The following is a 142,774-nucleotide window of genomic DNA, read 5'->3' as shown; positions in this document are numbered from 1 at the left end:
TAAGAGTTGTCAAAATCCAGCAGCACAAGATTATTCTAATAATTAAGAGATGTTTAATTAATTAGGCATCCTCGTTGAGAATATTTTTGTCAAACAGAAGTAACAAAGTCTTACTTACATTATAAATCCGAGAGGCCAGTGCCAAACGAGCAAAACTGAGCCAAAGCAGCATTCCATTAGTCTAACCATGTCAATTGATCGATTTACACATACGTTAGAAGGAACTAACTATACAGAAATTAAAAATCCATAGCAAGAATTGGAAGTACATCTAGCTTCCATTCTGATAAGACCAAAATATTATGCGTTGTGTGACAGAATCTCACCTAATGCAGTAACCAAAAGTACCAAATTGATAGTGACAACAACAATATTTGCAACATACCTGCAACAAAACAGAACATAGATTTAAGGAAGATATAAATTTGATATTGAGCATAAGAGCTTACAATGACACAGGCCAGTGACTTACAGAGTTCTAATTGCTTCATTGCTTGTGTGTCGGGTTTTGTCAACAAACTGTTGAATCGTAATAGAACCTCTTCGAAGCCTATGGGTTGTCACATTCAACATCTGGTCTGCCTGTGAATTATAAGGGCCTAAAAGAGTTTGCATATTTAGCAAAACCTTTATTACCCTTCTAATGGTATGACGAGTATCCCCACCAGCTTCAAAAATTGTTTGGCGAAGCCTCTCGACTCTATGTTCAAAACCATTGTTTGCAGCCAAAATAACACTGCTTGCAACTCTTCCAAACAAAACAAAAAGAAGTAGACACATCAGTCAGTCTTCTTCTTTTCCTCTTTTTCTTGTAAAACAAAGCATGAACGAAATATCACTACAGTCCTTTTAGGTAATCATCATCATTGATCGATATAAAATAGGGGACATAAATGTGTTTGATAAAGAGTTTCACTTCTACACACTGACCGTTGTTATAAAGATAATGTACAAACTACTTGTTTTGTTGCTTTGTACTCGACGTGTTTTTTATTTATTGATGAATATGACATGATGTTGAATGTATTCCCTGAAACACCTTACTTGTCATCTTAAAATAAGCGTGTATCTTTTTTCCAGCATAGGAACAAAGCACAGAATAAGTTCAAAAGTAGAGTAACACACATTTGAAAGATGAAATCCAGCAAATTAATTAAGGAGCAGCAAAACTCACATGGCAAGGATGGTAAACAGAACAACCAGCGAGAACATCAAAATATAGGACGAAGGCGGATACTCAACAATTGGAGTTGAATTGCCATGAAAATACTTAAAAAGGATGTAACTTCCAAAACCCAAACCAAATAATAACCATATCCCAGCAATTGCATAGCCATGGATGCCGGTGTAAGCCGCAGACTGTAAATTTTAGAAGCAATATATATCAGCAGCTTCCCTTGCTAGTTGCTAACAATAAAAACAGACTTTTTTGTCTCATTATAAACCAAAAAACTTACAGCCCAATAGTGCTTGTCGCCAAGATTGTAAGTTCCATTATATGACTTTAACTGGTGCAGAGGGTCAGGTCTTCTTGAGATATCATCACGATCAATGAGCCCAAATACAAGAGATTTCTGGGCAACCATATTAGTCCAAATTAATAAGAGAACGAAAGGAACAAGAACCCCTCCATGTGATTTCGGCATGATATACTATGATCTTGATTTTTGAGACAAAACATAAAAAATAAAAGTGGTATATTGGGGGGGCCAGAATAGAGAAAACATGAAGATAGTGGAGACAAAAGAAGAGAAAATTCATTCCTTGACTTGGTCATTAAGGTTAGGATAGCTTGTGGCTAGTAAGAAACTTTTGGTTATTCTTCTGTGTACAGAGTTGTGGGATTATTCTTATAATAAATATTGACTCCATCTCTATTCTTTCTTTGCACAATAAGTAATACTGCTACAAAGGAGTGAATTGAACAAGTGAGAAATGAAAGGAGATCAATCAAGTGCCTATAAAGTGTGCGGTATTTACGGGCGTCCGCTCACAAATTGCGATAACTGTGAGTGACTGTGAGTCTGTGACCACCTTTTTGGCTTTTGATCCACTTCTTTTTTTCGACGTAAGCTTTCTTTTTCCTTTCATCACCCGATATTTTATGGATGTATTTTCCATCACAAAAGACATTAACCATCACTTTCTACTTTTTTTTTTTTTTAAAACATTTTTTCCCCACATTTGTCCTCTTTTTATCATTTCTTGAGTTTCACGTTGAACTTTATTGCAACAATAATTTGTATACATTTGGTTATTAAAAAATAAGCTGCCTTAGTTGTATACTAGTTAAATTATCCGCTCTTCGCGTGGTAATAAAAGACAAAAATGATATTCAAAATATTTTTTATAAATTAGTTGAGATAGAAGAGATAATATTTTCTATTTATATGCATTAAAAATCAATTCTGATATTGCCGATAAATGAAATAACTGATTTCATTACTTAAGACTTTTTTAATTAAAAAAAGCAACTCGTCGAAAAAAGAAAAAAAAAAGTGGAAGAGAGATCCATGTACCAAAGCCTAGAAGACAAAATCAGTCATGTATACCTATAATAAGGGAAGATTGTTTCTTCTTGCTGCTCTTGTTTCTTTTCATTATTTTCCAAAAGATAACTTCTTCCCTTCACATAAATATTTAATATGGAGTAAAAAATTGTCTAACCTAACACTTTCAAATTCTTTTTCTTTTTCTAACTACAATAACATTTCAACAAATTTTCTTCTTTCACATAATTAGTATGGAACAAAGATGTTTTATCCAGGAAGTTTGAACTTATGATATTACTATTAGACCGTAAATCATGATAACTCCTAATTCATCATCATATTTATTTGCTTGATTATAGAGAAGTAAATAAAACTAAATTACTACTTCATAGATCTATACATCAAAGCATAATAAGGACATAAAGATGATCAAGAGGAAAAGAGGAAGAGTGAAAGAAAAATTCTCTAATTTTAACATTTTTTTTTGCAAACAGCTAAGAGAGAAAATGTATTTTAAGAAAAGAAATCACATCAAAAGGAGAAAGATATGATTGAATTATAATAACATACAAAGAGAATGTATCTATGAGGAGAAAACATAAACACATTAATATGCACAATTATCAATTCTTTTCATCACGAAGTACTCTATTTGGCAAATGAAAGAAAATTAGAGCTAAATGGTCAAAAGAGAGAAAATGTATTTTTCAAAGTTGTAAAGAGAAGAAATCCAAATTGTGCACTTACTTTTGATATTATAAGAGGAAGCGACTAGGTCACAGTTCTTCCTTGGATGAAGGATGTTAATCTCAACTGATTTGCTTGTTTGTTTGTAAAAGGTCGGATCTATTATATTTCTTAAAGTCCTTAATTTACACATAACTACATGATCAAAACTTCTTTACTAAAAAAAATAGAGCAGTCATTAGTGAAGACCTATATATATATATACTATCTCGTGTTAAACATAGGTCCAATACCGCCTGTGCCCCAGATATACAAATGCTACGAAAAGAAAAGTCATGGAGAAATGTGACCAAGGAGCGAGTTCTTTTTTTTTTTTTTTTTTTTTTTGTGGTTGAATGTAACCAATATAATCGTAAGACGCGTAACGATATAAAGATACTCGGAGTATGTGAGTCGAGATCCGTAAATCTCGCACGAGAGTCCGAAGTAAAGCATTTTCATCAAAGTATAAATGCAAAATCATATAATGATCATAAAAATAAAATACCAATTAGAAAAAAATCATATATCATATATGAGCATCTAACTCTAAATAAAAAGAAATGTATAAATCTAAAAACCCATAAACACAAGCCTAACGTGTCCCGCCCCAATTTTAGTGAATAATGTAGCAAACAAAGAGACCAACGTAACTATGTCAACAATACATAATCTATATCGATGCCTAATTTATTGCTAATGTCATGTTGTTATTCACACAACGGAATAATCGAATGTAGAAAGAAATAAAATTTTCCTTGATTTTTCTTAGGATCTTTAGGGATCGTAGCATTCTTATATCTTGACAAATCATTTTACATGGATATATACTTCAAATTTGAAAAGTAGACTTAGGGCCCACCTCGTCTGTTCAAATTACGGATCATAGGCCTTACGGAGCGTCCATGAGTTTTGATTTTGATGAAGGATGTTAATCCAACAATTTATAAGGAAATCTGAAGGGAGATGATTTGCTCGTGAGGATAGGGAATTTTTTTTTTTTATGTGTTGTTAAGAGGAAATATTTGATCGAGTCTACGGATTGATTGAGGGTCGATGAAGGAAGTTTGGAGAAACTTCATATCTAGCATGGTAAAATTTTCACATTATTCGAAAACGACTTTCTAAGACAAAGAAGAAGGATAGAGGACAATCATAATTTGCATACAATTCCATTTCCATAATTACATAAAATCTATAATAAAATCCCATAACTTCCCATATAACCATCTACAACCAATTTTCATGCTAACTTAAACCATTAATCTTTCATTTACATTAAAGACCACCACAACACAACTAACACGCAAATAAAATCAACTTCACCTACCCCTTCAATTAATTGTGGCCCCAACATGCGCACACACACACACACACTTTTATAATTTTCATTAAATTCGAATATAAATTTGGAATGAATTAAGGGAACTTCTTCACTTGCCACAAACGTAACTTTCTTGAAAAATTATACCATAAGACGACTAATTAAGGTGAAAAGAAGAATTTTTTGACCAAGGATTTAACTCAAGATTTTTTTTCTTCTTCTTCTTTTTCTCCTTTGAGGCCTCTTAAAACTTCCATATAGATAATATTATATAGCCCCTCTTATTTATTTCATCATAACATTAATGAAGAGATAAAGTAAGCCCCCTTAAATTGGGCCTCTTTTTCTTATTTTTTTTTTTTGGCCCAACAATTTGGCAAAAATGAAACAATTTTTTTTACAATTCCAATTTTGCCCTTTAGTCTTCCTCAACTCTTCCACATTAATATTCTTTCATGAACAACATATGCATTAATTAAAAAATCGAATATGGCCTTATCTTGCGAGTCACAATTGTTTCTAATTTTTCCGATATAAAATTGTTTCATGTAATAAAGATGAACGTAACTCTTTGAGTTTATAACCGACGATGGGTTGCAACTTTTGAGTTTAAAAATAAGATGGAAGAGAGTAATAGGGAAAAAGGCAAAAAAAATTGAGGAAAAGATAAATGTGACCCCGCTTAGAGAATATATATATATATATATATATATATATATATATATATATATATATATATATATATATATATATATAAGATATTCAGAGTGATTGATATTTCATTGCACCTTTTCTAAAAAGTAGATTTAGTGTCTTTCCTTATCATTTTTCTAAATAAATACAGTCCTTTGTACAACTCTTTGGGAAAAAGTAAACTGACCATGTGTTTGGATATTTGTTTTTTCATAAAATCTTTGGAAAAAAATTTTTGGGAGGTGTTTGGAGATTTTTTTAACGTTTCCAAGAAAGTAAAGTATCCTAAAGGTGTTTGAAAGGCAAAATATATTTTTTTCTTAAAACAAATTTGTTCCAAACAAATAATTCAAATAGAGAGTTTCACAGTTAACCGCCCCTGTCCTAATTATTCTTGCTAAAACTGAACGAGAACATAGAGTTAGAACTCAATTTCATATAAAAACTGGCAACTAATTGGCAGAATCATGTTCCAACAAGAAGTTAATTTGTCTGCTGTTCTTAAACTTGTTGAGACTTTAATAGTGTAAACTTGTTAGATGTTTTGGTAATTGGTACAAAGTTAGAGTTCGTGCATTTCCAAATTCGAATATGGAAGGCTTACCATCTAAATCAATGGGATAACTTTTTACACTTGCTAGGTAGTAATTTTTACTATTAATGAGATAAATGGGTCCTTTCTTTATGCTTTTGTTGAATGTGCATACAGATACAATATTTACATAACATGTCACCAACTACGACACACCCTTGACATTATTATCTAACACGTACACGTAATAATAGAGAATACCAGTAAATAGATTTGGACTTATATATACTTCCAACTTCCAACATTAATTTTTTGTTGCGTAACTATTAGATTATTGTGAGACTACAAATATATGGCGTATTCTTTATTCTTCCTTTATTTCTCGCTTCCGTGTTAATATGAAACAGTACGTAGGTGTGGTTACTGATTAATAGACTTTTTGTAAACTTATACAAGTTGATTGAATGTGTGAGTGTGACCGATCGATTTCGAGACAACGCATGCAGCTTACTCACTAAATGCAGCTTTCAAATAGTAGGAGTTCCTAGAAGAAAGAAGTGTTGTACGTGGAGTATTAAATTTCGATAAAGTATAACAATGGGGCTATCAAATAGATTTACTAATCTTTCACAAAGTGTCATAGCCCCTACGTGACAAACTACGTGTCCAACTAATTAATACAAACTTGACACTTGAAAAGTTAATGTTGAGAGAATGTCTAGGGTTTGCATCAAATTGTATTGTGGTTAATTAAGTGATCTGTGAAAAATAATTAATTAATTGTAGTTAAGTGGTAAAAATCTATATGCAAGTGCATAACATGTATCTAATGATTGTATAAACATCCGGTACGAGTATGTTGTACTCATGTCATCGTTTCAACAGTGTTGTTGCTCTTGACCAACTAAACTCTTATCTTCACATTTCGTTTACAAACAACAAACAAAAGCAAATCTTTGTCTTAACAATTTCGTTTTACATAGTTCATACGTTGGGGATTTCACTGACAAGAGAACAATAATCGTCTTCAGTATGGCTAGAGTCACTCATGACGGGAAGCAAAACATGTGCAATTTCTATATATGTTTCCTTATAAACAAAGAAAAATTTTATTTTCTCAAACACCTATATATAAGGTGCCCTAAATTATGGATCTCTCTGCATAAAGGTGGGCAACCGGTTCCAACTGAACCGTTACGGGAACTGGTTATGAACCGGCCGGCTCGTTAAAAAACCGGAATCCGCTTTTTAACCGTTCCGGCCATTGTGCCGGAACTCAAACTGAACTGTCCGCTCTGAGTGTTTAAAATATTTTTATTTTTATTTTTTTGTATTTTATATATATATATATATTATAGTATTTATTTGTATATTGTAGGTATTTTTACATATGTTATACAACTTTATAATTAAAGTTTAAAAATTTCGTAACCTAAAAAAAAAATAAAATACGAAGTTTTCGTTTTTAAAAATGTATAACTTACATATACTTATATATAGTATAACTTAATAAATAATAATATTTTAATATATATATTTATATATTATAATTAATATATTACATAATATATAAATTAATATATATATAAATATATTTTAAATTTAAAATATAATATATATTTATATACTTAATATATATACTAAATAGTGTATAACTATATATATATGTACTATATATATATATACTTAATATAGGTATAACTTAATATATATACTATATATACTATATATACTTAATATATATACTATATATATTAAAATTAATATATATAAAAATATATTATAACAATAATATACAAAATAAAATTATACTTAATATATATACTAAATATTTATAAAACTATATATATATATGTACTATATACTATATATACTTATATATAGGTATAACAATATAAAACTATATATACATATATACATATATATTAAATATATATAAAATATATTAAAATTAATATATATATATATATACTTACTTATATACTATAAGAATTTTTAAAAAAAATAAAAATAAACACAAGAAATGAAGTGTCAAGACCCATTTTTTATTCATTTTGATAACATTTATTTGCAAGTTGTTTTTTTTTTAACTTGCAAAAAAACATGAGTTTACAAAAATGTAGAATAACTTTTTTATTTTTTTTTTTATTTTCAATTTTAAACCGGGAACGCCATTCGTTTTCCTTCCGGTTCCCAAAATATGGGAACCGGGCAAACAATTATAGGGTTAACGGAACCGGGTTAATTTCCGGTTCCGTTCCGTTTCCCGGGCCGTTACCCGGGCCGGGGTTTGCGAACCGGTTTACACCCTTTTTTCTGCAGATAAAGAAAAAGAGCTGGAAAAGTTGGTAATTCTGCAGATTTTTCGGTCATTTTAGTTATGCTCTTTCATTTATATAAGCCGAATAGTCCATTAGACCCCTGTATTTGTTCCGGGTTTTTCTTTCCCGGGTTTCCCGTATCCACGTAATTGCATGAGACATGGACGATTTAAAACATGGATTTTAAACCCTTCCACAAATTGGGCATTACTTGCCTTGCGTGCTTACATCATTTTTATATTCAGCTACTTAAAAAACTTTTCTTTATTTTGTTCTTCATTATTTAAATGAAAATCATTGTATTTTTTTAATTTTTTTTAAAAAAAAAATTTAAAAATGGTGGGGGGTTAAACAATTAAATAAAATTCATGCCAAAAAAAAGATGACAAATTTCCCCTTTTTTTTACCAAAAACCCCTTTTCCCAAAAAAAATCCCCCACTTTCCCACGGTATTTTTTTCCAAAAAAACCGTACAAAAGAAATTAACCCTTTTAGCTTTTTAGAAAAAAAAAGGTTTTAATGTATAGGTGAAAGAGTATATCAAATGTACTTTTAAATATACAATTTTAAAACATGTCATTATATTCTTATAAGATACTAATATCATCAAAGATTTAATCAAACATATTAAAATTAAAGAATGTCCAAATATATATTGTATATATATACGAATGGGCCAAGATTTGAGCGGGCCCAGGGGCACCATTATCTTTAGTACGCCAATTACAAAAAGTTATCTTAAAAAAACTTACTAATTATACAATAGCCAATCTATATCTATATCTATATATTATTAAAAGGAGAGGAAGAAGCACCACATAAGCCAAGTGGCATAATAAAAAAAAGCCAAGTGGCATTATTAAGACAAAAAGAACTACTTTTTCTAACTAATAAAACTTCTGCATTTTAAATTTTGACTTTTAAATTGAAAACTTTTAAAACTTCGGAAAAAAGCTACATAACCGTGCATATAGTAAAAAAGAAAAAAAACCACTTCCTCCATTACCCATCCCCACGATCAGTTTTATTGCTTGATTTGGGACAGTTTATTGCTTGATTTACGAGCAGTTATTTTCATGTTCTCACCAACATAGGAGTTGCTTTAAATAAGAAACGTGTATTTGAGTATTTCAACAATCTCAACAGGTACAAGGAAGCCCTCCATTGTTATCTCTAACTTCTTGAACAAGATCTGAAGTCTACACCTCTATGTGTGAATTTAAATATTTAGCCTATACACATGTCGTTTCATTAAAACACTTTTGATAATTGTGTCAACTTCGTTGGGCTATTTTTTTTGCATCTCATGACTATGTGATATCTTTTTGTTTTGAATTTTTAGCGCAGAAAAGAACATACGGATGTCTTTGTTATCACAAAAAACAGTTAAAAAGCAGAAGTATGAAATATCTTGCTTTTGAATGCAGCGGGGTATTTTGTGGCCAAAGGACGTATGATACTATGATTCATGCGGTTGCTGCGACTGGTTTTAGTATTTGAGATGAACTCCGATACATTCAAAGAAGCCCCTTTCCTTTGTACTCATTCGACTGGTTTGCGTCCAACTTATGTCTTAAATTTCCTTTTTACTTTAAGTACTTTTATTTAACCTCCTTATTCTCATTGTGAAGACGAGAAGATTATGGTTGTGGCAAGTGATAAGTTGCGATTTCTAAGTTCAGAAAGCACGAAAGAGTTGCTGAAGTTTTCTCCTGACTCCAAACCTAATATTTACATTGTCTCTTCTTCTTCGTCATCTTCAATTACTATTTTCTTATGTCTCATAGCGTAAATGGCAATAATATATTGTACTCTCTTTCCACTGTGAATCACAAAATCGTTCTACATATATTTCTTTATTTTAACAAAAAGTGTAGTTGCCAACATAGTCAAACCTTCTTAACTTTAGTTTGCAATCACAGTAAATTTATTCTTGACTTTCCATGCATCTCTTAATTTGAAGGAAAACTTCACGGTTTTAGAGTTTTAGTATTAGCTTAATTCTTAGTGCTTATCATTAGTGACTTTTAATTTGAATTGTAGACAGTAGTAATAAATTGAAGACGTGTTCTTTTTCCTGAAGCCTTGAATCTTGAAATAGGGGAGCCTTTTTTTCTTCATAAAGATGCAACATATAATATCATTGTAACTGTCTCTAATTGCTGGTACTTTTATTGAATGTGGCCTTTGTAATTATTGGTTTAATCGGGTTTGACATAATATAGTATTGGTATGATTTCTAGGTGTTGATAACATAGTAAACCCAATTTTCGGCATGTTGAGATAGGTAAGACGCTTGGATTGTGGAAGGAAATGTTGGAAAAGAAATTTGCAAGGAAGCAGAAAGTTTGAAGCCTAGCTGTGGTTATGGGAACCACGGTATGTAGTTTAATTCAAAAGTCTTTCTTTTTCTATAATCTCTCTGGAGAAGTATCTGTAATTTAACTGAACTTGCTAAGTTTGATGAAAGTGTCTATCCAAGGATTGCTTATTGGTGTTTAATAGCGAGGACAAAAAATTGTACTTTGAATGAAATATATCATTTTACTCCTTTGTTGCAGATTGATACATGTTCTTCAATTGGCTAGGGAATCTAGAGGAATTTTTACGAAGTTGAGAGTTGTGAAAGGACTTAGACAAGAATGCTACCCCTCGTGGAAGAATAAATTAATTCAAATTGTGATCTTTCTGGCTAAATCCTACAAAATATCATGAGGTTATGTAAAATTAAGTTGTTCAATAATGGACCATGCAATGTTCTACAATGAGTAGTGTATCAGGAGTCTAGATTTGATGAAAAAGAAACATTTATAGTAATACGTTCCTGGATAGTCCTATTATATCCAAGTCAACATTGATCGGTACCATATGCTTCAATGATTACATTGGATGGGAAGAGAGAGGAATGGCATGGTTTCCCGTCTCAAACAGCAGATAGTTGTGACAATATTATTGGCCAATGTGATGCATATGGTAGGTGCAAGATAGTGCTTTCTTTTGTTTGTACTTGCTTAGATAAGATTTTGTCTAGGAATCCAACATTTGGACAATGACAAATTGTATAAACTGGGGGTGTGTTAGAACAACAATGAAATACAGCGTTAATTCAAAATTTGACTGAAGTTGAATTAAATATTTTATTTGAGGTCGAAATTGAAAAAATATGTATTCGACCGTTAAATTATCAACAATCATAGAGACTAGAGTAGTTTTTGAAGGAAAAAAATAACAAGAAGTTTAAGAATCACAAACTAGGGAACTTTGAGCTTACTCGATATTATCTGCATGAGAGATGAATCTATTGCAAGAAGAGATTACACATCAATGAGTAAAAATAGTACTATAGTAAAAGGGTGAACCCTTTTTTTTTTTAAATAAGAAATCCCATATGATAGTATATATATGGAAAAAATATCACTCGAGCCAGACATTTTAAAGGAAATATCAATCTTTAACTAGAATAAAAGTTTTTCTAAAAAAGGTCCTTATTGTATTCAAAATAGAGTAGTGGACAAGAATATTACGGCAAGTGACAAGCTACTAAAAAGTCATACTAGCAATGACTCTATGTTTCCTTTATTTTTATAGAGATTTTATAATTATTAGGTATATTGAATTTACAAATAAGAGAAAATTTGAAATATTGTTCAACCAAATATGATCTAATAAGATCAAACAAGCAAAATTATACTTGACATTGTTAACATTCTTTAATATTATGCCAAACACAGTTTATATTACTTATTTTACGTCACTTTATAATACTAAATGATATAATGTAATAAAGAAAAAAAATATCATAAAAGTTACAATGATATATTATGCCAAATGACAAGTTGCTAAGTTATGTAAGCAATGTAACTCTATAATACTAAATGAGGTCAAATGTAATAAAGAAAAATAAGGATCATGAAAGGTATTTAGTAATTATATGATTCTTTTCCTCTAATCTAACAAAGATTTGTTATTTGGATGCATTGCATTGAGAAACAAAGATGCTAACTGAAATTTCATTAAAACAATATGATCTAATCATGTACTCAAACATATAGTAACCATTGACATGATATATACTTTTGAACATTCTCTTCAGATCGCGCGGGTACTAATACTAGTTATACGTAATAGCGGAATCACACCCCACACATCAATAGCAAAAAAAAAATAAAAAAAAAATAAAAATAATAATAATAATAGAGGAATCACCCCTTATGTTATTATAAGTTATAACTATATTGTATTTCATACAAAAAAAAATTAGAAAGAATACTTACCAATTAGTGAAAAGATAACCTTGAGATAAAGAGGTGTTTAGTTCAACGAAATTGAAAATAATTCGATCTTGCTTTGTGAGTTGTGGTATGCAAATACTGGATTCGACTAAGGGTGACGTTCCTAACTTAGTGATTTGTGAGAAATTTGATAATGGAAGAAGGTTTGAGAATGGGGAGAGCCAAAGGAGTTTCTTTTTGCTTATGTTATGTCGGGAAATAACAAATAAGTGAGAGGTGGGAAAAGATATTTTGAAATTTGGGACTTTTGGGGGAGCGATTTAATGTAAAAGTAAAATAGGAGGGGAACTAAACAATAAAAAATATTAAAAATTCTGCACTAATTTGTAAAGTGACAGTGGACTCACAAGTTAAAAAAAAAAAAAGAACTGTAGGAGCAGAGAATCGAAATCAAGTCGCGGAAGCCAAAGCGCTACTTTACAATTTTTATTGGAGAAGTTAACTCTTTTAAAATTTATCAATTATTTAAGCCTATATATATATATAAGTTCACATTATCTTTGGAATGATTAAAAAAAAGAGTGTTATACAGAACATATTGACTGATGATATTTATAAATAACGGTGTGACGAATTTTTGTATCTTGATGCAGTTTAATTTTGTTTGACATCAATCTAGAAAATTATAAGTATTAAACTTTTGAAAGACTAAATATTTTCTTTTAAAATTTATCATAATTTTTATTTAAAATTTGAAGGAATTACAAGTTATTATTTAAGGTATATAAATATATACACAGGGTTTTCTTTCCCCAAAATTATGGGGGGCATGTGCCCCCCGTTATCCGGTCCGCCTAATTTGTGAAGGAATTATCAAAGCATGCTGGACCGCATGCCGAAATCTACGTGGCTTAGATCCGCCTGTATATATATATATAAGTTCACATTATCTTTGGAATGATTAAAAAAAGAGTGTTATACAGAACATATTGACTGATGATATTTATAAATAACGGTGTGACGAATTTTTGTATCTTGATGCAGTTTAATTGCTTGTTTGACATCAATCTAGAAAATTATAAGTATTAAACTTTTGAAAGACTAAATATTTTCATAAAATACTTTTTTATTATCAAATTTTTTATATCTACCCAATCAAAAATTGGGCACCAGACCTGTCGACCCTAGGTTTTATAGGCTAAAACATGGCCGGCCCACCGTCCAGTAATCATCCATATAGCACCGCCCCTCGCCAATGGATTTGAATTTTCATTTCTCGTGTATGTCACGCACATCTCCTCGCGCGTAATTCATTATTGCACTTTAAGTGATCAGTTCGATTGGTCCACGTAGACATCTGACAGCGAAATATAGCTGACAACTCAATGGCTATTTAGTAAATTAATGTAGTTTCCAGGGCAAAATATCACGAAAATATTGTCTTGTACCTGTACCACAATAATTAATTCCCATATCTCCTATGATTTGGTTTTCGCCATTTTTTGTACGCATATAGAATAAACAGTAGCGAGGGAAAGAAAGTAGCTTGTGTTATGTCTGAGAGGGATCTTTCTTCTTTATACTGATATATAATTTTATACAGATCTCTCTCTCTATTTTTCTCGTTTTTGATTCTTCGCATAAACTATGGGTATCTGGGAAGCTTTTCTCAATTGGCTTCGAAGGTATATTACCTTTTTAATTATGTTCTTTTCTTTATTTATTGTATAAAAGAAGAAAAAAATCATAAAGTTAAATAGGATCCTTATAACCTATTAGAATTAAATTGAGATTGAGGCTTAGGTGATGAATTTTATTTTTCTATTATGCATCTTTTTTTTTGTGTGTCATAATGTGCTAACTGTTGAGGATTTTGCGTGCTCTAGATTTGTTAATTGTGACAGTTATGTGTAGATTCCATATGCCGTTGTTGGCTTATGGATTGAGAAAATTAATAAATAATTGAGTGTTATTGTTTAAGGTATATGAATTTGTCCTGTGGGGTACGATCTGTCTTCTTTTTGTTTGTTGCTTTTTTTCGTTTTTGGGTGTGTAATCTGTTGAACGTTTGATTAATGACTTTGGTGCTGGTGTCTTCGTATTTGTTTTGTTTGAGATTTCTGGAATTTGGAATAAAAATATATGATTTTTGCATCTTCTTCTGTTTGTTGGGATGATCTTTAATTGTTAGAGAACTCGTCTTTGATTTGCTGAGGCACCAATGTGAGTCTGTGAGTTTTATCATGAAACTTGTATAGTAGTTGTCATCGTATTCCCGCATATCTTATAGCGGAAAAGAAATTCAGTCTGTTTATCAGATGTGTGCATAACAAGGTTTTGGATTGAGGCTATGAGATGTTGAACTGTCTATAAAAAGATGTTTTTTTCAACTCTATCCACACAATTCCACTTATCTTGTCCGCTTTGTCCACTTCTGAAAGAGTTACGGTGGGGAGAAGTCTCAGAGGTCATTGGACCTCTTTATTGTATTGTACTTCACTACTACACCTCCCACCAAGGCACGGCGACGAACATTAAAAGATTGTTTCTTTAAATATTGCAAGGAGATTTTCTAGTTTGAAATGACAAGAATCTGTTTTGTTTTTCATTATAAGTGAGCGTTTTAGGATAAACCTCTCAATTGGCACTGGCAGTTCTCATTCACACTTGTCATATTGTACCGCTGAAAATATGTAGAGTAAATCTTTTGCTAGCTATAAGAAGGGATTTCATGTCTTCCCTTCCTAGGATCCCGTGCCAGCTGAAATTGTGTTTCTTTTCCCTTAGATGGTCTCTTATTATTCTCTTTGTCCATGACAAGGGCTTGAGAATTTATTCCTTTTGTCATTGTATCCTTTTGGTTGATTTACTTTCGGTTTATTTACTTTCCAGATTTGGCTGGACCATTTCCCTTCTTTAACTCTTATTTGAATTTTCCACCTAAATCCTCGAAATTCTTGTAGCTTTTTGACTTTTCTAAGTTTCTTGCAAAATAATTTGTGTCTTCAGAGTCATTGCTGTAGACAGATTCTTTGCCTGGTCAGTGATTGACCACCTCTTCTCAGAAAAATAAAGTCTATATATCTGGCTGGAACGCCTTTTTATATTTCTAAAAGGACCAGATACTGACTATTGAAAGTGAAGCAATTTGTAAAATAAATCTTCAGGGCCGTTTCTGCTTTTGTTTATTTGGCAATTTGTTTCCCTTAAGCTTCCATCGTATGCAGGTTCAACTGGGGTGGTTCCAGAAATGACTGGACCAAAAAACTAATAGCTGGCAGATTTTAAGATGTCACCATCCATTCTTCAGTCTTCTGTCAACCCACCATGCTGAGCACTTTAGATCTTGTAGTTGCTATTAGCTTAAGGTCTTTCAATTATGGTGATGTGTTTTATTTTTATTTCTGAGTTTGGAACTTGACTGCTGAAACTTATTGTTATCTTCTTTCTGAGGTGGACTTAAAATTATATAACATGTCAGAATTTCAATATTACAATGCACTTGTGCTGATCACTGTGTTTCCCTTGTCTCTTATTTAAATGATTCCTCATGTCAAAACTTGCTTGTTCCAGCCTCTTCTTTAAGCAGGAAATGGAGCTTTCACTGATAGGATTACAAAATGCGGGAAAAACATCTCTTGTAAATGTTATTGCTGTAAGTAAATTACTTGTTAACCTTCTAGTGCCAGCTCCATTATGGATTCACTTGCTTTGCTTCCATATAACTGATGGAATCTGACACCTTAATGGATTTGTTCCTCTTTTCTCATTTGTAGACTGGTGGATACAGTGAAGACATGATACCAACTGTAAGTTTTCATCCTAAAGGATCTCATACTAGTTTTTAGTTTTTGGTCAATTCTGCCAAATACTTCAAAGTGATCTTTTATAATGATACGGAAATTATTGGCATTCAGGTGGGATTTAACATGCGCAAAGTGACTAAAGGAAATGTCACCATAAAATTGTGGGATCTTGGAGGTCAACCCAGATTCCGCAGTATGTGGGAGAGATACTGTCGTGCAGTTTCTGCTATAGTGTATGCATCTCCTCTCCAGCTTTTATTATTTGAATTGCTTTAACAGATAGATGTAGATGAATCCATTTGTACACTCATTTAGAGATAACACATGGCAGATGGTGGCTCTTCTTACGAATTGCGATGAACTTAGTTTTCTCCATGGTTTATTAGTGAACAGTTTTACTGAATTCTTATGGCTTGCCTGATCAAGATATCCAATCTGGTGCTTGACAGATCTATATTTTTGTGCATTCGATTGGTGGCATTCCTTGATCTTGACCATTTTTGTGTATTTAAAGGAATGATGCTAAATAATGTACTTATCCTTAGAGTTTTAACAAATTTCAAGGACCTCAAGTATATTTACACATACATGAATTCTTATACGATAGCCCTGAGCTAATTTGGTTTCTGGATACTGTAAATGTCCTTCCCTGCAGTTATGTTGTTGATGCTGCTGACCCTGATAACCTCAGCATTTCAAGTAGTGAACTCCATGACCTTCTGAGCAAGCCATCACTCAGTGGTATTCCATTGCTGGTGCTGGGAAACAAGATTGACAAGGCCGGTGCCCTGTCTAAACAGGCTTTGACTGACCAGATGTAAGTGCAGAAAATTACGTGCAAGTTATTGGTGGCCTTTATGGCCTTAGTTTACAGTATGGTTGGTTTGTGGAAGGGAGGGAAAATTCACCATAGGAAGGAAAGAAATTTACTTCTTTCACATGGTTTAAATAGCCTTTGGAAGGAAACCTCTGCATGTTCTCTTCTTCATATCCTAGTTGCAAAGAAGATGGGATCTTAACCTTATCATCCCTCCTGCTACCACCAATCGCATAGGGTTGAATATCCCTATATGGACTTCTCTTAATGAACATTGTGTTGTTTTGCAGGGAATTGAAATCAATAACTGACAGAGAAGTGTGCTGCTATATGATCTCGTGCAAGAATTCCACCAATATTGACTCAGTCATTGATTGGCTTGTTAAGCACTCGAAATCAAAGAGCTAAGGATAACAAAAACTTTTTGGTAGTGGTGCTGATTTGTATGTTAAATTCGCGAGGCTATTGGTTTTTGCTGCTGGTTTCTCCAGAGTTCTTTTGTATTGTAAATTAAATTATTTTGTCAATTGAATGAGTTGTTACATGTTTTTTTCTCTTTGCGTTCTTCTGTCTCAACTCTCTCTATTGTGTGTGCCATTCCTCTTAGTGTTTATGGCACGAATTTGTGTGAAAGGTCGGATCTTTTATTTAGTAGTAGAAGAATACTAAGTTATCATAATATTTCTGTTATATGGAAGCCCCAACTAATAATGCCAATTATGTGTATTCTTCGATTATGTGAGCTCCAAACGATATTGTCCATGTCTGGCAAATTCTCTTCAACTTTGGAATGATGGGTTTCTGTTGCATAGGTTATCGACAGTTATTAAAGACTAAAATGAGTTTTTGATATTTTCTACTTTTAATATTTTGTGAGTATTTTATTAATAAAAATATGCGATCTATGGTACAATATTATCTCTATATATGAGATATAAACAGGTAAATTTTATTCAAAAAGGTTAAGAAGTAATTATATGGAAAATTAATATGAGTTCAATATTATGACAAATAATGTGTTTTCAGTTATAAATTTAGTTGGTAAAGCTTAGTTGTGATGTAACAAAGGTCTCTAACTAACGACCATAAAAAAGTTGGACTGAGCAAAAGATGTCAGACCAAATTACAACTACAAAGATTGAAATGTTCTCGGGGGTTGGATCTGCTAAAGTAAAGCACTTAAACTACAAATAATAAAATCTCAACCAAGACCAAAGTTACATTACTTAAAACCATAATGATGAAATCTCAAAAGGTCCAAATTTAAGTAATTATACTTCAAGTGCCTTTTCCTTTCCTCCCTAACACGCCTCTCCGCGTAACTTACCAAAACAAAGATCGTAGTTTGCCAAACCAACAACAGCTTGTAAATTAGTTCGGAGATACAAACCAAAGTAAAGTTAGTTATCAAGTAAGTCATTGTTCATAGAAAGCAAACTGGAACCCTTATTAGGTGTTTACCTCTTCTTTAGGCTGGCAACAATAGATAACTTTTGCATCATCATTGAGGCAACTTTTACCAGCATGGATTTGAAAAGTCTCGATAGGAGTACCAAGAGTGAGATTTAAGACTTTCACAGTCATCCAATATTCAAAGTAATCTGTCACCGTACAATTCACTTTCTCAATCTTTAGAACCTTGAATTTGAAAACCTGCAAGGAGAGTCACTAATTATCACTTGTAGAGGAAACCAAGCCACAAAGAAAATAAAGACTGGAGCATACATTGCACTCTTTCTCATTATATTCCTGGATAGCACGATTAGCCAGTTCCATGAGTAACTCAGCATCCTTATTGAAATCATATGGTGATATTCCAGCACCAAAAGACGGGCCGGGATGGACATCAACATCAAAACACTGTCAAACAAGCCAAGAGGGATGACAGCTATACAAACTGAAAGAAAGAGAGGGATCATAATGGAACATCAGATTCGAGCTCACAGAGCAGTCAATTAGTTTAAGGGATAAAGGGGCCAACCCGGGGATCGAAGGTTTAATGTCAACCAAAACAATTCCCAGGTAGACGCAGGATACTCCAGTATACATATACATTCTAAAAATTGAAATACCCCGAGTAAGATAAAAGACCAGAATAGTCCATTATGAACGTAAACATATTGGACTATTACTGCTCCATGTGAAAGAAGATGGACAAAAGATAATGGACTATTTTGGTAATTCATATTCATGGGCAATGGGAACTTATTAACATCTCCTTTGTTCGTATCAGAGATTGCAGTTTAGGAACAAAATTAGTGAAATAGGTTGGTTCAACTTTGATAAGATTTGACCTAACAACATGATATTATTATTGCCCGTAAAGGATTAGCAACGAAATTTATACACAGTTAGCAATTAATTGAAGGAAGCAAACATGGGTTTGACGAAGCTGACGGAGGTATTCGAGCCAAATCGGGACATAATGAGGGGTATAGTCCTCCACAGCGCCGATGGGAGGAGTAAGAATGAGCTTATTGTATCCAAAGCATGAGAGTGGAGAACAATTGCAATAGGGTTCTTTTTGTTTTCTCCGACAATCACATATCCTTCTTCTTTTCCTCCTTTTTCTCGCTTCGGCTTGAGACATGAATGATTCTCCATGTTCTCTTTGTCTCTTTCTTGCCGGCCTTGTCGAACACAATCACATATCCTTCACTTCTTCTTCTAGTTCTGGTCTCTTCTCGTTTCGCAAGAGAAATGGTGCTAGATCAACTTCTTCCCCCTTATGCATTACAACGGTACTACCCACAGGTCGTCCTTCACGTTTTGGTTGCCTCAACTTCGATAGTTTCAGCATCAACGGTCCCGCATCAGATGGCCCCCCATTATATAACGATTTCACGACACTCACACGCAGTCCATTTTTTTTTCTCTCTTTCACAGATATCTGGCACACAAATTCCTTTTTGCCACTTCTCCTCCTCTTCCTCTGATCCTCCTTCTTGCCTCTTCCATTCTGCCATTTTCTCAATTGATTTTTCTCCTGATTTTTTTTTCTTACGTTGGGGGCAGGGGAAGGATGAGCCTTCACCAAGTTAAAAATTTAGTTGAAAATTGAGTAGCTAAATCGTAAACCCTATAAAATTAAGTTGAAGCGAATATTTTAGTTTTACACCTTTTCATGTTGAAATAAAAAACAAATGAAAACAAACAGTAGTACATCTCTTTTGTGATTTAGAAAACTAAAAAGTTTCCTATATTTAAAATAGTACTATTTTTGTGGTAATTTTTTTTAAATAAAGTTAAAAAATACTATATGAGTTTTTTTTTTAAAAAAAAAAATCACTTTGATATTATGACGGAAATGCTACACGTTTAAAAAATATTTTTCATTTTACAGCACTTGATTGGTAGAAAATACTAAGTACTGCTTTAGAAAATATATCCTTAGTCCCAATTTCTAAAAAAACAAAAATATTTTAAAAAAAACATCTTTTCTATTTGTAGGATATATACAAAATCGCAAAGTACTCGTAAATAAAAAAAGAAAACAAACAGTAGTACTAAAAGTTTCCTATATTTACTATTTTTGTAAATTTTATTTTAAATAAAGTTAAAAAATACTATATGAGTTCGATATTATGACGGAAAATGCGTTTAAGAAATATTTCATTTTACAGTACTTGATTGGTAGAAAATACTAAGTACTGCTCCTTCCGTCCCAATTTCTATAAGTTTTAAAAATCTTTTTTTATTTCTTAAAAATTTACCTTTTCAACTTTCTATAATTGGTTTAGTTAAATACCTCTTTATTTCTTATATAAAATGAGACGAAGGAATAGTTGTAGCTTACTAAGGACATGACATTAGATAGGAGCTTGTGGAGGACACAAATTAGGATAGAGAGCTAGTACGCAGTAGAGGTTGTCTCGCTTATCCTTTCTTACTAGCATTCGTTGTATTTCTTCTGTATTTTCTTGTTATTTGATTTCTGTCATTATTTATTGTCTCTCGTAGTCGTTGTCTCTTGTTCTTCGCTGAGCATACTATTTTGTGGTGGTTACTATTCTCTTTTTCGATTTGACTTGCTTTGTTATTGGTTTATTCTGAGCTGAATCTATCGAAAACGACCTCTCTACCTCCCAGGATAGGGATAAGGTTTGCGTACATCCTACCGTCTCCGGACCACTAGTGTGATTACACTAGATATGTTGTTGTTGCATTAAAAAATCACTTCAAAGTAATACTCCACTCCGTCCCAGTTTATGTGGCACTATTTGATTAGGAATAGAGTTTAATAAAAAAAAGGAAAACTTTTGAAATTTTTGGCCGAAAACAAACCTTAGATAAATGTGTGGTTGTAAATTATCTCGTAAAGTTAAGTTATTTCTAACTATAAAAATGTGACATTTTATTTATCATTCCCTAAAAAGAAAAGTGTGCCATGTTAATTGGGACAGAGCGAGAATCCAATTTGCTAGCAATATTATTATAATTTTTAATTAATATTTTTTTTAAAAGAAAATCTTGCTCCTAATAAAATCTAAATCAAATACTAAACTGGTAGTCCCGGTAGTCTTATCAGCAAAGAGCGGGGAAGACCAACCTGTAATTGCTTCTGCAAACTTCATTTCACTTCTCCATGGAAGCCTCCACCGGACCTCCACGTCTTCCCTCAATAAACATCGACAAGTTAAAGCAAAATCTCCTTCAAAAAGGCGTCAACCCAACTCCAAAAATCATCCACACACTCCGCAAAAAAGAACTTCAAAAATTCAACAGACGCCTTACCAAACAAGCCTCTAAAGAACCCCCACCACTCACAGAAACCCAAAAACAAACCCTAGCCGAAGAATCATATTTCCATGCCGTTAAGTCAGAGTATAAAAGCTTTAAGAAAGCAGTGAATGCTAAAAATGATGAAAGAATAGTGGGAAAGCCTTGGGAGAAGGTTGAGAAACTCAAATTGCAAGAGATTTGTAGTGAGAGTAAAGTGTATTCTGGTGATAAATTGAATTCTGAGCATCTTTGGGAGCTAAGTGATATAATTGAGAGTGAAAGAGATAAATTTTCATGGCTTTTGGATAGTGATGTTGAAATTAAACAAGGATGGTTTGATAATGAAAGGGCTAACTGGGATTACAGACAACGCCGTAGAGGCGAAGCTGAGATAATTCGGTTTATCATTGATAGGTATGTAAACAAATATAGCTGACTCAATACCAGTACTATTCCTATTCTAATACACCCTATTCATTTAATACAATAAACCAAATAGTCGATAAAAAGTAATGCCAACGTAACTACTCCCAGCATTACTAATACACCCTATTCAGTACTATTCTTGTATACCATATAGTCAACTCTTTTAGTTTGACATTAAGTTGTAATTGTTATTGTTATAGTACTATTGATATGTTTACAGTAGGTTGGAGAAGCGGTTTTGAAGCTGATGATTTTCTACATTTTTGTTGTAGATTGAGTGGGACGGAACTAAGTGTGAAGGATTATAAGTTTTCTAAGTTGATGAAACACTCTGGATTGCAGTATACTGAGGAGCAAATGCTGAGGTTAGTGGAAGGGCTTGGTGAAAAGGGACAGTGGAGACACGCATTGTCTGTTGTACACTGGGTTTACAACTCTAAGGAACATAGATGCAGCAAAAGCAGGTATATATGTTCTATCAGCAATTAATCAAATGTTATCTTAGTAATGCTTTGTTCCAGAGCTATTCTTTTGTCAATAGTAAATCTGTCATGTATATACGTTGCTTCTATTTTGAAAAAGGAGAAACATTTGCTTTTTCTAGGTTTGTGTACACAAAACTGTTGGCAGTTCTAGGGAAAGCAAGGAGGCCCCGTGAAGCTCTTCAAGTTTTCAATTTGATGAGAGTATTTCCTAACTCATATCTGTCGGATTCTTCTTGAATATACTCATATGATGTGGTTGGAGAGAGTCTAACACTTTGTGACGTTTAGGGGGATGCCTATATTTACCCTGATATAGCAGCCTACCATAGCGTGGCAGTTACACTTGGCCAAGCTGGTTTGCTCAAAGAGTTGATCAACATCATTGACTGCATGAAGCAAAAACCCGAAAAATTAAAGTACATGCGGAGGAAGAATTGGGACCCTGTTCTTCAACCGGATATTGTGGTATATAATGCTGTAAGTAATTGTTGTCCTTTCAATTGTCTTTATTCTTTTCTGATAAAAAGTAGTGTTTTTACTTCTGGGTCCCAATCTAAGTTGCATGGACTCTTCACTTTGGATGCCGCACCCATGTCGGATTCTCCAAAAATACAAAACTTTTGGAGAATCCGACACGCACCCGTTCACATTTTTGAAGAGTCCTAGCAACATAAGTCCCAATTTCTTTTTTATGTTTGATAATCTGCATAGTTGTGACTTCTTTGATCTTTAACTAAATGGCTGCTAGGTTTTAAATTCTTGTGTACCATCCCGCCAGTGGAGGGGAGTGTTCTGGGTTTTTGAGCAGTTGCGAAAGAATGGTGTTAAGCCAAATGGGCCAAGCTATGGACTTGCAATGGAGGTAGGCTTTTGCCATTTCGTTTAATAAAAGTTGACTTTGTATTACTCGCGAAGTCTATCACTAAGAAAGTGCTTTGAGTTACTAAAGTAATTAGGCTATCCCTGTTATAACTGTAAAGAGTTCATGAAATCAAAAAATTATTTATAATATCTGGGGGCAATTCATACTTCTGATACCAGTACTGAGCAATCAATATTAGTAACTGTTTTGCCTTCTGCTTAGATCTGAACTGGAGACATCATCTTGTGTTTTTGATAATTATATTTTGTGTTCCTTCTAATTCATGGTTCATATAGAGTGGGTTTAGGAAGTTGCGAACAGCATTGCAAATTGCTCATTTATTACTGTTACGTGAACAAATGCTTGTTATTTATTTCCAAATCGTTATAGCAGCATTGTAAGTGTTACAAGCGTGCTGCACTTTTGTTGAAAGGTAATGTTGCAATCTCGAAAATATGACCTTGTCCATGAGTTTTTTGGAAAGATGAAGAGAAGTGGGGAAGCCCTAAAAGCTCTTAGTTACAAAGGTAAGATGGTTTTCTTTTCAGTTTTCACTCTCGAGCCTTTTTCTTTTAGAGACTTATTGCGGCATTCTTTTAGTTCTTGTAAAATCTTTATGGGAAGAGGGGAGAGTCAATGAAGCCATTCAAGCAGTGAGGGAAATGGAACAAAGAGGAGTTGTTGGAAGCGCCTCAGTGTATTATGAGCTGGCTTGCTGTCTTTGCTACCATGGGATGTGGAAAGAAGCATTCTTGGAGGTGTGGATACCCTTTTTCACTTTAACCTTTTTCACTTTATCTGTTTTCCTTTTCATGGTTTTTATACACCCTGACTTCCTTGTGTTACTGCGCTGAAGTTATATAGATAATTATTTGGACTCTCTCAGAAGTCAGTTCCTATGTTGTTTACTGTATGAAGAAGTTCCTTTGTCATTTCTATTGCTTAATTTACAGCAGGATTAGTTTTTTGAAATTTAATTAGCGCATTTTTGTATTTTTGGGGACACAAAGTTTGCACGTAGTAAAGCACTTGTTTCAGTCTAAGTTACAACGGAGCCATTTGGCCATGATAATTTCACTTTTTTTTTTTTGGAATATTTTCACTTTATTTCAAAATCAGTATTTGGTTATAAAATTTCCATATCCAATTCCAAATTTGGAGATGTGCTCCAAACCTGTTTATCAACTCCAACAACAACAACAAACCCAGTGAAATCCCACAAAGTGGGGTGTGGGGAGGGTAGAATGTACGCAGACGTTACCCCTCCTACCTTGGGAGGCAGAGGAGGGGCTGTTTCCAACTCCATCTTCATAAATTGCAAATAAGGTGCCCTCTTCTTCCCTTTGCAAAATGTATAACCAAACACAACTCCGTCTTCAACTCCAACTTCATAAATTCCAAATAAAGTGAAAAATATTTGGAATTTTTGGCCAAACACCTAGGAAAATTATCATTTAAATTTAGGCAATTTATTGAGGTCTTCTTTGTTTTAGATGGTACTTATTCTGGCAGATGTTGGATTCTAATTGAAATCATCAATAAGTTCATTCTAGCAATTCCATGCATCCTCTCTTAAGCTTTATTTGTGGTAGTTTTTCAATCCCGTTGATTGAGGGATGTAGGTATCTTTTCTCTCGCCTTTATAGCTACGAGCGGTGTCATGATAAGTTTTTTTTTTCCTTTTAAAAAGGAAAAGTCGGTAATAGTACTTGTAGAGTAAATTCATTGTGTACCCATGCATCGGTTCCTTCCATTTTATTTTTTAATCTTTGATCTTTAGTCCTTGCATGCCTCAAAATTTTGTTCCCTTCAAGTATGCATCTTCTGCTGTGTGTTATTTATGCTATCTCACTTTCATCGAAAAGGTCTCCTCTTTGTGTAAATGTGCCTTCATGGTTCATCTTCTGCTGATCTTTTGATGCACAAACTCAATTCTCAGTCATTCCACTCTTACCACAGATTGAGAAGCTGAAAATGCTACGACACACAAGACCTTTGGCTGTTACCTTTACTGGCATGATTTTTTCATCCATGGACGGTGGACATGTTGATGGTTGTATATGTATATATGAGAACAGTAAAAAACACTGCGAACCCGACATAGGAATCATAAATGCCATGTTGAAGGTTTATGGAAAGAATGATATGTTCTTTAAAGCTAAGGAATTATTTGAGTGGGCTAAGACAGAAGATCCCGGTCCTCAACTTTGCCAGGGTAATTTGAGTTCTTCTCGTAGGCTAGATGCATATACATACACCTCGATGCTTGAGTCCTCGGCTTGCTCTCTCCAGTGGGAATACTTTGAGTATGTGTACAAGGAGATGGCTTTAGCTGGGTATCACCTTGATCAAAGCAGACACGCGAACCTCTTGGTGGAAGCATCAAAAGCTGGGAAGGTAAAATTTGAAAGACTGTTTTATATATCAGGACCTGCATTTTGTGATATCTTTTTGACACCGAATAGTAGAGTAACACCCTCCTTCCAGATAGAAAGAAATCTAACCAATGATGTCTACCTGGTCAAAATGTGTAGGCCTATAGGTTGATTCACCACATTTCAACTGTTTACGTGCAATTGAGCTATGACAGTAGAAAAAAGCTGAGAGGAAAGAAAGACAAAATACTCTTATAATTGTGGATTTAGTTACTTTTTTGATGAAGAATTGTGGATTTAGTTACTTATCATGAGTTGTTTATGTTCCAGATGAGTCTCTGTTATTGGAGTTATGTCAAAAACCAGTTGTCAGAACTAGGTTAAAAATCAGATCCTGTTTGTTTGTATTCTCTTCATTTCCTTTTATAAGCTTTTTCGTTGTTGATGCAGGTGCATTTGCTAGAGCATGCCTTTGATGCAACACTGGAAGTTGGTCAAATACCTGATCGATCATTCTTCTTTGAGATTCTATGTCATGCTACCTGTCAACATGATCATGCAAGAGCTGTTGCTCTAATTAAATCAATGGTTCATGCTCCATTTCAAGTCAGTTTCCAACAGTGGATTGACCTATTCAACAGCAACGATGAAAGAATTAGCCATTCTAGTTTGAGAGGATTATTAGATGTGCTATGCAGCCAGAGTTTGGGATCAGACACGACCATTGTAAATTTGCGCAGGGCATTGGAATCTCTTTGTGGATCTTGCACTTCAAGAGTGCTTTTAATCGACGAACCTGTTGAATCTGCAACAGATGTCAGTGCTAATACAGATGAATTTAACCTTCAGCATGTTCAAGTTGATGAAGATGATTGTAGTAATGAAGCCTATGATGAGAGAGAAAAGGTTGCCGACAAGGAGTTAGTTTCGGATTTGTCAAACTTAAGTCCCAGAGTAGATGAGAGATCTAGGACAAACACAATCTTTGAGCTTTCTGATGACGAATTAACTTTTGATGACCAATTTGATGAGTTAGATGATATCGACGATCAGTTAGGACTCGGGATGTCTAGTGATGAAGATGACAACTCTTGTGAAACCAAGGTTCCCTCAGCGAATGAAATATTAAAGACTTGGGAGGATATGAGGAAAAAAGATAATACATTCTTCACCTTTCAACTAGGCCAGATGTGAGTTTTCTTTCACAGAAATTGCTTCTTCCTTATGATAAGCCTCCTTGCAATGATGCTGTAGATTGACTATGATAAAGGGTTACAGGAATTTCAACCTTGTAAAAATGTAATGTAGCAGTGAGATAGTTGAAGCGTATGGGGTGTGATATTATATGATTTCCTTAGAACTAATTTACTCATTGTTTCATATTTAGGATGTTAGGGAAAACAAAAGCGGAAGGAACTTGGAAACTAATGTAAGGATGAAATTAGTTCTGTTATCATTTTGTACAATGTATCAATTAAGGGGGAAAACACGAGATATTTTCCAATTCTAACACACTTTTACCACTATAATTGGCAAACACCAAGTCTGAAACGTAAGCCTAGTAAACACCATCCAGTTATAGTGCTTATTATGAAAAATTAACGTCTTAAGCATATATTTTCTTAATTCAAATCCTACATTTAATTTACTTATGGAGGATTAGTTGAACTTATCTCTTTAATTAGATCCGGATATGGTACAGATTTGTTTTCTTAAAAATAAATTAGGGATTGTGTCATAGCTCTATAATTCGGATGGAGTTTATCGTTGGATGAACGGCTAATAAAGATAATACGAAGAATATGTTTTGTTTAAGACTTACCATTGTTTCACTCTTTAAAAGCAGTACAAGATAATCACTCAAAAATAGGAGGAATATAGTTTTTCGATTAATATATATTTTATTTAAGAATAAATTAACGCAAAGGTTATAGAGAAAAGGCCACAAATAGTCCCTTATCTATGGGAGTAGGTCTAAAATGGTCCTTTAACTATACACTTACCGGTTTTAGTCCTTTAACTATCCAAAAACTTATCAAATTTGATCTCCATCTATTTTTTTATACAAACAGAGTACAAACTCATAAACCTTCGTGAGATTAATCATTAAACCATTCCTCAGACCTATATTTCTCTCTCCCTGCTTCTTTTTCCTCAAGTTCCTCTTGTTAAATTTTTTTTAAAAAAAAGAGCATTCTGGCACTGGTGTCGCTTTCGAGTCTCTAAAATTTGAAAAGATAAACTCAGGCACAAAATTTCTGTAACCATTCTTTTCAAACACTACTAAAAAACTGGTAAAAACGGACGGAAAAAAATCGATGGAAAAAACTGACGGAAGGACCGACAGATTCTGTCGGTTTTTTCAATAATTTTTTTAATTTTTTTTTTTTTAAGAAAATCGACGGACTGCGTCGATTATTTTTTGCACAAAAATGCGCGAAAAAATATAATTATTTGTTATATTATTTTCTATAATAAACCGATGGAGTCCGTCGGTTTTTTATTTTTTATTTTTTTATAAAAAAACTGACGGAGACGGAATCCGTCGGGTTTTAGAGCGAAAAAACAGTATAAATTAAATCAATGTTAGTATATGAACAAAAAATATCAGTGGTCTAGTGGTAAAGCCCTTTAATGCTAAGGAACATACCCGGGTTTAACTCCAAGTTCCTACATTTCATTCTTTAATTTTCAAAAAAAAAAAAAATGACGTGAGAACCTCAGTTTTTTTTTTAATTTTTTTTTTTTAACAAAACCGACGGAAGGTTTATGAGTTTTACAAAACACGAGAGAAAACTTGAGGAGAAAAGTTGAGGTTGTATAAAAAATAGCGATGGAGAGAGAATATAGATAGGAATGGTTTGATAAGTTTTATGAGTTTGTCTGATTGTATAAAAAATAGATGGAGACCCAAATTTGATAAGTTTTTGGATAGTTAAAGGACTAAAATCGGTAAGTATATAGTTAAGGGATCATTTTAGACCTACTCCCTTAGATAAGAGACTATTTATGACCTTTTCTCAAAGGTTATAACATGTGCAGGTGGAGAAAATCTCTATACTTGAAAACATTTTAGAAAATCCAAAATGAAGTCTCAACTAGCCAACTCGTTACAGTTAACATAAAAACGACGCCGTTATTCCCTCAGTCCTCTTCTTCTTCCCACTTCCCCTACATTTCTAAAACCCTAATAACACAATTCTCTGCAAATCACTGAAAATGGCATCATCTTTAATTTCAAAAACAAGACTCATTTCTGGGATCCGTGCCCCATCAATAGTTTCCACACTCTGCACAGTTACAGAAACCCGAACCCAAAAGTTAGAACGTATCGCTGACCAACTTCTAGACCTAAATAAGATCGAAAAATATGATTACGCCATTCTATTCCGTCACAAAATGGGCCTTAATCGATATGGGCCTGCCGTTTCGGGTCTGGGTTCCGGATCTTCATCAACTGGGACCGGTGGAGCGGCTACAGATGCAAAGGTTGAAGAAAAAATTATATTTGATGTAAAGCTTGATAAGTTTGATGCGGCGGCTAAGATTAAGGTGATTAAGGAAATTAGGTCTTTTACTGATTTGGGCTTAAAGGAAGCTAAGGAGTTAGTGGAAAAAGCGCCAGCTGTGGTGAAAAAAGGAGTAACCAAAGATGAAGCTGATGCTATTATTGAAAAACTCAAGGCAATTGGTGCCACAGCGGTATTAGAATAAATTTTCCAATGTTCTTATACTCTAAATTGTTATTTTTCATGGGGAATGGAAATTGTAGTCCATTTTGATGAATTTTGGTTGCATAATGCTAGGGACTTTACTACATTGATTTTGGTACTTGTTTTATGTGTCCCTTTGCTGTTTATAGTTCCTGGTTTACTACTTTTATTTTAGCTCATTTGGTATGTGCTATAGAGTTGTTTGAAATTTTAGTAACTTTCTGGGATTGTGGATTTTGATTATTCTTGGGTTGTAAGATCCATGTTTCTCCCTTGTAGTGATCTAAGGTTATTTCCCACTGGCTTGTTTTGGGAGTTGTACATTAATTATATACTCCTGGTTTATCTCGGTCAATTGCTTATCTCAGTTGATTTGCAACCTGCCATAAAGTTCGTTGAAATTGCAATAACTTGCTGAGCTTGCGGATATTATGGCAAGATCACTTCCTCTCTGCTTTTGTGTTGGTTTAAGGTTTTTTCACACTAGCTCATTTTAGGGAGTTCTATGGTGATCATTTATTTTGTATAGCATGGTTACCTTGGGATCACAGTTGCAAGTGCATAGATAGTTACCCAAATTTGAAATGGACACCATTGGTATATGACCTGCCATATCATCTTATGATTTCTCAATTGCTAGCATATTCTTTGAAATCTTAGAAAGCGAAAGATGATTGTCTTTCTGATGGATCAGCAATCCAAAAAGGTACCATGCTTGTTTCTCTAATTTTTGTGCTACTTTGGTAGTTACCATGCAAGTATACAACTTTCTCTTAGAGATTTGTTCCTTGCTCCTTTCTTCATCTGGCGGCCATCAGTATGCCTATCCCCAAATTGGATGTTGGGTACTGTTGATTATAACTTGACACGTCATTCTTTAATTATTGCTTTCTAAGAATGGCCCTGCTTGTGTCTTAGATATCCTAGTTCAGTTGTAGTCATGTTCTTTTGCATTCACAATCTGTTAATGTGTGTTTTCATGTAAAGGAGTACTTTGCTAGAATGATGTGATAAATTACAAACCCTTATCCTTTTTATTAGGATAGAAGTTGCTTCTTTGAATGTAAACTCTTTGGGCTACATTCTAATGTGTCCCGCATCTTTTGTGCAGTGGTTCTTCCATGACCTTTATGTTTGTTCAAGTCTCTGTTTGTCTTGTGACTGATATAATTGGTTTCTACTCGAAGTAAGTTCCAACCCATTTCTTGCTTCTCCCGTAAGTAAAAGTATTTTATTCCATGAGAATATTAAAAACAGTTATAGACTTATAGTAATCAAAAGCATAAAAAAAAGAGTAGAAACTGTTACATTGCTTATGAGATTGGGGAAGAAACTGAAGAACCTAAGAGTTAATGGACAATTTCAGGCCTAAAATACTTGGTGCACTGCCCCCTTATCCTCTCAATAATCGAGGTGAAAGGACAAACTTGAAATGTCATTTTTGCCCAGTCATGAGTCGTTTGTATTTGTCCCTTTTAAAAGTTTTAGACTTTTGTTGCACTTTCTGTAGGAATTGAATGCAGGAACTTAGTGGAGTACGTATACGAGGTTTTTAGAGGTTCAGGGTCTTTGGCTCCCTGATATTACAACAGCAAATTAACCGATCCAAAGAAAATACAGCAGCAAATTTTAGGATATAAATTTTTGAGTTTAAGTTTCATCATTGCGCTTGGTTGAGTCATCTCTCATTCTAATTTCTTCTTCCTGGATATGATGCATGGATTGTCCTGGACTGAAAATATTTGTCGTATGACATGCTGAATAAACAATTTTAAGAGGAGAATGTAATTATTTCTCATCAACTCTCATGAAGGGGAAGAAAAGATTTGAGCATTATGTTTATATCTCGCATGCGTACGTTAACCCCTTTTTTCTATCGCTCGTTGCCAATAGGCACATTGACAAATTCCCGCTACCCAGTAGCCAAAGGTCTGATGGTTGGAGCCTGTAGGATGAAAAATAAATAAGGAAAAACTGGATAATTGTTGCATGCAGAAACACTAGAAAAGCTCTCTGGAAGGTCGCCCTTAGAACTAACAGTTTCAGATCGTGTAAATATAGCCTGAAATTGATCTTCACTTTCCAAAGAAATTAATGCACAATAATTTTGTGAACAAGTCGATTAAAGTGCAAGTGCTGCTGATGGTAGATGTATTTAACATCTACCATCAATAATTTGTAGCAATATAAACTAGTTTAAACTAAAAAGTATATTCCAGTAAAATCGATGTAGTCTAATGATATGATCAGGACTAGAAATTATTTTATATGCTCAGAGATCATCAGAAACTTCATTTGGTTGGGTTGGGGGGGTTCCATGGCAACTCAACTAACTTTCTTTGTGCAGTACTTTACACCCAAAAACAGGCTACAAAAGAGGGTATGTGTACTGCAACTCAACAAAAATAAAAGCACCATGTTTTGCCTGTAAATTTTGTTGTAACCTCAATAATATATTTAGATCACTGCCAATGGACACAATGCTCCACATTTACAAATCTTTTCACATATCTACAACACATTGACATTTAAGCTGGAAGATGAAGACCATAGCTGTGGCAATCAAATAATATCATCTGCATAAACAAGAAAGACATTGTAAAGAGGCGAATAGATGTGAAAATCTTTTGTGCAACCAAACCATTAGGTTTTTATTTCAGCTAGTATAATGATATAGAAACTTCTAACATAGTTAGTATAAATGAAAAACAAAAAGGATAGATAGTGAAACAGCAGGCCACCTAATTCTTTACTTCATAGGCAAAATGATCAACCCGACAGTCACCGCACACCAAAACAAAAATAGTACTATGTAGGTAAATGAGGAAGAGCCTTGGCGCAACGGTAAACTTGTCTTCGTGTGACTGGTAGGTCACGAGTTCGAGCGGTGGAATCAACCATTGATGCTTTGCGTCAGGGTAAGCTTGCCTACATCACACGCCCTTAGGGTGTGGGCACATACCTGGACCTGTGTGCATGGGGATACTTCATGCACCGAGCTGCTCTTTTTACTATCTAGATAATTTCTTCTTTCCAACAAAGCGAGTAATGAATTATTTAAAAGTCAAAAGGCTGATTTCATACTAGAAGTGGAATAGTCTCGAAAACCAAAAAGATATTTGAATATACATGAGTTCTTTCTTCGTAGGACCAACGCAAGGAGATTTCGGCAAATCAAAATTGGAACTATCATGGTTTGAACCCCAGGGATGGTGACATTATAATCCAACCACAAAATAATTTGAGATTTAAGCATGGTTGATTGATTGTTTGCTTAATGAAAAGAAAACTTAGAAGATAAGCTTACCAAACACGGAGGGTTCGTGGATTCAATGCCTTCAATGCTGCTTCAGCAAAGCATTGTGCCGCTTCTGCCTCTGCTTCAGCCTCCTCCGCATCTCTAGCTGCCCTTTCTGCCTCAGCAATATCAGCTTCTGCGTCTGCAACGGCTTGTGCAGCAGCTGCAGCAATCTCCTCTGCACTCAAGCTCATCATTTGGGCTAGCTCTGCATCAATTTGTGCTTTTGTAAGTATTCTAACTCCATTGTTATTAAGCTTTGGGGAATCCTTCTGCTTCCCCTCCAGAAACAATGGGAAATCGTTTCCCCCGACACAAGATGATACTCTACTCGGTGTAATCCTGTACTGATGCTTCACCTATCAATAAAAATACAGGTATTAATATCCAAAATTAACAATCAACAAACGTTAATCATTGTCGGGCTATTTATTTACTGTTTGCCTGATCTTCTATAGAGACACATAAACAAAAGGAAAAATGCACAAAAACTAAGTTGCAGAAAGCTAAATTCATTTACGTATCAAATTTTCACAATTGTAACTTATTTAAAGAATTTTATAGCAGGCATTCTCAACTGTTCAACATAAGGAACTTCATAATTCAGGAGAGGGATCATAACTCAAAGGGAATGGTACCACAGACCATACAAATTGATGCGGCAAAAGGAATAATAAACTCCCAGTTGCCTTACCTCTCAGTGTTTCCATCAATGAAACAACCTGGCTTGATGTTGCACTGCAGATAAAGCTTAAAGTCCGAGAATAGACATGATATTAGTCTTGACATAAAACAATATTACTTCCTCTAGTTAAGCTAGTAGTTCCCAATCTTCTCCACGACTCCGCAGATTTCACACCAACCATTAACAATTAAATGACACGTGACAGTGCAGGAAATTAGTTTAATCTTTTGGGGCATTATTATCCCGCCACCTACACTAATTCCATTCCCGGCAGGGGGGTGGGGGTTGAAGAAGAAAAAATATCGATCACCAAAATGGCCACTTAAATATATCACGAGTTATACATAGGTCCTCCGCCTCTGAGATTACGAAATGACAATTGTGAAATGTTCTTTCACCTTCCCAAAACTAATGTAATTTCAAAATAATCATATAGCTATTATCTTAGAACTGTCTTCCTGATCACTAATCATCTATTATTGATTTTAATGCTAGAACAAGATGGAATGGCCAATCAGCATCTGTTAATGTAATGTCCATTATCTCCCGAGTTTCAAACATATGGGCCAACTATGGTTGGGTCAGCTAACAGGGATTTCTCGGTTATAAAGTACCCAAAAAATAATAAATCTTCACCTGGCTCAGTGTATATAAGTTTGCAGTAAACTCCTGCCATCTGTCATTATGATCAATATGTGGTCTTTAGAAAAATTCCGTACTAGAAAAATATCTTGAAGATTCATTGCTCTCAATACTGTGTCGATATAGATCTGTCAAATATATCCAATTTGCCATTTTGCATGGAGTAAAATAGACCTACTGCATTTCCTGCCAATGCACCTAACTTGAACACCAAAAGAGGAGATTTCATCATTTGCATTACCTTTATCAGTCTTCCATTTTCAACCAGCGCCTTCAAATTTGCCACTAACAGCTTTTCAAAATCTGGAGGTGCCATGAAGTGTTCCTTTAAGCAAAGAAAAATATGAAGTTACTGACACCTAAAAGTATAAAGAACGCAGTGGTATTCACAAAGTCCATAATACCAAAGTCCATACCCTTGTTGATATGTCACCAAAGACAGGAAGAAATTAACTAAGGTTCTTAAACTGTAGCCAAAGGAGGAACTTCCTATTTCTTTTTTCCCCTTCGGGAAATCCATATCCATCTTACTCCAAAATAGAGCATAAAACCCACCTTTACTTAAGGGTGTAACCGGTGTATAGGGAATTGGATTAATGTAAAATGGGTTAAGGCCCCCAGAAGTTAGGTTGTGCATCCATGTCAGCAGATGCTGATGCAACCATATTTAATGGATCAACTGAACCTAGTATTTTCGACATAGATATATATGTGAAAAACAATTAAATTTTTAACAAACAGTCAATTATGAACCCATAATAAAGTACACGCGTTCGGTGCAAAGAACTTTAAATCTTGAATCTGCCTCTGCATGTTAAATAACATTAATAGCACGCCTTTCCACTTTCTATAGTCTCCCCACCCCAATAAGGTACCTGGCATAATTCTTCATGCAGTCAAGGTGTGGGTGATGAAACAACATAAAGTCTAGCCAAGGGGAGAAGCTATGTTGCAGGGATGATGAATATGTGATCAATATGGATACTTTCAACATCTACTACGTTTTGCTTTACGTACAAAGTATCAACACCAATACCATATCTGTTGACACTAGTATATTCACAAATAAGAGACTAGGCAGTATTTGGGAGAAGGAAAATCTTTTCATTTTTCCATTTGTCAAAGTTCTTGGAAAACTTAAATGGTCTTTCTCTATTTCAGGTGTTTAAGGTGGATGTAGTTCAAAGGAAAAAGACAGAAGATTGTCAGGGAATATGCTCAATTAGGCAGAATTTAGAAGCATACAAGTAGTTTCATTAAAGGAAGATTGACAAAATTGTTTAAGGCATACCAATAGAGACAATATTGATACACATGCCTTACAATAATAGTTAAACAAGACTTATAAATCCTTCAAATCATTGAACTCTCTCCACTTAGCCTTAGCTCATATTTGCATAATAAACTGTGCTAATAACTGGTAAGAAGCAATACCTCAAGATATGAAGAAATTGTTGTTCGACTACACCCACGTGGTTCCTTCAATCCTGCTATCACCTCCAAGATAAGATCATCCAATCTGCAGTCAAAAATCAAGCCCCAGAAAGCTCAATTCTAAGGGAAAATACTTATTTTTATTGTGTGAAAAACCCCATAAAAGATCAAATTGTTAGAGTGGGGTCACTTTTATTCGTTTATTTTATGTCTGCATACCCCTCATGTGCAAGCCCGATTCTTTTCATGGGTCAAACACATGAAAATACTATGTTCAATCTGTAGCAAACACCCTTCAATTATGATCTGATTCTTTTTATTAGCCAAAGCACAAAACATTTTCTAGTGGATGATGGCAAAAGTCGAACTAGGACTCCAATACTCTATCGAATTGTGTGAAACTATGAATTGCCTTATCTAAAAGTTAAAATGCTAAAGGTGGTACACTTTCAGTATTGATTTATTTAGGTGTGTCACAATATTGAAGCAGTAAATTATTCTGCGAAGGGTAGAAACAAAGAGACAAGCATTATGCCGCGTGTAAACTTTCAGTATTGATTTAAATTATGACTTCATACCAATAAAGTACTTTTGGTGAAAGAATATTAAACTTCAGATTCTTCAAAAGCCACCACCTCTCAGATGTTATGCCAATTGGCTTTAGTAAATGTTTACCTTAGTGATTTGACTTTCAAATAATTATGTGAGATACCTTCTTAATAGTGATGTCCGCATCAAGAAGTCACTTAAGAGCTTTTTCTTGCAACAGCTCTTCAAGCACAATGATAAACTTTAAGACCAACTTGGAAGAATCCAAGTTTAGATTATAAAAGAGGTAAAGGAATGGATAGCATAATAACCTTGAAATTGGCTCCTTAGACCCAACATCCTCCAGCTTTTCATTGGATGATGCAAGAGGGCTGGCATCAAGAACTTCTATACCATTCTCAACCACAGTGCTAATTTCCAAGGCATTATCGACATGCTTCACTGTTGGCTGAATGCTTTTATACCCAATCCTCCCTGGCTGCCTAGAACCCCACCCACATGCCATAACATGTAGATTTCTCCATTTATCCTGTCCAATGGCCCATTTGAGCAACTATACTTTTGGCATAACTATATGAAAACCAAGAAGTTCCAGTTGGAGAAGTATAAGCTTCCCCAATTGGTACAGGCAAGATAAGCTAACGATATTGTCTAATACCTTTAGGTCCACATTTGAACGAGAACGCAAAATATCAGAAAACTCTGGATCTTTGATTATGGTGCTCCACTTGCCAACCCCATACTTAGCAACACCTGCTTTAAGGGCAGCTTCTTCTTCTGATGTCCACTTCTGCTTTGGTGCACCCATAATAGGTTGATACCTTTTTGACACTGATGCAGAGTTGAGCTTCCCTACTTAGAGAGGCATCTCACCTTTCAATAAACAAATATCTGATTGTGGCAAAAGAAATGCAAATACCCAAGTATAAATGATCAATAAAAAAATAAGCAGAACAAACTAGAATCTGAAATTATATCACAGAAACTATTCATTTGTAAACTATGTTACCATACACGCACGTGTAGTGGATAGTGATTAATAGGCAGCCCGGTGCACAAAACATCCCACGCTAGTAGGGTTTGGGGAAGGGCCGCACCCAGTGGCGGAGCCACAGCCCAGCCGAACACCCTTCGCCAAAAGGCATTAGATACTGAACAACCTTAATATACAACAACATACCCAGTGAAATCCCACATAGTGGGGTCTGGGGAGGGTAAAGTGTACGTAGACCTTACCCCTACCTTGGGAGGTAGTGAGGCTGTTTCCGGTAGACCCTCGGTACAAGGACAGGCAGTTCAAAGCAGTATAGAAGACATGGAAAAATACTGTAAAAAGCATGAAAAAAGCTAGCTGAAAAACAAAGAAGCAATAACTACCACAACATCATACGATAACCAAAGTACAAGAAACAACAGATATCGAAGGACACAAAAAAAAAAAAAAAAAAAAAAACACTATAAGAATACTACTATGACTAAGTAGGACAGCGCTCAACTACCTGCTTGCCTTCTACCCTAATCCGTGTCCTCTGTAACCTCCTATCTAAGGTCTAATATATATATATATATATAAAAATTCGAACACCCTTGAAAAATTATCTAGCTCCGCCACTAGCGGCACCCAGGGGTGTGATGCAGACAGCCTACAGCTACTTCCGCGGCTCGAACCCGTGACCCATACCTCTGATTATTAGAATCCTAATGGATAGTGATTATTACTATTATTATATGCTGTAGAAGTATATTCAGCAACTGCACATTGTTCAAACAAAAGAATGTAACACCAGTATAAAATTTCAATACACCAATAATAAAAATAAAAATAAAAGCAGAAAACATTGGAGGTTCTCATTTCAAGCTTAAAGAAACAAAGAAGCTCAAAAATTGGAGGCCCAGATAACATTTGCATATGGATATTAAACTATTATTAATACTGTTGAGTAGTACCAGGAAGAAAACGCGATGCTGAATTTTTGACAGTGACATAGATAACTAATTGCCGAACACAAATTTAACGCATTGTAATTCGTCGAGAGTGCTGAGACAACGATGAATGAATTAAATTTGAAACCCTAGTTACACGAGAATGAAATTTCAGATTGAGACCGCAACAAACTACAAGTAGCCTTCTCTTTCTGATCTGTCGAATTTTAGTTGCCGCGAAGCATGACCCCTACTAATCAAACCACAGAAAAAAAAATTGTCATTTTCTTCTCGAAACCATAACTTGTTTTTTGTCACCTTCATAAAAACTATGTTCATTAACAAATCAATAAATACAATATAAATTTACTAAATTATTCTTAGTTATTATATATTTTTTGAGAATTAAACAATATTAAAGAGAACTACTTCATTAATGTTAGGGCATAATTGGAGATAAATATAAAATTTTGACTTGAATTCCTAAGTTGATACTATTTTGGGACAATTTTTTGCTAAGATAACACTTTTTTTAGAACGGATGGAGGATGAGTCTAGTGACGAAATATAAACAATTTATATATGGTTTTCATCTCATATAATATGGCTATATGAAGGATTAACAAATTTTAATGTGATAAATTAAACAATTAGCTATTAAAATAAATGATCAATGGTAGTAAATGTGTAGTAGTGGCAATATGTGACATAATTCATATGGAATGAGTGCCACTAGCCAGGATACAACTTTTTCTGCCCCAAGTTCAGATGTTCTAAAATGTCCAACCATAATAAACAAAACCTTCAAAATTTTGCTCTTAATACAGAAGGAAAGAATATCAAATAGGACTTACACTATACATCGATAATGCAAAACAGTTTCGAATTTACACTATGACAATAGTTTAATCAATCTGAGCAGATTACTTATCTTCTCTATCAGTTATTTAGTAACTTGATGGTCAACAATTCTTTGCACTGACAGCATACGAAGATATAAGAGTTCAAAAAATAGTTGAACAAAATACTCTGGAGAACAAAAAAGATCAATATAAAAATTCCTACTCCCCAGGAAAGTCAACACCGGAGACTGATCCTAAGGAAACCACTGCATTATTAGAAGCTCCTGGAAAAGCTAACAAATTCTTTATCACTTTTGAGATATTTGTTGAAGAGATATTGCATCCCTCATGCACTGGCGCTATAACCAGTTTCTCAAGATTTTTTGCATGCTCAAGCAAAGACTTCAAGAATTCTGTAAGGAGCTCTGTTGTGTCAGCTCTATCGAGACAACTACAACAGTTTGAAGAAACCTCTGCATCTTCAAATTCTGTAAGGAGTCCTTGGATATGTTTTCATGCAAGGAGAGGGAATTGTCTCCCGATGAATCAGAGTCTTCGTCTCCCTAAGGATACAGAAGAACCACAAATCAGGTTAAGTGGCAAGCGTAACAACTAGAAGAAAATTAAGTAGATGTTTGGATTTTAGAATGAGTAGTACTGAAATTGCAGAACACACATAAAAGAATCTGAAACGAGATATAAACAACATAGTAGTCAAACAATAGACAAGCAAATGAAAATGCTTTTCAGAAATAACTTTTTAGTTAGAGTGTGTATAATAATGAGATAGACCACTTCAAACATTTTAGAGAAAGTACTAAAATGTTGCACACTTGAAGTTGAAGCTGTAGGAGATCAATAGACGGGTGAATGCAATATTTTATGCCAAACAAAATAAGAACTAATTACTCATTGTAAAAGGAAGAAGTGTCTTCAGTGCAGTAACACTTCCGTCGCATTATTTAGGAAACGAACAAAAAGAATGTTTGATCCCCCACCCCATTCCCAGCATCCAAAGTAGGTATGATAGACAGCAATTTCAGTATCAAACGGGGCTGTACATAAAACAGCCCGACTTCCAAGGCTGTATTATGCCTCAAAATGTGATGAGTTTTGGTGATTATAAAATTTTCTTATTATATAAAACAATTAGATAAAGGATGGAACCTACATCATGAAACATCATTACCTGTAACTAAATGGAACAAATGCAAGGGAAAAAAAAAAAATTAAAGAGTGAATATCAATGTATCTCAAAGCAAGAAATCAAATGAAAACATACCTCTTGATGAATTATCGTCAAATTCTCCAGAGAAGGAGTTGACCTTAAGAGACTGCCTATGCCGAGAATGGCATTTTTTGAAATCCAAGAATTTACCGTCAACTTTTTGCACACCAGCAACGGTCACGAAACATCTTTCTTTTCCAACAACAACACATAAATCATCTAAATGGGAGAGAGAAGCAGAGTAGAAGGTAAGTACATTGAGTATCACAATATCAAATTTATAGGGCTTAAAAACATCCCAAACTCGTGGGTTAAAGTTTCACCCTTTACAACCCCCCACCCCGACAAGAGAATCTTTGAAACTATGGTCTTTCTTTGATCTCTTCGAGCCCCTGAACTTTTCAATAGTTCCTATATTATATAAGAAAACAAACGTACTTTACAAGGAATTCCACTTATAAAGCTACTGTGTGATGATAACATCCAACCAAAGCTGTTTCAAGTTCAGAATGATCTTTCCTAAGTTCAGAATAATACCCCACATACACTATATCTTTGTTCCACTGCCTGTTTCAGTGACAAGAAGATTGGACAAACTTAGGAGGAATTGAGGACATAACCACCTATTCATTCACGGTTCATTCACAGCAAATCGGGGACCTTATTTTAGTAGTGTGGGGATCAATTGGACTATGCCTAAGACAACAGAGGAATTGACAAACTTGATATTGTATTAGGTCTTCTAGAGATTCAGAGCTGTCTGGATTGACCCTTTTTCTTTCTGTTATTGTATCTTCTTCTTTTTTCCCCTTAGTTTGCTGACTTTGCTGTGTCTATTTGAATTTTTTTCTTTATTTTTTTATTTTAAAACGCAGGTACATTTCTTACTATGTAGTTTCTAAAGATATTGTACTCATTGATACATCATATGCGCGTACCCAAAGACTAGTATAAATAAAAAAGAGCAGGGTTATGTTCATATTCATCATTAAAAAATTAGAGACTTCCTGGGCTGGAAACTGACCTCGATAACCCAGCATGGGACCATTAGCTCATTAGCACAACGTACACTTGCCAAGAGATGTTCCACAGTTTTGTCAAATACAACATCAACAGAGAAAGTAAGATCGGCATGGACCAAAGACGAGAGGTCCCCAAGCTTAATTTCCACACTATCAAAATGCCCCGAAATCTTTAAATGTTGAATATATGGAGCAACTATTTCGAAGGAACAATCACCTTCAAGTGAACCCCAATCTCCGTCAGGATGGGCATGATCAATCAATTGCAGTATCCTACATTTTGGAGAAGTTATATGTAAATGATGAAAACCACAAAACTCACATAGTTTCAAAGATTCCAGCTGAGGACAATTTGTTACTATTTGATCAACATGTTCATCCCGGAGAAACAAATGTCTTAGCGTTAAACTCTTCAGGGATGTCCAATTTAGTACACATTCTTCTGGTATTCTGCAATACTCGCAATTTAATTTTAAAATGAATGAGCTGCTGCAGAGAGCTTGTGGCAAGACATAGGGATCTTGATCATAATACCATATTTCCAGTTCAAGATCCTCCGCTTTTTTCTTCAAAGCAATTTCAAGCAACTTGTCAATTTTGGAACCATAAGACGCAACAAGGCAAGATCGGAAATATAGGGTGAACTTTTTAATTTTAGAGCAGCAAAGGAGAGTTAGTACATTGTCCGTGAAGGAAATGAACTTATTAATCACATTCACTCTATCAGACCAATCAGTGTTCCTGTTGTCAAAAATAAGGTTGTCCATAGAATTCCAAAGGTATTGCCAATGTTTAGAGAGAAGAGTTGTTTTGAAGGCATCTGGTGTGGGCATTTGAGTAAGAATTTGGGCAATAAGAGCGTCAGGTATCTCGCTGATCCAATCAATACCAGTTTCTTCACATTCTGTCTCAATCTTCATTTTTTTCTGAGGTGGGTTTTCAAGAATCTGGCCTTTAGAATATCCATCATCACTAGAACCGCCAGGGGATTGGTCTTGCTCGGCCATGGTTATCACACTACTTTTACTTTCAAAGTTCATTGCAAGAATGAGAGACCTATATAATAAACCACTCTTGTACCTGCGTTGAGAAAAGAACACATATTATTAATAAAATTTGATCTTAGCCGAAGGTCTGATACTCCTAGATTCCTGCTCTGAAAAAAGAGCACATATTAATAACCTTTCAAAGTCCACTACAAGAATGAGAGACTTATATACTAAACTACTCCTGTACCTACTTCTAGCATTTATCTATATTGATTTGATGAATCAACTACTCTCTCTCCTCTTAAAATTCTCTCTTTAAGGGTGTTTTTGGTATGAATGAAAATGTTTTCGTAGATAATAAGTACTATTTCTTATAGCATGTTTGGTCAAGCTTCTAAAATCAGCTTATTTTGAAAAGTGCTTTTTCCAAAAGTGTTTTTCAAAAAAGTACTTTTAGCGAAAAGCAGTTTGTGTTTGATCAATTAATTTAAAAAGCACTTCTGAGCAACAATTAATGTTTGACCAAGCTTTTAAAAAGTACTTCTAAGTGTATTTTTCTCAAAAGTTGACAAGAGTATAATGAGGCAGATATATCTACAGCTCTTGGAACACAATGTGAGAGCGCCATGGAAGTGTTTGATGTTCAGGAATGCTGCAAGACCTAAGGCTTTTTTTACATTGTGGCTTCATATTCAGGATAGGCTCCTAACTAAAGATAGATTGGTATCCTGGGATATGAACATAGATTTTAAATGTATATTCTGTAATGCATTCTTGGAAACTAGCGATCATTTATTTGTCTTTTGTCCCTTTGCCTGCTCTCTCTGGATTAGACTATTCTCCTGGCTACAAAGAGCTCATCCAGGTCCTACAAATTGGGACAACCATTTGCAGTGGATTACCAAGAGCAGCAAGGGGAAGACGCAAGCTGCACAAGTGATTAAGATGGTGTATGCTGAAGGTGTTCATGCTATATGGATGGAGAGGAATCAGAGGCAATTTGAACAAGTGACCAGGACTGTGGAAGTAGTAGCAAAAGGAGATGGCCTTATCAGAGCAGCACCTGTATTAAGAGACAACTGCAACAGTGCCCCTTCTAGCTGCTAGTTTTGACCCTTATAGTGTGTGTGTATCCCCTGTTAAGACCTGAACAGTTGCACCTCTCCTGCTGGGAGATTGGTTGCCTGTTATAGTGTCCTTCCCTTAGCTGGTTTGGTTCTGAGATTTGTTTGTTTTTGAGAAAGCAGGCTGTGTGATAGTCTAGTTGTGGCTTTGTAATGTTTACTTTTGGCAATTAATAAAGCTAAGTTAATTACCAAAAAGAAGTGCTTTTTGGCAAAAGCTATATTTTTGGCTTCTGAAAAACTGCTTCTGCTAAGCATTTATTTTCTCCCAAAAACTAAACCAAACAACTCACTTTTTAAAAATAAATACTTATTCGAAAAAATAAGCGCTGTTGGAAAAAAATAAGCTTGGCCAAACAGGCTATTACTTACTTTTAGTGTTTTGTAAGTAAGCAAAATAATATTATCTCAAGAGAAATTATATGTAATTTAGCAAAACACTATGGGGGATGGATGGGTTGGGGAGTGTTGGTTTGGGGATGGGGAGTAGACTTAAGGAACTTGTTTTCTCTAAAAGTCGTTTTCCTCGTTAAAAAACTTGTTTTCCTAAAAAAAATATTTTTCAAAATATTTTGACCAGCCAAACATGAAAGAAAATTGCGTCCCAGACGCACCCTGAGTTTTTAAATAACACCTAACTAACTAAACCATTTGATTTTTGCTCTCTCTAGGAGTGCCTAGGACTCAATTGATCCACTATAAGTCTATAACTATAAATCTGCCAAACTTTAAAGTAGCAGAGAACTCAAAAAAAAGAGAAGCCCAGATACTTATATTTATTCACATAAAATATGGGTAAAGAATGAAACGAGTGGTACCAGGAAAAAAGAATAACTCGCCGCTTAACAGAAGTTAACCCATTCTGTTTCGTCAACAATGGTGAATTGATCGAATTTGAAACCCAAAATGAATTTGAGATGAGACCGCGCCAAACTGATCCAATTACTTGCCGCCAAATGCTGCACCCCTACTATAAATTAACAGCGGAAAATTGTAGGAAAAAAGGTGGATAAAATGACCAAAATGGTCCTTAATGTACGGGGGTTGGACTATTTTAGTCCTTCATGTAACTGAAATAGTGTTAATGTATAGACAAAGTGATCATTTTAGTCCTTCATATATAACATGTAATTGAAATAGTCCTTCATGTATGAAACAAGTGATCATTTTAATCCTAATGCTTAAATAACGGTGCAAGTAAAAAAAAAAAAAAAATTAAGTTTAACCAAAGAACTCACGTGAGTTGTATAAAACATAAAAAATAGGAGTGAACTTTTCGGTCATAGCGAAATCTTATTTGATGAGAAGAAAGGTTAACTTTTGCTACTTTTAATGCAAAAATCTTGTACGAATAATTAACATATGTTTTTGTCTTTGAAACCATAACCCAACTGTGTCTCTTAAGGTAAGAACAAAAACTAAGTTACAAGAAAAGCAAGAAAAATATATACTTCATTGTTGCGGGCGCTCGCACACGGTGGTGGCGGGAGGAAAATGGTAGTTTTTGCTTTCATCAGGAGAGTTGCTAATTAAACTTAATAGATTATTTTGCTCGTGCTGTTACTTTTAAGCTTTAGGATGAAGATAAAAACTTTTTTTACACATTAAGGACTATTTCGATTGTGGTATATATGGACTCAAATGATCACCTTGTCTATCACGTTGGGATTTTATTTAAATATGAATTAATATTTAAGTGTTTTATAAGAAAAGATGTCTTTTAATTGAAAGGGTGTGTCCTTTCATTCTTGGGTTATCACCAATTCTATTTAAAGCCAACTACTTTTAATCCAACTTAATTTTTTCTTTCTTCTCAGAGAAAATCTTTTTTTTTTACAACAAAATCCTACACTTCAAAACCAAAAAAGTTCTTGCTTTCCTCAGACGGATTTTTTCACTATTTGCTCAGTGCAGATTTTCAAAAGACTCGTCATATCCACTAAAGATGTTTGCGTACATTCCCATAGCAATCTTACAGAGGAGAGGGAGAAAATATCGTTTTTAGGAAAGTGTTCGCACGTGTTTCAAGCCTCCAACCCTGTGTTCGTTATTCGTATTGTCAAACCTTCATCTTTGTGTTCTTCTTCGTATATTTTTTGTTTTCATGGAATATATTTTCCAACATAATACATCAAGGAACATTTCGATTACGTGGTATACGGAGCGGATCCAGGATTTAAATTTTACGGGTTTAATCTATTTTTAGATTTTTACCATTGAACCCATTATATTTTTAAAGTTAGAGTTCATTATAGGCTACATACTATTTATATATGAATTTTAATAATTTTTCCGTTAACACCAAAATAAAAATCATAGAATTCTTTTTATTTCGTAAAACACACTAACCATTGTAATAAAAAATCACAATGGTCGAAAACTTTTAACTTTCATGCACTGCCAAACCCCAAGCGGCTAAAGCATGAGCTTTAGATTGAGCAAATTGGAGGCCCCAAAGTTAATCCTATCATTAATCAAAAGTTCAACATTCTATGGTTGAAGTATATATTGAAGAACTAAAATATTCCGACCCCCATACATAAATGATCCAAAAGTATATCCGTTAACACCAAAATACAAAATCATAGAATTCTTTTTATCACATAAAAATCGTAAAACACTAACCACTGTAATAAAAAATCACAATGGTCGAAAACTTTTAACTTCCATGCACTGCCGGCTTAACCCCAAGCGGCTAAAGCATGAGCTTTAGGGCCCAGCAAATTGGAGGCCCCAAAAGTTAATCCTATCACTAATCAAAAGTTCAACATTCTATGGTTGAAGTAAATATGATTGAAGAAAGAGATAGTTAAATTAGTAGTTACTTGCTTCTTATCCAATTACTTGAATCAATATTGTTTCAACTCTAGCTTTCTATGCCTTAACTAAAAGTGTGCCTTGAAAAGTTAAACAAAAAAAAAAAATGATATTTTTGTCCTTTCACGGCCTCCATAGACAAACTTTACTCTAATTATTCAGAAATGAAATGTTCTAGATTGGAATTATAAGTTGGTTGGTTAAATGAATTGGTTACATTGTCGAATGAAAAAGAAATATCATAAAATTGATTTTAAGAAATACTAACAATTTTTCATCTCGAAAATTTAAAAGAATAAACTTTCAAAATGAAAAAATATACTTTTTTTATTAAGTAAGCCGAAGGCCGTTTCATTAAGGTTAGCTTTAGGCCTCTAGAATAGCCGCCCTTGTTCCGATGTCCTGAAACCTTTATCGGCTAAAGTGGCAGCCACATCATTTTAAAAACTTTTCTTATCGTAAGTTAAACACCTTTCAAAAATTAAATAATAAAAGATCACACTGCAAATTTATGTTTTTAGCCACTTCATGTTAATACAATCTTGAATTTATGATTTGTACATCATAAATGATATCAATTACACACTAATGGATAGAAAACAGAACTAGTGAAATTATCCTCATAAAAAGACGTATCTTACAACATAAATAACAGCGACAAAATAGGAATAGGCTTGAAGAAGAAATAGTTGATAAGTAGTACTAAAAGAAATTTGAAAGATCACTCTCTGAATGTAATTACAACATGGCAAACCCAAAATTGGAGTGTGGAATTGTTATAATTAGCTCGAATGATTAGTTTTTGGACCTCTTATATAATATTGAGCCGGTGTTTGAAATGTAATTTAGGAATATCCACTTTTTAAGGTTTTAAAATTTTTGAGTTTTGAACTGTGCCCCAAACCCCACTTGTGATTTGTGCGTCATATATTCAAAGTTTCAGAGGTTTCTGAATTGTAGTCTAAGGGCATGATCATCCAAATGATATTTCCGCATTAAAAAGTGACTAAGAAATTAGTTGACCAGACAAACAAACAAACCAGTAAAATTAGGATTAGACTCCGATCCCAATCATGTGGCTTTATCTACATAGGAGAGTTTCAAATATAACTGAACAATATTTTCTCGGGAACAACTGATCCTACGGAAAGAACTGCACTATTAGAAGCTCTTGGGAAAACTAACAAATTCTTTATCAGTTTTGAGATATTAGCATAACAGATGTTGCATCCCTTGTGTCCTGGCGCTATAACCAGTTTCTCCAGATTCATTGCATGCTCAAGCAAAAACTTCAAGAGTTGAGGGAGCTCTGCTCTGTGGTAACGACTACAAAACAGTGAAATGACCTTCACGTTCTTCAAATTCTGTAAGAAAACTTTGAATATATTTTCTTGCGAGGAGAGGTAGTTTAGTCCCCACAAAGTAACGGCTTCATCCAGGAAACATTTGCAGTACTGTAGATATAGAAGAGGCACAAATCAGGTTACGTAGTAAGCTTAATAACTATAGGGCCGAAATTAAGTTACACACAAAAAAATAATCTAAACGACACATAAGTAACATTGTAATCAACAATTGACGCGTAAATGAAAATGCTGTTCAAAAATAAAATTTGGCAGACGAATTTTCCCTTGGGGGAATTAATAACATTTTTAAGAGAAACATTTTGCGTGAACGCGTCAAAGAATGAAATAAGTTGCTTGTAAACACTTTAGGAGAAGTACTATAATTTCGCCATTGAGTCTGTAGGAGATCAATGGATATCTGATAGTAACATTTGTATGCCAAACAGAATAGGAACTAATTAAATACCCATTGTAAAAGGAAGCATCTTCAGTCCAGCAACAACTTGGTCACACACACACACACACACACATATATATATATGTATATATATAGGAAAAGAACAGAAAGTATGACCCCAACCATGCATCCGCAGTAGGTACGATAAACAGCAAGTTCAGTAACAAAGGCCTGAAATCCAAGGCAATATTACGCCTCAAAAGGTGATGAGTTTTGGTGGTTAAAATTTTTTCTGCAATTACATAAAGGATGGAGCCTATATCATGAATAATAATTACCTCTAACTAAATGGAACAAACACAAGGAAAACAATTAAAGAGTGAAAAAGACATAAAAAATATCTCAAAGCAAGAAATCAATTGAAAACATACCGGCCTATCAGGATATATCATCAAATTCTCCAGATAAGGAGTCGACCTTAAGAGGCCGTCTATACCGGGGAAGCAAAATTTTGTAATACGAGAACTTATCGTCAAGCATTTGCACTCCAGCAATGGTAAGGACACGCCGTCCTCTTCGAACAGCAAATCTGAAATCACCTGGCAGAAGGAAGAAGCAGAGTAGAAGGTAAGTACAATGAGTATCACAATATCAAAGCTACATAGATAACATATTGACAGAGATATTTGGGCAGGCCGATTTTGAGTTAGACTTTCAGCATTCAAATTAAAGCAAATATCCTACTGTGCCCCCTCTCTTGAATCAAATTCATTTTGTACCATGTTGAACGGTTTATTGCAGAATTAGTAGTTACTTTTCGCCATGTAAATGAAAATGCTCATTTCTTGCCTCCAAAAAAAAAATGAAATGAATATCCCGAACTTATGGTATAAACTTCCACCCTTAACAACCCACTCCCCCAAGAAAGAATGTTAAATTGTTCTCTTCCCTCGAACTTTGACGAACCTTTGAATTTCGATAGCTTCATAAGTTGCACTAGCAAACAAACGAACTTAGTAAAGTAAATACAAGGAATTCCGCTTATAAAATTACAATGTGATGATTATATCAAACTAGACCTGTTTTAAGTTCAGAATAATCCTTATGAAATTAGCAGGGAGACCTTTACAGTAAATAAAGTTGGGGCAAAACATAAATGATTTATTAAAGAAAGAATTTAAGTTGACCTCTAAAGAACCCTTTAAACGCTAGCTTAACCAAATAGAGCGCCACACTTGCCGATATTTATTTTTCCAAATTCTTATTATCTGCTTTGATTCAAGGAATGACAAGAAAACATGAGATGTAGGTGTTCAGAAAAATGGGCATGTGTTTTCTCTCCGTGTACAAAGCTATCACACCAGCTACATCTCTTTGCTCATCAAGGTTTGTTACTTGTAACTGGTTGCATATCTAACCCAAGATCACAATTTGATCTACATCACTAAATTTGGAGAAGTGGCAATAAAAGTTATTACCCAACACCAATTACTTTAAAAAGTTATCGACGTCCATGAATAGTGAAGAGAAGATTAGTTAATATAACATCATTTTAACTTCGATTGACAAAGCATGAATGAGATTCCAAACTGTCATGCAAAGAGCAGATGTCGAAAAGGAAAAAAAAGGAATCGCTACAGTGTTTGACTTGCGATAAAGCAAAGATCCCTCTACAACCATTGGCTGTTTAATTTTTTTTTTTTTTTTGGGTTAGATCCTATTCTTCTCAACATGGCTGTTGGTCTAATCTTCACAAACATGGTATGTTTATTTGTTTTCTGATACGCTTAACATTTCAGTTTCATTCAGATCTTTTAGAAAATAATTCTAAATTCTCCATAACGGTAGTACAAAATCACTAAGGTTACCAATTAGAGCTGAAAAGAATTAGTAATGGTTGTACCCTTTTTTTTTGGTTTCTCGCTTGTCTCTTTTAGGTTACTCTCAATCAGTCTAACCTTCAGAGTGCTGTTGATTTTCTATTCTTGTAAGAACTTGTAGCTGCCAACTTAAACCAATAGAAGGAACCAATATTTAACCTCGTGTACTAGACCAAACTGGATGAGTTAATTAATAGGAAATGAATCAAAGGCTAATTAGTCAGTTTTGCGACCGTTATTTGACAGAATCATGACCCCCCATCCTACAACCAGGTTCATCAGCTCTGACCTTTCATGAGAAATAGGGGAACTTGTGAATAGATCATCAATATTAATATAGTAGATAGAAAACAGGAGCTATATGCACAATCAGCATAAAAAGGCTGGAGACATTTGGGACTGATAACTGACCTTGATAAACCAGGAAGAGACCATTAGCTCATTAGCACAACGTACGCCTAGAAAAAGATCTTTCACTATGGTTTGATCAGGTACGCCATATTCATCGCGGCAGAAAGTAAGATCGGTATGGACCAAGGATGACAAGTCCCTGAGCCTAATTTCCATATGATTGAAATCCCCAGAAATCTCTAAATATTGAACATATGGAGCAACAATTTCGAAGCGACAATCACCTTCAACTGAACCCCAATCTCCGACAGGATGATCGTGATCGATCAATTGCAGTTGCCTACATTTTGGAGAGGATATGTGCAAACGATTTAAACCACAAAAGCCACATAGCTTCAAAGATTCCAACTGAGGACAATTTGACATTATTTGTTCAATGTGTTCATCCTGGAGAAACAAATATCCCAACGTCAAACTCTTCAGGGATGTCCAATTTAGTACACAATCTTCTGATATTCTACAATTCCTGCAATCGAGTTTTAGAATTGATGAGTTGCCGCAGAGAACTTGTGACAAGCTATAGGGTTGGTCATCTTCACTCGGTTCATCAGTATAACATATATTCAGGTAAAGATCCTCCACTTTTTTATTCAGAGCAAATTCAAGCCACTTGTCAATTTTGTGACTATAAGACACGCCATAATCATAGTCAAATGCGAAATCTAGACTGAACTTTTTAATGCTAGAGCGACTAAGGAGAGGTAGTACATTGTCCGTGAAGGAAATGAATTTGTGCACTGTCAAGCTGTCTGAACAATTGTACTTCACCTCGTTCTCATAAATGACGTTGTCGATAGAAGTCCAAAGGTTTTCCCAACGTTTGGAGAGAATAGTCGTTCGGCAGGCATCCGTTATGGGTATTAGAGAAAGAATTTGGACAATAAGAGAGTCAGGTAGCTCACTGATCCGATCAATCTTCTTTGTTTTCTGAGGTGAGTTTTCAAGAATCTGGCCGTCAGAGTTTCCGTCATCACAAGAACTCTCAGGGGATTGGTCTTGCTCGCCCATGATTGTCACGCTACTTTTACTTTCAAAGTTCATTGCAAGAATCAGAGACCCATATACTAAACCACTCTTGTACCTGTCCTGAGAAAAGAGCACATATTAATAACTTTTCAAAGTTCACTACAAGAATATAATTAACCCAATTTGAATTTTCTTCTCACTAGGAATGGTCTAGGACTCAATTGATCCACTATAACTACAAATCTGCCAACCAAGAATTTAATTCAAACTTCAAAGAAGTCAAAAATGAGAAGCACAGATACTCATATTTATTCACATAAAACATGGGTAAAGAATGAAAAGAATCGTACCAGGAAGAAAGAATAATGGCAATGAATGATCCAATTTGAAACCCTAGAACTCGAATTGAATTTGAGATGAAACCGCGCCAAATGCACCACTACTAACTTCGCAACTGAAAATTGTAGGAGAAAAGCTGTTAATATGTCATATGCATATGTTCTATTCAAGAAGTTAGCTAAATTTCATAAATGGTCCTTAAAGTATATCTTTCTACACCAAAATCGCACCATTTTTTTTTATCACGTAAAAATTATAAGACACTGGCCATTGTATTAAAATGGGAAAATGGTGATTTTAGTCCCAGTGTTATTGCCTAATTCTTAATTTGGTCCCTGTGTTAGTAGACTTAGTATATTTAATCTTGAATTAAACAAGGTGAGTGATTTTGGTCCAACTTCTAATGGGACTTAATGGAGCTAAACAAATCATTGCTGCTACGAAGGGTGCTTTAGGAATTTACTTGTCCAGTTTTAATTACACGAAACAATATTCTATCTTGTACAGAATTGGTATTACATGCATGTTGATACCACGTGGCAGAAAATTTTTAATAGTACAGAGCACCTTCAAGACAATGACTTCTCCTTTCTCTATTAGATACTTCTCACTTAGAATGTAGAGCTCTTCAAGTTGAAACTGATGAATCCTAGAATATGATCTCATTGCAAAATTTATGTCAGAGCTCATGAGGCGAGTTTAGTTTTGCTTCGATTTTTTCTCAGCTCAATTTTCCCCAATATTTCGAGCTAGGACTTTTATGGTTCTTTCTATCCCTTATCAATCTTGCGTTCAATTCGAGGTTCAGCTTTCGTTCTTATTTTCTGTAATGCAATTGCATTTATGATTTTATTGTACTACTAATATAGAGTAGACTGTATGGAGAGATATTGAGAGCTTTTAATATATCAACTTGGTTTAATCTATCTTCTCCCCGCTAATGAAATGCGTTTCAGTGTTGATTTTCTTTTAAAGTTGAGGCTCCTTCTTGTTGGTTTTCAACTCAAAGTGATGAAGTACCGGGGAATTCCATATGAAGAAAAATAGAAAATTGCATTGACTATTACAAAAATCAGCGTCCTATTGGATCTGAAAATTTCTTGTTGGAGGCTTCTTTTGAAATGTTAAGAATGGAGATTGCATGTACTTTGAAAAAGCTTTCATTGTGAATAAAGAATAGGAAGATTATACAATAGGGATTTCAAGAAAGAGTATACATCCCATAGTGACCTTTATGTTTGATAAGAATAATAGTGGTTTTAAAAATTTATTTTATTATAATTTAAGATTTTAACTGTAGATCTAAATAACTGGGGGATTTTTGAAATCCCGTTACCAATAAGAGAACGGAAGATTTTTAATTTTCTATTTTTGCAACACATGTATGGAGAAAATCTGAAAATAGGGTTCGTCGCATATAATTGTCTTAGTAAAAGGATAAACAAGTTTTTTATCTTCTCTTTTTTCTTGAAGTGTCTTGTGTTGAAACATGAGAAATATTCAAATTGGCCTTTGAGCAGTTAGCAGCCCGTTTGTTTTGTCAAGTTCCATTAGAGATTGGACCAAAACCACTCACCTTATTTAATTCAATGTTAAATATGCTATGTCCACTAAGACAGGGACCAAAATAGGAGTTATGCAATAATATAGGGATTAAAACCACCATTTTCCCTATTAAAAAAATCACAATGGCCAAAAACTTTAAATTTCCGATGAGGCTTTCGAAACCTATATATATATATATATATTTTTGGAAAAGGGCTAAAATTGCCCTTCAACTATTGAAAATGGAGCAACTTTACCCTGTGTTTGGAGATGTTATAAAAAATAACCCTACCGTTAATAAAATGGATGACTTGTAGCCTTCAAAACTAACAGAACTCCATGTCACTTTTTGACCCATTTTTTTACCTTACTAATATAATTGCCTACGTTGACTAATAAAAACATAGGCATTTTCTTCTTCTTCTCCATCTTTAAAGAAGTCTTCACTGTGTCATTCAATGGTTAAGTTTCAGCCTCATTGGAAACGAGCCACCGCAGCTCCGTCGATTTCAAGCTCTTGTTGATAATCATCTCCATGAACCACTTCCTCAAAGTCCAAATTCAACAGTCAATTCTAGTCTAATGTCAACTGAACAAACCCAGTAAGTTGTCTAGACCCAAGTGAGCATACGAGAAGAATCAGCCCAAATAAATCATAGAAAGAGATAAAAGCGAGGAAGAGAAAGAGAATAAGGATCTCTATTGCACCAAATTTTCATTAATAAGAGAGAGATTCAAGGAAATTGATTTTATATTAAAATGTAAATCTGCGTGAAAGATGCCGCCGGATTTGACTTTGAGAGGAAAGGATCGTTTTCTTTTGTGAAATTGAAAATGGAAAATGCATGGATAATTCATGCTTTGCTAATTTTATTTGTTCCTTGTTGTGTGTTAGTTTTTTTTACCCTCTAAATGGAATCAGAATTTGGAATGCTTGGATTTTATTCTTGAAAAATAAAAATAAAATGCTTCAATTTGATGATATGTTTTGCAGTTTGCAAGGCATCAGGTGCAATGAATCTGCGATTAGATAATGGAAGCAAGTTAGAATTTGGAGATAAAATTCTGATAAAGAATCTCTTGTTACGCATAACAAATAGATGATAGTCAGTTTTAACTGTGCATGATCATTATTCTATCAATAAAGTGTTTATTATATGTAACTGGCGGAAGAATATAAGTTAAAAATGGCATGGAGGTCTGTTAGTTTTGAAGGGTAAAAGTCATTATTTTATTAACGGTAGGCGTATTTTTGATACTATTTCTATACTGAAGGTAAAGTTGCTCCATTTTTAATAGTTGAAGGGCAGTTTTGGCCCTTTTTCCGTTTTTTTTTTTTTTTTTTTTTTTTTTGTTGCTAAAATGGCTGCCACATAATTTTAAAAACTCTTCTTATCGTGACTTAATCACCTTTTTTTATTTATTTCAAATTTATTAATAAAAAATCAAACTGCATAATTATGTTTTTAACCACTTCATTTGAATATGATATTAAATTATGATGTGTACATCATCTAGAAATAATATCATTTACACCCTAATGGATAGAAAACAAAGCTAGTGAAATATTAGATCTTTAAAAAAAAAAAGTATCTTAATCTTAAGAAAAATAAGAGCGACAAAATGGGAATAGGTTTGAGGAAGAACTTACAGTTGATAAGAAGTATAAAAGGAAATTTGATAGGTCACCTTCTGAATGTAATTACCAGGGGTGTTAATGGTTCGGTTCGGTCGGTTATATCGTCCCAATCATCTCAATTCGGTACGATTCGGTTACTTTTCATATTTTTAAACGTCATCTAACGGGTAGTGCAACCGATAAAATTTGATAGAACAAAAGTTACAATAGAATGAAAGTGTTTTTCCCTTTGTAATGTCCTACAATGACAATTAACAGAAACAATATATTTGTTATATTTACCATAATCACATGACACACCACTCTTATTATAAGGGTGTATGAAAATTTATACTACTAAATTAAATTTAAATTTGACATAATTGATTTCGTTGAAGAATGAAGCTTTTGTACTTTAACATCTATTTTACTATGGATAGTCTGTTTTAACTGTACATGATCATTATTCTATCAATAAAGTATTTATTATATGTAGCTAGCGGAAGAAGTTTCACACGCGCGCAGGCGCACACATACACAATTATTGTGATGGATTGAGTATTGTGAAAGTCCTCAAAGTCCAGTAGCCCACAATTATTGTTGATGGGTTGAGTATGAAATCCGTTGCTATGCTGAAACTTAAAGTTTAGATAATCACAAAGAACAAAGTAGTTACGAGTACTTGAGTTGTTGTAGCAGCGGTAATAGATTTTAGGTTTGATATTGTACCCCCTTTTAACAAAATTTACACAAGTACCAAGGTACAAGAATTCTTTTTATACTTACTATTTAAACTTACACATATAAAAATTATATATATACATGCATTCGGTTCGGTTCGGAAATTTTTTGATATTTTTTATAAAGTAAAAAATCCAACTTAATTATTCGGTACGGTTATAGTTTCATACCAAAACCTACGGTATCCATAAAAAAAATTAAAAATCGATTCGATAAGTGCAACTTCAATTTCAAAATTTTACAATTGTTTTGAACTGTAGTAATTACAACATGGTGCAAACCCAAAACTGGAGGTGTAATTGTAATAATTAGCTCGAATGATTAGCTTTTGGACCCCTTAGTAATATTCAAGCGCCATTTGAAGTCTAATTTGGGAATAGCCACTTTTTAAGGTGGAAATAATAGTTGACAAAAATATTCCTGGCTAAAACACGGAACAAATCCAGCATAGGGCGCTCGAATAGGAATTTTACAAGCAATAACTCCGGCACTGAAGTTCGAAGAACTCCTAGAGTTACAAATGTGCAAACAAACCCTGGAAAAGAATCTAAGTTTTGGATTGTGCCATTTCAAACTTCAGCATTTCATCCTAAGTCTAAACTGCACTAATACATAGAAGCTGTTGGCAAAGCTATTATGATTCGGGATTTAATCACTTTTGAGATATTAGTGTTGGGAATAAAAGTCACAAATACATATTCACGAATTTTTCAAGATAAATACGGGGGTTTGAACACTAATTTATTGGTTAAATTACCTTTTAAAATGGTGGCTCCGCCCCTGAGTCCAAGCTCCAAGGACTTTCACGTAGTTTGAAATATCTATCATGAATGAAATAAATATTAAAGGGCTCTTTGTGAAATAGATATCTTGAAGACAGATGTAGTTACGGAGAAGGGGTTCATCCAAAGCTCCTTCACCGAGAAATCCAAATTGTATATGTTAAGGCTAAAACTATTATAGATATATAATAGATGATCAGCCCCTTAATAAAAATTCTGTCTTCGCCACTAGGTATCTTTTGAACTCCATGTCCTTAAAGTTTAAACAAGCCTTGTTAAAGAAAAAAAAAATCGATAAGTGCAACTTCAAGTTCAAATTTTTCTAGAGTTTGAACCGTGTCACTTCCAACTTCAAACATTTTCTGATGTCCCTGTAATTCCAAGTTGTGCGGTACACCCAGTTTCTATATTTTAGTCTAAGAGTATGATCATTCAAATGATATTTCTGGACTAAAAAAGTGACTAAAGAAATTACTTGGCCAGACAAAGAAACAAGCAATATCGAGATTACACTCAGATGCCAATCATGTGGCTTTATAAGCACATGAGAGTTTCAAATATAACTTAACAATATGTTATCGGGAACAACTGATCCTAAGGAAACAACTGCACTAATACATAGAAGCTGTTGGCAAAGCTATTAAATTCTTTTATCACTTTTGAGATATTAGTAAAACAGATGCTGCATCCTTTGTGGTCTGGAGCTATAACCAGTTTCTCCAGATTCATTGAATGCTCAGGCAAAAACTCCAAGAGTTGAGGGAGTTCTGCTCTGTGGATACGATTACAAAACGATGAAATAACCTTCACCTTCTTCAAATTCTGCAAGGAAACTTTGAATATGTTTTCTTACCAGGAGAAGTAGTTGTCCTCCGACACATCAATGTCTTCATCCACAAAACATTCGCAGTACTATAGATACAGAAGAGGCACAAATATAGTGTCGAAATTGAGTTACACACACCAAAAAAAAAAAAAAAAGAAGTATTGTAATCAACAATTGACATGTAAATGAAAATGCTGTTCAGAAATAAAATTTGGCAGGTGAATTTTTCTTTAGGGGTATTAATAACATTTTTTTTGATAAGGTAAGATTTTTCTAAAAAACAATATCAAGATGATACTATGAAATTACAAGGAAAAAGCAGTCTAGATTAGAAACCTAAGTAGTCTAGTATGTCCACCATGTTATCTAAATTAATGACAACATTTCCATCTTTCCAAAAATACAACTGGTGCAAACAACTATATTTCACAGATTGCAACTGCTCCTTTTTTGCCTTCAAAACACCTCAAATTTCTTTCTTTCCATATAGTCCAAGCTCTGCTAAGAGGAATAGCTCTCCAATCTTCTTTAGGGATGCATCAGGACATAGCTCTCCAGATCACCTTGTCCAATGAATACCAAAGCTAGCTATGAACATGGTTCACACCTGCCATATAAATTCACAATGAACAAAAATATGGTCCACAGATTCAGAAGCTCTCTCACACAAGTAGCATCTGCTGCACATTATCCAGCCCCCTCTCTTCAAATTTTCTTGCGTTAGACAAGCACCATGAGACACTAGCCACCCAAAGAAATCAGCTTTTGTTGGGACTGTGGTCTTCCAGATCATCTTTCAAGGCCACTTTTGTGATTGTCCTGGCTGAATGGCATTTAGAATATTATAAAATGAGCTGACAGTAAAAGAGCCTCTTTTACCCCCATCCCAGATTAAGATATCTTTTCTATTTGGAATTAACACTACTGATTGCAGTTTCTGGATAAATAATCAACTTATTGCATTTCTCTGTCAAAGAGATTCCTTCTGAACTGAGTTTCATCCTGAATCAATAAATATATCAGCTAAGAGGAATTTCGGATTATAGGTCAATCTGTACAAATTGGGAAATTGATTTTTCAGCAAACCATAACCATCCCAATTATCTTCCCAAAGTCTGATCTTTTTCCCATTGCCTACCCTCAAAACAACATACTTGTTGAATTCATCCCAAAGATTGCAAATCTGTCTCCAAACAGCAACTCCATATGGAGTCTTCACTGTTTTAGGCTATGCTGCTCGGACTCTTCGAAAATGTGGCACGGTGCGTGTCGGATCCTCCAAAAGTAGTGCATTTTTGGAGGATCCATCACGGATGCGGCAACATTTTTGGAGAGTCCGAGCAACATAGGTTTTAGGTGCCCAAAAGCCCTCTCTTCCATAAATCACCTCTACCACTTCTTTCCAGGGAACTTTTTTCCCATCATTAAACCTCCATAGCCATTTACTTAGCAAGCTTTGATTATGAGGTCTAAGGTTTTTAACCCCCAGACCCCTTTCCTTCTTATGTTTTGTCACTAAATGTTGTTCTCCATAGTCTTGATTGACGAGACTCGTAGCGGACTTAACGCTAAGCTTTGATTATGAGGTCTAAGGTTTCTAACTCTCAGACCCCCTTCCTTCTTATGTTTTGTCACAATGCTCCATTTAACTGAATGGTTTTTCCTCCTTTCTGCATTGCCTTCCCATTTTTTTTCGCATTACTACCGAATTGTTTCTCTTGTTCTTGTCTTTCGAAAATGTGCCTCCCTACCTCCCGCCTTCTGATCTTATTTAACTGAATGGTTTTTCCTCCTTTCTGCATTGCCTTCCCATAGGAATTGCCTTATGATCTTGTCAATAATCTTCTCCACACTAGCTGGCATAGAAATCAGCGACATTAGATAGGTAGGAATGACATCGAGAACACAATATACTAATGTCAATCTGCCCCCAAATGATAGGTATTGTTGCTTCCAAGGAGCCAACTTTTTTTTCACACTTCTCAATTACACCTTTCCACACAGATTTGTCTTTGAATTTAGCACCTAAAGGCAATCCCAAATAGGTAGTAGGTACTTTTTCAATCTTGCAACCCATGATATCAGCCAGCATAGTAATATCACTGTCGACATTCAGAGAAAACAAGGAACTCTTGGCCAAGTTGATTTTTAATCCAGTCACTGCTTCAAAAGCCAACAAAACCACCCTCAAGTGTAGCACTTGTTCTCTTTCAGCCTCACACATCACCAAGGTAGCATCAGCATAAGGCTATGGGAAATTTCTATAAAGTTTCCTGAATGACCCGCCATTCTAAAGCCTTTAATCCAAACGTTTCTCACAGCAGTTATAACCATCTGACTCAACACCTCCATAACTCAAAGAGAAACATTTTGCGCGACCCCGTAAAATAATGAGATATATCACTTATAAACACTTTAGGAGAAGTACTACAATTTCTATGCCAAATAGAATTGACTGTGCTATACTTCTGCTACCGAGTCCTTGTACTCAGCTGTGTAAATTTCTGCATCTTCTAGATGCTTTTAATGATATAATTTAACTTCATCTAAAAAAAATTCCATACCAAACAGAATAAGAACTAATTAAATACTCATTGAAAAAGGAAGCATCTTCACTGCAGCAACAATTTGGTCACATATATCTCTAGAAAAAGAAGAAAAAGTATGATCCCCACCCCGCATCCGCTCAGTATCAAAGGCCTGAAATCCAAGGATATATTACGCCTCAAAAGGTGATGAGTTCTGGTGGTTATAAAATTTTCTGCAACTACATAAAGGATGGAACCTATATCATGAAACATAATTACCTCTAACTAAATGGAACAAAGAAAAAGACGTAAGAAATATCTCGGAGCAAGAAATCAATTGAAAACGTACCGGCATATTAGGAAATATCGTCAAATTCTCCAGATAAGGAGTCGACCTTAAGGGGCTGTCTATACCAGGAAGCAATAATTTTGTAATACGAGAACTTATCGTCAACCATTTCACTCCAGCAATGGTAACGAGAGGTCTTCCTCTTCCAAAAACATGTCGGGAATCACCTAACAGAAGAGAGAAGCAGAATCGAAGGTAAGTACGTTGAGTATCATGATACCAAAGTTACAGGGCTTATAAATTAACATCCCAAACTTATGCTATAAACTTCCACCCTTTACAACCCACTCCCCCAAGAAAGAACGTTAAAATTGTTCTCTTCCTTCAAACTTTGACGAGCCTCTGAATTTCGATAGCTTCATACGTTGTACTAGAAAACAAACGTACTTTGTAAGTTAATTCAAGAAATTCTACTTATAAAATTACAATGTGATTATTATATCCAACTAAACTTGTTTTAGGTTCAGACTAATCCTTACGAAGTTAGCAGGGAAACCTTTACAGTAAATAAAATTTGGGGGAAAACATAAATGATTTATTAAAGAAAGAATTTAAGTTGACCTCTAAAGAAACCATTAAACACAAGCTCGGCCAAATGGAGCGCCACATATTTATCGATATTTATTTTTCTAAATTCTTGTTATCTGCTTAGATTCAACAATTGACAAGAAAACATGAGGAAATGTATCTGTTCAGAAATATGGGCATGTGTTTTCTCTCTGTGTACAAAGCTATTACACCAGCTACATCTCTTTGCTCATCAAGGTTTGTTACTTGTAACTGGTTGCATTTCTAACCCAAGAAATCACAATTTGATCTGCATCGTTAAGTTTAGAGACGTGGCAATAAAAATTATTACTCATCACCAATTACTTAAAAAAGTTATTGACGTCCATGAATAGTGAAGAGAACATTAGTTATTAAAACATCATCTTTAAATTCGATCGACAAAGCAGGAATAAGATTCCACAGCATCATGCAAAGAGCAGATATCGACAAGGGGAAAAACGAATGGCTACAGTGGTTGACTTGCAATAAAGCAAAGGCACCCTCTAAAACTATTTGCTGCTTTTTGGGGTTACAACCTATTTCTCAACATGGCTGTTGGTCTAATCTTCATAACATGGTAGGTCTAGTTGTTTTCTAATATGCTTAATATTTCAGTTTCATTCAGATCTATTAGAAAATAATTCTAGATTCTCAATAACTTTAGCAATTAGTGCTAAAAAGAACTAGTAATGGTTGTACAATTTTTTTGGGTTTCTCACTTGTCTCTTTTACGTTTACTATCAGTGTAACCTTCAGAGCGCTATTGATTTCTATTCTTCTAAGAACTTGTAGCTGCCAACTTAAACCAATAGAAGGAACGAATATTTAACCTCGCACACTAGACAAAAACTGTATGAGTTAATTTAATAGGAAATAAATCAAAGGCTAATTAATCAGGTTCACAACCTTTATTTGACAGAATCATGACCCCATCCTACAACCAGGTTCATCAGCTCTGACCTTTCATGAGAAATAGGGGAACTCATGAATAGATCATCAATATCAATGTAGGAGATAGAAAGAGGAGCTACATTCACAATCAGCATAAAAAGACTGGAGACATTTGGGACTGATAACTGACCTTGATAAACCAGGATGAGACCATTAGCTCATTAACACAACGTACGCTTACCAAAAGATCTTTCACTATGGTTTCATCAATTACATCATATTTATCGCGGCAGAAAAGTAAGATTGGGATGGACCAAAGATGACAAGTCCCCGAGCCTAATTTCCATACGATCAGAATCCCCAGAAATCTTTAAATGTCGAAAATATGGAGTAACAATCACCTTCGAATGAACCCCAATCTACGTCAGGATGATCGTGATCGAGCAATAGCAGCCGCATACATTTTGGAGAAGTCATGTGCAAACTATTAAAACCACAAAACCACATAGCTGCAACGATTCCAATTGAGGACAATTTGACATTATTTGTTCAATGTGTTCATCCCGGAGAAACAAATATCCCAGCGCTAAACTCTTCAGGGATGTCCAATTTAGAACACAATCTTCTGATATTCTGCAATTCCTGCAATCGAGTTTTAGAATCGATGAGCTGCTGCAGAGAAATTGTGGCAAGCTATAGGGTTAGTTCAGTCGCTTCAACAGTATACCATTTATTCAGGTAGAAATCCTCTACTTTCTTATTCACAACAAATTCAAGACACTTGTCAATTTGGGACTATAAGACACGCCATCATCATAGTCAAACGCGAAATTTAGACAGATTTTTAATGCTAGAGCAGTTAAGGAGAGGTAGTACATTGTCTATGAAGGGCCTTATTAATACCTCTAGACTTCTATCGACAACCTTATTTATGACATCGAGGATTTAAATTGGTCAGACAGCTCGTCAGTGAGCAAATTTATTTCCTTTTTTTCCATTTCAAAAAGGAAATAAATTTGCTCACTGTCGAGCTATCTGACCAATTGAAATCCTCAATGTCATTAATAAGGTTGTCGATAGAAGTCCAGAGGTATTGCCACAGAATCAGAGATGGAGGCAGTAGATGGAGCAGGGGCAATAAATGGTAAAGTTAAGCTTTTAATGTTCCTACGTTTTCTAGTTAAGAGCAAATCTTGATAGTTCCTGATTTTCCTGTTGTGCTTTATTTTATTTTATTTTATTTTTGATAAGGACGCTGTGCTTTATTTTTCTTTCATGCTTGCTTTATTTTTTTGACCTCTTACAAATCATACAGTATTTCCAAGACTAAATAAACCAAGCAATCAACCAGGACCATATGGATATGGTCATCTCTTTCCAATTCTCTTGTTAGTTGTCGTTTCTTTAGCGCCATAAAACGCCTAACTTTTTCTTTTTTCTTCTTTCTTTCAACAATTACTCGCTTCTCTCTACAAATACAACTCAGAGATATATCAAGATCTCTTTTGTTCTTTTCCTTCTTGATATTTGTGCTTCATATTTTCTCCTCTAAGATGTGTTTACAACAATAACAACAATAATTGTGCATCAATACATTTTGTATTTAAAAAGTACTTTACGTTGAAAAGGGTCTATTGGAAAGGTAGAGGTAAGGTCTCATACATCTTACCCTCCCCAGACCCCACTTGTGGGATTTCACTGGGTATGTTGTTATTGTTTTGTAAGGGCCTATCGAAACAACCTCTCTACCCCACAAAGGTAGAGATGAGGTCTGCGTACATCCTACCCTCCCCAGATCCCACTTGTGGGATTACACTGGGTATGTCATTGTTGTTGTAAAGTTTTAAAACAGGTATTATGACTGAAATAGAGTGAAATAATGACAATATATAAGTTCCAAAATAGTCATCATCAGTGAAATAGGTATCTTTTGAACCCCATGTCATGAAGCTCGACCAAGTCTTGCTATAATTGTTTTTTCGATAAGTGGAACTTGACAGTTCCAACTCCAAGAACATTTCCTGGTGTCCCTGTATTCCGAGTTGTGGGAATATATTCAAAGTTTTAAAGGTTTCTGTATTTTAATCGAATGATGTTTCCCACTAAAAGTGGTTAAACTTTAATTAGTTCTAAAATGCTGGCGAAAGCTTTGATTAGTGGTTCAAAAAGTTGCTATTCGCTCATTTCTTTGGGTGTAATTGCAAGCCTTTAATTAACGTCAATTCAGCGTTGACCAAGAGATTACTTGGTCAGACAAATAAACAAGCAAAATCCTGATAACACTCAAATCCCAATCAGGTGGCTTTCTAAGCACATGAGAGTTTCAAGTATAACTGAAAACACATATTCTAGGGAACAACTCATCCTAAGGAAACGACTGCACTATTAGAAGTTCTTGGAAAAGCTAACAAATTCTTTCTAAGTTTTGAGATATTAGTAGAACAGATGTTGCACCCCTTGTGCGGTGGCTCTATAACCAGTTTCTCTAGATTCATTGCATGCTCAAGCAAAAACTTCAAGAATTGAGGGAGCTCTGTTGTGTCAGCTCTGGGGCAACAACTACCAAATGGTGAAATAACCTTTATGTTCTTCAAATTCTGTAAGGAAACTTTGAATATGTTTTCTTGCAAGGAGAGGTAGCTGTCTCCCAGCAAATCAATGTCTTCCCACCAAAAACATTTTTTGTACTATAGAAACAGAAGAAGCACAAATCAAGTTAGGTGGTAAGCTTAACAGCTATAACTTTGAAATTAAGTTACACACACACAAAAAAAAAAAAAAAAAAAAAAAAAAAAAAAAAAAAAACTGAAACAACATATAAGTAACACTTTTAATCAACAATTGACATTTAAATCAAAATGCTTTTAAGAAATAAAAATCGGCAGACGAATTTTTCTTTAGGGGAATTAATAACATTTTTATGAGACATTTCAAGGGGACACGTAAAATAGTAAGATAAATCGCTTATAAACACATAAGGGAAAGAACTATGATGTTGCCATTGAGGCTGTAGGCGATCAATAGACATCTGATAGTAACATTTCTATGCCAAACAAACTAAGAAATAATTAAATACACATCGTCAAAGGAAGCATCTTCAGTGCAGCAACAATGTGATCACATCTATTTAGAAGAAAACAAAAAGAAAGTGTGCATCCACAGTAGGTATAATATACAGTATGTTCAGTATCAAAGGCCTGAAATCCAAGGCTATATTACGCCTCAAAAGGTGATCAATTTTGGTGGTTATAAAATATTCTTCAATTTCATTAAGGATGGAACCTATATCATGAAACATAAAACTAAATGGAACAAAACAAACACAGGAAATACAGTTAAAGAGTGAAAAAGACATAAAGATATCTCGAAGCAAGAAATCAATTGAAAACATACCAGCGTATCAGGAAACATCATCAAATTCTCCAGATACGGAGTCGATCTTAAGAGGTTGTCTATACCGGGGAAGGAACCTTTTGGAATACAAGAACTTATCGTCAACCACTTGCACTCCAGCTCTGGTAAGGAGACGTCTTCCTCTTCCAACATCAAATCGGAAATCACCTAAACACAAGAGAGAAGCAGAATAGAAGGCAAGTACACCGGGTATCACGATAAAGTTACAGGGCTTATAAATTAACATCCCGAACTTATGGTTTAAACTTCCACCCTTTACTCTTTACACCTCAGTACCCCAAAAAAGAATATTAAAATTTTTCTCTTCCTTCGAACTTTGAATAGCCTCTGAATTTTGATAGCTTCATAAGCTGTATTAGAAAATAAACGTACTTTATAAAGTAAATACAAGGAATATAACTTTAAAAATTACAGCGTGATGATTATATCCAACTAAAGTTTTTTAAGTTGTTACCTTGTCAAAAAAAAAAGTTGTTTTAAGTTCAGAATAATCCTTACGAAGTTAACAGGGAAACTTTTATGGTAAATAAAAGTTGGGGGAAACAGAAGTGATTTACTAAAGAAAGAATTTAAGTTGACCTCTAAAGAATCCATTAAACACTAGCTCGACCAAATAGAGCGCACACTTGCCGATATTTATTTTTCCAGTTTCTTATTACCTGCTTAGATTTAAAGTTTGACAAGAAAACATGAGATGTATGTGTTCAGAAAAAAGAGCATGTGTTTTCTCTCTGGGAAGAGAGCTACATCTCTTTGCTGATCGAGGTTTGTTACTTGTAACTGGTTGCATTTCTAACCCAAGGAATCACAATTTGATCTACATCATTCCAATTTCTTAAAAACGTTATTGACGTCCACGAATAGTGAAGAGGAGATTAGTTGTTAAAACATCATCTTTAAAGTTGATTGACGAAGCAGGAATGAGAGTCCACAGTTTCATGCCAAGAGCGGATATCGACAAGGGGCAAAAGGAATGGCTATAGTGTTTGACTTGCAATAAAGCGAAGGCTCCCTCTAAAACCATTGACTGCTTTTCATTGGGTTAGAACCTATTCTTCTCAACATGGCTGTTGGTTTAATCTTCATACACATGATATCTCTATTTGTTTTCTAATATGCTTAATATTTCAGTTTCATTCAGATTTTTTACAAAATAATTCTAGATTCCCTGTAGCTTAGTATAAAATTACTAGGGTTAAAAATTAGTGCTAAAAAGAATTATTAATGGTTGTACCATTTTTTGGTTTCTTGCTTGTCTCTTTTAACTTTACCCTAAATCAGTGTAACCTTCAGAGCGCTATTGATTTTCTATTCGTGTAAGAACTTGTAGCTGCCAACTTAAACAAATAGAAGAAGGCACCAATATTTCACCTCGCATACTAGTCCAAAACTGTATGAGTTAATTAATATGATGAATCAAAGGCTAATTGATCAGGTTCATGACCTTTAGTTGACAGAATCATTACCCATCCCATAATCAGGTTGATCGGCTCTGACTTTACATGCATAATTGGGGAATTCATGAATAGATTATCTATATTAATATATGAGATAGAAAAGAGGAGCTACGTATATTCACAATCAGCATAAAAAGACTGGAGATATTTGGGACTGTTAACTGACCTTGATAAACCAGGATGAGATCGTTAGCTCATTAGCAAAACGTACGCTTACCAAAAGATCTTCCGCTATGGTTTCGCAAATTACATCATCTTGGTAGAAAGTAAGATCGGCATGGATCAAAGATGACAAGTCTTCGAGCCTAATTTCCGTACGATCAAAATTCCCAGAAATCTCTAAATGTTGAACATATGGAGCAACAATTTCGAAGCAACAAGCACCACAAGGATCCTCCAATGAACCCCAATCTCCATCAGAATGAGCGTGATCGATCAGTTCCAGTCGCCTACATTTTGGAGAAGTTATGTGCAAACGATGAAAAATACAAAAGCCACATAGCTGCAAAGATTCCAATTGAGGACAATTCGACATTATTTGTTCAATTTGTTCATCCCTGAGATACAAATATCCAAGCGATAAACTCTTCAGGGATGTCCAATTTAGTACACAATCTTCTGATATTCTGCAATCCATGCACTCGATTTTTAGAATGGATGAGCTGCTGCAGAGAACTTGTGGCAAGCTATAGGATAGGTCATATTCAGCTACTTCATGAATATACCATGTATTCAGGTGAAGCTCCTCAACATTTTTATTCACAGCAAATTCAAGCAACTCGTCAATTTTGGGACCATAAGACATGCCATCATCATAGTTGAATGAGAATTCTAGATGGAACCTTTTAAAGCTAGAGCAGTTAAGGAGAGGTAGTACATTGTCAATGAAGGAAATGAATTTGTTCACTGTCGAGCTGTCTGAATAATCGTGCTTCTGATTATAAATAAAGTTGTGGATACAAGTCCAGAGGTTTTGCCAACGTTTAGAGAGAATAGTTGTTTTACAGGCATCAGTTATAGGCAATAGAGAAAGAATTCGGACAATAAGAGCATCAGGAAGCTTACTAATCCAATCGATGCTGCCAGTTTCTGTCTCAATCTTCACATTTTTCTGAGGTGGATTTTCAAGAATCAGGCCTCCAACATCAACAGAACTGCCAGGGGATTGGTCTTGGTCGCCCATGGGTTAGTCACGCTACTTAGCAATTAGGGCTAAGATAGGGGTAATTATGGGGCATCATCAGTGGGAATTGGGGATTAAGTTTTTACTAATTTGCTATTCCGCTTAAATCAGTCTCATGGTTAATTTATATTTACTTTTAGCCCACTACTTTCTGTTATGTCATTTTTAATTTCTAACTAACAATACTAGAGAATTTAAAGATATGGAGTGAGGGGCAATAGATGGTAAAGCTAGGCTTTTGATTGTTCTAAGTAGGCGTTTGACCACGCAATTTGAAATCATCATTTCATTTTTTGATTTCATATCATCGGTTGTTTATGAAATTTGCAATATATAACATATTTCAAATCCCAATTTTTTTTAAAAGTAGGATTTGGGATTCCAATTTCAATTTTTTTTTAATTTAAAAGTTGATTCATAAGTTTATATTTGGTAAAAAAAGATCCATAAGTTGATAGATATATTTTTAAATGAAAAACTTGACTCAAAGTAACAACATTGGTTCGTTTTCTCGGTCATCAGATCGGAAACGCATGTTTGACTTGAAGAGATTGTTAAATGCTACCATGTGAGAGAATTATATTAAAAAGTAGTTATACAACTCATGTTCAATATTCCTTTTATTAAACTAAAGTTCGATCGATAGTTATCGTATTTTTTAGAAATGTCTTCTAGTAGCGTATTAACCTTGTTATGAATTATGGTTTGCTCATTTGGTAAGATTGTATAATAATTGGGAAAGTTCTGATAGTGATCACAACTTGTGAGATTTTCATGTTTATGAGACAAAATACTACTTAAGAAATTCAAATTGCATGTCCAAACAATACTTCAACTTCAAATCAATTTGATTCATGATTTCAAATCATGTCCAAATGGGGAGTTCTTTGGTATGACTAGTTAAGAGCATCTTGATAGTTACTAGTTTTCCTGTCATGCTTTATTTTTCTATTGGAAACAGCCTCCATACCTCTCAATGTAGGGGTAGGGTCTGTGTACACTCTACCCTCCCCTGACCCACCATGTGAGATTATACTGAGTATGTTGTTGTTATTGTTGCTAGCTCTAATTTTGTTGAGCTTTTACACATCACAAAGGAGATGTGAATTTATCGGTGTGAGAATGGCATGTTCATTAGGGATGAACTTTTTTTTACAGCTATTATGATTCTATCGTTTTAACGGCATTGTTTATATATAAAGAGAAAAATACCGTTTTACCTAAATGAATTCTTTTTGGAAAGATTAGAGCCCCTGAAAATATCATCTATAAATTTTTTAGTGAAAAATACCTACAATATTCAATATTAAAGTTTTCAAATATACCCCTGTCTTCAAGGAAACATTTGTCAACAATATTAAAATTATATTGTTTTTATTTTAGAAAGGTGAGAATAAAAATATACCCGTGATAATTATCTACATCTCCAAACCGTAACCACTAATAATCCAATGATTGAATTTTCCCTTGTCCACAAAATTAAACTTTAATGGACATATATTGGGGGAACAAATTGAAGCGGAACCAATTTGTTCCTCTATCTTAATTACAACTTAACAAAACTTCCTCGAAATAGTATATACAGTCCTCCTCGTTGATCCCTATGATTGTATACAAAAGAGACAAAACTTGCAACATTACAACACCGACGAAAGTAGATTTATTTGTAAATATAAAAAATGGGAGGGGAATCTATTTTCTTTATTTTTCTTTATAAATGTTTCACTATATAGTTTTCCATGTTCTTTTTCAAAATCATAATTTTTTTGACCCTTTTCCCTTGTTTATATATAACTAGAGAATAAATCCGTTAAATAAAACTTGGCTAAATATATAATTCTTTGGAAAGATTAGAGCCCACGAAAATGAGGATAGCATCTATATATATTTATCATTAGTGAAGTGTTATGAGATGGTTCTACAATATTCAATATTAACATTTTTTACGTAATTTATAAAACGATCAAAAGGTCAAGAAATACATTGGTCAACAATATTAAAATTATATTGTTTGTGATATTTTAGAAAGGTGAGAATAAAAATATACGAAAGTGATAATTATCTACATCTCCAAACCGTAGACCACTTTAATAATCACTGAATGATTGAATTTTCGCTTGTCCACAAAATTTATGAGTTTAATGGACATATATTTGGAATAACAAATTGAAGCGGAACCAATTTGTTCCTCTATCTTAATTACAACTTAACAAAACTTCCTCGAAATAGTATATACAGTCCTCCATCGTTATAAATTGATTGTATACAAAAGAGACAAAACTTGCAACATTACAACACCGACGAAAGTAGATTTATTTGTAAATATAAAAAAGAACGAAAAGAATCTCTACATTTCTTTATTTTTCTTTTCGCAATAAATGTTTCACTATATAGTTTTCCATGTTCTACTTGTTCAAAATCATAATTTAATGCTGCTATCAATATATAAAACCAACAAATTACATAAAATAAAATAAAACTACAAATATAAAATTGTTGTACATGTCACATGCAACAGAAACGTTACAATTAGTCACAACTATTATATATTCATATCATATCAAAAAACGTCATCGAAGAATGTTATGAGATGGTTCTTCCATATTATATGAAATTCTGCAAATTAAAAATCATAGAATTTGAAATGGAATTAATATTAAAAATCATGTGAAGGTCATGTTGGATAATCCCGGTGATCCCATGAGTTAATTTTGTTACCAAAAATCTTTACTATACAATTTTTCTATTTAGTGCATAAAAGTTGATTTGTAGTAAAATTGTGTTGTGGACTAAAAATAGAGAATAATGAAAGTACTCAACCATTAAAAATTACTTAAAAAATATATAAGAGGTAGAAACATGTTAAGGAAACATTAAATTACCTCCTCATTAGTTATCCAAGTTAATTAGAATAGGAATAAGAATCTCTATTTATTTATCGGAACAGAATAAAAAATAACCTCTTAATGTAGAGTTTGTTAAAATCCAATATAATTACAAAATGACTTTGTTATAAATTAATTATGTATTATAATATTATCATCATAAAATGTAATAAAAAAAACAGTAGGGAAAACATGGAAGAAACAATGATAAAATATATAAAATATAAACCGACCCGTCGGATTGCCCGTCTTTTGGGGTGGTCTTTATTTGTTGCCCCTCAAATTTCTGGTCTTTAATTTTTGCCCCTCAAATTCTGATGTTAATGAACAGATTCTCCACGACGGTAGTAATCTATCCAGGTTCGAAAGTTCGAACCCTTGCTTCATTTAAAATAAAAAAATATTTTCGCATGCAAGTCTTGGGCGTGTACAAATTATCCGCATTTTAAACCTTTTTATCATTTTTTTTTTGGCATTTTCGGCTTATTTTCCAGTTAGTATTTTTCCTCCCTTAAAGATGTTACTGAACAGATTCTTTACGGTTATAAATTTATCCATGCGTTTCGAAAGGACTCCTTGCTTCATTTCACACTGTTTCAGAAAGGACTACTTATTGGATATGTTTTAAATTATATGCAACACGAGAAACGTTTATAACATCAAACTTTTATCATTATAAGAGTAGAAATTTTTTTCTTGAAAATTCATTTCCTTTTGAAATTAATAGTACAAAAAAATTGTTTTCTTGATATTGGGTTGGAAAAATTAGAATTTTATAAAATATATTTTGTGTAATATTTAAGTGAATGGAAATCAAGAAATTTCATATATTCTAGTGGACATACTCCGTTATCTTATAAATGTAACTTTGTTTGATGTTTGAACTAAATGTCATCTTCAACGGATGATTTGTAACGTTTCTGTTGTATGTACATGTGTGCTTTTGTGTTTCGTGAATGAGTGGCTAGAAAAACGGCAAAAAAATATGACTAATTTTCTTTTATCACGAAAATCTATAAACTGCAAATTACATAAGCATAGAATAGAAATGGAATTAATATTTATATACGTGACTCATGTGTAAATAAATAAATCAAGATACCATAACATTCATACTAAGAGTAGAAATTAATGAATCAAGGAAAAAAAAAAAAGCAGTAATCCGAAAAATTGGAACCAACATGGAATGAGCCAACCAAATGAAAAACGAAAAAAACACCTCAAGAGAACCGACCCGTCGGATTGCCCGTCTATAGATTGGAAGGTAACATGGTCTTTATTATGTTGCCTCATCAAGGCGGATGTCATGCATGCTTAATTTTTTGCCCCTTTTCTTACATACATATATATAATATCATCATCATAACGTTTTTTTTTCGGGACTCGGTGTGTAACGTCCGACTACTTTCGGGACTCGGTGTGTAATGTGCCGGCCATCATGGGACTCGGTGTGTAACGCATGAATAGCGGCCTTTCGAGACTCGGTGTGTAACGTAAAAAATATTTTCGGGACTCGGTGTGTAATACCAGGCGGTGTATGCGGTTAGCAAAAAAAAACCTTTAGGTGTCATATATATAATATCATCATCATAACCGAAGGCTATAGCGCGGCTCGGTGTGAGAAAATACATACATATATATAAAGCATGCTTATAAGGCCCAATCAAAGTTGTATATATCGGAGTGACGTAAGGTCGGTAGCCTACGATATATATTATGGATCAATCATTATCGTTTATCCCCATTATATTAAAATCATTGAAGGAACAATTATTATAAGGTGAGATCAACAACAATGAATAAAATCGAGAAAATCATGAAATAATCTCATAATAGTATTAACATCATAAGCTTTGGAATTTCTAGAATTAAAATCATCATCATCATAATCATCATAGAAACATTCTCATCTTTAACATCGTTGGTTCATATTGTAAAAACATGTCCGTTGTTGTTGTCATTTTTAGAATCATAAATCTTTGACTTAGAAAATAGAACATTTTGGAAAATATTTATGGATTATCAAGAAAAAGTCATGTTTGAATCATGAACTCTAACTTTTAATAAGGAGGTTATGAAACATATGTAATGTTATAACTTGGATTTTAACAAATCTCTATCAAAAACACGTTTATCTTTTTCTGTTCCTTGAATCATGAATCTCTAGTAAGAATATTCTTGAAAAACATTTATGGATTCACATAAAGGGATTTTGGACATTTGGAAAACATCATTGGATTCATAAGAAAGGAATCATTTTTTTCATTTAAAGAAAGGGATCAATTCCCCAATAGTTGCCTCACTATTCCATTGTTCATCTCTCTGCATTTATTTAGGATCGTTCGTCATCTCATAATCTACATACACAAATATTATCATTAGGCTCATTGTCACACTCTTCTCTTAAGTCCTAAATAAATTTCTTTTTTAAGGTATGCAGGTATTTTTTCCTTGATTCATATGCCTTGCCCGAATTCTCAATACCAACAATCAACAACCAATAACAACAATAAACAACAACAACCTCATTATGCCAAAATATTCCATCAAATACTCATATATTTCTCCAGGCGTACTCCGTTATCTTATAATTATGTAAATTTATATCCGTAAATAAGCCTTAAATGATGTCAAAAGAGAAAGATTCATACCTTACTTCGAAATATCGCGATATCTCCAATAGGCTATAGATTTAAGACCCAAGTTTGACAAAATTTCACCGCAACACAATATTATAATGTTATACGCCTTGATGTGGTACTTTTTTTAACTCGTTGAAATTTAATGGAGGGAAGGTTGAGAAGTATGAGAATGTTTGGGAAATATTTTTGGGCTATTTCTTCTTATTGGATATGTTTTATATTATATCCATGACACGAGGAAGTTTATAAATAAGCTTTTATCTATTATAAGAGTAGAAATTATTTTGAGACCTAAAATTTTTATCTCTTCTCTTTATTTGATAATTAATATGTCCAAAAAAATTATTTTCTTGATAACTTATTCAACATCCCAACTTAGCAAAACTTTTTTTTTTTTCCGATTCGTTTAAATATATTTTGTGTAATATTTTGAATATAACATAAACACTGAACTTCAAACATAATTTTGAGCTTATGTGACTAACCTATGATCAACTTAACGTGGAAAATACGGTCCATATGTTATGGACAAGTGACACCAGTACATTTAATTACATGCATATAAGAGTGTGTGGCTTGATTTGGTGACTAGTTATTATAACTAATCATGGTGGGGTTACACGTGCCAAGGGGCAAAACATTTCTAAAAGTTCCTATTTTCATTTCCTTTTCATTTTTTTTTGGCATAAAAATTATGGCTGCAATATGGTTTCCATTTTTTTTTTATGACTTTTAGATTTCAACCAAACAAAATGACGTACAGCAACCTCGTAGTTAGATTTTTATTCTTGTTGATCATTTTATAATATAGGTACACTTTTGTATCTAATACAAAATAACTTTTCATTCTTTCTATTTTTTTGTAACCAACGAGTTTCGGCACCTCACTTTCAAATGTTTTATCTTATTCAATTTATCTTATGTTTTCCCAAAGTAAGTTTATCCAAGATCAGATATAGCTTCCTTCCTCCGTCAATTTCATGATTATAACATCGATTTCTTTCGGAATCTAACAAGTCGGGATTACTTCATAGTAAAGTAAGGTGGAAGAAGAGTAGTTCTCGGCATATAAGGTAAGAAATCCTCTCTCCTAGATGTATTTGAGTTATCCAAGTCGTATCTACATTGCTGGATGAAAGAATTATGAAAGTTATATAGGAAATCGAATAAATTATTGTTGTTATCGTGCGGGCTGTTTGGTGATTGTTATGAGTTGTTTTGTGGGCTGGAATATCGTGGGGATTGGCTGTAGTTGTTGTTGTGGTGGTTATTGTTATACTATGTATATACGGAAAAAAAAAGTGTATACAAGCATTGGTATACGAATGTATAGTGGGTTGTTTTCAGGTTCTTAGTATGGATAATTACTACTCATTGTCATTGTTAAGAGTTGTATAAAGTTGTTAGAAGTGTTTTGATGATTTAATAAATGAAAGGTGTAAAGAACTATTCCTTCAACGGTTCTAAATAAAGCTTGTTGCTCATTAAATTGTTGTGGGATTGTTGTTGATGTTGTTTGTGGATTGTTTCACTTCTTGGAGGTTTGAGGGAGTAAGAAGAACACGGGAGATGCTGTCTGTTTCATTTTTGGATAGGGTAACTTCTGTTTACGTATAAGAAGTCGTTCGTATAGTAATGATAGTGTTATTCTTATTATCTTATAGGTTAAAGGGCAACCAAAGCGAGTTCGTATATAATTGGACGACAGGTATGTTAAGGCTATCCCTTCTTTAATTTTGGCATGATCTATGATAAATACGAACGTGACGATACTCATAATGAATCCACTCTTAGATGTAGGAGCTCATGTCCTATGTTTATATTGGTGTTATTCATATCCTGAATTCTTTGACTTCTTAAGTCCCGAAGGGGCATCCATAAGTTGTACGTTTCCATAATGATGTCTAATTCCCGAAGGGGACATTCATAAGGCTTCTTCATTCATATGCATTTCATATTTAATTTTTAAGTCTCGAAGGAGACAAATAAAAAGGGGAAGAAGTTCCCATTTTTGAACTAGAAGTTGCTCCGAAGGGAGTCTTTTGATGTTTTACAAAGATTATCATGCATTTGTACACTTATATATATATATATATATATATATATATATATGTGTACGACATGATTTTATGGGGAAGGGGAAGGGCTATGGCATTATATACACAAACCACCTGATCAACTGGTATACGATGATTATGATGCCCGAAGGGGCTGTGAGCAGGGCGAAGGTATGCATTATATATATACACGTGATGTTTTAAAAGTTCATTAGTACATACATGATTCTCAGTATTGGTTACATGTACAGATTGAGATATATTGTTTCAGTTCTGCCTTACATACTCGGTACATTATTCGTACTGACATCCCTTTGCCTGGGGGGCGTTGTGTTTCATGCCACGCAGGTATATACAGATGAGTAGAGGACATTTGCTATAGGATGTTCCCAAGCTATCAGCTGTATTGGTGAGCACCATTTCTGTTCGGAGTGTTGCCGAATCAGAGTACTTATGTATGTCCTTGAGTCAGATGCATTACGGGTATGTTGGGGCCCTGCCCCAACTTATGTTATGGTATCTTGTTACATGTTAGAGACTTTTGCAGACAGTGTCCTGTGGATAGTGCGTTGAAATGTCGACAATTGTGAAAAACGGTCATGTAGGTCGATGTGTTCATATGCATTAATTCAAAGATTTTATTGTGACTAAAGGTTTTCTTTGGCTTAAAAATAAGGGAGAAGTCCCTGATGTGATGAAAGAGTTATTAAAAAGTTTTTCATGTTTTACCTGACGGAAGCGTCATTTCATAATTTAAAGGTTCACAAAAAATTGTGACTTATGAATAGAATGGTAGTATGGCACTCAGCCAAGTAGGGTCTTGGGTGTCAGTCGCGGCCCTCCGATTTAGGTCGTGACATTTTGTTTGATGTTTGAAATAAATGTCATCTTCAACGGATAATTTGTAACGTTTCTGTTGTATGTACATGTGTCCTTTTGTGTTTCGTGAATGAGTGACTAGAAAAACGGCAATAGGAGTAGACTAATTTTGTTTTATCATGTTAAATTAAATTTTTTATATAATTTTGTTTTATATATTGAAGAAATTAAATATTCCCTTTGAAGTATTAATGCTTGGTCTGATGTTTAAACTTTTAACCAAGGTTTCGTGATTGATTCTGAGTTATGGTGTCTTGCAGGGGTAATTCTGAGGAAGTGGAGATTAAGAAAGAGGTCTCTAAGGAAGACAAAACATCCAATGATGGGAAGTTCGGAAATATTATTAAAACATAATCTGCAAATCCCAAGCCCATTTGGTCAGTGACAAGTAAGTTATCTTCGTTCCAAATTGATTCTCAAATAGTCCTAACTTTTAATATAGTGCAGACATGAAGGTGGCGGAAGTGATGGCGGCAGAGGCAAAGTAGTAGACATGCAGTGTCATCGGATTCTCCCCTAAAAATATTTGAATATGTTCGTGGATTGGTTACATGTATGTAATACTTATAAGCTTTTAGTAAGTATATTTTTTTATTATTTTTGTCGCGCATGTGTCAAACAACTAACAAAGTAAACTATGATATAACTAATGCGAAAGAAAATAAACAATTTTCGGCGCCATTTGGAGTCCAGAATGAGCATTTGGGATAGGTTGAATTAGCTTTATCCAGCATCTGATACAGTTTTTATCTTGTTCAATGATGTGATGTTGGACCGCAGATCGATCCCAAAATAATCAACAATATTTTTTATCTGATGAAATTATTTTACCAATGACAAAATAAATTATCCTTGGTAATGATTGTGTAGTACTGTAGTAACAAAATATCATATATAATGAGCACGCGAAGACAAATTACTTCACAAATCTAGTTGTTTTAAAATGTCCAACCATAATATCAAAACCTTATGTTTTTTTACCGAAATTTCAGAAAAACCCGCAACCGCTACCCTTTTTGGGTGTGCACTGGATAACCGGCTCACTGTGCAATAACTCACAAATCACACAGGAGATGTAAGCCGCACTAGACAAGCTCGGTGCGACGAGCTCTGACCGAGAAGGTTGCTGGTGATGGAAATCGAGCCCAGGTCTCCCATGTGGGAAACCACTCACCCAACCAACTCAGTCAACCCTTGCGGGTATCAAAACCTTATGTTACTCTTACGAAGGAAGGAAGGAATGTCAAACAGGATTTACATTATACTAATAGTATAGTTAAATCAGTTATAGCTGATACTTATTTTCTTAATTATTCAAGTTACCAATATCATAAAAATTACCTATAAGTAATTTGACGGTTTAACAGTTTCTTTACACTAACCGCGGAGAAAAAATACAACCTTCAAAAACATAGTATCAAATAAGAATAATAGTTTCAAATATAATTGAACCAAATATTCTGGAGAACAATAAGGGTCAATATTAAAGTTTCTACTCCCCTTGAAAGTAAACACCCGATATTAATTTATCCTAAGGAAATAAGTTGTATTAGAAGCTCTGGAGAAGCTAACAAATTCTCTATCATTTTTGAGATATTAATAGTTGAACAATCGTTGCATGACTTGCATCTCTTGTTCTATAACCAGTTTCTCCAGATTTATTGCACGCTCAAGCAAAGACTTCAAGAATAAACTTAGTTGTGTCAGCGAAATAGCGACAACTACAACAGTTCGCAATAACCTTTGCATTCTTCAGATTCTGCAAGGAACTTTTGAATATGTTTTCTTGCAAGGAGAGGTAGTTGTCTTCCATCAAATCAATGTTTATAGTCCACAAATATTTGCAGTCCTACGATACAGAAGAATCACAAATGAGGTTAAGTGGTATAAAAATTAGGAAGATGCTTTTGGCCCATTTCAGAATGCATCATTCTAGTACTGAAATTGAGAATATACACACACACACACAAAAAAAAAAAAAAAAAAAAAATCTGAAAACGACAAAAAGAAATCAATTGAAAACATACGTTTTGAGGAGATATCGTTAAATTCTCCAGACATGGAGATGACGTTAAGAGCCTGTATATACCGAGGATGGAATATTTTGAAATCCAAGAATTTATGGTCAGCTGATTGCACTCCAGCAAAGGTAATGAAACGTCTTCCTTTTTCAACCTGGAAATGACCTAAACAGCAGAGACAAGCAGAGTAGAAAGTAAATGCATTTAGCATCACAAAATCAAAATTATCGGACTTCAAAATATCCCAAAGTTATGGGTCAAACTTCTACCATAAACAAGATAGAGAAGCAGAGCAGAAGCTATTGATCTAAGTTTCATTAAAATATTTAAAGAAATCAGTCTGTCTAAATTCTTCGTGACGTGCTTAAAATTTCAGTTTCATTCAAATGTTGTGCAAAATAATTCTAGATTTTCTCCCTTTCTTTTTGTCACTTACTCATGTTCGTAACCTTTATTTTACTGAATCACTATATATCAACACATTCGAAAACTTAGCTTGATCGGCTCTGACTTGACATGCAAAATAGGGCGATATATTTTGCTAGTAATATATATACTGACCTCGATAAACCAGGATGGTGTCCACAGCTCAGTAGCAGAACGTCACTTAGCAAGAGATCTTTTGCAATTGTTTTGTCGGCAATTGCATCACGTTCATGGATTTGAAAACTAAGATCGGCATGGACCACAGACGATAGATCCCCAAGCCTAACATATGCATCAATGAAATAGCCCGAAATCTCTAAATGTTGAACATATGGAGCAACAATTTCGAAGCAACAAGTTGTTTCACATGAACCCCAATCTCCCCAATGAGGATGATCATGATCAATCAATTGCAATCTCCTACACTTGGGAGAAGTTATATGCAAACGATGAAAACCACAAAAGCTACGTAGCTTAAAAGATTCCAATTGAGGACAATTTGACATTATTTGTTCAATGTGTTCATCCTTGAGAAACAAATATCCCAGTGTTAAACTCTTCAGGGATGTCCAATTTAGTACACAATCTTCTGATATTCTGCAATAAATGCATTTTAGTATTCGAACCGATGAGCTGCTGCAGAGAATTTGTAGCAAGGTGTATGGTCCTGGAGCACTATAAAATACATGCAGGTCAACATCCTCCACTTTTTTCTTCAAAGCAATTTCAAGCCACTTATCAATTTTGGAACCATATGACATGCCAATTTTGAAACCGGAATTTAGACAAAACTTTTTAATTATGGAGCATCGACGTAGTACATTGTCCACGAACAAACTGAACCTTTTGTCACTGAACAAAATGAACCTTTTGTCACTAAACCAAAACAACCGACTGTTGTCAAAAATAAGGTTGTCTATAAAAGTCGAGAGGTACTGCCAACGTTTAGACAGAATGGGTGTCCTACATGCATCTGTTAAAGATATTAGAGAGAGAATTTTGACAAGAAGAGAGTCAGGTAGCTCACTGATCAGATCAATGCCAGTTTCTGCACATTCTGTCTCAATCTTCTTTGTTGTCTGATGTGTGCTTTCAAGAATCTGACCTTTAAAGCCTCCATCATCACCACAACTGGTGGGGAATTGGTCTTGGTCAGCCATGGTTGTTACACTACTTTCCTTTCAGAGGTCATTACAAGAATTAGGGCTAAGAAGGGTGAAATGATGGGTTTTAAATGATAGGTTTTATACTGAGTAGTTTGCTATTCCGTCTAAATCAATAACATAGTTAAATTTTTATTTACACTTAGCCCACTACTCTCTGTTAAGTCATTTTAGTTTCCTCTTCTCCGTCTCCCTCTGTGAATTACTATACTAGAGAATTAGAGATGGAGTTCCCTTCCGGCTCACCCCTCTCTCTCCCGCATGGCACGGTACGCTATTTGGTTTTTTAAAAATACTATATCACTACATACCAAATTAATCCATTCAAATACACGAAAATTTGAATATATTTGATTTGGTATTTTTATTCAAAAAAAGCCAGCTCGAAATACATCAAAAAAAAATCAGTAAAATACATTAAAAAAATCAACTGGTACATAAAAAAAAAAAAAAAAAAAAGACACGGAAATACATTATGGTAAGTCGATAACACCATAGTTTGGTTGATTTTGGCTTACATATAGTAGAGAATTATGACTTTGATTTTTCAAGAAATGTCTCAATAATATCATATTAGCACCTTCCACATACGTTAATTTTGAAAGAAAGCAAAACAAATTCTTTTCCTTAATTAATTATCACAGAAAGGGCATATCAATCAAGGTAAGCAATTAATATAAAGTTTACATAATCTAATATGTAAGACCCTAAATTTAAACAACTCTAACAAAAAAGAAATTAAAAAAAATACAAAGATAATAAAAACATAAGAAGTACCCAATAATTACATTATAAGTGTTTAATATTCTCTAATCAATAAAATTTAGAATTTTATATCTTTTATTAGCTTATATTTTAATTAAAATATTATTATTTATATTATATATTGATTGTATATGAAAATAAATATTTTGGTATGATATTCAATGTCTGATATTTCAACGGCGGAACTAGCGAGCTCCAATCTTTGAACCTTATGTGGATCGTGATGGAGTTTTGCTTTGGCCACGTCAGCCACTAGCTTTGCGCCAGACATCAGCTCATAAACTTCTGAAGCCGGGTCTTAATTTGTAGTGGGTCGTGTTTTCTCTACAAGCGGGTACAAGGATTTAAATGGGTGAGTAGATTTAACTATTTAAAAAGAAAAAAGAAAAAAGCATAGGTTATTTTATGTTGGAACATGGGGATTTATCGGGTGACGAGGTAAAGGTAGCTGAAAGTAAGACGTCAACGGTGTGAGTTGAAAAAATACAATATGGATTAAAATATAGCTTTTATTTTGGATAATACAAGGGCAAATATGACCCTTTTCCGATTTTTTTACAGCTATTATTAATATCAGTTCAGCAACGAAATATTAAACTGTATATATATGGTTTTCATGTCACATAAAAGGCTATATGAAGGATCAACAAATTTGATGTGATAAATTAAATATTTAGCTGATAAAATAATTTTATCAATGCTAGTAATTGTGTAGAACACTCAAACTTCTCTATAACGACATCATTGGGTCCAATTTTTTTTTCTTTGCTATTTTAGCGAATGGTTGTTATACACGTATAACAGTATTGATATTTAACTAATATTTTATTTTTATAGGCAAAAAGGATGCATAAAATCTAATTTTTCATTTTTAATTGCCAAATTCTAATCTTAATTACATTTTGTATAACAAAGGAAAATATGATGAAAATATATATTTATATAATATTCTTTGTCATAAATAGTGTATTAAATTATCAAATTATTTGGTAAAAATCTTTTGATCGATTATTGGTAATCTAGATATTCTATTTCTATAAAGATGATTAGTCATTATATTATCAAAAAATAAAGATAGTTGTTATAGAGGTGTTATTTTACAAAGAACGTACAGTTATAAAAATGAATGTTGTTGTTATAGGTAAAAAGATGTTATAGAGAGGTAAATATAACATAAAAAATATTCCGAAAAAATTTGATTGTTATCGAAATGTAATGTTACAGGAGAAGCCGTAACAGAGAGGTGTTACTGTAGTAACAATATTACATCATAAGGAATGAGTGCACGAACCGCTGGCCCAACAAAAAAAAAAAAAAAAAAGTCTTCCCCAACTCCGGATGTTCTAAAATGTTCCCACCATAATAATCAAAACCATATGATTTCTCGTAGGACGAACGGAAGGAATAGCAAATAGTACTTGTATTATATCATTGATAATGTATCACCATTAGTTTAATCAATTCTAGCAGATTACACTCAAATCCCAATCAGGTGGCTTTCTAACCACATGAGAGTTTCAAATATAATTGAAAGATGATCCAAAGGAAAGAACTGCACTACCAGAAGCTCTTGGGGAAGCTAACAAATCATCTGTCAGTTTTGACATATTAGTAGAACAGCTGCTGCATCCCTTGTGCTCTGGCACTATAGCCAGTGTCTCCAGATTTATTGCATGCTCAAGCAAAAACTTCAAGAAGTGAGGGAGCTTTGTTGTGATATTACTACAAAATGGTGAAACAACCTTTACATTCTTCAAATTTTGTAAGGAACTTTTGAATATGTTTTGTTGCAAGGAGAGGTAACTGTCTTCTGACAAATCAATGTTTCCATCCATGGAACATTCGCAGTACTGAAGATAGAGAAGAAGCACAAATCAGGTAAGTGGTAAGCTTAACAGCTGTAGTGTCGAAATTGAGTTACACAGAAAAAAAATATCTAAAATGACATATACTTTTTGACAAGGTAAAATGACATATAAGTAACATTGTAATCAACAATTGACACGTAAGTGAAAATGCTTTTCAGAAAGAAAATCTGGCAGACGAATTTTTCTTTAGGGGAATTAATACCACTTTTAGGAGGAACATTTTGCACAATCGCGTAATATAATGAGATAAATCGCTTATAAAAACTTTAGGAGAAGTACTACAATTTTGCCATTGGGTCGGTAGGAGATCAATAGACATCTGATAGTAAAATTTCTATGCCAAACAGAATAAGAAATAATTAAATACTCATCATAGAACGAAACATCTTTAGTGCAACAACAATTTGGTCACTTATCTTTAGAACAAGAACAAAAAGAAAAGTTCGAACACCCCCCCCCCCCACCCCCACAGTAAGTACAATAGACAGCCAGTTCAGTATCAAAGGCCTAATATTACGCCTCAAAAGGTAATTTTCTGCAATTACATAAAGGATGGAACCTATACCATGAAACATAACTACCTCTAACTAAATGCAACAAACATGAGGGGAAAAAATGATAGTGAAAAAGACAAAAAAAATATCTCGAAGCAAGAAATCAATTGAAAACATACCGTCATAGCAGGAAATATCATCAAATTCTCCAGATAAGGAGTTAACCTTAAGAGGTGGTCTATACCAGGGAAGGAATATTTTGTAATTCTAGAACTTATCGCCAACCATTTGCACTCCAGAGATGGTAAGGATACGTCTTCCTTTTTCAACATCAATTCGGAAATCACCTAAACAGAAGAGAGAAGCAGAATAGAACTGAGTATCACGATATCAAAGTTACAGGGCTTATAAATTAATATCCCGAACTTATGGTTTAAACTTCCATCCTTGACACCCCACTTCCCCAAGAAAGCATATTAAAATTGTTCTCTTTCTCCGAAATTTGATGAGCCTCTGAACTTTTCAATAGCTTCGCAAGTTATTAGAAAAACAAACGTACGTTGTAAAGAAAATACAAGCAAGTTTACTTATAAAATTACAGTGTGATGATTATATCCAACTAAAGATGTTTAAAGTTCAGAATAATCTTAAAGAAGTTAGCAAGGAAAGAGCGATATCCAAAAGGGGCAAAAGGAATGGCTACAGTGTTTGGCTTGCGATAAAGCGAAGGCTCCCTCTAAAACCATTGGCTGCTTCTTTTAGGGTTGGAACTTATTCTTCTCAACATGTTTGTTGCCTTGTTGATCTCGTATTCACAAACATGGTAGGTCTATTTGTTTTCTAATATGCTTAAAATTTCAGTTTCATTCAGATCTTTTGCAAAATAATTCTAGATTCTCCATAAATTTGGTATAAAATTACTAAGGTTACTAATTAGTGCTAAAAAGAATTAGTAATGGTTGTACCCAGTGGAGAATCTAGGGGCGCGGGAGGGTGTTCACCCGAACCGCCTCGGCAAAAAATTACAAATTCTTTTATTGCTTATGTACATATATAGATTTTGAATCCCCTGAACACGAGACTATAGGTTGGCTCGGTGGTTTAGGGGGTTCAAAATTCACCTTGAGGTTTAAAGTTCAAATCTCAGAAATTACATTTTTATTTTTCGAACTCCCTTAGTGAAAATCCTGGATTCGCCACTAGTTGTACCATTTTATTGGTTTCTCGCTTGTCTCTTTTACGTTTACTCTAAATCCGTGTAACCTTCAGAGAGCTATTGAGTTTCTATTCTCGTAAGAACTTGTTGCTTCCAACTTAAACCAATAGAAGGAACCAATATTTAACCTCACGTACTAGACCAAAACTATATGAGTTAACACTTTGTTTGGATGGTTGTTATGTATTGTTTCATAATGTATCGTATTGTATTGTATGTATCGTACTGTATTGTTCTGGTGAATATAACGTTTGGATAGATTGTATCGTTTCCCATCGTAACATAATGTCACAATTCGATAAACCTACAAGAAAAGTATGTGAGGAGGTAGAGCTACTATAAAAAGATTAGGTAAAGGATAAAATAAGATTATTAGCTAATAAATAAAAATAAAAATGGGAAAAAGAAATAAGGTAACAACGCGATAACACCAAATTGGTCGTTACACAAACTGAGACTTTTCGTTGCTACATAACATTGGATTTGAAGTTACAGTAAAATTTAAGTAACAATAAAAGCAAACATTGCATCTAAACTAACAACACAATATAATACAACAGGTAACAACCATCCAAACAAACTGTAATAGGAAATGAATCATAGGCTAATTAATTAGGTTCGTGACCATTAGTTGACAGTATCATAACCCTCATCCTACAACCAGGTTGAATGGCTCTGACCTTTCATGCAAAATAGGGGAACCCGATAGATCATCAATTAATATTAATATAGCAGATAGAAAACAGGAGCTATATTCACAATCATTACAAAAAGACTGGAGACAATTGGGACTGACAACTAACCTTGATACACCAGGATGAGACCGATAGCTCATTGGCACAACGTACGCTTACCAAAAGTTCTTTCACTATGGTTTCGCCAATTACACCATCTTCATCGCGGCAGAAAGTAAGATCAGCATGGACTAATGATGACAAGTCCCCGAACCTAATTTTCATATGATAGAGATCCCCAGAAATCCTTAAATTTTGAACATACGGAGCAACAATTTCGAAGAAACAAGCACCTTCGCGTGAACCCCATTCTCCTTCAGGATGTTCGTGATCGATCAATTGCAGTTGCCTGCATTTTGGAGAAGTTACGTGCAAACGACTAAAACCACAAAAGCCACATAGCGCCAAAGATTCCAATTGAGAACAATTTGACATTATCTGTTCAACATGTTCATCCTGGAGAAACAATTTTCCCAGAATTAAACTCTTCAGGGATGTCCAATTTAGTACACAATCTTCTGATATTCTGCAATTCCAGCACTCGATGTATAGAATCGATGAGCTGCTGCAGAAAACTTGTGGCAACATATAGGGTTTGTCATGTTTAGTCGCTTCATCAGTATACCATATATTCAGGTAGAGATCCTCCACTTTTTTATTCGTGGCAAATTTAAGCCACTTGTCAATGATGGAACTATAAGTCACGCCATCATCATAGTCGAACGGGAAAGTTAGATTGAAATTTTTAATGGTAGAGCAGCTAAGGAGAGGTAATACATTGTCCGCGAAGGAAATGAAGTTGTTAAGTGTCGACCAATTGTTATCGTCATAAATAACGTTGTTTATAAAGGTCCAGAGGTTTTCCCAACGTTTAGAGAGAATGGTTGTTCTGCAGGCATCAGTTATGGGTAAGAGAGAAAGAATTTGGACAATAAGAGCGTCAGGAAGCTTACTGATCCAATCAATGCTGACAGTTTCTGCATATTCTGTCTCAATTTTCACTTTTTTCTGAGGTGGGTTTTCAAGAATCAGGCCTATAGAGCCTGCATCATCAGCAGATTGGCCTTGGTCGGCCATGGTTGTATTGTCACACTAGTTTTCGTTTGTTGAGAAAGAACACATAGGAATTAGGGCTAAGAAGTGGGGAAACTATCGCGGCGTCAATACCGAGGGCTCAAGTTTTTTATAGTAGTTTGCTATTCCGTCAAAATCAGTCCCATAGTTAATTTTTACTTTTAGTCCATTACTTTCTGTTATGTCATTTTAGCGTCTAAGAATTACTACCAATACTTAGAGAATAAGAGATGGAGGCTTTCCCCGAAGCTTTTTAGGATTATCTATGGGCAAGGAAAATTAAAAGTAAGCATAACATTTTTTAAGAAAGTGTGTGCTTAATACCTTACCAGTAAACCATATAATGAGGAAAAGAATGAATCATGTGAGTAGTGTTTGTAAGAGATGTGGTTTAGAAAAAGACACCGTAGAACACATGCTTTCTCAGAGTCATGATTCTCAAATAATTTGGAAAATGAACCCTATAATTTGGAATGATCTCGATAATATTTCTGGCTTCTCTTTATGGTGGAATGATAAAATTAATATGGCAAAAACGTGTTCTAGTTCTGCTGGTGTTCTAAATTTGACAGTAATGATAATGTGGCATATATGGAAGTCTAGAAATGCATGGTGTTTTAATAATGAATTAACTGATCCCTCAGACATTGTGGCAAAAGATTTATTTGAGTATAATAAGTATCTTGAAATAATTCTTGCCGAGTCCTCAACTGGTAATGTACGGGAGAATAATGAATATCAAGGCACAGTTCCCCAAGAGGGAATATGTTTCTTTTTTGATGCAGGGTTACAGGTTGAATCAAAGAAAGCGAGCGTTGGTTTGGTTGCTATAGTTAGCAAGGGTGTTTTGCTTCATGCCTATGGATCCCCGATTCAGTGCGTTGGGAAGTCTATGATTGCTGAAGCTTTTGCAATTAGTAAAGCTGTGGAAACAGCGATACTAAATGGATGAGAAAACTTTATCTCTTCTCTAATGCGAAAGGTGTAGTAGATATCTTGAAGAAAACTATGAAGACTACTTGGGACGTGAATGTTCCACTTTGAAGCATGACTCTTTCTATTTCTATGCTGGCATTTGAGTTGTCTTCCTTCCTCTTTCAATCGAAACACTCGACGCAGATAGCTCCTATTCTTTGTGAAGATATTTGGAGCATGTCTTCATGTCTAGATCATGTTGAGTTTGTATATATTCCTAGAAGGTTTAATGTTGTTTCTCATAACTTAGCTAAGTTTTCAATTTCCTTGTTGCATGAATTTTCTTGGGATCAGAAAGAATGTTCCCAAGTTGGATTGTCCGTGATGTTGTACGCTCCTTTGGACATATCATATCCTTAATACATTAATAGATGAAGATTTCGGTTGGGGAGGGGGGAATCAGAGATGGAGGCAATAAATGGAGCGAGCGCAAATAAATGGTAGTGTTAAGCTTTTGATTATTCCTAAGTTTTCAGTTAAGAGCAAATCGTGATAGTTCCTAGTTTTACTGTCATGCTTGCGGTATTGTTTTTTTTTTTTTTTTAAACCTTGAAAAAACATACAATATTTCCAAAATTAATAGCCTATTTGCCAAATGAGGTGTTTAGCCAAGTTTTTAGAAGAAAATAAAGTGCTTTTAGGGAGTAGCAAGAGTTGTATTAATTGGTTTGATTTGATAAATTTTTCTATAAGAGTTGGATATTTGTAAATGAAAACAACTAATTGCCTACACAAGTAGTAGGGATTTTTTTGGAAATTTATTTTTTTTTCCATGAAAAACAACATACCCAAGCATTATGGATTAGGCGCCATTTGGAGCCCAGAATGAGCATTTGGAATAGGTTGAATTAGCTTTATCAAACATCTGATGGCTGATGCAGTTTTTATCTTGTTCAATGATGTGATGTTGGGCTGTAATCCCAAAATAAGAGATGATTTTATCCCCAAGTCGAAGGGGATGTGATTTTATAAGAGCTGTGATTATTTTTGGGTACATCACACAACTGATATTAGTTATGTGTAGGGGGGGCATGGTACGGTATGATACGGTATTAGAAATTTCGGTACGGTAATTTCGATTTTCGATTTTTTAAAATACTATACCATTACCGTACCAAAATTATTCGATATGGTTCGGTATTTTGAAGTTCGGTTTTGGTATTTTACGGTACGGTAAATCGATAACCATACTTTGTTCGTATTTGACTTATACATACTCATATAATAGAGAATTATGACTTCGGCTATTCAAGAAACGTCTCAATAATATCGTATTAACACCTCACACATGTAAAAATATTCAAAAGAAAGCATAAGCAATCCTATTCGTAAATCAATAGCCAAAAAGAGCATTTCAATCAAGTTTAATTAGTCAAAATTCCAATATCTAAACAATTAATTTTGTACTAATACTAGATTATATAGTAGTTGTGAGTATTTTAATACTAATATATATGAATTGTATATGTAACTATATACTTCGGTATGGTATTCGGTATGTCGGTATAATTTTTATAAATATTGTATACCGTACCGAATACCAAACTTTTTAAAAATGCATACCAAATACTATACCAAATACCATATTACCAAAATCACGGTATAAAAAATATCGATTTCGGTATAGTAATCGGTATATACCATACCATGCCCACCCCTAGTTGTGTGCATAAGGTTTTTTTGTCTCGCAAGAAAGTGGACCTAAAGATTGTGGGTCCAAAAGTGTAAGATTTGGGGCAATTTACAGGATTGGCCTTCGTTGGGGGTGGTCTTTAATTTTTATCTCTCAAATTGGTGATCTTTAACTTTTGCCCTTATAAGGCCCAAATTCTGTCTTGCGATTTTTTTTTTTTACTAAGCTGGGGTTCGAACCCATAATCTCGGAGTATTTGATGAAGGGCAAAACTTAAAGACCACCAATTTGAAGGGCAAAAATTAAAGACCCCCCCAAATGAAGGATAATCTGCGCAAAAAAAAAGTAAGATTTGGGTCCACCAACTTATGAGACAAAATAAAAAAATTCAGGTGCACACCACAACGATGTATAAAAGGTATCGGTACTTCTACAAAGAAGAAGACTAATATTACGAGATACAATGATAGACCTCCAATTTTCGGGTGCACACCACACCCCCACTGCTCTATCACTTTAAGTAATTTGATGGTTTAACAATTTCTTTACAATAACGGCAAAACAAAAATAAAACCTTTGAAACATATCAAAACCAAATAAGTATAAGAGTTTCAAATATATTTGAACCAAATACTCAATATTAAAGTTTCTACTCCCCCTGAAAGTCAACAATGGAGACTTATCCTAAGTAAATAAGTGCAGTATTAGAAGCTCCTGGAAAAGCTAACAAATTCTCTATCATTTTACAGATATTAGTAGTTGAACAGATGTTGCATGTCCAGCTCTCTGGTTGTACAACTAGTTTCTCCAGATTTATTGCACGCTCATGCAAAGACTTCAAGAATAATCTTCATTGTGTTAGCTCCATCGCAATAACTACAACAGTTCGAAATAACATTTGCGTTCTTCAGATTCTGCAAAGAACCTAAAGGTGTCAACCGGTTCGGGCTAACCGGTTTTAACCGGTAACCGGACCGGTTAACCGTAGAACCGGTTAACCGTGTAATTGTTTACCGGTCCGGTTCCAATATTTTAGGAACCGGAACCGGTTAAACCGGTAAAACCGGACCGGTTAAACCGGTTTAACCGGTGAAAATTTAAAAAAAAAAAAAAAAAAAAGGAAAGAGCCGTTGGGCCAGCTTGTCTGTTAATGGACCGTTGGCAACGGTCCATTTGCAAAAAAATGGCGTTGCCAAACGGCCATTTTGTTAATTTTTGGCCCCAAATTTTTTTTTTTAACACTTTAACCCATCCCCCACCCCTATATAAACCCTTCTTCATTTTCATTTTAATTCACACCAATTCACTCTTCTTCATCTTTCTCTCAAATCTCAATCTCTCAATTATAATTATTTTGCAATAACTAGCCACAAAGTCTTATTATAGTTTCAACTTCCATTATTAATTTTGCAATTATAATATTGTTGGTGGAGTTGGTGATTTTGCAACAATCCGAAGTAGCTTTGGTGGATTTGCAATTCTAGCCGCCTTGAATTTGTTGGAAATTAATCCGGCAATTTGGTACCTTCGTTCCAACTCTATCTTTATTTTTCGCAATTTAATTCTAGCAATTTAATTTACGCAATTTAATTTACGCAATTTAATTTGTTGTAATTTATTTTCTTGTGATTTATTTGATTGTGATTTAAATTAATTCTATTTAATAATGTCAAAGAGATTAAGACGTGGTGCCGGTAGTAGTAGTCGTATTGTTAGGGGTGCGCTTAATGAGGAAACATTTGTGGAAGAAACACCTAATTTAGGTATTGATGTTGGTGGAAATAATCCACTTTTAGGTCATGAGGCAATGCAACAACATTTTACCGACACTTTTAATGAAGACTTAAATGATGATGATGAAACACAACCCCCGAAAATCCCATAGAGATACATGTCCCGCACAATCACATACACAAGACAAACCGCCTAGAACTCGTAAGCCAACAAACTAAAATTTGGAAATTTATGACTAAGAATAGGAAAACCAATCGGCTACATGTAACATATGTGGACAAGTATTTAGTTTTAAGCAAGGAACCGGTAAGGATGGTGGAACGGGTACACTAAATTCTCATATGAGAACCAAACATATGGATGCTTGGGGAGAGCAAACGGGTTCAAATGTGGGGGATTCAAATGACGATAGACCCACGAACCGGTAGAAATTTTAAGTATGACAAGAAAAAAGAACGCGTAGAAATAGCTAAAATGGTAGCTTATGATTGTTTACCATTTTCCTTTCCCTCGGGTTTGGGGTTTGTTACTTACATTCAACGTTGTTATAATCCGTTATTTGAGGGTATTCCTAGAAGTACTTGTAGAGCCGATGTTATAGATTTGTTTAAAAAATATAGATTTTATTTGCGCCACGTATTTAATTCTTTAAATTGTAATGTTTGTCTTATCACGATTTGGGTCTTAGTATTAACCATTTAGATTTTTTTGCTATTACATGTCATTGGGTTGATGACAATCGGGTTATGCAAAAAAGAATTATAGCTTTTTTATATGACGAAGGAAAAGGTCGTCACGATGGAAAATTTTTAGTCGATTCAATGTCTACTATTATGAGATTTTTTAACATTTATAGAAAAACACTTTGTATTGCTTTAGATAATGCTTCTAATAATACAAAGGCAGTTGGTCTTTTAAAAAGAGAAAAAAACCCTCCTCTAAAAAATATTTTTCATGTAAGATGTAGTTGTCACATTTTAAATTTAATTGTTAAAGATGGTCTTGTGCATTTTGATGATTCTGTTCAAAAAGTTAGAAATGCTGTTGCGTTTTTTTTTTTGTAATGCTAATAGGGGAAGAATTAGAGATTTTAAGAATGCTTGTGTGGAAAATAACCTTAGACCTAGGAAAATTCAAGTAGAAATTGAGACTAGGTGGAACTACACTTACATTATGCTACAACAAGCATATGAGTATAGGATTCCCATACAACAAGTTCACAACAAATATAATACCGATAGTCGATTGGTTAAATTTTATGCATTGGGAAGATGTTAAAGAATGTATTGAACTCTTAGAAATTTTTTATAATGCAACTCTTGCTTTTTCTAGACAATTTTATCCCACGGTAATCGAAATTTTAGCCTACTTAGCGGAAATAGCTAGGGTTTTACAAGAGTATAAACATAAACCCTTATCAAGCGGCTATTTTTGAAATAATAATCAAATTTAAGAAGTATTTTTTTCCCATCCCAACTTTATTTATATTGGGTTCCTTTTAAATCCTTGTTTAAAACTGTCTTATACTAAAAATTTGGTTAGTCAAATTTATACATTTTTAGAAATTGAAGCGGGAGCTCAACCATCTTTAGTCAAGCCGAACTCGCTATTGATGATGAGTTTAGAAAAGTTTTTTACTTATTATTCTAGTTTGGAAGAACGTACAACACCCGTTGCTCCACGCCCTACTACTTCTCAAAGTAGCAAAAAGGGCTTGTCGGGTTTAAAAGTTTTACATTCACAGCCAACTTCTTCTTCTACGCAAACTTTGATGAATATAACTTTTATTTGATGCACCCAAATGTAGATATCAACCAACCGGATGAGGTGGACGTCTTAGCATGGTGGAAGAAGTACAAGGCAAGCTATCCGGTACTTTCAAGAATGGCTCGAGATATCCTTACGGTTCAAGTATCAACCGTGGCTTCGGAGAGCGCATTTAGCCAAGGAAGACAAAGAAATTGGAGACCATAGACATTCATTATCCGCTTTAGCTTGCAAGTACTAGTGTGCATTCGAGATTGGATTAGATCGGAGCGACGCAACCAAAACTCGAAGCGGAGGAAGGCGAAGAGGAAGAAATTGAAGATTTGATAGCTAGTGGACCGACCAAATGGAAGACTTTGAAGATATTTCCATGACCGAATATGATGGGGGAAATTAACGAAATGGTTCAAAATTGGTGATTTTATTATTCTACTATTTTTGTACAACTCATGTATTATTTGCAAGTTAAAAAAAAATACAACTTGCAAATAAATATTATCCAAGAATGAATAAAAATATGGCTCATTGAGCTTACTTCTATTATACTTGTGTTCATATTTTTACTTTTATTAAGTATATATATAATATACCTAAATATATACTATAGATATATACTTATAAGTATATATATATATAGTTATATAGTATACTTAAACATATATAAGTATATATAGTATATACTATATATATAAGTATAGTATATATAGTATATATATTAAGTTATACATATATTTATATATATTAAGTATATATATTAAGTATATATAGTATATATATATATATATATATATTAAGTTATACATATATATAAGTATATATAAGTTATATATATATGTATACGTATATAAACATATATTTAGTATATATATTAAGTATATATATATATATGTATATATAGTATATAAGTATATATTATAAACTATTATATATATTATATATAGTTGTATATATATTAAGTATATATAGTATATATATATATACATATATACATATTTATATATATATTATTAATATATATATATATATAATACATATATAAACATATAAATAAATAATATATATTAAATATATATATATCGAAAAAACACTATTCCGTTGACTTCGTTACGTTAGGTATTTAAACTTTAATTATAAAGGATAACATATGTAAATATACCTACAATATACAATATATATATATATATAATACAAAACAAAAAAAATATTTAAAACAAAACCGGCCGGTTTTGGAGTTTAAAACCGGTTAACCAGTTCCATAATGAATCCGGTTCCGGTTGGAACCGGTTGACACCTTTAAAAGAACCTGTGAACATATTTTCTTGCAAGGAGAGGTAGTTGTCTTCCAACAAATCAATGTTTACATACCAGTAATCTTCGAAAGTGCAGTCCTATGATACAGAAGAATCACAAATCAAGTGGCCGTTATATATGCTTAACAGCTGAAGATCATTTAACTATATGTTTTGGCTGATTTCAGAATGCAACGTTATAGTATTGAAATTGAGAAATACTCACACAAAATCTGAAAATGACAGCAAGAAATCAATTGAAAACATATTTTTTGAGGAAGTATCGTCAATTTCTCCAAACATGGAGATGACATTAAGAGCCTGTATATACCGAGGAGGGAATATTTTGAGATCCAAGAATTTATGGTCCATTGTTTGCACTCCAGCAAGGGTAATGAAACGTCTTCCTTTTTCAACATCAAACTGGATATCACCTTAACAGCAGAGAGAAGCAGAGTAGAAGATAAATACATTGAGCGTCGCAATATCAATATTATAGGCCCTGAAAACATCCCAAAGTTATGGGTCAGACTTCTACCCTAAACTAGAGAGAGAAACATAGTAGAAGCTATTGGTCTAATTTTCATAAAAATATTAACGAAATCACATTCAGTCTAAGGCGAAGCTTATTTTTTTTCCAAAAGTACTTATTTTTTTAATAAGTGCTTATTTTAAAATATTAAGGTGTTTGGCCAAGTCTTTAAGAGAAAATAAGTGTTTTTGGGGAGTAGCAGAAACCGTTTTTCAGAAGTTAAAAAAAAAAATAGCTTTTGCCCAAAAGCGCTTTTGAGAAAAATACACTTAAAAACACTTTAAAAAAGCTTGGTCAAACACTAATTGCTACTCAAAAGTGTTTTTTAAATAAATTGGTCAAACACTACTTTTGAAAATAAACTGATTTTAGAAGCTTGGTCAAACAGGCTAGACGTGCTTAAAATTTCAGTTTCATTCAAATCTTTTCCAAAATAATTCTAGATTTTCTCCCTTTTTGGTCTCTCATTTGCTCATGTTCGTACTTTGTTTTACATAATTACTATATATCTAACACATTTGAACATGAATTGAGACAGATGGAGTAGTGTGATGAGCTTTCGGGCTTAAAATTTCAGTTTCATTCAAATCTTTTCAAATTTCAGTTTTATTCAAATCTTTTCCAAAAATCTTTTCTCTCAATCTTCTCTGTTTCCTGATACGAGCTTTCAAGAATCTGGCCTTTAGAGTCTTCATCGTTCGTCCCCTCAACTGCCAGGGAATTGGTGGTTGCCCATGGTTGTTCACTACTTTTCCTTTCAAAGTTACATTGCAAGAATGAAGGACATATACTAATCTGCTCCTATACCTGCGTTGAGAAAATAACGTATAGATTATTAAAAAGTCTGGTAGTCTTAGATTATTGTGCTTGGTGCGTTGGAAATCAGGTCATTTTCAAGCACGGTCTCGCTTAACTATACGTATATATTATATGGTAGGGGCATTTTTCTATGTGATTCATGGGTTGACAAACCAACGACTCTCTTTCGAGCTCTTACTTAAGTTCTCCAATAAATGACTCGTAACCATTTTAGATTATTTATGGCAGAATACGTAAAGACCCTCTTATACTTAGCACATACTATTAGTTGCACACCTAAATTATCCGTAGTCTTAATTATCCTTTGAACTTGGCTATTTGATACTCCCTCTGGATAAAAAAGAGTATACATTGCGACATTTGCACAACACTTAAAGAAAATACTAACTCCTAGACCAAGAATAGGTAATTTGATTAAAACATCTCTAATTAGATAAGTATTGAGATTTGGTCACTTAACACTTAATAAGTGTAAATCTGAAAAAATAAGGTTAATTCTTTACACTCTTTTAAACCAAAAAATAAAGACTAAGAAGATGACACTCTTTTTGATCGGGAGGGAGTAATCTTTACCTCCCTAGACGCTTATCTTTAACCTCTGAGCTCAAATTATGGTCGTCTCTTTCCAAATCTCCTCTTGTTAGTTGTCGTTTTCTTTTTTTCTTTTTTTATAACCGTAGTGTTCGTACCATTTCTTCATTGAGTTGGCCTAATTCGACAAGATACCTATTACATCCCACAAGCACATGTATCGTTAACTCTATTCGCCAAAGCCAGGAAGATCGTAAAAAATCGCCTAGTATTTTTATCTTCGTGGAATTTAAACCTGAAACCTCTTGTTTCGCAATCCACTTCATTGATCACTAGGCTTGTTAGTTGTCGTTTCCTAAGCCCCATAAAAAGCCTATGCTTTTTCTCTCTCTCTTTCACCAATTACTCGCTTCTCTCTTCAATCACACTCGGAGATTATATATGGAGTCCTCTTTTGTTCTTTTCCTTTTTTGATATTTATGCTTCATATTTTCTTCACTAAGATAAGTTTAAAGCAATAACAACGATAATTGTGCATCACAGCATCAACACACTTTGTGATTTAAAAAATATTTTCTAATTTAAAAAATATTTTACATACGGAAAATCTTTTTTTAAATCAATATTCAGTATTTGATTGGATAAAAAAGTATACTATTCCATTTGTCTCAATTTATGTGGCACTTTTCACTTTCCCAAACTGCATGAACTTTGACCAACATTTTAATATGTGTTTTTTTCACCAAATTGATATGAGGAAAGTTGCAATATATATTACTTTTCACGTAGTTTTCAAATATATAAATTTTAATCTTAAAATATTGAGTTTATCTAGTCCAAATTAGCTTTAAAGTTTAGTCAAATTGATTCTCGAAAAGCGAAAAGTGCCACATAAATTGAGACGGAGGGAGTATAATGTAAATCACAAAAGGCATAGTGTAAGTGATAACAGTGGCGGAGCCACTCATGGCCAAGGGTGGTCATCTACACACCCTTGGCTGGAAAATGGTACTATTATATGGAGTAGATATTATAGTTAACTGGATATTAATTAAATTTCGAACACCCTTAAAATAATTGAGATAAATAGCTTAGAGTTAAGGGTGTTCAATTTTATCTAAAAGTCGCGATTTAAAACTTGCGTCAAACGCTGATCATCTTCTTTCTTTAAAAGAAAACATAAAAACAATGTCTGAAGCTACTTGGTTGATTTGTATTTGAACTTATTTTCTTTCATGTTACGACTAACCTTATTTATATTTGAGTTATGATTTGCATTTGGTTTATTCCTATGTTGGTTTGGAGTTACGTTAGACTCATTTGTTAAAGTTTTTTTTTTTCTTTCCTTTCCTATTTCATGTAAAAGAAGAAGACGTATTGTTAAAAAGAAGACAACAAGATCTAATAGCAAGTTAGCAACCACTTATTTAGTTCTCTTTTATTTTTTAATTGCTTCTGTGAATATTTTAATTATCAAACTTTGTTCTCTTTCTTTCCTTCTTTTTTTTTTTCCAAAGAAAATCAACTAGTCGTTATCTCTCGCTTTGTAACATTCTCGGAATGCCCCTTTTTGTTCTCCACTAGTGGGATTATGTACACTGGTATGTTTTTGCTGTCATTTGATACTGTAATCACCGTAAGAGTTTTCTAGCAATGAAATTTATCAAGAATAACTTGCAAAATCAAATGGACCATAAATTTTTAGGCGGGTGTGCAGTGATGATGTTAAAAAAAAAAAAATTGTTGCACTCATTCATCGAAAAAAATTATATACTCATCAATATTTGAATAACCTTACCAAAAATTTTAGCTCCGCCACTGAGTGATAACTAAAACATTTTGATAATACTCTTTGAGTAATGGACTAATGGTTGACAATAATATCTAATAAGTGTTAAATAGAAACAGTGATATATACAGTACGAGTTGTATTCACTGGTTTGATGTGAATATTTTTCGTAAGAGTTGGATATTTTAAATGAAAACAATCTTTGCCTATAAGTCTGAAGGGAATCTTTTGGAAAAACATTTTTACCGTATAACAAGACATGCATACCAAAGCATTTGGAGGAGTTCATTACGCAGAAGGTTATTCAATTATTTAAAATTATCTAGTAAAGTCGTGTCATTCAAGCGGCGAAATATCTATTTTATCCTCCGTATTATCAACCTTTGTTGTTGTTTTTTTTAATAAAAAATAAATTAAAAGTCAATTAAAAACATTATCTTTAGATGATATGAAGTATTCTTTACAAAGCTATTTTCTCAGATATAATTTATAAGTGTTTTGTATATTTAAAAAGTAAGTATTTTAAAGTACTTAGTGCTTAAGCTTATTTTTCTACAAAAGTACTTATTTTTTCTAAAAAGTGCTTATTTTTAAAAAAAGTGAGGTGTTTGGCAAGCTTCTGGGAGAAATAAGTACTTTTGAGGAGCAGCAGAAGCAGTTTTTCGGAAGCTAAAAAAAAGTAATTTTTTCCCATAAGCACTTTCGAGAAAAATACACTTAAAAACACTTTTTAAAAGCGTGGTCAAACGCTAATTGCTGCTCAAAAGTACTTTTTAAATTAATTATCCAAACACAAATGCTTCTCACAAAATATTTTTTTAAAAGTAATTTTCAACATAAGTTAGTTTTAGAAACTTAGCCAAACAGGCTATTAAGTATTTCCTTGATACAGTACTTATGTTTGTGGTCATTTAAAGCGTATTTACTTGTTCATATAATAGTAATTGTTTTTTTTTTGTGATAACTAATACTCTATACTCCCTCCGTCCCATAATAAGTGTCACCTTAACAAAAAAATACGCATATTAAGAAATTAATATTGCAATCTGAAATTTACTAAATTATCCTTATATAATAAAAATAATTTTTTTCCTCTTGATTAGAGTATGTCCTAGTAGTGATCCTTTTGACATTGAGAATACAATAATACCTAATTACTATGTGCCACTTATTATGGAATAATTTTTTTTTTTTTTTGACTAAAATGCCACCTATTACGGAACACAGGGAATAATTAGTTTTAAAAAGCTTATTACCTACTAATTGAAATAGTAAATATTTATTTTTGGATTTATTATTGCGTGTTGTTTTCTTCCCAAAAATACAAAGGGCAAGTTCATCACTTGAGCTCCGGATTGTATCATCATCATCATCATCTCAGGGAAATGGCTAGCTCTCTGCGACGAATAGCGACGCAAACCGCCGGCTGGCGATGTTCTGTAACCCCCATATGGCTAAGACAATTTGCATCGGACGCGTTGGTGGAAATAAAGCCCGGTGAGATCGGTATGGTCTCTGGTATTCCCGATGAACATCTTCGCCGAAGGGTATACTAACTTCTTCTCTTTATTAGATGCCTCTCTTCCCCCCTGATATCTACTCTTATTCTCTAACCTCATTTAGGTTACCAATTTATTAGCCCTTCTATAGCAGATCCATCGATTCCGCCATTTTAGGGTTAGCAAATGAATTGAGGCATTGATATGGAGGATTCAAATTGATTTGGGATTTTTTTAGTTGATTGATTGCTCTTACTTGTATCTTTGAGAATTGAATTTATCTTGATTTCCAGTCCTAAGACTAGAAATATATATTTAGTAGGCGTGTGGTCATAGAAACCAAATATTTTTTCACTTGGAATTTTTGAAGTATGAGTTGAAGATGAGTTATGTTTGGTTATAGGTTTTGCAAAAAAATATTTTGTTCACTTTGAATGTATTGAAAGTGAAAACAGGGTTTTAGGTGTTTTCCAAATAAAGTGAAAACAATTTTTCCGGAAAAAAGTGAATGATTCTCATGGCCAAATGGATCCTTAGCTTTTCTTCTTCCTCACGGCTATTCAAATGATGCAGAAGAGAGCATAACTGCTCAGATGCTTGTGAGAAGTAGAGATTTCCGATTTTTCATATTAAGGAGCAAAACGGGCTTAGCAAGTATTTAGTTGAACTTGAACCTTCTAGAGCTTGAATTGAGTCATTGACTAAGCCTTAATATCAGAACCCAGGTTGGGTTAATATAAACTTTAGCTCCAAGGAGTTCTTTCATCCGTTTCTGGACAAACTTAGTTAAATAGTTTCTTACAGATTGCATTTGATTTCCGTGAATTTGATTATGAGATGGTTGGAGTTTTAAACTTCAATTTGTTGCAGCCTACAAAGAACTCTTTAAAATTGGTTGGCCTAAAGTCTAAATTTAGCTGGATTTGGAACTATTAATGTGAAAAATGGATTATTTAGAAATAGCAGTTCATGGAATGGTGCCCTCTCGACGCTATTTCACACTTTCATTTCCGTCTATTTTTCGAATCTATCCTATGCTTTGCATTTCATGTGTATGGCTTGCCCTTTCTTTCAATTTTCGTAATTTATGTATTTATACAAATGTATTGGCTTGTTTATTTTTTCTTTTTCTGACTCACTATTAACTCAGCCTTTGAGTAAATATCAGGAACCATTTTTTTTTTTTTTTTTTAAAAAATATAGGGCTCTCGTATGCTCAAATTTCGTCTTTAAAGGTGCCAAATGATCCTAATCTTTCTTTTGGTACATATATTTTCTGCATCTTCACATGCAAAATATCTTTCAGTTAGTGGTTTGGATCTTATGCACTGTGCTCCTTTTTGGTAGTTAATCATGTTTGCTCATCAGGTTGTGATTTTCTCACCTGCCCGGACTGCTAGTCAACAAGGGTCTGGAAAAGTTGGAAAATGGAAGATCAATTTCATGTCAACCCAGAAGTATGTTTCTGTTTAGCTTCCTTTTCTTTTCAGTATTAAGAAGTTGGCAAGGTTCACCAATATCATTTTTAGCTAGCACAAAATTCAGCTGGACTTTGTACAGTAATTACAATATACAAACTCATCTACCTTCTTCCTCCGTCCCTAAGTAAAAATAAGAAGAAACAGATGATCCTGAACGAAAACTTTGATTGATACAGTCTATAAGTTTCATTATGCCTGGGTGTCTATTTGCAAAGTAGAAGGTTAACTATGAAGTTTAGACCACGACAGGTAATTCGGTGATTGATTACAATGCTTCGTCGTGAAGGTTAAAAAGTTTGTGTTTTTATTTTCCTCTAGTGGTTCATATAGTTATACAGATGTGGACTTTATTGTCTTCCTTTTGATTTTCCACTTAGGAGCCGTTTGGACATGGTTTGAAACCATGATTTCAAACCATGTTTGGACATGCAATTTGGATTTCTTAAGTTGTATTTTTCTTATAGACATAAAAACCCCACAAGTTGTGAAAATTATCAAAATATTTTCAATTCTTATACAATCTTACCAAATGAGCAAGTCATAGTTCATAACAAAATTAATACGCTACTAGAAGGCCTTTCTAAAAAATACAAAATCAATTGATCAAACTTATAGTTCAATAAAAAGAAAATTTAACATGAATAGTAATGTAACTACTCTTTAATATAATCCTCCCACATGGTAGACATAAATAAAGTTGGTAATTGGTTGGTGGGAGTAATTGTTAAATATTTATGGGTCTTTTTTTTACAAAATATAAACTTATGAGTCAAGTTTTATATTTAAAAATTTTGAAACCATGGTTTGAAACCCCAAATCATGCCTTTTTGGATGATTTGGGATTTCAAACCATGGTTTGAAACCATGAGATGAAATGCATGTCCAAACGCTGATTTCATCTCATGGTTTCAAACCATGGTTGCAAATCGCATGTCCAAACGCCTACTTAATACAATGTTGGTGCATCTGATTTTTCATTTACTAAGTTCGAAATTCATTTCCTTTTACCTGTTTATAAGATTCTGCCATTCAGATTCCTGTCATCTTCATAATCATTTATATATGCTGTCTTGATTTATTCTGCTAATTGCTACAATTCTATGTTAATACTAATTTCTTTATTTATCCTGTTTTATACCTGAGAAATCCAAATTTTGATCTTGAGGCTGTTTTGGATTGAATATGAGTATGTTGAAATGTCTCAGTATCTCTGGAAGCAACTGCTTGTGGGATAAATGTTATTTCCTATTATTGGTTATTATGAACTGTTAATCTACTTTGTGGCCTCTTTATCACTTCAGATGTAGTATGCATTTTACTTGAGAATCGGAGTAAACATTGCTAGTTTAATCATCTCTCATACTGTATTGGAATAAAATAGTATATTTTAAAGGCAAATTCTTCCATGCTCTTCCCTCCAATTAAAGTATGAGGGTGTTGTTCTGGTCACCTGCTTCGAGTTTTACATCTAGCTTCTGCTCTTCTGCATAGCTTATATGGCCCATTTTGAAGTAGAAGGGTGATAAGAATGTTTCTTTCTTCCATATATGTAGATGGGAGAATCCATTGATGGGGTGGACATCCACAGGGGATCCATATGCCAATGTTGGTGATTCAGCGCTTACTTTTGAGAGTGAAGAAGCTGCAAAAGCATTTGCTGAAAAGCATGGCTGGGAATATATGGTACTTGCATAGACTTCCTTGCATTTCTATTGCGTTTTTCGGTAGCTTAATGACCTCTGTTAGTTCCATCCTCTCACAAGTATTCTGGAATTAACAGAAGAAACCTACTAGAACCATGGGCCTAGAATGAGGGCTGAGTAGAGATTGGCCCCTTCCCTCTTGCATAAACAAGGTCTTTCAATACTCCATGTCTGGGAAGATTTGAATTAGTCCTAAAGTTTAGGTTTTTACACCTCCAAAAAGCTCTTTGACATCTCTGTCCGGTTATGAACAGGTTCTTGAAATACTACATGTTCGGGAAGGGCATGTATTAGTTTGAAATTTTAGGTTTTGGCACCTCCAGAAAACTCTTTGACTATTCAAGCCTTTTAATCATCTTTACAGGCCCACCAGGCCTTTCAATCTAGACAAGTTATGTACCTTGAAGTAATCATTTAATTCGTCTCATAAACAAGTCTTTGACTTGAATTTGGTATTAGGATACTGACAAGTGACAAGTTGAGACAAATCTCTGTATTTCTAAATTCTAACAGATAGCAACAACTAAAGTTTCATATCACAAGCAAGAGAACTAAAAACCCAGACGTAAATTCAAGATTTTGCAGTTTCCTTTAGCTTTATCACAGAGCATTGCATCAGCCATTAGCATCAAGCTTTAATCCCAACAGTTTTGGTTTATCTTGAGAATAAACAGAATAACCTTTTGTGTTTGGTTTCAACAAGTGGCTTATGCGGTAGTCCTTTTTCTTTTTTACCTGCAGGTTAAGAAGTGCCACACACCAGTGTTAAAGGTTAGCCTAAACAACAACTCTGATTTAGACATCTAGGCTGGTTTATTTCTGCACGGGATTGTGAAAATTCTTGTTCCTCACAAGGTGTCTATGAGGGATACAATCACCTTATGATTGTTTTAGGGGCACCTTTACTGGTTTTAAAGTCTAGATTGCTTTTTGATTTTCTAAAAGGGACCTTCCCGTCACACATAATTCTTAAGTTCCTCATATATGCTGATATACAAAGGCAACGAACTTTCTAGTTTGATGTAATGCTGTCCCAAAGGAATTGAATAAAATGTTAAATTACAAGCACTTTAAAGTCTCTTTTATTTTATTAATGATTGACTGGCTCAAAGGATAGCGTATATTCATTTAACGCGAGCACACCTTAACAAGAACCTAACACGGGCCTTTAGTTAATTGTTCTCTCTTCCAATTCTGTTCTGGCTATCCATAGTTGACTTTCTTAATAAACTGCCTCTGTTTTTGCAGATCAAGTCATATGCGGACAATTTCAAGTGGAAGGGACCTCCCAAGACAGCAGAATAATTTATTTTCTACTGCAATTCAAGTGCTTGAGGTGCTTGAGGATGTTCTGCCGCAATGCCTTGCATTCTTTTTTTCTTCTTCTTTACCTTTCCCAAAGTTCAGTGGATTTCCTTGAAGGATTTAATAAATCAAACATATGAAAAATCCACAAGTACATGGAATATCTTAAAACCTTTATGAAGCAATTTCAGGGCGCTATACCCGATCCTTCTTTGTAGTGGTTATTGGAGGTCAGTAGGACATTGTGGTATCAAAAGACTTGAGCATTGTTATTTCCTTCTTTTTTTTCGCCAAAAGAAACTAGTGTATGCAGTAGTATGTCCAAGTCGAAACAAAGTGTATGATGCTGTGAAGAGAACTTTCCCTGAGCAGGGGAAGGTTACTGGATGTGGCAGGAGTTTTTTTTTTTTTCCCCCATCGTCCAAGCAATGACCAAGTACGCCGGGTTGAATTTCTTTAAGCTTGTTTCAAGTACGAGGAAACCACACCTTTCTGGTGTACCAGTCATGAAAGAGATATTTTGGAATCTAATCCAGTTTTAATTGTCCTCGTTTGAACGTAAATTAAATTCTACCCCGAAGAGGTAATATTTTCGTCGAATAAAATAGGCTCAAAGTGCTTGAGTAGTTGAGTGTGACTACATTAAAGAAAATTAAAATACTCGGTGCTTGAGTGACAATAAGCTTGTGATCTGATGAAGAGATCAAGAAATTATCTATCCTCCAGAAGTAACGATGTCATGTATCGAACTGATGTTATATAATCGAACCATTGAAAGTTCGCAGAAAAGCCAGGGGAAAGGGTAAGTGCTTGAAGAAAGAATGAAAGCTCTCAAGCTTGTTAATTATTTGTCGGAATCAAATAGGAGCCAAAACTTAGAGCTTTAATTAAGATCCAAAGCACTATTAGACTTACGCATTTGGCGTGGGAGAAGCCAGTCATCAAACACCAGAAAAGAAAACGATGACTGTCAGTAAATTGAGATCAATTAACTTAGATTATGTAGCATACATATCTCTTCCATGCCCACTCCCAAATCCACCACACTTCCTCGCAAAGAAAATTGCAGCAAAGATCAATCTTCCGCCTATATAATTGACTTCAGTTGTCAGGAACAATTGGTTGATTCTCCATCTCACTTCCAATCATTCTGTTGCGCCACCGTTGCAGAATGAACATTGGGGTCATGGAAGGGAAAGGAGAAATTGGATAGTGAGAACTGAGCCAACACTTATGTGTGAGAGACCCCTGCTATACCACTGGACTCTATTGAATGTAATGATTATCCACTCCACTAAATAAATATGAACCTGTTGCAGAGCTACACAGACAGATGAAAAACTTTCAATTCCTATGCAAATGTGCAATCGATACGTATACCACTCTTATCGGGTAGCAGCTTCTTCATATAATATTTTGATCTACGGGCGAGATTGATCGTTTTCCTTCTTTGCTCTGGTATATGATCTATGGAGCATTCGGAAAAGCCACGCCTCACAAACCTGTGACAAATAAGATATGAATATTGAATCAGCAAATTGCCTGTCTTTTCTATGTATATTTATTCAAGAACAAATAGTCACAGATATTAGGTCAACATCTTCTGTTGAAATTTGAAAGATGGAAGATATCTCCATTTCATTCAATCAACGTTTCCAGGAAATTCCTGTTAACTGTAATCCTAATAAATATACATATACCAAAGCAGAGAAAAAGCATTAGTCAGATTTCTCTTCGTGTCCAGTTCATTTTTAAGCAACATGTGGACATAGAACATTTGAATAATCAAACATTTACAGAAAATATTGGAGATCTTGTAGATAAAACATTGGAATATTGTAGTCTGTAGACTAGTTTAAAAAATTAAAGAGGTGGTTACACACTTATGGAAAAGTTGAGGAAGCTGAATATGATTCAGTTTCATTTATTGAAGAAAAATTCATTATCTAAGTCTTGCAACTACAAACCCTGTATATAAAGAGAAGAATATAATACAATGAAGAACTTTGATCAATAACTTAATTGATGCAAAAGGAGGTAAACAGAATTAAAAAAATTCACGCTTTATGGATTAGCAGGCTGGGACTGATCTTTGGAATATAAACTGCATAATATATGAATATCATGACCAATAAGCTCGCTGAGTTGAAGAACCCTTAAATGCCTTGACAACTCTAAGGCTCTAAGCATTCAAAGCAAATCAAATTACAGCCAGCTATCTTCTTCTTCTCTTGGTCTGACTTCCATTAGCTTTTTGTATCAATCAAGTGTTCATGTTCTTTCATTTTTATGATTGCCGCGGTCTTGTTTTAACAACACTGTCACTATCCTCTAATTTAAACAATGAACTCTGTAGTTTATATTTTTTTTTTCATCTTAGAGCCATACAACTTTTTCCTTCTCAGACAATGAATAACAGACAACTAATGTCTGAAAGAGATGCGACATTTAAGCACACTTTACAGGGACTCAACAAGAATCCATGAAGTAGCCAAAACAATCAGGTTTATTTTTTTTTACTTCCGAGCAAAAAAGAACAAGGAATATAGGAGATATGCTAAATGTATCAAAAGTCCCAAGTGGTGTATAGGTGCCTAACACACATGTTGCCCTGTTTAAAGTGACCATGCATCCTAAATCAGTAACAGTAGAGTGAGTCCAAACAATTATGTGTAGTGCATCAAAAGCAATAGTAACATTTTTTTGTTCTTTTTGAATGTCTGTCTTATCAAAAGTACCCGTGATGGTGTTTGAATCTATTTTTCTTACTTGTTTAGACGTCAAACATACTCAAATTCAGCTTCAATATCACAAATTTGTTTAACTACATTACTCTGAGCTGTCTTTTGGGCCATTGCCAATTAGTTAAGTCGGTTCAAAGTTCCAATTGGACAAACTATGTGCACTTGCTCAATTGGAAGTAGAATGTATGACACTACCTGTAAACCAGTGAATGCCATGGGAATAAAAGGTAGAAAGGTGAAAGGAGAGTACCAATCAGCTGTGCGAGTAGTTAGTAGGAAAAGCATTTGCAATCCAAGGGAAGATGCCTTCTTTTCAATATAATCTGTAAAAATTTTGGAATACAAAGTTATTGGTAAATATGGTAACAAGCTCAGCAATATAAAACGTCCGACACAAATTGTTTCTTCCCAAAAATAATTCTTCGAAAAGCTATTTTGACAAAAGTGTTTCTCAAAATAAACAGTTTTTAGAAGCTTGGCCGAAAAAGCTAATAATCTGGTAATCAAGTCGATTCCATGGTTATAAGTTCATAACCTAATGTTCCCTGGCACCCGTCTTTGGAACATATTCTTAGGTGGCCGATAATATGGAACAATGAAAACACTTAGATTTGTTCACCATATCTTAATACGCTTATCCAAGCATATAATGAAACATGGAAAACCAACAAGTATACCCACTTAAAAGTGACTGTTTTTTGTTACAGGCTTATCAAGTATTTAAAAGCTCTTATGGAATCGTGCTTGCAATTCCAATAAGGACTAAATAGGATAACTAAAATGTCCTCAAAGCTGCTCATATGCATTCAATGTGCAAGAACAAATGGTTCTATTATGAGAAAAGAGTCATCATACCGAGTATCTTGTCTCCCTGTCCTTGGCCACGACAATCAGGAGAAACAGCAATAGCAGCAACCTCCCCGCATTTTTCTTCAAAGTAAGGAAAGAGAGCCGCACAAGCTATAATGTGGCCCTCTCTCTCCACAATAATGAATGAGTGCAGCGCTTTCGCTAGCTAGAACAAGTTAAATAATGAAAGATTATGGTAAAAGAAGAACACAAGCCAACAAAAACAAAACAGAAGCTGACTAGATAAAATCTGAGTAATGACAAGCAAAAGTTGTAACCTCTTCCTCAGTCCTCCTGATCAATGTTCCAGACTCTTCTAGCGGTTGTAACAACTGCTTTATTCCAGGAATATCTGACACCCTCGCCATCCGTGCTCCTTCGTAAAGATCGCTGAGCCACAGATTCATGCACCCGTTAGCTGACGGGACGAACACAAATATAAACTAGGTATGTCCAAAGATTAAGATAATGATCTGGCAAGAAAAAATGTGTTCATTCTAATATTGGGTGACCTGGTCCCTCATTTTGCATCACAAACTTCTGTCGTATGAAGTGCTTTGGAAACTTTTGGAAGGTATTGATAGTCAAAAGTCATGATAACATCTTGGTTCTCACTGGTCTTGCAGTTCTAAGAACAGTGCAGATCCAAAGTAAAAGTAGGTTAAGGTATCGTTTGGCAAGCTATGAAGCTGGTCCCCCTCCCCCACCCACCCAAAAAAAAACCTTTTTTTTCCTGAAATGGAGAGCTGGCTAAACATTCCATTAACATCTGAACCTATTCATCTTTTAATTTAATTTAATTTTTTTGGATAACTGCGGTGTTCAGGCCAACTTGCACGCACCTCGATTAATTTCACAGGATACCCACCACCTCCCACCAGCAACAGGTACCAAGTAACTCTATCCACCAAGACTAGGAGGGATGGGAAGAATCACCTAGTGTTTTTTGTCTCTGTTGGAATTTGAACTTGAGACCTCATGGTTCTCAACCCACTTCATTGACCACTAAGCCACACCCTTGGGTGTTATTTATACGGGCATATATCTGGTGACGGGATCTTTAAGTTGCATAGAAATTTCTGAAGAGTATAAGTGGCCAGATTGGATTGAACCATAGCACAATAAAAATATATTCCCACTAAGCTTCCAACGCACGGTACTTTAAGCACTAAAATGTAGGATGCTTAATTTGACCCAAGACATATAGCTGGTTAAACATCTCAATAACTTCTGAATTGTTTCATTGATAACTTCTAATATCCGTACTGCTCATTAGTTATCTGATATTTTAAGTTACATGAGAAAAATTGGACCAAATAATAGCATGATTATTATACATCCCCGCTATGCTTCCACCCTCGTATTTAAGCGTGAAAGCAAAGGAGGTTTAGTCTGACACATCCAGGACTCTATCTGATCAGCTTATTCAGGTAGTGATCCAAATTTGTCAATTCCAAATTAACAGATCTCGAAACAGTAATCACAACTAATATTCTTCAGAATGTTCATACCTAGCAACCATTGTCCCAACTCCATCTCTTTGGAACAATTCCTTTAGTAAAACTCCACCAATAGTGCCATCCAGCAGGTGCACTCTTTGAACACCTCCCTGATGGAAATGGGAATATATAATATGAATTGAGTTTCGACAAGAAAAAGATATCACGCTAATAAGTGAAGTGACAATATTCCAGAGAATGAAATTTTCCACGTTTAAAGCAACTGAGATGGAAGACTACTGGGAGAGTGGATATTTAAGATGAACTGCACAATGTTAAACACTAATGTAAAATACAAAGAGTTGTCTATTCATGAAATGCACATATCTCTACTGCAAAGGCTTATCATAAGAAATTTAATAAAAGTACAAGAGAATCTGTAATCTTCCATAGTATCTTCTAGATTCATCAGTAACAGGTTATGATTAGGAGGACCAAGCATGGTAAAAGAATAATTCAAACGACTACTACCTACTGAAAACATAGTGTTTTTGGGAACTTACTCGGCAAACAAAAGCAGCAGCAGCTAATTCTGAGAGATAACCATTTGACCGACTTAGTTTCTCTTGTCCTCCAATTGCAAAACCTTGTTCACTAGACCAAAGCCCATTACCATTGTCAAAACCAATGCCATTCTGAAATGTAGGATTGTATCTTCGGCTATAACCATTGCCATTTTGGGAAGGGAGCGATCCGTTGTAACCATTGTAACCTAAACGATTGAAGTCCTCCTGACTAACAGCTTTTACATAATTAGCAGCAGTCTCACTTTGCTCAGCTCGTTTGCGGACCAGCATATCAGCATCTTGAAGAGTTAAGAAACGAATCAGACGGCTAGACTCATCAAGAATTGGGCCGTCTATAATACAAATTAGTTTTTCTGCTCCTAGAGCCAAGGCACAAGCTGTCGCAACTTCATATGTGCTTCAATTCCGAAATAAAGCATTTCATCAGTCTTAACAACTCGCACCAAAATAAAAAAGGGAAGAGAAACTGCAGTTGCATGAACAACAGAACAAGTGACTGCGTTTAAATTCTAAACTGAAAACTACTTAGTCTGATCAATCAGAAATTGCTTACTACATATTCATTATAAACCTAAGCCATCTTCCAATGGCATAACGAATCATCTGATCTCTCTGCAAGATATAAGTGAATGATGCATGACTTTGAAGTAACATCAAACTGACCACTGACCAGATGAGTTAATCTGGCTTCAGACAAGCGTTGTGTAGTAAGTTTTTTTTCCTCTTATCAAGTGCATTTTTGTAGTATGTTGAAGTCATCAACTAAGTTAACCTTCAACGAAATGAACACTATCAGTGCCACCCTTCGAATAGATGAAAGTTTATCTGTCCTATACATATTCATATATAGGAAAAGACTACTAAATTGTATAGAAGGAATAAAGCATAGAGTATAAGGTTAAAAGTGTACTTTCCTTGTGAACTTTCTCGATTTCTTTAATTCTATCTAAATGCACATTGATCATCAGAGATCTTAATATCGAACTTTAAGCTTTGCAACTTGCAAGTGAATGAGTTTCACAAAATCCCTTGAGTACTTGTCAAACAGTTAAGCAGTAAGAAAGTGATTTTACATAAGTTCGATTGAAAGAGGTGCTGGAAGAATATGACTAAGCTTTAGTATCTAGCTGCCTGAACTGCATTTATCATTCGCTGGTAACAAATTAGGTAAAACATGATCCAGCACCAGTTTATGCAAAACAACAACAAAAATACCTATCAAAAGTCATATAGCATACTTGCAGTTTAATACTTCTCCAGAGCTGGAATAGCCAAGATTGCTCAATAGCACAATGGAATCCTGATCAAGCCTCTCACGAATTCGAGAAACATCTATCTTCTTTACTTCACCAGTTGAAGCATAATCGATTCCTTCGACAACTCCTCTTTTCTGCCAGCAAAATGAAATGAAATCACCATTTCAGTGGAAGACATACGATAAATAAAACTGAAACCCAAAAATGATTATACATCCAGTAAAGTAACAAGGTGGCACTTAATGTAGATTTTGGAAAGAATACAAAAATGAACAGAAGAACAGGTAGGGAGAGTCAAATTTGCACCTTTGCTGATAGAAAATTACCACCGGCGACGCCAACACTATCATGCCAGCGACTATTTTCTCCGTGCCGGCGGATACCAGTCAATGAAGGGCCAGGTGATAACTTTGCCTCTATCAAAAGACGAATTCTTCCAGATGTATCCATAGCTGCCTCGAGTGAATCGGTGTCTGTAATTCTGTAGCGGCCTACATACTTGGCCTCACTTCCTGTTAAAAAGAAGAAACCAAATCCCTTGCTTCTTAGAATATTCTTGTAAGAAGATGCATAACATCAGTGGGGGCACCTTGGTGCAGAAAGCATCGCGTGTTAACAGGGTCCGGGGGAAGGGTCAGTATCTAGAACAAAAGCAACAATTCTTAAGAAAAAGATATAGTTGTCACAAATAAAAGATTAAGCCTTGTAACATTCAAGACTTTTATTCTGAAATAGAAATGATGCATACACCATTGTCTTAAGAAGAAACAGAGTGCATGCATAATCACTGCACTTTTCCTAATCAAAACTGATTCATTAGAATCTTTAGAAAAAGATCAACTAATCTGAGACAATTTGAGAATGAAAGCTAAAATCCCTAACAAAAGAGAACCTTCCCTAAGATTCCTAACAAAAGAGAACCTTCAGTTTAGAAATCATAAGTTTTGATATATAAGGTTTCTACATGATGCTAAAACTGTTAGCAGCATGAGGAATAACATATTTGTTTCAAACAGTAATGCCAAATATCTGCTCAGTATCAGAAATAGAGAGAAAACATTGCCATTGACCATAAACAAGAAATATCAAAATAAAGGCTTAATACATGGACAGCCCCCTAAAATTTGCCAGCAAATTCCATTTAGACACTTCTGAAAATATTCTCGACGTCTATTAGGTAGCTAAGTTAACCAAATAAAATATGGCATCTCCTTTAAGTATACACATCAGCCTCAATTGGAATAGGCTTGAGGTATTACGGGTTATTGAGGCAAATGCATATAATTAAAGAAGGTGACATATTTTAAGTGTTTTAACTCATTTACGTAATGGACGCTTGAGAACACACGCAAAAAAAATTTGAGCCGAAAGTATGTAATAGGAACACATTACTATGTGTTCAGGTGGAATAAGCCTTAGATCGAGTGTCTAAATGGTATTTGCTAGTAAGTTTAAGGGGCTGTCTATGTATTTAGCCATAACAAAAAAAAAAAAAAATGAGAATTTCACTCACCCCTTTCAGCAAGAAGCCGGTCAATCTGAACATGAGTTCCTGGTACAAGAACAAATTTGATTCCCAGACCATGAAGTAGGGAAATGTCCTGCAATAATTTCACAAAAAAAAGATTATATAAAGCCAACAGACAACTATGAAAACTAAAATGAAATTAAGGAACAAGAAAAACAATAAAATGGGGGAACATGCCATGAGAAGATGATCCAAATGAGGGCTATCAACAATTTCAGCTGAGATTAAAACAACAAACGTGCTTCCTCGATGTGCAAGAAAATACGGCCATGCTTCTCTGAAAAACCCAACAAATAAATCGTCTTTAACAGCACTACTCACTTCAAAACTCACATCATCTGTTTCCCCCAAAACCTTACACCTAAATGACCTACACCACAATTTTTTCCCATGATTAACTTTAAAAGGTGAAAACTTTAACGAATTAGAACCAGTTAATCCACGCTGTGAATAATTTGGAACTTGAGGAGTCGAAATAGTATTGCTGCCACACAAAATCTTTAACTGGCATTGTTCTATTGGAATTTGAGGCAAAGCAGCCATATGAGTGCTTAGGTTTGAGGTTTTACTTTGGGGTTTGCTGGAGTTAAAGAATTTGTTGTTGTAGCAAGTGCTTTTGAAGGGGAAAGTGAGAACGGACTTGAACCGCTAACTAACGACTCGCCACGTAATTTAATAGTAGGTTTGACTGGTCATTTGTTAAAAAAAAATACTAATAACTTTGGCTGCAAGTCCGAAACCCTATTTTTTTGATCAGATCTAACATTCCAAAACATCAAATCAAATAAATGAGAAAAATAAGGAATAACAACAAAATGGACACTGTTTGAAATAAATGATCACAATGTCTACTACTCTTATATGGCAACAAATTGTTGCAAGTAAAAGGCACGTTTCAAAACTTTTGTTCACGTTTTCTTTTCCTTCCACCTACCAACAAGGAGGTGAAATCATTTTTCATGCCACCTTAGGATAGTAATAGCCCAATAAAAATTACAGTTCATCAGTGATAAGAAGCTGCAAATCAGACCAAACTGATCAGAGTGGGTTTATGTATTATCTCATTCAATTAGCATTGGGTTCCAAGAAATATGCTCAATAATATATGTAACAAGATATCCATTGGCATATTTTTCAAATGTTACTGCCCTCAAGACTTTTTGTAGTTGTCCTCCTACGGGCGACGGACCTTTGCCCTCTCTCCATTTCCACTATAAGAAGGAAAAAGAAAGAATTTTTCAACTTGAATATGAATATGAACTACGACAAGGAAAACCAATCAAGCAGTATTTTTCTTTTTTAAACTTAAGGAGAGAGAGGAGGACTTTTTAAGAAGGGTTGGGGACCTCGAACGAAACAACACGGCAAAATGATGAATGAACGGGAGGCATGCATATTCAAATACGTGCTTTTGAATTGTTTTTATTTAGTTTACTTCAAAATTTTGTAAAAAATTGAAATGCTATTTATGATCAAATTCATGAAATGCTAATGACTTGCAATCGTAGAGACGGTTTAGTTTCTGTGACTGGGGCTTTAAAAATAGAATAGAGTTGAGAGAAACTTTTATATATCTATACATCTATATCTATATAAATATATAAAAGCAAGACATAAGACCGGTGATGTGACACTCTCCTAGACTAGGATTTCGATTTATCTTTATTCTCAAATTTTTAAAGAGGGTTGTATCGGGTCAGCCGAAGATTAGGTGGGACGCTTTGAATAAGGACAATGCCCAGGAGTTGCGGGAGCGGTTGAGGGCGTTGGGAGCCTGGAGGAGTAGCGGGGATGCGAGTAGTATGTGGACTATGACGGCTGCTAACATCAGGGAAGCGACGAGAGGTGCTAGGGGTCTCGAAATGGTTACTCTGTACAGACACGAGGGGACCGGTGGTGGAACGGAGAAGTAACAAGGTAAAGTGGAAGTAAAGAAAGCGGCGTATCTAAAGCGAGAGAGCACGGACGAGCGAAAGAGGACTAACGGGGAGGAACATGTAAGAAGAAGGCGAGGAAGGAGGCGAAGTTAGCGGTTATGGCGGCTAAGGCCATTTAACTTTTGGACAACTTTGTGAAGATTTGGGGGGAAAAGGCGGGGACAAGAAGTTGTACAGGCTAGCCAGAGTGAGGGAGAGGAAGGTTCGGGACCTGGATCAAGTGAAGTGTATCAAAGACGAGGGAGGGGAAGTTTTAGTGGAGGATGCCCTTATAGACGCAGATGGCAGTCCTACTTTCATAAACTCCTGAATGAAAAGGGGGACCGGAACATCGTTTTAGGCGAATTGGAGCCCTCTGAGAGGATCCGCGATTTTGGATATTGCAGGCGGGTCAACGTTGAAGAGGTCGAGGGGGTTATGCGGAAGATGAGCAGGGGGAGAGCGACCGGGCCAGATAAAATGCGGGTAGGGGAGGCTTGGAGTGGCTTACGCGGTTGTTGAATGTTATTTTTAGGACGGCGGAGATGCCTGAAGAGTGGAGATGGAGCACCATGATCCCGTTGTATAAAAACAAGGGGGATATTCAGAACTGCAACAACTATAGGGGTATCAAGCTGTTGAGCCATACGATGAAAGTTTGGGATAGAGTGGTGGAAACGAGGATGAGGAAGTTAGTTTCTGTTTCGGAGAACCAGTTCGGATTCATGCTGGGGCGTTCGACTATAGAAGCCATTCATCTTGTGAAAAGGTTGGTGGAGCAGTATAGGGATAAGAAGACTAACTTGCACATGGTGTTTGTCGACCTTAAGAAGGCTTACAACAAAGTCTCAAGAGAGGTGCTGTGGAGATGTCTGGAAGCTAGAGGTGTTCCTGTAGCATACATTAGAGCGATTAAGGACATGTATGATAGAGCCAAGACCCGGGTGAGGACGGTTGGAGGTGACTCGGAACACTTTCCGGTCACGATGGGCTGCGCCGGGGTCGGCTAGCCCGTTTTGTTTGCTGTGGCAAGCCACATTCAAGGAGAGGTACCATGGTGTATGTTGTTTGCAGATGACATTGTGCTTATTGACGAGTCGCGGAGCGGTGTTAACGCGAGACTGGAGGTTTGGCGATAGACTCTGGAGTCGAAGGGTTTCAAGTTGAGCAGGACTAAGACAGAGTACTTAGAGTGCAAGTTCAGTGATGGGATTCAAGTAGAGGACGAGGACGTTCAGTGATGGGAGTCAAGTAGAGGACGAGGACGTTCAGTGATGGGAGTCAAATAGAGGACGAGGACGTGCAACTGGATACTCAGATCATCCCGAAGAAAGAAAGTTTCAAGTACCTGGGGTTGATCATCTAAGGGACTGGCGAGATTGACGACGATGTCACACATCGTATTGGAGCAGGATGAATGAAATAGAAGCTCGCATCGAGAGTGTTGTGCGATAAGAAGGTGCCGCCTATTCTAAAGAGAAAGTTCTACAAAGCGGTGCTTAGACCGACTATGTTGTATGGGACGGAATGCTGGCCAGTTAAGAAAGCGCATGTCCAGAAGATGAAGGTGGCTAAGATGCGGATGCTGAGATGGATGTGCGGGTATACCAGGAGAGACAGGATTCGGAATGAAGTGATTCGGGATAAGGTCGGTGTGACCCCTGTGGTGGATAAGATGCGGGAAAGGAGGTTGAGGTGGTTCGGCCATGTGCAGAGGAGATACGCTGATGCGCCAGTGAGGAGGTGTGCGAGGATGGCAGTGGTGGGCCTGAAGAGAGGGAAGGGTAGGCCAAGAGGCTGGGAGAGGTGATTCGGCGGGACATGGCGTTACTCCAGCTTACCGAGGACATGACCGATGATAGGAGGGGGTGGAGGTCGAGTATCAGGGTAGAGGGCTAGTGGGGGTCGCGCGGTTTCCTTTCTCATATTAGGAGTATTTTATTCTGCTTCTATGTGTTGGTCTTGCCAATCTTTGCTGTTTTATAATGACTTCGTTGCTTTGCTATTTCTCATTTTCGCATTGTTTTAATTTGCTTGTCCGTATCTGAGTCTTTTCCCTTGTTTTTCTTGTTTTCTTTTGAGCCGAGGGTCTTTCGGAAACAGCCTCCCTACCTTCCAAGGTGGGGGTAAGGTCTGCGTACACTTTACCCTCCCACCCCCACATTGTGGGATTCAACTGGGTATGTTGTTGTTGTTGTTGGTTTATCCTATTTTTAGTTGTATTAATTAAACGGTAAAAAAATGAATTGATATGTCTGTTCGGAATAGTTGTTTTCACGTTTTCAAACGTTGCCTTCTAAATAGTAAGCAGTAGTGTCAAATTTTTTATTTTCTCATCAGTCATTAGTACCGTTTAAAACTTCTGTTGACAACCTTTTTTTTTTTTTTTTTAATTGCATCAGTTACTTGATTAATCTATTTCCTCATTATTATCATGTACTGTTATTTGGAATTTCAAAATCGCTCAACTTTCCCTTCTTCTGAGTTTAATTTTCTTCCTCATTAAATCATATACACTCTTGCGCTGTTAGTCTTTTCTCATGACCCTTTTTCAATTATTAATCATCTTCATTCCTTTTCCCCCATCTTCTTCTATACACAGATCTTCAGTTTTTTCCTTCGTTTATTCATACTTTTATGTGATTGTTTGCATAGGCAAACAAATATTTCACATGTTAATCTAGATTCATTCTTGCATTTGGTTTAAAAATTCTGACATTTTTGTAGTAGAATAGTTGTTATTAAACAAATTTTATAAACATATGCTAACATATACTTGATTGTTTTTCAGGTTTCAAAGGCAAAGATTATAGGCTGAAATTTGGGCACTTTAAAAAAAGAGGATGAGACTACAAAAGAAGGTGAGATTGAGATGCTCCGAATTTAAACGTCATAAATGTGTAAATTTATACGAGATAATGTAATGTGCATATTTTTTCAGAATTTGTTATAACAACAAATTAGAAGATGAAAAAGGAGTTTATCTTAATGATGGAGGAACTAGGAGAAGTGAAAGAAGTAAAAACGGAAAGAGAAAGAGAAATAAATAGGAAAAAAAATATTACTTACTTACTTTATCCTTTTTGGTCTAATCTGTCAAAACTTTTTGATTTTTGTGTCTTCTTCCTTTTTTCCGTTTCTTAAATTTACTCCCTCTCCTTATTCTTTCTTTCTTGGTTTATTTTCCAATTCTATTTTCTTTATCATAAATACAAGATACAAAAAAGATGTAAACTTTAGATTTTTCATTATATATATTTATATTAACTACCTAAAATGTAATATTATCTAATTGAGTTTATAAATTCTAATCGTAAAAAAATAAAATAAAATATCTAAACTTGATTATTAATTTGTTTAGTCTATAATACTATAATCTAAAAATGATTAAACTGAGAAAGATGGTAAATTTGTCTAAAGGAGTTGTACATGTTTGGTTGTAAATGCATCGGGTTTCTAGAAAGAAAAAAAATATAATAAAAGATAATTCAAGTATGAAGAATACTGAAATCACCTTCATATTTTTTCTATTAAGAAATTGCTTTCATATCCTCGATTATTTATGAATCACATCATGTACATGTAAACAGCGATAAAAATTAGTAAAACTTCCTTTTATAAATGAATAAATACAAGAAAAATTATGTTCGAAAAAATTATTGATGGTGCTTCAATGGAGAAGTATAATGACACAAAAAGGATATAGAAAATTCAATGGTGGTTTAAAGCTAAAAAAAACTTTTACCGGAAAATGTAGGAAAGTAAAAAAAAAAAAAACCTTCATAGTTTTTCAACGACGATGCCAACACAATTTTATTAAGGATGAACGGATCAAAGTTCTATGATTTATGTGTTTTCATTGAATTAATGTTTGTTATTTTTACCAAAAAAAAATATTTGTTACTAATGGTTGTAGATGTAAAACTATTATAAAAGGATTTTTTAAAAATTTATTAATTTATTTTTATGACTGCAAGAAGCGCGGGCAAATTTTTTAGGAGCTGTTTAGGACAAATTATAGCAAATTTCTTTTGGGGAAAGGTATGTGCAAATACTCAAATAATTTGATCGTATATTAAAGAGACAATTGGGTATAAATAAGAAAGAAGTCTTTTACTACAAAAATGTTTTTGGTACGAACTTTACATAGGACATGCACAAATTAAAGCAAAATAGCTTACGGTTGATACAACTTAGAAGGGAGTAAAGCTTAATATCCATAATACACATCGAAATCAAAATGAAAACAATATTAATTAATTAAAGGGGGTCCTAACGGATCAAGTCGCGTACAAAATTTCGAAAGACTCTTACAACCAAAGTGTAATGATTGTTCGGGCTATTGTTCTATCATGTCCACTACCCTCACTACTATCTTTGAGTTGTTTACTTAAAAGTTAAAACGCACTAGTATTTTCTAAGTCGCATCTTAATATGCCAATCCGTCCCTAATGTCCAGAAGGCATTGAGCAACTATCTATTTAGGGTAGTCCAATAGACATAAATAAAAGCCTAACGTATGTTGCATTAAACTATTAAGAGCAAACATACAAAAGCAAATAAGAACTTAAAACAAAGTAGCAAGTAATAAGAAACTTAAACAATAGCAAGTAATAATTAAGAAACTTAAACAAGTGGCAAGTAATAAGAGGAAGAAAGCCAACTGAAATATGCCTCCAAGTAAGATAATGAATTAGTAACCCATGTAATATATAGCGCAGGCTCCTAAAATATACTAAATCTTCTTGGGCTGATACTTCAAGGTTTGAACTAAACTGAAGCAAGGATAAGTGAAATAAGCATGGCTAATTATTACATAATGGCCACCAGATGACCAAAATAATCACTTCAAAGTTTATATAGTCAAATGGGTCCAAAACAAATGAAAAATCCAAATGGTCCGATACGAGAGACTAAATTCAAACTGTTATTAAGCCAAATAGTCCCAGCAAATGATTCGATTCCAGAAATTGGAGTAAAGGCCAAATGGGCTAAAACACGTATAAGGGGAGACTTGAAATAATACTTGAATATTAAAACCAATTTGAGAAATGAAACAAAAGAAAAGTCTCAGAAGATAGAATAATCTGATTAGTTATATTCATCAGTTAAACATGCTTTACTCAGCCAAATAAATGCCGATTGTTGCTAACATGTTCCGAGGTGTAGCGAAGAAAATAGGATAATTAACTAGATTAACAGCCAAATTAAATGTAAACTCAAAATAACCCTATTTTTTAGAAACCATTCAACTTTAACTTTTCTAAGTCCTTGAATAACTTTTCTTTGCAAAAAATAAACCTATGTTTTCTCTATCACTCAAACAATCTTCCATCCTTTAATTTAGGGATTTATTTTTCATTACGCATATGCCATATTTCTCTTTAAATCACACTTCTCACTTCACCCATTTCCTACAATCTCTCTCTCTCTTTGATAATTTGTGTCACTGTCGCTAACCTCCAGTCGTATTTTCATATTTTCTGCCTTACTGATTTTAATTGTACGAAGATGAAGAAGACGAAGAAAAAATGGAAGATTGGCGATTTTGTCCATCAAGATTTGTCTGTCTTTCTTCACTGTCGTTCGTTATATAATCACTGTATAAAATATATACTTTAAGGCAAGATGAGAGACAGAGAAAATAAGTCATTTATGCATTGTGTAATTCCTGTATAATCAGTGTGTGTGTGTATTTAGTGTATATATACATTATATACTGATTTATACATGCAATTGTTGAAGTCATTTATACGTTGTGTAATTCATATATAATCATTGTATAATATGTATATAATTAGTGTGTAGACATTATGTACTGATTATACATTGTATATTAATTATACATTTATTATACACATAATTTTTTTGAATTTTTGGTGAAGATGTGGTAAAAAAAAAAAACTGCGTTCTATCACCTTAAGTTTTTTCAACGTTGGGAACAAATCTTTTGAAGATATGAATTAAGTAATTGTTGGAGAAAATTTACGAATTAATTTTCTTGGAGATAATGTAGGAAACCTCCCTGATTATAGCTACAGTCTTAGAGGGAGTGTTTTATTTTTCCATTTTTTTTACTTGCTGGCTTATATAATTTATGGCTGAAGTTTGTAAGGTCAACTAAAAGTAAACTTTACTACTAGGCTCGGCTATTTGTGCTTTTATCCCAAGAAAATAATCAATAGCAAAAGTGTCTTAAGGCGCTCTTGTTCTCCGTGTGCAAAAAAATAGGTGATGAACCAATGGACGACAAGGGTGGCTCAGGGGGAGATTAGTGTAGCCTTGCTTCAGGCCCTAAAAATTTGAGGCCTTAATTTATTAATTAATAGTGAGTTTTATAAATAAATAAAAATTGCTATTCTCAGGAAAAAGTAAAAAACCTTAATAAAGAAGAAATAACGAAAATATGTATATTTTTATAGTAGAAATATTTTAGAATTTTGAATTAAACTACTCTAGTCTTCATATTCAATAAATAAAATTCCATACGTCACCATCCAATGGATTGTATTGCAAACACATGACTGACATCTTGTTAGTTTGAATTAATTCTTTGGATTATAAATTACAGCAATAATATTGATACATACGGAGAGCTTTAGGGGGCCTATCTATACTAGGACTATTCATCTTTTAGAAATTTCATTTTCAGAGAAGCTGAGGCTCGTGTTACATTTTCTTAACGTCTATTAGTAGTAGAACATAGGAATAGACGTGTCCCACTCGCCTCAATATCGATGAAGGATCAAAATGCATCATTATTATGTTCAAAGGTTGATATTTCCTTTTTTTCCATTTTGAATCACTTACGTTACTTTTATTATGTTCAACAATTTTCAGTTGTTTGATCATTAATTCCGTCTCCCAATTTAATTAGACAATTTAGATGGGCCACCACAACACCAAAGAGCCACCACGACAGAGCCTCACAGCCTTGTGTACCTACAACCCGCAGAAGGGGTTGATGGCTATCTTTTTGAAGATCTGGAGAACTTCGCCAAAAACTATATAGAGAGTTAGTGTTCTTCTAGGCTACCATCCAATAGAGTACCCCAAGAACCCCTTCAAAACAATAGAGTACCTTCAAAACTCACTATTTGGGCTAGAATTTTTTATCCTAGCTTGTTTATATGTAGCTTGGGATTTTATACGTGGGTTAAGGATGGACCATCTATAAGAACAGATGGTGACCTTAACCATATAGTTAAATCAGTCGTTACTAGGTATGCGAAAATGTATTTGTCAGAGAAATATACAAAGGTAAGATGATTAGTTGTTTGTTTGCTTAAACTAGGTCTTAGGCACTTGTAGCCTGTTTGGCATTAGTTCAGTACTGCGTTATGCCTAGCTGACAGTTTTTATATGGCAAAAAAAAAAAAAAAAAAATTCTCTGTGATTTTTGGTTTTAATTTTTCTTTTCTTTTCGCGGAGATGCTTTTCCTCCAACCAAGTCACATTCAATAGATTTATGGTCCAAGTAAATCTAATTTTACCCCACTAAATCATTCTGTAAGATGCTTCAATAGATTTCACCAAAGGGGTGATGACGTATTTCTTGATCGTATAATCCTAAGCATTAATTTTTGGAGGAAAATGAGATGGGATGGAAATGAAGAAGAAGAAAAGAGAAGTTCCTCTAGAAATGAAGGGATGTAACCGTATTAAACTGGCTGTTTAATCTCACAAGGAACTTCAAGGTGGTCGATGCAACATATTCTTTTAATGGAAGACGCAAATAGAGAGAATTAAGGAAAGGACCGATAAGATGCCTTCAAAATAGATGCGGAGATGTTGAAGTTGATTTGTCTTGGTTGTTGACAAATTACAATGCATAATATATGTTTTACATAATTTTTTATTATTTAATCATAATAATTATAGATCACATGTTATTTAATTATATTAAATTCCTATTGTTTAAAACCCTTTTATCATATAACTAAAGTATGCACTAGAACTAGAAATTTTGAAACGACATTACACTTTCGAAATTAAAATTACCATCACCCACCAAAAAGCATCAACAAATGCTTTGAACAGATCGCTAAAGAGTTGTGGGACCCGTCCAATTTTTTTGATCAGGAACAGCGAGGACTTTTACAACAAAGTGCCAGTATTTTCTCATCCTCTCAGTATTGTCTACATAATGATGAACTGTTGGAAGTTCTAAATAACTTCGGCCAAAACCTTCGTTTTTAGTGTAGCAGCATATAGTTGGGATAACAATGGAAGTCTTAACCCAGTAGTTATGTCAGCAGCTACATAGTATATGAAAAAGTAATTGTAAGAGAATTTTGACAGTTAAATGGTGATACATCATATAATAAACTCCTCTTTAATTAAAGGAATATGTTTAATAGACACGACAAGTTGTTATAAGCTTTCTCTTCATCAAGATATTTGATATCCTTTGCGGCATGTCACATAATATTTAATCCATAGTTTTTATTTTTGAAAGGATTGTTTGGTACTGTTTTCATACTCCCATCAACACCACATATAATTTTTTCTAGATTCTAATTCATTCTTAATTCTTTTGCTTCTCTCATAAAATTTAAAATAATTTTCAAGAACGAACCAGCGAACATGTCATGTCAGTCGAGCGTTCTGATAATTGCATGTGCCTACATAGATTGTGCATAATAATTTTAACGGAAAAGGGTCAAATATACGGGTACTATAAGAAAAGGGCCAAATATAACTTTCGTTATACTTTGGGTTCAAATATACCCCTGTCGTTATACTATTAGATCAAATATACCCCTCCTCCGTTAAAGTTGTCCAAAGTGGACATCCAAGCCTATGTGGTACTGGCATTTGATGAGGTGGATGCCACATGGCATTGCCACCTCATCACCCCTAACACCTCTTCTCTATCACTCTTTTCCAACTCCGGTTAGGTTCTCCCCCTTCTTGTTCTTGCGGCTCTTTCTCATTTTTTTTTACAATGAATTGCACTGCTCCCATCGAAAACTCACAGCAAAATGACATACTATTTCAGTTTGCTACACAGACCAAAGTATGCAACCTGCAACCTCATTGGCCCAAAACATTATCTTTTTATCTCTGGTATGCAAACATTCGTTGACAAAAATGATATACATAAACTTTTCCTTTTAATTTCTTTTGCGCGGGGATGGGGATTTTATAATTCAATCAAGCAGATCTGTAGAAAGTTAACAACCAAGAAAATCACCGATTCGAGCGACTACACTAAAACAAATAGATCTATGGAAATCCAATAGATTACACACATGCGAAACAAGACATCAGCTCTGCCTTATTTGGTGGGATTCTCAAATTCAACGCAAATTACACAAGAAAAATAAAACATAAATTGAAAATAAAAATGAAAAAGAGCCGCAAGAACAAGAAGGGGGAGAAATCGATTGAGTTGGAAAAGAGAGATTGGGAAGAGGTGTTAGGGGTGATGAGGTGGCAATGCCACGTGGCATCCATCTCATCAAATGCCAGTGCCACAGAGGCTTGGATGTCCACTTTGGACAACTTTAATGGAGGAGGAAAGATATTTGATCTAATAGTATAACGATAAAAAGATATTTGAACCCAAAGTATAACGAAGGTTCATAGTACAGGGGTATATTTGACCCTTTTCCGTAATTTTAATATATTGATTTAGTAGTTTGAAACTCGAAGTGGACTTGGTCTCCGTAATTGGAAAGTATTAAATGAAGCAACTTTAAAAAGTTTAATGAATATAACTCGGTGAAGATTGGTGAAAAAAGCCCTGATCGACTACCAAAACTTTGTTGATTCGGTGAGTTTAATTTTATTTTATTTAGGTCTGATTCAGAGTCTATGCGACACTATATTCAACGAATTATACTCACTACTCATATGTTGAAATCCAGCAAAATATTATTTTCCTCTTCTTTTCCTTTTAACATATGTGGGGAATTGTTAGAAAAATGATAAATATTGTATATCAAAAGTAAATGTTTAGATTCATCCTCCTGACATTTAGGGTGTCTTTATTATTTCACATAATGACTCATTATTTCTATCCTAGCCATTACTAATTCATGACCATTATGTGGCCATTATAATATTCTTATCAAACATCGCCTCTACATACATATCTTTTCCTCTTGTGATTAGATACTTCAACTTTTATTTATGAGAGATATACCATAACCATAACAAAAAATAAGTACTTTCTTCTCTTTACTATACTGCTAAGTTGTCTACTTTTGTGAAATCGTTGATAGATTCTACCTCTTTGTTTATAGGCTAAATACATAGGGATGCCCTTAAACTTGCAATAATTTTCCTTCCAAGACTAATCTAACTCTTTGCTCCTAACGAAAGACCTAAACTATTAAAAAAGTGTACCAATTTAACACATTTTGCTATATATCATAGTGTGTGTAATACACTATCCCGTAAGAGAGTAAAACTGGAAAGTCTGATTTTTTTTTTATTTTTTTATTTTTTTTAGTTTCAACTTCTATCCTCTTCAGCTATTAACTGCCGCCATGCCCGCCACCATCATAACGTTGAAAATTAACCCCCAAAAGACCAGATCATTTATACCTTTTAGCTCCCTATGCCAATCATCTCCTTGTACCTGAGAATGGAATCCATCTTCTGCAACTTCAACTGTTGTTTGAACTTGTTGATGAAATCATCGGCTTTCGCGTTAACTTCATTGTCTCCATCGCTTGTCTTAGCAGTCCTCTCCTTTGTAGTCGCCGGCTGACGAGCTTCCACAATAGATGCTTCCTCAAAATGCACAAATGGCGATTTCATACGAGCCGATTTCTTCATCTTCGTCGGCAACTTTACCGAAGCTTCACCGGCCGACAAGTTCGTATCTGATCAGGTCCTGCTCACGTGGCGTTCCCTTGACTGATAGTACACTTCATCCAAGCTCTTTAGCTCACCTTCTTCTTCTTCTTCTTCATTTCTTTGTGGATTTGCTGAAATCAAAATGGGTCTCCATATCTTCGATTTTCTGTTCATGGGTGTGTTGGAAAATGTACTGGGTCGATTTATCTGGAAGGCTTTCTTCATGGGTTTGCTCGAAGTGGAATTCTCTTTCTATATTTCTATGTTTTTGTTCATGGGTATGTTGAAAATATACTGGGTTTGTGATTCTCCAAGTGGATTTGCAACGTTCTTGTCCATTTTCCTCCTTTTCTATATAATTTTAAATCAAATTTCACAATCTGCCCGGGAAATGGGTCATGTTGAGGCGGAACATTATTTTGCCCGGGAAATGGGTCATGTTGAAGGCGGAGTTTTCCGTCAGAAAAACACAACAAAGACAGGGTGGGGGTGGGGAGGAAGACGAAGGGAGGGGGAGAAATATTATTTTCCTTTTTCTTTTGCTGCTAATGTGTCATTTTATCATTAGTCACATTACTATGTAAGTGGAAAGTGAATCTCACGCATCTAGCATTTTAACTTGCTGCAAAAATGTGTTAAATTGGTACACTTTTTTAGTAGTTTAGGTGTACAATAAGAACAAGTTAGTTTTAGGTTGTGGAAAGGAAAATTATGATAAGTTTAAGGGTCTCCCTATGCATTCAGCTTTGTTTATATTAGAAGAGCTTGTTGAATTCTAGGTATACATCTATATCGGGTGAAATATTCTTAAGGACAATGCCTTTAACACACCTCAAACTATGATATTTTCTGTGATTTTCAATATTTTCCAACAAAATTCTTTATACCAATTTTCAGGACTGATCAGATATAAATAAATTTGTTTTTTTTAAGTAAAACTTAGTAGGTGCTTGGCCATAGGATTTGGAAGCATGGTTTCATATTTTGATTTCAAATTAGCGTTTTTTTATGAAATTTGTACAAAATGTTAACTTCAACTTCATATCATGATTTCAAATCCTAAATTCTTAAAAAAGTAGGATTTGTGATTCCAAATTGTGATTTCATAATTTTTTTTAAAAATGTAAATCTTGACCCATAAGCTTATATTTTGTACGAAAAGATCCATAAATTGGTATTAAAAATAAAGCAATAAGTTGCAAACTAACCTGATTTCAAATCATGTCCAAACGGGATCTTAGTATTTAAAATAAAGCAATAAGTTGCGAAACTTCTGTGAGAGAAATAGTACGTTTAACAAGTTCTGCCGACACTTATCGTGAACGGCAGAAGGTGACAATCATTATAAATAAAATAGAGAGATGATGCAATGTGTATTCATTGGGCTGAATATTTTTTGATAAATTAAGAAACGAATCGGTCCAATCAGAAATTTTCATCAACGAAGAAAAAAAGAAAATAAAGAAAGATAAGATCACCTCTTTCTGAAATTCTAACCACATATGCAACACAAAATCAAGAGAATAAACACATCTATCAGCGATCTTGGATCTTCTACTATGGTAATGGAGATTCAATACCCCACCTTTCCTATACTTATTGCCTCCCTTTTCTTTGTAATTATAACTGTGAAGCTATGGAAAAAATCCAAGATTCAGGATAAACTGCCTCCAGGTCCTATAAAGCTTCCACTTATTGGGAACTTGCACCAGTTATCTAGCTCATTGCCTCATCATACTTTGAGGGATTTGGCAAAAATATATGGTCCCATTATGCACCTACAACTCGGTCAAGTTTCTGCTGTTATTATATCATCACCACAAATGGCAAAAGAGGTAATGAAGACCCATGACTTAATCTTTGCTAATAGGCCACAACTTCTTTCTGTAGAGATTCTGAGCAACAACAGCCCCAACCTTTCGTTCTCTCCTTATGGGGCTAACTGGAGACAACTTAGAAAAGTATGTGTCTTGGAGCTTCTAAGTGCAAAACGTGTTCAATCAGGGAAGAGGAAGTAGAGGATCTTATTGAAGCAATTACCTTGACACCACCACAAGTTCCTATTGATATCAGTAAAATGATCTTCTCGATGACGAATAACATAACTGCCAGGGCAGCCTTTGGTAAGAAATGCAAGCACAAAGATGAGTTTATTGCAGCTATGAAAACAATTACAGAGCTATCAGGAGGTTTTGATATACCAGATTTATTTCCTTCCTTCAAAATTCTCCACTCATTAAGTGGAGCGAAGACTGCACTTGAGAAAGTACACCAAAAGGTTGATAAAATCTTTGAGGATATAATAGAAGAGCATAAGGCAAATAGGAGAGAGATGAGCAGTAACATGTTGCATAAGGAAGATTTGGTTGATGTGCTACTTAGGGTTCAAGAAAGTGGTGATCTAGAAATTCCCATCTCAAGAAACACTCTCAAATCTGTCATTTTGGTATGTTCTTTTCAACTTTATGAACCCCCCCGCCTTTTTCTCTAAAACAAGCAGTGGACTAGTTATGCATCCAATTAATGGAGAAGTGAACTATGGATAATTCTTAGGTGTTTTAGTTTGCAAAACTTTTTTTTGGAACATCATATTATTGGTTGTCTCAACTTAAGAACTAATCTCAATCCATAAAACATATGCTCACTGAAAGGAAATCATACATGGATCTAGGAATTCATTCATGAAGACTTTATTACTTTACAAAAGAATGCTTGCAAAATTATCCTATTGATGTTCCAAATCTATTTGTTGCCTACTTATCATAGAGCAAACAGAAAATGTTTTATGCATCATGCCTAATTCTAAACAACTGTTGACTAACATCAGCTCAATTTATTTGAACTAAAAGTTTGTCATGGCTGTACACATTCAGGAAATGTTCATAGGGGGAACTGACACATCATCAACTGCTTTAGAGTGGGCCATTTCAGAATTGATGAAGAATCCACAAGTGATGGAAAAGGCACAAGCTGAGGTGAGACAGGTTTTTGAAGGGAAAACTAAAATCACAGAATCAGAAATTCAAAAGCTAGATTATATGAAATTGGTTATCAAAGAGACGCTACGTATGCATCCACCCTTACCTTTGTTACTACCAAGAGAAGCAATAGAAAAATGTGAAATTGGTGGCTATGACATACCCGCCAAAACTAAAGTCATCACCAATGCCTGGGCAATAGATAGACATCCAGAGCACTGGAAAAATGCTGAATGCTTTGAACCAGAAAGATTCCAAGATTCTGCTTTTGATTTCATAGGGACTAATACTGAGTACATACCATTTGGAGCTGGCAGAAGGATATGTCCAGGGACAATATTTGGAATTGCGAATATTGAACTTCCACTTGCCAAATTACTATTTCACTTTGACTGGAAGCTCCCTGATGGAATTGAAGCAAATGATCTTGACATGACAGAGACTTTTGGGGCAACAGCAGGAAGGAAGAATGATTTGTACTTGGTTGCAAAACCTTATATTTCCAAATCCTAAGACTGATGATTGATGCATAAGTATGCACATGAAATAAAGTTTCTTCTATTCTTTTTTTTCTCTCTATTATTTGACACTGTTATTGACTGTGACAAAATTAAAGCAACCCCACTAATACACCTAAGTATTCACATTTCCTAATAATCATAATAGCCCGAAGAGAAACGCCCCTTTGCCAGTCTGCCTACTGAATCCGCCAAATCTAATATCAATAAGATGATAAGTTTTCTATACGAAAATTAATGTTTAAGTAGTTTTTGGAAAATTCTTTGTGTACAAGGCAATGGTACCATTGCTAGTACAAAAGGCATTTACATTTTAATCACATGTACTAGAACTGGGGGAATAAAAACACGCCGTCTCACTTTCTTTATCAACTATGACCAGCTATGGAGATTTAACTGCTGTTCGATGCTAACTATATTTCAATGATGGTTGCAAACGTAGATCAAAAGATTGCTCTAACATGAATTGAACAATCAAACTAGAATACAAAATATTTTATAAAGGTCAAAATAACTTTTAACACCATTTACTTGAAATGAAAAATTTTATTCAACCGAAGGAAGACAAATACTCAAGTTAGTGGAACTGATGGACATAAAACTATCTAACCTTGAAAATATTGAAGCCGAAATAATGCAGCGATATTGCCAAAAGAAGCTCAAAAGAGTACTCGATCCAAACGCAACAAGAATTTGTAGTTTAGCTGATTTGTGAAAGTTGGCAGGGAACTTACAATACTCTCATGAGGTACACAAGCTGGAAAATCAGTAATACAATCAAATGTCAAGAGCAAAACTGAGGTCTCTAATAGAAAATGGAAACTGTCGAACCTTCTATTGCCAAATCAAGAGGACTGGATAGCTCTAAATACATAGTTCTTATGAAATTAAAGCTAAACTTCCCAAAATAACAGCTTCGTATATGTAATTGCTAAATCCAATCCTAGTGAAATACATTAAGACAGCAAAAAAATGCTTTAGAAAGTGATAGAAAATGCTAAAATTCTGAGGTCAAAGCATCTTCTATCTTAAAAATAGAGCAATGGTCCAAAACCCCAAGCGATTGACCAGGAAAGGATCTTCGGGAATGGACTAAGGGCCTACCAACGAGATCTCTATTTTGCTTCTATACCTATAAACTTCAAAGTTAACTTGTTTCCACTACACTAAATCCTATTATTATGGAAGTGCTTCGCCACAATAATGAAAGTGTTGCTATAAAAGCCAGAATTGGTATATATGGTTTCAATGAGAAGGTACTTTAAGCAGGTTCACCTTGAGATAGTGCCACCACCCCTAGTGAAATATGGTTTCATAAGTACCTCAAAAGACTCTGAAATTCAATTGTTCACCTCTCCTATTTGTTTGCAGATTGATAGGTCATAGAATACTTCAACATTCTCAATCTTTTCCAAAAAGCTCACTAATAACCTCTTGAGAACTTAACATCTCCGGTGACAAAACCAACTTCAGAACTCCATGTAAACATCCAATCTTTCAATTATTTGAATCAATTACCTTATTTTCTTTAATTTGTAGAGAAGAGATATCAAAGAATGGACTTATATTTCAAGAAACAAAACGCGGTCTAACAGAATTAAACACGTAAAACATTTTTTTAGATATTGCAGTTAGAACCAGCTCTACCCACCCCCACATTCAATTATTTAAAAACAGAAGAATAAATTAGAATACTAGTATTTGAAGTTAAGACATTGGTAAGCAACTGCAGAAGTAAAAACAGATTGGAAGAGGGAGCGAGAGAACGGGAGTTACCTCCACGAATGTAGCACCTATGCATTAGGCTGGTTGTCACTTCATACTGCTAGAAATTTAACACAATAATCAAACAATTAGAAATGAAACCCAACGGAGAAGACAACAGGGGTTTATACTACTTCCGGTTCAAAAAGATTGTCCACTTATTAAATTAGAAAAAAATACAAAACTTGTTTTTTTCAGGTTTGCGTTTATTAAGTGCTAAGTGATCAAATCTTAATACTTATTTAATTAGAAATACTTTAGTCAAATTACTTTTTTTTAGGAATTAATATTTTTTTTAAGGGGTGTGTAAAAGGCTAAGCAGAAACTCTTGTTGAACCGGAGGGAGTAGCCATAAGGATTAGAGAATGTAGCATTTAGTTAATGAATTTAATTGATTCCAACATTTTCAACACGAAATTCAAATATCTATAAAAAGTATTAGTACTTGTTTTTAACATAAAAATAATATTGGACCGATAAAACTAGTGTAATGGATTTAATAGTAGTAAGAATCTGAAAGTTGATCCCGTAATTTTTAGATAGTATTAAAAGATCTCTAGGTTGGAAAAAGAAAGATCTCTAGAGCTGAAACAGAATAGAATGAAGTGATTTTCAAGATTATTTGGTCCGTTGATGTAATAACTAACACGTATCAAAGATGAAGAGGTAGAAGCAACTGGATATACTAGAGCAACTGGAGTGAAATCCAACCCATTCACTTGTGGTGGTAAGATTGCATAATCCTCTTCATTGATTATTAATTTATCTCAAGAGGCAAAGCACCAGATATGCATCCCAATTTGTGCGGTTTCTTCTATTCTTACAAATCTACTACTCTCTGCTTTACATGATTACATCAGTGTAAAAATTACTGCTAGATTACACTTCCCTTTGTTAATACAAATCAGTCAAGTTGCTTGTTAGCACATGTGCTCGATACCATTTGTTGCTAGCAATCAATTTTTTTTTTTTTTACTTTTATAGTTTGTGATCGCATCTTGTGTGGTATTAAGGAATAAAACAGAAGTTACAACTGTGTGTTACGCAGTACTGAAACATAAAGAACCCAATTTATATTACTACTAATATTTTGAATATTACAGATTACAGGTGGATTTCGGTAGATGTTTTGATCCTTAAAAGGATGAATTATTTAAAAGCACTAGTATAATTTTTCCAGGAAACAAAAGATACAGAGATTAGGAAACTAAAAGAAATTGCACAGAGTGGATAGTTACTTTGCCAGGCTAAAGTCTGAACTCTGAAGCATCCTCCAGCTAGCAGCTCAAGTTAGATAATTGAAGTAACAAGATTTTTGGCAGCCCGTAAATATTTGAACAATTTATAAGAACCTGAATCAACCAGAACACGTTCATAATCCTCACTGTGGAAGTTCCCCAACTAGTCAATCCCTTTGCAGTAATTTTACAAGGATTTTGCGAATAGAAACAAATGACAGTACCCTAGCTAAGACCACAATATATGATGATGCCCGAGTAATGGTTTACTTATGTCAAACTTGAAAATAAGCAGCTACGTACAGGCAATTCTTTAGAGTGATCAGTCCGTCAAACATCAAGTACTCCACATTGTACTAATTAAGTGGCTGGGCTGGGTAATTTTCTAAACTAAAGTAGGGACAATTGAGTTGCTATCTTTTCTTATTTTGGAAAAGGCTTAGCCTAGCTAGTAGAAAGTGTGCATTGAGATGGGAGTAGTGGTTGAGTTCAAGTTCCAATCTCTGCAATACTCTGTAAGGCTGGTTTCCATTGCCCACCACCATTATGTCTTCCCACACTTCTCTGGCCACTGCTACTGCTGCTTCCTTGTTGATAAGTTTCATGATGCTCCATCTGCAAAAAAGTGCACAAAAGATGCATGAATTTTGAGCTAAAGATGCTTGCTTGCAGAAAGACCAACAACAAAGGCGGATCCAGAATTTGAAACTTATGGTTCCCAACAATTTCAAACTAGTAATAATAATAACCAATTTTTTTGAGAAATTATATTACAATATAAGAAAACAAAAAGAAGAAAAATGAGGCAAAAGAATGAAGGAGAAATTGTATTACAGAGAACTCTTTTTAGTTTGACTTACTATGGCATTTTTAGAAGAAAAAAGTATAAACAGGTATATTATATAAAATGTAAATAAAGGGAATCGATCCCTAGTCAATGGGGTAATCAAGATTTCACTGCTTACTTTCTCACGGGGAACCAACATCAAGTTTTTGTACTGGTTCCTAGCTCAAAATTTTTATATTTTCACTGGCTTTTACAGTGTAAATATAAGATCCGAGCAAAGGTTATGGGTTCTCGGGAACCCTCACATAGTATTGTGGACCCGCCCCTGACCAACAATAAAAAGCCACTCTATTTGGATGAGACTGCATTTTTCAGACCGCTATTTAACCATGACCAGTTAGTCATTATGCTTTGAACAGAATATATCTCGTCACGATTTTGTCAGGCGCCCCATTACATTTACTTTATCAAATGATCTAGTCATACCATGACATAATATAAGTACATTTTTATCACGATATTCCTTTAAGCTTGCAAAGTAGAAAATTCATGAAATATTAGAAAGTCAAAACAGTTTGAAATTAAATAAAAATCATACTCTGTCTGTTGATACATCAAAAAACTAGACCAAACTCGAGAAATATATTAACTGCATGAAAATTAATCGAGAAGTTGGCTTTTGTACTTTTTATATTGTTAATTTTCATTATTTATTTAAGTAATCATCGTTTCGTTAAAACCAGAGGCCACGCCACTAACGACAGTTTCTGATTGGCACTCTGGAACTAAAACTCTTGGAAATGGAGAAATCAGATTCAGTGCCTCTTCGTTACTTTTTAAAAATTTATACTGACAATGAATCAGCGTAGACAATATTATATACTCTTAACAACAACTTGATATTCTGGTAAACTCTTGTTTAATTCTTTAATTTCTCTTCCAACTCCCAAAATGAATATAAAATGCCCATGTGATTCCCTTTATGATCGACAGAGGTAAAGCCCGCAAAATTGGGAAGTGGACTTAAAAACATATAATTATTATGATCAAGAGAGATATTCTCACTATACACCTATTAATGGCTTCTTATAGAGATTCCACTATACCTTTCCATAATAACCAAGGAAAAGCACATGGTTTCCATTATTCAGTTAACAAAACCAAGTAAGCAAAAAATGAAAAGAAACATAATTCTAGCCAGCCTTTCTCCTCTATAATTGTATCGTAACCTAATTTTGATCTTTGCCTACCCTAGTGTTGTCCCACTAATATATATGTTACTTCAGTTGAGCTAGCTTAATTATTGCATAGAAAAGATAGCTAGGTTCATCTGCCTAAATTGATAGAATACATATTCCTTAAAAAAGTTCAATTAACCAACTTTCAAAATCGTGCATTAAAATGCACCTCTAACAACCTCAATGTGACGGTATATATTAAAAATAATTGACTAGCAGAAATAAGTAGGCAACCATTTTTAGGATGGTTACCTAACAAATTTTATCCCCTGTTTATTTATAGAGGCAATTATTTAAGGGATATGTAAAATAATGTAGTTAGGCAAATAATTCTAACAACCAAATATGCCAATTCCTATCAAATCTCAGATAATCATGGCCTCGTAGGTGCAATAATAATCTCACTTGGCATACTTCATAGGGAAAATAGACACACTTGAAAGCAGGCCCAATATCACCATCCAAGGTAGTACAAAAGATGTCTCTGTTTTATTACGTATTTATCAAGTTATAAGCTTTTCTTTTAATGAACTCAACTTTACGTATGGGAAAGATGCTTTATTGACTGTATACGACAACTGAAGGAAGTAATCAAAATCTTACTTTGCATCACCAAAATCTACTTAGATCAAATACAATAGAATCCTAAATTGCAACCCAATTTTTTACTCAACATTCCAGACTTTAAATAACAAAATCTTATAGTATCATTTTAATAAATGAATGCATATAAGAAGAGTAAAACCAAACAGTAATTAAGTTTGTATTCAGTTGGTCGTTGGGTATATTTAAAAGGTTGAAAGTGACTTAAACACATCAAAATCAAAATAGTCCTAATTGCAAAAATTTAATTACCTTAGATGGGATTCCATTCATTAATCTGGGCTTGGCGTTCACTGATGGAGCATTTGTTGAGATTTTCTTTGAATCAAGAACAAGGCCTCCACTTTCCCTTATTAACTTGCCAAGTTTCACACACTTCTTTGCAGCAAACTCTTTCAGTACATCTGAGAAAAAAAATGATCAATTAATGATTAAGGAAAAAATTGAGAAAAGAATATTACTCTTTGAAAGAAAAACATAGTCACACACTATATGCTCCCTTGTCCCAATTTATGTAATAAAGTTCGGATTTCAAGACTCAAACAAAAAAAATCTCTGTCCGCAATTTATTTATATGTCCTTTAAATATTTTAAATTATTAATTATTGTGACTTATATTAATTTTTACGTAATACTAAAGTTAAAATTTGTATATTCAAATTCACGGTCAAAATAAAAAAATACTCTTGAAAGTATCACATAAATTGAGACACAAGGACTATTATTTTACCTTCAAAACTGATGAGTCGGTAAACTTGTCCAAGAAGCAAAGTATCGCCCGGTCGGAGAAGCTTGAGTTGTCTCACGGGCGAACCATTGTGTGTTCTCTCAGTTGGAGAAGAGATAACAAGGGCCACGTAATGGCCAGGATTTGAACTCATAACTTCATGTGCACTTACAGACCAGTAAAATCTCTGTACTTTGTTGCCTGGATGTTGAATCACTACTGTTGCTGCTTCTGCCGCTTGGCAATTCCCCATTGATAAAGCAAAGTGCAAGCTATATCAAAATGCACAAAAAATTATTTTCTTCGTGGTAGTAGTAGTAGTAATAATGGTGATTTATTTCAATAGAAGAAGTGGGTTGGATGTGATTGAGATTACTGGAAACTGACTTGTCAACCAATAATAAAAGAATGAAGGGCAGAGAGAACTCTGTCACACTCTTCACGCTTACCGATGCAAAATGTACGGGAAGATTCCAGATATGTGAGAAAGAAATTCAATCACTAATATGGGAAGAAAAACCACGCACGGTTTTCAGTTATGTATTTATTCGCGTTAAATGTGGAGATTATATGAGATAAAGAGATGGAAGAAGTAGTAGTTGCTGGGGAAAATCATGATGTAATGAGGCGTGGCAGAAAATGAGGTAAATTTGGTGGTTAATGAAATTAGAGGGGGAGCGTGTGAAGAAAGCATGGACGGGGTAGCTTTAAATAGGAGAGACGTAAGAGAAAAGAATAGATCTGCCAAACCACAACCTGAGCCTATATGGGCTATTTGTTGTCAAAGCCTTGCTCCTGCACAAAAACCGGGGGAGGGGGTAGGATTCCTATTCATCCTCTTTCCTAATTTACTGGACACTTTTCACTTTTTAATAGTCAATTTAATCAAATTTTAAAATTAAATTAAATTAAATTAATTTAATATTTTAAGATTGAAATTTATATATTTAAAAATTATATAAAAAATTATAAATTTTTCCCAAATCAATTTGGTGAAAAAAATATATCTTAAAATATTGATCAAAGTTCATGTACTTTGAATATCGAGAAGTAAAAACTGTCACATAAATTGAGATGAAGGAAGTAAGTAGTTACTGTCTCTGTCTCAATTTACGTGGTTAGTTGGAATTTTGATATTCAAATTTTTAAATTTTAACTGTGTAGAAGTTTAAAATTTTTAAAATAAAATTGTTACATTTAGAAATTACATAAAAAGTATTATAAATTACAATAATTAATAACTTAATTAAAAAATACAATATAAAATTTTCATTTAAAAAAACTTGATTGATATTCAAAATTCCAATTAAGCCACGTAAATCGAACTGAGGGAGTCTTGAGTTATAACTTTACGTTTGCAGGACCAGGTAAGAGACTGGAAGTCAGAAGGTGGCATGTGGACCTCCTTTAGAGACTTCTAATTTTGCTACTCTTTTGTCCTAATTCATATAACGCTGAGCATTAAATTTTTTTAAAAATAAATATACTAATACATAAAATTATACTATTTTTAAGTATAAAAAGATAGACATTTTTACAAAAAACAAACTAAAAATCAGCGTGTGCCACGATAAAATGGACAAGAGGAGTGCTATTCATTTTAACTTCCATCGTGTGTGCCTCTGCAACTCCGCGCATTCCCTCTACAGTTCAACTGCTGCTTTTTCTTTTTTCTTTTTTTATAGGGAAAAAGGTCAAATATATCCTTCTACTTTAGTTTATTAATTAAATATCTTTTAGTTAATCCAAAGTTGATAAATATCATAGTTAAGAAAGTATTTATCTATACCCTTCAGTTAACATAAATTCCCAATTCCACCTTAAATTACCTAATTTTATTTAAAAAAATCATATCCGACTCGACCCGACCCGCAAAAATATTTCTTTCACCCAAATATACCCTTGTACGACCTTAACACTCAGTCCACATTAAACATTAGGGTTGGCTGAAGTTTTCCCTTCCATTATTTTCTTTCCCTCTCTTCAAGTTTTCTCTTCCATTTTTTCCTTCCATCACTTTTGGTTGTGAAAAATTGTTTAGTGGTGCTGGTTCTGTCCAGTTATGGAGTGTGTTTGTCCAGTTTTGGTTCATATTTTGGTTTAGTTTTGGCTTGCTGGTTTTGGTAATTTTTTGACATAGTTCTGCTGCATTGATTTACGTCTTCAAGTATTGGTGACCTCTATCCTCTGTTAGTTGCATTGAAATTATTCAAGCTTAGCTTTACAATGATGCAATGGCTAGATTGAAAATGTCATATTAATTAGCATGGAAATGGAAAAAGCTACGTGCTGCTTGGTTGTTAAACTGCATATTGTTATCAATTTGTTGCACCTGCTTACTGCTTGTACTTTTATCTCATGCAAATTACTATAATTGATATATGGAGGAGAACTTACATGCTCTCCCTCCTAACACATTGATGGTTCGTTTGGAAAAAATGGAAGAGAAAACTTGAAGAGAGGGAAAGAAAATAATGGAAGGGAAAACTTCAGCCAACCCTAATGTTTAATATGGACTGAGTGTTAAGGTCGTACAGGGGTATATTTGGGTGAAAAAAATATTTTTGTCGGTCGGGTCGGATCGGGTATGTTTTTTTTTTTTTTTTTTTAGTGAAATTGGGTAATTTAAGGTGGAATTGGGGATTTATGTTAACTGAAGAGTATAAATAAATACTTTCTTAACGGGAGGGGTATATTTATCAACTTTGGCTAACGGAGGGTATATTTAACTAATAAACTAAAGTAGAGGGGTATATTTGACCCTTTTCCCTTTTTTATATTACTCCATACAATTTCATTTTTTTTTTAACCGGAGGCCTAAATATAAGAGAAAGGATTCGGAAAGAATCAAAAGTTATACTTCAGCAAGGTGTTAACTTAATTTGATTTGTGGAGGAGACATAAATAAACCAACTCTTGAAGAGAGTTTTAAAAGGCAGAGATATCGTATGAAAAATATAAATTTGTCATTTAAGGTAAAATGAGATGTTCAATAAAATTATTTTCAAATTTTGAAAGGTATCATATTTTTACATGATTATTAACCAAATAATGTCATTCTTTTTGGAATGAAGTACCTATTGTGGTACGAGATGCAGATCATGAATATTTAATTTTAAATTCATGACGAATATTATTTTCTCATAAACCTTAAACCAATTCTGCTTCAAGAGTACTTACTACTTAAGCATGGATTTTGAACGACCTCTTAGACGCCTTATCGAGTGATGGGTCTCTAGTACTTTGCATTAACATGAATCCATTACATCATACTATTACTCTATATTATTCTATTCTAAAAGGATATTGTAAATATTTGTCAAAATAGTAGAACCTAAACAGCTACTACAAAAATATCCTCGTGATAGATTCAAATGGATGCTCATGCTCCAGTAAGGGAATCTTATTTGCTCCAAGTTTGTTAACCAACATTTATTTTTTGCCATACTTAATAGCAAGATAATGTACATGTGTAACAAGTGTAATGAATTAAAAGGGTTTAGGTCGTTTTTTTGTTCCTGAGAATGAGGGGCGTTAGTGCACTGGTTAGTTGGTGACCCACAACCAGTGTCAAAAGAGTAAAATAAAACTATTAGAAGAAGATGATATAGCAGACTCCTAAAGTGTCAAAGGTTCCACTAAAGAGAAATAAACAAAAAATTAGTGCATGCTTGTGAGTTAACGTGGCTAATGCTGAATCTGTTAGATTTTTCCAACAGTTACTCTCCCACATTTCATGCCAAGAAATATAAGTAATAACTAATCCTTTTTCCGCCGAACAAATCATCGTTAGGAAAAAAAAAATCATTTTTTTTGTTCTCAATAGGTGAGCTTTGTGAAGTTTAATCTCTACCATCTAATGTCTATTGTGACTCATCTATCTGTGGAAATCCACTTACCTTACAGGGAATTCTCTGTATATCGTTCCCTTTTAATTTTCCTTTGACTGAATTGAAGTGCTAAAACAGCGTACCGCATATAAATTCATGTTATCAACCACAAGTTGTTGTCACCTTGTAGTTAGTATGGTGCTAACTTTTCTGTGGTCAAAAAGTAATTAACAATATACTTTTCTGTTTATCTTTTACTTCTTTGCTTATAAGAATCTGAAGTGCAGATTAAACTAATATATAGTTTTGGGTCACTTACCAGATTTAATCGTGCTTGTGCTGTTTTGCCAGAATAAAATATTGTCAAAATATTCTTTCGACGTGCATTGCTAGCAATTGAAAGCAGCCCACGGATGAAGTGTATCCTAGTCAAAGCAACCTCATGAGCTCATGGTCCATTGAAATTGCAATCAACAAGTGTTCCTTTCTTGGTTCAAAAGCATGCACTTCCGTATAGTGATCAGGTCAAAAGAATTGGCCAAATAGAATCAATTCAACATTAATTGAACGAGATTGGTAAAATAAGAGGACACGAGCTCCGTGTCCTCTCTTCGCGTTAGATGAGTATTGAGTAATGAATTACTAGGAGGCTAGAAGTCTCTCCCTTTTTTTGTATTCTAGCAATCGACGGATAGTACTTCTAGAGTAAAAGGTAAAGAAATGAATCATAGGCTTAACTTAACTCCAAAAGCTAGCTCGTGAGGGGAGGTTTGCCCAAGTTCATATAAGGAGGTTACTCATTTCATTAACCATCAATGTGAGATTTTTTTCATGTTTCAACACCCCACCTCACGCTCAGGACTGTACATCTGATGTGTAAGCAATTTAATTTGGGGGCTCAACATCGAATGAGATGGGTCCTGCTAATACCATGTAAAAAAAATGGATCATGGGCACAACTTAACACCAAAAATAACTACGGGGATAAGATTACTGTATGTTAGCCCACCTATCTCATTAACCACCGATATGAGAGTTTTTTCATTATACAACATAAAAAATTTACCATCATAGAATGTTGACACCAATATAATTAAGTAACCATATAAGACAAATTAAGATCTTAAGTCTTATTTTAACTAAATAAAACAATAAAAAAGAAGTCATACTAATGTAATGTTAGGAGGCATTAGGGTCGCCATCAGATTTCTCCTTCTTAGCGTTTGGCTGAATTCCGAAGTTCTGATTATTTTTTAATCATTTTCACACCCCTTGCTTAATTCCCAGGCAACAACGTATTAAACTCGCCATCCTTGTTGTGTACTCGTTTCTTTTTCATAATAACAACTGAAAATTAAAGTGCATGAATACTACGTAAATCTAATCATTTCTTTACACTGATTGTCCTTCAAATGGACTGGTCTTTAATTTTTCCCCTAAAATTGTTGGTCGTTAATTTTTGCTCTTCGCTTAAAAAAGTGATTGACAATATCCGAGATTCTGGATTCGAACCACCGCTCAGTCAAAAAAAAAATCGCAAGGCAAGGCTTCGTGAAAAGTCTTATAAAGGGACAAGATTTTTTTTTACTGTATTTGGAATTCTGAGGTTTAACTTTTGCTCCAATACGCCTAATTTTGCTACGAAACATTGTTTTGCGGTTTTTTTCGACTGAAACGGAGTTCGAATTCATAACTTGAGATATTTTCGGCGAAAAGCAAAAATTAAGAACCAGCAATTTGAGTGACAAAAATTAAAGACTAACCCGTAATTGGGACAATCGTGCAAATTGCCCAAATCTAATCCACAGAAGGGACCACGGACTCGAGCTCAGGAAGTAATTGATGTAAGACCAGAAAAAAGACCCATCACTAACCAACTTTCGTCGAAAGGGTCCCGTCAAGTCCTTTTCCCTTATTGTTTTTTTGGCTTTTCTTTCAACGAATTAATGTAAACAATGTTGTCAAGAAAACCATGGGCCATGGTAAGGTTTGTACCTCAGAAACTTGGCATATTCCTACGCGCAATTTGCATGATTGTCGTTAGCAGGGGTGGTCTTTAATTTTGGCACTTCGCTAGAAAAAAATTTGATTTCGAGTTTGAACTTTCGCTCAATAAAAAATTAAAAAAAATCGCAAGGCGGAGTTTTGCCTACTTCAAACTCTACCTTAAGGCAGAGTTTTGAAAGCAAAATTCTGTCTTGCGATCCAAATCTCTCACATTTTTTTTTTTTTTTTATCGGGGTCGAACAAATAACTCGGGGTATTAGGCGAAGGGAAAAAATTAAAGACACCAATTTGAGGGGCAAAAATTAAAGACCACCCCAAAAGAAGAGAAATCCGCACAAAAAAAATTATTGCTATGCCTAAATTGCACAATTTGTCTTTCAAGTAGGATGATCTTTAATGTTTGCCCTTCAAATGTGCCGATCTTTAATTTTTTTTCTTATCAATCAAGCGGGTCATAAGTTCTTTAAGTGCGCAGGACATAACTTGTGAGATATTATGATGTGAAAATATAAAACATGTCCCGTGAAAAAATTGTTGACCTTGAGGATAAAAAATTAAAGACCAGCACAAAAATAGGATACAAGTGCAAATGACCCTACTCCTACTAATATGCAACAATTCCAACCCGTCAAAAACAAAGTTAAATATATAAAGATCTGATAATCTGCTTTTAAATGTCAAAAGAAGTATACATTCCTCCAAAAAGAATCACGATAACTAATATTTCAAGAGTTGAACAGTTTTACAACTATATTTTTTAAAATGTTTCTTTAATTATTTTACTATAAACCCTTCAGCATCTCCACATCCATTTTGAAGGCATCTCATCTGTCCTTTTCTCAATTCTCTGTACTTGTCTTGTATTAAAAGAGTATGTTGCATGTACCACCTCAAAGTTTCTTGTGAGATTGAATGCCCACTTTAATTTGGTTAATCTCTTCGTTCCTAGAGGAATCTCTCTTTTCTTCTTTACTTTCAGAATCTCATCTAATTTTCCTCCAAAAATTAATGCTTATTATTCTACGATCAAGAAATATGTCAATCACCCTTTTTGGTGAAACCTATTGAAGTATCTTAAAGAATGATTTAGTGGAGTAAAATTAGATACTTGGACCATAAATCTATTGAACGTGACTTGATGGAGGGTAGATTACGAAGAACACTTAACTCTTTGTAGATCTTTAAAAAATAGTCATGAACCCCTTATGCGAGTTTTAGGTACACATGGTTGTGAGGCTCTCCCGATGGCAGTTCTGCCGATGGTGGCTCTATTGTGCTATAGAAATCACTTCTAATTTTGTATCAGAAAAACAAGCCTACGTGACTTGGGTGATTTTTTCAGCATTAATGCTTTTTGGTGTGGTTCGTTGTTGTTGCCAGACTCTTTATCTTTTGATTCTCCCTTCGAAGATTCTGCCATCTGCATAGCAAGATTGATTTTTTATACTGTTGCAGGCTCTCAAAGGGCATCAAGAACGTAGGTAAGAAAAAAAATATCACAAAACTACAAAAGTAGAAGCAAAAAAAACAATCAAACTGTTATCAACTCATAAAAATTTAAACAGTTCTTTCAATATCTTTGCATCATATATGACACATTAAGTCAAAGCATCATTCTCTGGCAAGGGTTGACTAGACTAAGCACTGATTTAATTCTTCTACAAATGAGTCATATGGACATCAACATCTCTTTGTAAAACTTTTATATTCGTTGCAAAAAAAAAGTTGTAATACTGCTTAAACCAAAATAAGAACAATGAAGGAAAAGTATCATCAATTTTAGGTCTTATATGCTTCATCAAAAACACATATAAAAGGGTGGAATTAAAAGGAGTGCATGAGTAAATAATATTTACCTCACTGTCATCTCCCTGGAAAGGATCTCTTCTCGAGCTCTCACTATGATCTTGGTTATGGTCATTTTCATTCTCACAGTCACAGGGATCAAGCATGCTCTTAATCTATGGAGAAACCACATAAAGTGAATAAATTAAACATTAAACAGAAAATTGTTATGTTCTTCTTCCGGCAATAACTACCACATACAATGCTTGTTGTTGACATTTCCAACCTCCAATTTTAAAGGATTTTTCCATGGATTAACATCTTCCTCTTCAATGCAACTTCTAAAGAAAGTAGAATGCCCAACCAACATGACTGTTGCCAACCTTCATTTGACCAATATATTAACAAGCCTGTATTTAAAAAATACCATAAAACTTTACCTCTTCTGATATCTGATCCGAAGTTCTCATCAATTGAATATGTATGGACCATTATTTCTTATCTAAGTGGTTCTAGCTATCAGAAAAAACTAGTATGAGATGAAACATTGAGTAAGAATTTCATGAGATCAATACGACTACCTCATCTGATTGGGTACGTTATTTCAGTGGTTGAGTTACCTCATCTGATTGGGTGTTATTTCAGTGGTCGAGTTACATTTAGATGTTCTCCCATTCTTCAGTCCAACATTGACAACCATCAACACTTCTTGATTGTCAGATTTGGTACTTTCCTCTTCATTGACGACTTAGCAGGCACTTAGTCCAGCGTCTCTGTAAAATTATTGCCTTGTAAAATAGTTTTCAAACCACCATGCTGGTCTACCGTTTTTTAGGACTTGATATTGTTTTGCAACACTATCCAAGATGTCTCGGGAATCGAACCAATTTTTCTGCATTCAGAGCATGTGATTAATCGACGTATTTCAGAAAGAATGAGGTCTCCATATCCGAAGAAGTTTATAAGTAGCAGAAAGAAAAATCAGTATGGTACGTGAGAATCTTCAGGTTAGAAGTGTCTAGAGTCCACCTCGCAACTTTAATAGGCAGTGTTTTGCCTGTTTCGTTGAGAGTATTATTTATAATTCGAACGGAAGCTATTTTTCTTGGAACGACAATGTTGCCTGGGGTGGACAGAGTTGTCTATTGACTTTTGCTAGGAGGACTCACCCAAGAACGGAAGGAAAACATGCCAATTTTTTTGTTATAAAAAAATTTCTATCATTGATCAAAGAGAGGCACTTGACTGGAATCAAGCACAATAGCAGAGTGTTGTGTCTATGGCTTAAAATGTTTCTTTAATTATTTACTATAACCCTTTGATTTATCATATTTCTTATCTGGATTTTAGGTGTCTGAAGTTTATTTTATTAAAATTAATAAAACAACAATCAAATTTACTCTTTCTTTTTGTTGCTAATATTCAAATTCTAAGAATTGTTTTAAGATGAGCGGAGCAAATTAGAAAGAAAAAGGGAGAAAATACGTGTGGTAGTGAAGAAGCAAATGGCCAAGTGGCATGGAAAAAGGATATTTTAAGCATGCATAAAAGAGAATCAAGTGTCTCTATCTAAGTGTTTGTTGTTAGCA

General features: G+C 34.3%; 13 protein-coding genes, 1 long non-coding RNA gene and 3 pseudogenes across 19 annotated transcripts in view; 7 read left to right on the top strand and 10 right to left on the bottom strand.

Moving 5' to 3' along the window:
* Nucleotides 1–2,003, bottom strand: part of LOC132046777 (uncharacterized) — a 3,286-nt gene extending 1,283 nt beyond the window's left edge. Inside the window, exons 1-6 of the mRNA XM_059437526.1 lie at nucleotides 1,458–2,003; nucleotides 1,175–1,359; nucleotides 473–748; nucleotides 327–385; nucleotides 119–155; nucleotides 1–35 (exon numbers count right to left, since the gene is read on the bottom strand). The exon at nucleotides 1–35 is cut by the window's left edge and continues 37 nt beyond it. Coding sequence (XP_059293509.1) covers nucleotides 1–35; nucleotides 119–155; nucleotides 327–385; nucleotides 473–748; nucleotides 1,175–1,359; nucleotides 1,458–1,646 — 781 coding nt within the window. The 5' untranslated portion in view covers nucleotides 1,647–2,003. The remainder of the gene's footprint in view (nucleotides 36–118; nucleotides 156–326; nucleotides 386–472; nucleotides 749–1,174; nucleotides 1,360–1,457) is intronic.
* Nucleotides 2,004–13,807: 11,804 nt separating this feature from the next.
* LOC132046776 (ADP-ribosylation factor-like protein 8a) lies at nucleotides 13,808–17,633 on the top strand. Its single transcript, XM_059437525.1, has 6 exons — nucleotides 13,808–14,005; nucleotides 15,894–15,975; nucleotides 16,097–16,129; nucleotides 16,238–16,359; nucleotides 16,782–16,943; nucleotides 17,234–17,633. Exons 1-6 carry the CDS (start codon nucleotides 13,968–13,970, stop codon nucleotides 17,349–17,351), a joined length of 555 nt encoding a protein of 184 aa, XP_059293508.1. The 5' UTR covers nucleotides 13,808–13,967; the 3' UTR covers nucleotides 17,352–17,633.
* Nucleotides 17,634–21,438: 3,805 nt separating this feature from the next.
* On the top strand, nucleotides 21,439–27,164 carry LOC132046775 (pentatricopeptide repeat-containing protein At5g67570, chloroplastic). Of its 2 annotated transcripts, XM_059437523.1 has the most exons (9): nucleotides 21,441–22,079; nucleotides 22,364–22,555; nucleotides 22,696–22,777; nucleotides 22,865–23,053; nucleotides 23,325–23,438; nucleotides 23,872–23,965; nucleotides 24,039–24,196; nucleotides 25,398–25,835; nucleotides 26,264–27,164. In XM_059437523.1, the coding sequence occupies exons 1-9, from the start codon at nucleotides 21,529–21,531 to the stop codon at nucleotides 27,005–27,007; spliced, it is 2,562 nt and encodes an 853-aa protein (XP_059293506.1). In that variant the 5' UTR covers nucleotides 21,441–21,528; the 3' UTR covers nucleotides 27,008–27,164. The 2 variants fall into 2 exon arrangements, with proteins under 2 accessions (XP_059293507.1, XP_059293506.1); XM_059437524.1 differs by lacking the exon at nucleotides 25,398–25,835 and having other exon boundaries at nucleotides 21,439–22,079.
* Nucleotides 27,165–28,905: 1,741 nt separating this feature from the next.
* On the top strand, nucleotides 28,906–80,233 carry LOC132046774 (uncharacterized). The gene is made up of 2 exons (XM_059437522.1): nucleotides 28,906–29,555; nucleotides 80,222–80,233. Exon 1 carries the CDS (start codon nucleotides 29,033–29,035, stop codon nucleotides 29,525–29,527), a length of 495 nt encoding a protein of 164 aa, XP_059293505.1. The 5' UTR covers nucleotides 28,906–29,032; the 3' UTR covers nucleotides 29,528–29,555; nucleotides 80,222–80,233.
* LOC132046773 (telomere repeat-binding factor 1-like) lies at nucleotides 31,852–38,361 on the bottom strand. 4 transcript variants are annotated; one of them, XM_059437517.1, is made up of 6 exons: nucleotides 38,082–38,356; nucleotides 36,793–37,025; nucleotides 36,446–36,663; nucleotides 35,586–35,670; nucleotides 34,393–34,476; nucleotides 31,852–33,183 (listed from the first exon to the last, which is right to left on the bottom strand). In XM_059437517.1, the coding sequence occupies exons 2-6, from the start codon at nucleotides 36,940–36,942 to the stop codon at nucleotides 32,830–32,832; spliced, it is 891 nt and encodes a 296-aa protein (XP_059293500.1). In that variant the 5' UTR covers nucleotides 36,943–37,025; nucleotides 38,082–38,356; the 3' UTR covers nucleotides 31,852–32,829. The 4 variants fall into 4 exon arrangements, with proteins under 4 accessions (XP_059293500.1, XP_059293502.1, XP_059293503.1 ...); XM_059437519.1 differs by having other exon boundaries at nucleotides 36,793–36,989; XM_059437520.1 differs by having other exon boundaries at nucleotides 36,793–36,986.
* Nucleotides 38,896–51,195, bottom strand: LOC132046771 (putative F-box protein At1g49610). The gene is made up of 4 exons (XM_059437514.1): nucleotides 50,114–51,195; nucleotides 48,254–48,421; nucleotides 47,426–47,533; nucleotides 38,896–39,370 (listed from the first exon to the last, which is right to left on the bottom strand). The coding sequence occupies exons 1-4, from the start codon at nucleotides 51,152–51,154 to the stop codon at nucleotides 39,119–39,121; spliced, it is 1,569 nt and encodes a 522-aa protein (XP_059293497.1). The 5' UTR covers nucleotides 51,155–51,195; the 3' UTR covers nucleotides 38,896–39,118.
* LOC132046772 (F-box/LRR-repeat protein At5g02910-like) lies at nucleotides 39,155–42,418 on the bottom strand. Of its 2 annotated transcripts, none has more exons than XM_059437516.1 (3): nucleotides 41,137–42,418; nucleotides 40,182–40,348; nucleotides 39,155–39,462 (listed from the first exon to the last, which is right to left on the bottom strand). In XM_059437516.1, the coding sequence occupies exons 1-2, from the start codon at nucleotides 42,187–42,189 to the stop codon at nucleotides 40,343–40,345; spliced, it is 1,059 nt and encodes a 352-aa protein (XP_059293499.1). In that variant the 5' UTR covers nucleotides 42,190–42,418; the 3' UTR covers nucleotides 39,155–39,462; nucleotides 40,182–40,342. The 2 variants fall into 2 exon arrangements, with proteins under 2 accessions (XP_059293499.1, XP_059293498.1); XM_059437515.1 differs by having other exon boundaries at nucleotides 40,182–40,346; nucleotides 41,152–42,418.
* Nucleotides 57,909–58,617, top strand: LOC132048317 (uncharacterized). Its single transcript, XR_009412944.1, has 3 exons — nucleotides 57,909–58,043; nucleotides 58,264–58,404; nucleotides 58,524–58,617. It is a non-coding gene; the product is annotated as an uncharacterized LOC132048317 (long non-coding RNA).
* LOC132047873 (F-box/LRR-repeat protein At5g02910-like) lies at nucleotides 61,278–62,661 on the bottom strand (annotated as a pseudogene).
* On the bottom strand, nucleotides 63,608–67,301 carry LOC132047872 (putative F-box protein At1g49610). Its single transcript, XM_059438849.1, has 3 exons — nucleotides 66,285–67,301; nucleotides 64,641–64,808; nucleotides 63,608–63,934 (listed from the first exon to the last, which is right to left on the bottom strand). Exons 1-3 carry the CDS (start codon nucleotides 67,299–67,301, stop codon nucleotides 63,608–63,610), a joined length of 1,512 nt encoding a protein of 503 aa, XP_059294832.1.
* Nucleotides 77,257–80,410, bottom strand: LOC132047871 (putative F-box protein At1g49610; annotated as a pseudogene).
* A 1,137-nt stretch (nucleotides 80,411–81,547) lies between these two features.
* Nucleotides 81,548–85,590, bottom strand: LOC132048316 (putative F-box protein At1g49610). Its single transcript, XM_059439223.1, has 3 exons — nucleotides 84,521–85,590; nucleotides 82,681–82,848; nucleotides 81,548–81,989 (listed from the first exon to the last, which is right to left on the bottom strand). Exons 1-3 carry the CDS (start codon nucleotides 85,526–85,528, stop codon nucleotides 81,657–81,659), a joined length of 1,509 nt encoding a protein of 502 aa, XP_059295206.1. The 5' UTR covers nucleotides 85,529–85,590; the 3' UTR covers nucleotides 81,548–81,656.
* A 278-nt stretch (nucleotides 85,591–85,868) lies between these two features.
* LOC132047870 (uncharacterized) lies at nucleotides 85,869–86,477 on the top strand. Its single transcript, XM_059438848.1, has one exon. It carries the CDS (start codon nucleotides 85,869–85,871, stop codon nucleotides 86,475–86,477), a length of 609 nt encoding a protein of 202 aa, XP_059294831.1.
* Nucleotides 86,478–97,923: 11,446 nt separating this feature from the next.
* On the top strand, nucleotides 97,924–102,838 carry LOC132046770 (NADH dehydrogenase [ubiquinone] iron-sulfur protein 4, mitochondrial). The gene is made up of 5 exons (XM_059437513.1): nucleotides 97,924–98,141; nucleotides 99,462–99,550; nucleotides 101,128–101,257; nucleotides 102,019–102,048; nucleotides 102,526–102,838. Exons 1-5 carry the CDS (start codon nucleotides 97,980–97,982, stop codon nucleotides 102,580–102,582), a joined length of 468 nt encoding a protein of 155 aa, XP_059293496.1. The 5' UTR covers nucleotides 97,924–97,979; the 3' UTR covers nucleotides 102,583–102,838.
* Nucleotides 102,839–103,392: 554 nt separating this feature from the next.
* Nucleotides 103,393–111,639, bottom strand: LOC132046769 (probable amino-acid acetyltransferase NAGS1, chloroplastic). Its single transcript, XM_059437512.1, has 10 exons — nucleotides 111,163–111,639; nucleotides 110,971–111,058; nucleotides 109,764–109,969; nucleotides 109,440–109,591; nucleotides 108,178–108,598; nucleotides 107,687–107,784; nucleotides 106,454–106,565; nucleotides 106,182–106,341; nucleotides 105,577–105,649; nucleotides 103,393–104,084 (listed from the first exon to the last, which is right to left on the bottom strand). The coding sequence occupies exons 1-10, from the start codon at nucleotides 111,526–111,528 to the stop codon at nucleotides 103,934–103,936; spliced, it is 1,827 nt and encodes a 608-aa protein (XP_059293495.1). The 5' UTR covers nucleotides 111,529–111,639; the 3' UTR covers nucleotides 103,393–103,933.
* Nucleotides 111,640–125,097: 13,458 nt separating this feature from the next.
* LOC132046768 (desmethyl-deoxy-podophyllotoxin synthase-like) lies at nucleotides 125,098–127,256 on the top strand (annotated as a pseudogene).
* Nucleotides 127,257–130,021: 2,765 nt separating this feature from the next.
* LOC132046767 (uncharacterized) lies at nucleotides 130,022–134,257 on the bottom strand. Its single transcript, XM_059437510.1, has 4 exons — nucleotides 134,013–134,257; nucleotides 133,567–133,835; nucleotides 133,089–133,240; nucleotides 130,022–130,823 (listed from the first exon to the last, which is right to left on the bottom strand). The coding sequence occupies exons 2-4, from the start codon at nucleotides 133,814–133,816 to the stop codon at nucleotides 130,698–130,700; spliced, it is 528 nt and encodes a 175-aa protein (XP_059293493.1). The 5' UTR covers nucleotides 133,817–133,835; nucleotides 134,013–134,257; the 3' UTR covers nucleotides 130,022–130,697.
* Between the last annotated feature and the right edge of the window lie 8,517 nt (nucleotides 134,258–142,774).

The sequence above is a fragment of the Lycium ferocissimum genome, chromosome 2, assembly GCF_029784015.1.
Source record: "Lycium ferocissimum isolate CSIRO_LF1 chromosome 2, AGI_CSIRO_Lferr_CH_V1, whole genome shotgun sequence".
Classification (NCBI taxonomy): Eukaryota; Viridiplantae; Streptophyta; class Magnoliopsida; order Solanales; family Solanaceae; genus Lycium; species Lycium ferocissimum.
Note: the sequence above shows the minus strand (reverse complement) of the source record. Positions and strands in the feature narration are given on the sequence as shown.

Coding starts and splice junctions, on each gene's coding strand:
- LOC132046774 (XM_059437522.1), top strand. CDS start 29,033: ATGGCATCATCTTTAATTTCAAAAACAAGACTCATTTCTGGGATCCGT.
- LOC132046771 (XM_059437514.1), bottom strand. CDS start 51,154: ATGAACTTTGAAAGTAAAAGTAGCGTGACAATCATGGGCGAGCAAGAC. Junction 48,422..50,113: donor TCTCTTCCTGGTTTATCAAG/GTCAGTTATCAG, acceptor TCCTTCTGCCAG/GTGATTTCAGATTTGCTGTT. Junction 47,534..48,253: donor TGATATATCCTGATAGGCCG/GTATGTTTTCAA, acceptor CTATATCTACAG/TACTGCAAATGTTTCCTGGA.
- LOC132047872 (XM_059438849.1), bottom strand. CDS start 67,301: ATGGGCGACCAAGACCAATCCCCTGGCAGTTCTGTTGATGTTGGAGGC. Junction 64,809..66,284: donor TCTCATCCTGGTTTATCAAG/GTCAGTTAACAG, acceptor TCTTGTGTTTAG/GTGATTTCCGATTTGATGTT. Junction 63,935..64,640: donor TGATGTTTCCTGATACGCTG/GTATGTTTTCAA, acceptor CTGTTTCTATAG/TACAAAAAATGTTTTTGGTG.
- LOC132046767 (XM_059437510.1), bottom strand. CDS start 133,816: ATGGGGAATTGCCAAGCGGCAGAAGCAGCAACAGTAGTGATTCAACAT. Junction 133,241..133,566: donor CCGACTCATCAGTTTTGAAG/GTAAAATAATAG, acceptor TTTTTTTCTCAG/ATGTACTGAAAGAGTTTGCT. Junction 130,824..133,088: donor TGAATGGAATCCCATCTAAG/GTAATTAAATTT, acceptor ACTTTTTTGCAG/ATGGAGCATCATGAAACTTA.
- LOC132048316 (XM_059439223.1), bottom strand. CDS start 85,528: ATGGCCGACCAAGGCCAATCTGCTGATGATGCAGGCTCTATAGGCCTG. Junction 82,849..84,520: donor TCTCATCCTGGTGTATCAAG/GTTAGTTGTCAG, acceptor TCTTCTGTTTAG/GTGATTTCCGAATTGATGTT. Junction 81,990..82,680: donor TGATATTTCCTGCTATGACG/GTATGTTTTCAA, acceptor CTCTATCTTCAG/TACTGCGAATGTTCCATGGA.
- LOC132046776 (XM_059437525.1), top strand. CDS start 13,968: ATGGGTATCTGGGAAGCTTTTCTCAATTGGCTTCGAAG. Junction 14,006..15,893: donor TTTCTCAATTGGCTTCGAAG/GTATATTACCTT, acceptor TGCTTGTTCCAG/CCTCTTCTTTAAGCAGGAAA. Junction 16,360..16,781: donor CGTGCAGTTTCTGCTATAGT/GTATGCATCTCC, acceptor CCTTCCCTGCAG/TTATGTTGTTGATGCTGCTG.
- LOC132046772 (XM_059437515.1), bottom strand. CDS start 42,189: ATGAACTTTGAAAGTAAAAGTAGTGTGATAACCATGGCCGAGCAAGAC. Junction 40,347..41,151: donor TCCCATGCTGGGTTATCGAG/GTCAGTTTCCAG, acceptor TCTCCCATTTAG/ATGATTTATGTGTTGTTGTT.
- LOC132046775 (XM_059437523.1), top strand. CDS start 21,529: ATGGAAGCCTCCACCGGACCTCCACGTCTTCCCTCAATAAACATCGAC. Junction 22,080..22,363: donor ATTCGGTTTATCATTGATAG/GTATGTAAACAA, acceptor TTTTTGTTGTAG/ATTGAGTGGGACGGAACTAA. Junction 24,197..25,397: donor GGAAAGAAGCATTCTTGGAG/GTGTGGATACCC, acceptor CTCTTACCACAG/ATTGAGAAGCTGAAAATGCT.
- LOC132046769 (XM_059437512.1), bottom strand. CDS start 111,528: ATGGCTGCTTTGCCTCAAATTCCAATAGAACAATGCCAGTTAAAGATT. Junction 108,599..109,439: donor GGAGAAGTATTAAACTGCAA/GTATGCTATATG, acceptor TCGGAATTGAAG/CACATATGAAGTTGCGACAG. Junction 107,785..108,177: donor CTGCTGCTTTTGTTTGCCGA/GTAAGTTCCCAA, acceptor CATTTCCATCAG/GGAGGTGTTCAAAGAGTGCA.
- LOC132046773 (XM_059437517.1), bottom strand. CDS start 36,942: ATGGGTGCACCAAAGCAGAAGTGGACATCAGAAGAAGAAGCTGCCCTT. Junction 36,664..36,792: donor GTTCAAATGTGGACCTAAAG/GTATTAGACAAT, acceptor GCCATTGGACAG/GATAAATGGAGAAATCTACA. Junction 33,184..34,392: donor AAAATGGAAGACTGATAAAG/GTAATGCAAATG, acceptor TTTTATTGATAG/GTGAAGCATCAGTACAGGAT.
- LOC132047870 (XM_059438848.1), top strand. CDS start 85,869: ATGAGGAAAAGAATGAATCATGTGAGTAGTGTTTGTAAGAGATGTGGT.
- LOC132046770 (XM_059437513.1), top strand. CDS start 97,980: ATGGCTAGCTCTCTGCGACGAATAGCGACGCAAACCGCCGGCTGGCGA. Junction 99,551..101,127: donor AATTTCATGTCAACCCAGAA/GTATGTTTCTGT, acceptor CCATATATGTAG/ATGGGAGAATCCATTGATGG. Junction 102,049..102,525: donor GCCACACACCAGTGTTAAAG/GTTAGCCTAAAC, acceptor CTGTTTTTGCAG/ATCAAGTCATATGCGGACAA.